Source organism: Moschus berezovskii, chromosome 22, assembly GCF_049115385.1.
Source record: "Moschus berezovskii isolate FMDL1 chromosome 22, NW_MosBer_1.0, whole genome shotgun sequence".
NCBI lineage: Eukaryota > Metazoa > Chordata > Mammalia > Artiodactyla > Moschidae > Moschus > Moschus berezovskii.
This window is the reverse complement of record NC_142481.1, coordinates 61,803,278-61,947,441: the sequence shown is the minus strand read 5'-3', so window position 1 is coordinate 61,947,441 and position 144,164 is coordinate 61,803,278. Positions and strand designations below refer to the sequence as shown.

At 43.4% G+C, this 144,164-nt stretch overlaps 1 protein-coding gene and 2 pseudogenes across 3 annotated transcripts; 1 reads left to right on the top strand and 2 right to left on the bottom strand.

The window, feature by feature from the left end:
- Nucleotides 1-9,648: 9,648 nt before the first annotated feature.
- On the bottom strand, nt 9,649-10,095 carry LOC148774448 (cytochrome c oxidase subunit 5A, mitochondrial pseudogene; annotated as a pseudogene).
- Nucleotides 10,096-37,674: 27,579 nt separating this feature from the next.
- Nucleotides 37,675-38,056, top strand: LOC148774447 (ATP synthase F(0) complex subunit k, mitochondrial pseudogene; annotated as a pseudogene).
- A 21,428-nt stretch (nt 38,057-59,484) lies between these two features.
- WDR59 (WD repeat domain 59) lies at nt 59,485-141,524 on the bottom strand. Of its 3 annotated transcripts, XM_055413134.2 has the most exons (27): nt 141,348-141,523; nt 128,342-128,391; nt 123,231-123,366; nt 119,671-119,756; nt 118,547-118,627; nt 116,242-116,279; nt 112,027-112,115; nt 108,179-108,295; nt 104,854-104,931; nt 101,882-102,038; nt 98,387-98,466; nt 96,862-96,994; nt 96,604-96,728; nt 94,523-94,687; nt 91,329-91,424; nt 91,017-91,173; nt 90,272-90,341; nt 84,785-84,938; nt 81,052-81,108; nt 75,681-75,814; nt 74,359-74,440; nt 71,099-71,211; nt 69,443-69,593; nt 69,276-69,348; nt 68,001-68,127; nt 67,478-67,620; nt 59,486-61,582 (listed from the first exon to the last, which is right to left on the bottom strand). In XM_055413134.2, exons 1-27 carry the CDS (start codon nt 141,399-141,401, stop codon nt 61,347-61,349), a joined length of 2,982 nt encoding a protein of 993 aa, XP_055269109.2. In that variant the 5' UTR covers nt 141,402-141,523; the 3' UTR covers nt 59,486-61,346. The 3 variants fall into 3 exon arrangements, with proteins under 3 accessions (XP_055269111.2, XP_055269109.2, XP_055269110.2); XM_055413136.2 differs by lacking the exon at nt 128,342-128,391 and having other exon boundaries at nt 59,485-61,582; nt 141,348-141,524; XM_055413135.2 differs by lacking the exon at nt 81,052-81,108 and having other exon boundaries at nt 59,487-61,582; nt 141,348-141,522.
- Nucleotides 141,525-144,164: the final 2,640 nt, after the last annotated feature.

Genomic DNA, 144,164 nt, shown 5'->3' with positions numbered 1-144,164 from the left:
CGCGGGAGAAACCTTCAGGTTTCCATCCTCAGGCTCCAGGAGTCCGTGACGAGGAGGAGAGGCAGTGTGACGACTAGAGTAACGCAACCAAGACGCTGGCCTCTGGCGCCCCCAAACCCTGTAATCATAACACATAATATTTTAATAATAAACAGATAAATATTTTAATATTTAATAATGGATTTTCCTGGTGGCGCAGAAGCTGAAGAATCTGCCTACCAAAGCAGGAGACGCAAGAAACATCGGTTCTATCCCTGGGTCAGGAAGATCCCCTGGAGGAGGAAATGACAACCCGTCCCAGTATTTCTGCCTGAAAAATTCCATGGACAGAGGAGCCTGGAGGGCTACAGTCCATGGGGTCGCAAAGAGTCGGACGCGACTGAGTGACTAAGCACACACAATATTTTAATGTAATATTTTTAATTATGCAAATGTGCCACTGAACTGTAAATTTTAAGATGGTAAAAGGTCACTTTTATGTCTATTTTACCAGACTAAAAATATATATAATAATTTAAAAAAAAATAATAGTAATACTGGCAAACCAGTCAGTGGGCTAGCCACCTGCTTTTGTCAAGTTTTAGTGGAACTAGGACTAGTGAGAGGAGTGAAGCAGGGTAGTGAACATGAAGGGTTAGATCTTGTCTTTAACGCTTTAAGTTTTAGTATTTTGTTCATCATGGATTTTTTTTGCACTCAGTTCAGTTCAGTCGCTCAGTCATGTCCGACTCTTTGCGACCCATGAATATTTTAAATACTGCATTATTATTATTATTGCCATGCTGAATTTGGGATCTTAGGTCCCAGACCCGGGATGGAATCCTTGCCCCCTGCAGTGTAATACTCAGTGTAACACAGAGTCTTAACCACTGGACCACCAGGGAGGTCCCTAAAGTATTATCTTGATTACTGAGATTTTTTGGCATACCCTTAAATTTTGCACACAGAGTGACTGCCTGAGTTGCCTCAGTCTAGTCTCATCTTCTGGAGAGGGCTCTGAAGGAAGAACAGAGAATCACATTGCCATTACAGAAAAAGAAATAAGTATCTAAAGAAGTGAAGCCCAGTGACTATGCTGGATGGGAGGGAAGACCAAGGGTGCTCATCCAGGTTTGTTTGTAACAGGGAAGAACTGCACACAACTTTGCCCACTTCAGCTCATGGTTTGTAATAAAAGGATTCTGGTACTGAGGCTGCATCCATTTAACTGGTTTTGTTCTCTCCCAGAAAAAGGTATTTTCAGGGTCACCCCTGTTTATGCTGTCGTGGGGGCGGGCCTCTATACTAGGCCAGTGCTGTGAGAAAAGCCTAGCTCAGATGCCCAAGGGGCTACCCCAACTACAGACATGTCCAAGGTCAGGTGGCGCTGGTTGTAAAGAATCTGCCTGCCAATGCAGGAGACACAGGAGACATGGGTTCGATCCCTGGGTCAGGAAGATTCCCTGGAGGAAATGGAAATGGCAACCCACTCAAGTATTCTTGTCTGGAAAATTCCATGGACAGAGAAACTGGCAGACTTCAAAGAGTCAGACACAACTGAGCACACACACACAAGGTTAGGAGCATTGTCCTTTCTTCTCCCCCTTCCAAGCCTTTCCTGGCTCACCCTCTGGGAGAAGGCAAGAGTTTGGCTGAGTCCATAGGTTGCCTATGGAATTGCTGTCCACCAGGCCTGAAGGGAGGCCTTGAGTCACTAATGTTGCTTTCTCAAATAGTGAATACCTAAACAGTCCCTCTCACCCCACTTTCACATCTACTCTGTTCCAAATATCTTGCATGTGCAAAGGCATTCCAGCACTCATGGGTATCCTCAGGGACTTCCTGATGATGATATCTGTAGGACTCCCATATTTGGGTTTTCCACCATTGCCTTAAACTCCTATTGTCTGAAGTTGAATAAGCAATTTAGTCATCTATTCAGAATTATAACACATTTCTTACCATAGTAATTCCACTACTAGAAATTTAATCTTTCAGCTTACTATATAAAGATGTGTAAGGGGAGGAAAAATAATTTTCCTTCTGCCCTTCTAGGTTCTGGGCTGAGATACCCTCTGTAATAAATATTAACAGAAGAAAAACAAATTTAATTTCATGTATCAGTTCAGTTCATTCGCTCAGTCATGTCCGACTCTCTGCGACCCCATGAATCACAGCACGCCAGGCCTCCCTGTCCATCACCAACTCCCGGAGTTCACTCAAACTCATGTCCACAGAGTCGGTGATGCCATCCAGCCATCTCATTCTCTGTCGTCCCCTTCTCCTCCCGCCCCCAACCTTTCCTAGCATCAGAGTCTTTTCCAGTGAGTCAACTTGTCGCATGAGGTGGCCAAAGTATTGGAGTTTCAGCTTTAGCATCAGTCCTTCCAATGAACACCCATATATATGGGGCCCCAAATCTATGAGGGCCAAAGAAGTGACCAAGGCAGGCAAATTTTATACTTTTTAGACAAAGAAACAATAAATTTGTGAAGAACTGATAAGTTTGAGCTTGGAGCAGTAAATTAGTAAAGAAGTAACAAGGTTGGTTATATAGCCTTCTCAGCCCTGAATTCCCTGTTTCTGATAAGGATGTCTCTCTACCTTCTGGTATAGGAAGGGCACCTTTCACATGGGAGATCTATTTCCTCCACTTAAGGTGATGAAGGAGGGTCAGAGTGTTTTTCTTGTACCAGCTGCTTTTTAAGTGAATTTAATTCAAAATAGTCAATATGCCAAGTGAAAGTGAAAGTTGCTCAGTCGCGTCTGACTCTTTGCAACCCCATGGACTATACAGTCCATGGAATTCTGCAGGCCAGAATAGTGGAGTGGGTAGCCTATCCCTTCTCCAGGGGATCTTCCAAACCCAGGAATCAAACCAGGGTCTCCTGTATTGCAGGTGGATTCTTTACCAACTGAGCTATCAGGGAGGTCCCAATATGCCAAAGTGGCCTATTTTGTGGTGGCCTGTCCTGTACTCCATCAGAGGCATGCATAATAATATTAATTGCAATGCTGCTTGTAGATTAAAAAAAAAACAATATTCATCCTTAGGGTGGACTGATTAAATAAATGATGGTGTAGTCAGTGGAATACTAATCATTAGAAAGAAAGAGGTATATCTACGGGTACTGATAGGGAACAATCTCTACGCTATTTTTAGTGAAAAACAAGAATATACAGTATGCTAATGATTGTTTTACTATTTTAAATTATTTAATTTTAAAAATATTTTAAAGATTTATAAAAGAGTACATATAAGTTTTAAAGCAAAAATAGTATAATTCAATGAATTTGACTCCCAACTCAAGAGCTGTGTGCATGCATGCTAAGTTGCTTCAGTTGCATTCAACTCTTTGTGACACTATGGACTATAATCCTCTGTCCATGGCATTCTCCAGGCAAGAATACTGGAGTGGGTTGCCATGCCCTCCTCCAGGGGACCTTCTGGACCCAGGAATTGAACCCTAGTTTCTTGCAGCTCCTGCATTGCAGATGGATTCTTTATCACTAAGCCACTGGGGAAGCCCCAACCCAGATACCAAAATCTGCAGATGCTCAAGTCTTATATAAAATGGCATAGTATTTGCATATAACCTACATACATCCTCTTATATACTTTAAATCAGATTACTTATAAAACCTAGTACAAAGTAAATGCTATGTCAATAGTTGCTGATGCATGGCAAACTCAAGTTCTGCTTTTTGGAACTTTCTGCAATTTTTTTCCCCAAATATTTCTGATTTGCAGCTGGTTGAATCAACAGATTCAATCCAAAGATATGGAGAGCCAACTATACAGTTCTATGAGTTATGGGCATCTTTTATGCTATTATAAAGATCAGGGTTTTTTTTGTTTTGTTTCTCCTTTGGCCAATACCACATTGTCTTCATTATTAGAGCTTTATAATAAATCTTGATATCTGGTTAATCTACTGTTCACACCCTGTTCTCCTTTAGCGGGTGTCTTGGTTTCTATTTGGGTTTTCCTCTTTTCATATAAACTTTAGAATCAATGTGTCAATGTCCATGAATAAAGCCTCTTCAGAGTATGAAAGGAACTACACTGACTCTATAGACTCACTTGGAAAGGACTGATGTGCTTGCAAAGCGGCACTACTGTAAGGACGCCACCTACCAACGCAGGCGGCAGAAGAGACGCGGGTGTGACCCCTGGGTCGGGAAGGTCCCCTGGAGAAGGAAATGGCACCCCACTCCAGTGTTCTTGCCTGGGAAACCCCACGGACAGAGGAGCCTGGTGAGCTACAGTCCATGCGGTCTCCAAGAGTCGGACACAACTGAGCACACACACACACACACACAATAGGTTTACAGTACCAAGTCTTCCTATTTATGAACTTGAGCTATATCTCTACTTATTCTGGTCATATGTGATATTATTCCATGAAGTTTAAAATTTTATGCATACAGGACTTACACATATATGTTAAATTAACTTAAAAGTATACCTTATAGGGTTTTGTTTTTACTATTGTAAATGCCTTCTTTTTAAAAAAAAAAAAGTTTTTTTCCTGTTGAAGTATGACACCCATAGACAAAAGTATACAACATCATGTGTACAGTTTCATGAATTTTCACAAAATGAACACACTCTTACCAGAAGACAGAACACTAGCAGCTCCACAGAATTCTCCCTAATGCCCTTTTCACAGTTACTTCTTCCTTTCTTCCCCAAAGAAAATCACCATATTGGCTTCAAAAACTGTACACCTGTTTCGTCTGCTTTTGAACTTTATATTAGTGGAATCATGTAGGTTGTGCTCTTCTGTAGCTACTTCTTTCACTCAAATTATGTTTATGAAATTCACCCATGTTTTGAGGTGTAGTAATCATTTGTACATTCTTGTGGCTGTATAGAATTTCACTGTATGAAAAAGCCAAACTTATTTATTCATTCTATCATTGATAACTATTTGAGTTGCTTTCAGCTTGGCGATATTTAGAGTTGCTCATGAACATTCTTCACATTCCAAGAGGTCTGGCTCTAGGTGAGTGATCACGCCATCGTGATTATCTTGGTCGTGAAGATCTTTTTTGTACAGTTCTTCTGTGTATTCTTGCCACCTCTTCTCAATATCTTCTGCTTCGGTTAGGTCCATACCATTTCTGTCCTTTATCGAGCCCATCTTTGCATGAAATGTTCCCTTGGTATCTCTAATTTTCTTGAAGAGGTCTCTTGTTTTTCCTATTCTGTTGTTTTCCTCTTTTTCTTTGCATTGATTGCTGAGGAAGGCTTTCTTATCTCCCCTTCCTATTCTTTGGAACTCTGCATTCAAAGGGGTATCTTTCCTTTTCTCTTCCCTTCTTTTCACAGCTATTTGTAAGGCCTCCTCAGACAGCCATTTTGCTTTTATGCATTTCTTTTCCATTGGGGATAGCCTTGGTCCCTGTCTCCTGTACAATGTCACGAACCTCCGTCCATAGTTCATCAGGCACTCTATCTAATCAGATCTAGTCCCTTAAATCTATTTCTCACTTCCACTGTATAATCATAAGGGATTTGATTTAGGTCATATCTGAATCGTCTAGTGGTTTTCCCTACTTTCTTCAATTTAGGTCTGAATTTGGCAATAAGGAGTTCATGATCTGAGCCACAGTCAGCACCTGGTCTTGTTTTTGCTAACTGTATAGAGCTTCTCCATCTGTGGTTGCAAAGTATATAATCAGTCTGATTTCGGTGTTGACCATCTGGTGATGTCCATGTGTAGAGTCTTCTCTTGTGTTGTTGGAAGAGGGTGTTTGCTATGACCAGTGCGTTCTCTTGGCAAAACTCTATTAGCCTTTGCCCTGCTTCATTTCGTACTCCAAGGCCAAATTTGCCTGTTACTCCAGGTGTTTCTTGACTTCCTACTTTTGCATTCCAGTCCCCTATAATGAAAAGGACATCTTTTTTGGGTGTCAGTTCTAAAATGTCTTGTAGGTCTTCATAGAAAGAAGATGCCTTAGAAAGCATCACTATGAACAAAGCTAGTGGAGGTGATGGAATTCCAGTTGAGCTATTTCAAATCCTGAAAGATGATGCTGTGAAAGTGCTGCACTCAATATGCCAGCAAATTTGGAAAACTCAGCAGTGGCCACAGGACTGGAAAAGGTCAGTCTTCATTCCAATCCCAAAGAAAGGCAATGCCAAAGAATACTCAAACTACCGCACAATTGTACTCATCTCACACTAGTAAAGTTATGTTCAAAATTCTCCAAGCCAGGCTTCAGCAATATGTGAACCGTGAACTTCCAGATGTTCAAACTGGTTTTAGAAAAGGCAGCGGAACCAGAGATCAAATTGGCAACATCCGCTAGTTCATGGAGAAAGCAAGAAAGTTCCAGAAAAACATCTATTTCTGCTTCATTGACTATGCCAAAGCCTTTGACTCTGTGGGTCACAATAAACTGTGGAAAATTCTGAAAGAGATGGGAATCCCAGACCACCTGACCTGCCTCTTGAGAAACCTGTATTCAGGTCAGGAAGCAACAGTTAGAACTGGACATGGAACAACAGACTGGTTCCAAATAGGAAAAGGAGTACGTCAAGGCTGTATATTGTCACCCTGCTTATTTAACTTATATGCAGAGTACATCATGAGGAATGCTGGGCTGGAAGAAGCACAAGCTGGAATCAAGATTGCCGGGAGAAATATCAATAACCTCAGATATGCAGATGACACCACCCTTATGGCAGAAAGTGAAGAGGAACTAAAAAGCCTCTTGATGAAAGTGAAAGAGGAGAGTGAAAAGGTTGGCTTGAAGCTCAACATTCAGAAAACAAAGATCATGGCATCTGGTCCCATCACTTCTTGGGAAATAGATGGGGAAACAGTGGAAACAGTGTCAGACTTTATTTTTTGGGGGCTCCAAAACCACTGCGGATGCTGATTGCAGCCATGAAATTAAAAGATGCTTACTCCTTGGAAGGAAAGTTATGACCAACCTAGATAGCATATTAAAAAGCAGAGACATTGCTTTACCAACAAAGGTCCGTCTAGTCAAGGCTATGGCTTTTCCCGTGGTCATGTATGGATGTGAGAGTTGGACTGTGAAGAAAGCTGATCGCCGAAGAATCGATGCTTTTGAACTGTGGTGTTGGAGAAGACTCTTGAGAGTCCGTTGGACTGCAAGGAGATCCAACCAGTCCATTCTAAAGGAGATCAATCCTGGGTGTTCATTGGAAGGACTGATGTTAAAGCTGAAACTCCAATACTTTGGCCACCTCATGCAACGAGTTGACTCACTGGAAAAGACTCTGATGCTGGGAGGGATTGGAGGCTGGAAGAGAAGGGGACGACAGAGAATGAGATGGCTGGATGGCATCACCGACTCGATGGATATGAGTTTGAGTGAACTCCGGGAGTTGGTGATGGACAGGGAGGCCTGGCGTGCTGTGATTCATGTGGTCGCAAAGAGTCAGACATGACTGAGCGACTGAACTGAACTGAAATGAATGAACATTCTTGTACATGTCTTTTTTTTAGTATAACTGACCTGTAACAATGTTAGTTTCAAGTATACAATATAGTGATTCAATATTTCTGTACATTACAAAATGATCACAAGTCTACCTACCATCTGTGACCAAAGTCATTCCAATATTATTGACTATATTCCCCATGCTGTATACTTCATCCCTGTGACTCATTTATTTTGTTCCTGGAAATTTCTATCTTTGAATCTCTCTCCCCTAGTTCACTCATGCCCCTTCCCTCCCCTGCGTCTGCTGGCCATCTGCATGTCTTCTTTGGAAAAAGGCTCATTTTAAAATCATATTGTTTATTTATTTGATGTTGAGTTGTATGAGTTCTATGTATATTTTGGCTATTTAAACCCTTATCAGATATATTGTTGGTAGACATCTTTTCCCATTCAGTAGGCAGCCTTTCATTTTGTTGATAGTTTTCTTTACTGTGCAAAGGCTTTTTAGTTTGCTGTAGTCCAGTTTGTTTATTTTTGCTTTTGTTTCCCGTGCCCAAGGACATAGATCCAAAAAAGAAAAAATATTGCTTAGACCCATGTCAAATAGTGTATTAACGATGTTTTCTTCTAGGAATTTTACGGTTTGAGGTCTTAAAAGTTTTTCCTTAAGTCAGTAGCCCCCTCTACTTATTTCTGTCTGTGATACCACCACTTACCTAGCCCTGACATGCAAAACCTTAGAATCACATAGAATCAAGACCTATACCACAGTCTTCTCCTTTAAAATGCATCCACTATAACTTGTATTTTCTTTTCATCATAAAAAGAACAGAATTAAAAGTGTCCCCAAAGAAGGTACATGGTTCAATTTTATCATTTGATGAGGAAGATGAGACCTGAGACCATAGAACTAGTAAGGAATACAGCTGGGGGCCAAATTTAACTTCACATTTAATGCTAATTTTTCTGTTGCCACTAGATGTGAGCAACTCAAGGGCAGGGGCCATCTTGCCTCCATCATTGTTGCTTTGCTTCTCATAGAGTTTCAGATACATAGTAGGTACTTAAATGTGTTGAAACTGAACTCCACACTCTAATTCAGATGTTCCCCTGATGTTTAGACTGGTGCTGTAACCTAAAAGTCTTTTTTCCTTCAAGCTCTGCTTCTTCTGATTCAACACCACTGAAGAAGTGAAAATTAACTGAGTACACGTCATCACCCTTCTCAGAAACTGTCGGAGGTTCCCTCTTGCAAAAATGATGTGATCCAAATTCAAGCTGGGATAAAGCCTAATCACTTCCTCTGACTTGCCTCACCTGCCTTCAAATGGAAAGATCCTCTGTCTCTCTGCCTGGTAGGCCTGCCCACCTGTATTCAAGGACCACCTCTCCAAAGAATCTTCTCTGACTCCTTTACTGTCTGCCCCACTCATTCTGCCCTCGCCAATGGCGTCCTATACCGTTACCTTGCTCCCTAACAAGACTGAAAGTACTCGAGGACAGGGAATGATTTCAACTCAGTTTGAATCTCCAATCCTTAACACACACTAGAAGATCAACAAATATTTACTTAGATTGGGTTGGCCAAAACATTCGTTCCATTTTTTTCATAAGGCGTTACAGAAAACCTGAACAAATATTTTGGCCATTCCAATAATTATGCCAGTATAAACACAAACTTGTCTCAGGTAAACATACACACATTTGAAGTACTCCGTTTTTTGGCCACAAGGCTTATGGGATCTTTGTTGTCCAACCAGGGACTGATTCCAAGTCCACAGCAGTGAAAGTGCTGAGTCCTAACCACTGGACTGCCAGGGAACTCCCTCAAGTACTTTTTTTTTTTTTTTTTCCCAGTTCAAACCCATTTCCCTTCTATTAAAGTCCAAGGTACATTACATGGTTTGGTATTCAACAAAGGAAAACTAGTTCAAATAAGGTAATTTGTTGTCATCAGTATTTCTAGGTGACTGTTTATAATCAAGTAGCACTGTCAATGGGCTTCCCTGGTGGCTCAGAGGTTAAAGCGTCTGCTTCCAATGCGGGAGACCCGGGTTCAATCCCTGGGTCGGGAAGATCCCCTGGAGAAGGAAATGGTAACCCACTCCAGTATTCTTGCCTGGAGAATCCCATGGACGGAGAAGCCTGGTAGGCTACAGTCCACAGGGTCGCAAAGAGTCGGACACGACTGAGCGATGGAACGGAGCACTGTCAATAAATCTGTGGGAAGCCCAACCATGAGGTCTACACTTTGTGAAGGCCCAGTTCCTCTGGAATTGGAGATTCCCAATTCATTTAAAGTTGGTCTAAGTTCCTGGATGACACAGGGATAGATTTCCTTATGAGGTCCTGCTTTACTGTTAACAACCTCTATGATGTGAACTGTACTAGCAAAATCATTTAAGCATAGTTATGCTCACAAACCAGCAACAGTGATTTTGAGCTCTGGAACCAGATCATAGCCAACAAGTATATTCTTTCCTTTACGCAATTCTTGAGCATCAATACCTGACGTATTGAAGTATGTCACCCAGCGAGTATCGCATTCCTTATCTGTCTCCTGTGACCTGTGGGAGTAGCAGTGAATTGACTGGATAGTGGCAGCAGGGCAGGGTGCAGGAGCCCTCGAGGGCTGCTCCCGGAGATTGCAGCTGTGGCTACCGGGCGGCAGCCAACAGCTTCTTCTCTCATGATGGTGTGACGGCTGCCCACAGGCGAAGCCTGACCTCAAGTATTCTTTTGAACACTGAACATTATGCCTATAGTAGGAAATATAATCTTTTTCTTCCACATGTTATTGACTATGCACCTCCTTCATTTTGGGACAAACCCTAGGTTTGTTATTTATTTTTGGTGGCCTTTTTATTTGTTGGTTGGCTTGTTGGTTGATTGGTTTGCTAAAAGTCAACCTTGTATATGATGAAGCACTGGGTATGGGAGGTTTGTTTTTTCAAATTGATTGAGTTGTAATTGACATACATCTGTGTGTGAGTTGAAGGTATCTAAGGATCTTACTTCTGTGTAGAATCTTAAAAAACCAAAATCATAGAAAATAGATAATAGATTATATTTGTGGTTATCAGTGGTGAAGCATTAGTTTTTTAGTCTGAAGCCCTAAATCTGTTAGGGCTTCCCTGATAGCTCAGTTGGTAAAGAATCTTCCCACAATGTGGGAGACCTGGGTTAGATCCCTGTGTTGGAAAGAGCCCCTGGAGAAGGGAAAGGCTACTCACTCCAGTATTCTGGCCTGGAGAATTCCATGGACTGTATAGTCTATGGGGTTGCAAAGAGTCAGACACAACTGAGCGACTTTCACTTTCAACATTGACCCTGGTGACTGTAGCCAGCTTCTTAAACTAGTGAACACTGGTTTCTTTTTTCTTTTTTAAAAATTGAGTTAAAATTCACATAACATAAAATTAATTGTTTTAACCACTTTATCATGTATAATTCATTGGTACTTAGTACATTCACAGTGTTGTGCAACTACCACCTGTACCAAAACATTTTCATCACCCCAAAAGGAAACCTCACATCCTTATCAGTCACTACCTGCCCCCCTTCCCCATTCCCTTCTGCTCCCTACCCAAACATCTGCTCTCTGTCTCCATGGATTGGCCTATTCTGGGTATTTAATATAAATGGAATCACTCAATTCATGACCTTTTATATCTGTTTTGTTTTAATTAGCATATTTTTTGAGGCTCATCCATGTTCTACTATATCTATTATCTCATTCCTTTTTAAGACTGAAAATATTCCATTGTATAGATAGACCACATTTTTTTTTCACATTTAGCGTATCTGTTCATCAGCTGATAGATATTTGTTGTTTCTTTTGGATTGTTCACCTTTTGACTCTGTGAAGAGTGCTGCTATAAATATTTGGCTTCTTTCTGTTTAAAAATAGGGATTAAAAAAAACCAAACCCTCACCGGGCTGTTTGCAAGGACTGTTGTGAAACCAAATGAGAGCATGTAGAAGAGCACCCCCTCAGCTGCCGGCCTGTGCCCGCGCTGCAGGAGTCGCTGGTGGTGGAGCCTATGGTTATAGTCACGCTATGGGCAGGAGCATCTGTTCTGGCCTCAGGGAGAGAGACAGGGGTCCCGAGCCTCCGCCCTTCCTCTGTGCCACCTTGTCATCTATCCAGTGCCCAGCACTGGGTCTGGCAGAGACCAGATGCTCACAATTGAATCTAGACATCCCTTTGCGGCCATTTCAGATAAAGCAACCCTGGACAGAGGGGCTAATTGTGTATGAGGACAATAACTCGCTTAAGGGTTCTGAGTCATAATTTGGTCTTGCCACCACTGGGACTGAGTTATTCATCGGTGAGTGGAGTAACATCTGAGCAGATCTTCTGGGCGGGGGCATCTTGACAGGCAGGCAGTGAGAGACTGGGGTTGTTGAGAAACTCCTCAGTGCTCTATGCTAGTGCAGAGCGGAGTGACCTTCATTTCCTCCATCGTGGCCAAGTGCCCTTTCTCTCCTGAGATGGGGACACCAAGACAAGCCAAGAAAATCATCCCCTGAACACGCGAAGCTAGAAGGTATCTGTAAAGCACATCATTTTAAAAACTGTCTGAACTGCTGTGGTGCTAAGTGCAGTTAGTGATAGTTTAGGGAATCCAGTGGCTAGGACTCCACGCTCTCACTGCTGAGGGCTGGTGTTTGATCCCTCAGCTCAGGGAACTAAGATCCCACAAGCCACAAGACATCCACACCGTCGGTAGGATATACCCAGTGTGAGGTCAGAGGCTTTCTCCCCGTCCTCTAGAAGGTAATACGAGCCACACGGCTCACCTCTCTGCTCACGCTCCCCCCAGACTGAAGACAGAAAGGGGGCACAGGGGGCCAGAGTCATGGAGCCTCAGGTCCTTGTTGAGAGTGGGGGGGCTCTCCTCTCTCACTTCCGGCACACCAGTTTCAGCCGCAGTGAGCCCGTCCCGTGTGTCCATCAGCGTCTTAATGATGACAACTCTCCTCCCTGGCTGCTGGACACAGTGTCCCTGTGGATTCTGTCACGCCTCCTGACACTCTTCTGATTCTTTGCCAGCCTCTTTGACAGCACCTTCCTTTTTCCTATTTCTGGCATATTTTCTTTCTCTGACCATCTCCAAGGTGGAGATATTTCACAAGGTGTCCCCCATGTCTCCATGCCTCCCCTGTACTCTTTTTGGGTGACTGTCCACGGCCTTGATCTCAACAGCGACTTCTAATGGATGCATTTTAAATCCACAGCTCCCCTGCTGATCTTTTCTGAGAGAGGAGCTTCTCTCTGTTTGGCCACACTGCGCATAGCATGTGAGGTCTCAGTTCCCCTACCAGGCATCAAACCCATGCTCCCTGCAGTGGATGGACCAAGCCTTAACCACTGGACTGCCAGGTGAGTCCCCAAAAACGTATTTCTGACCACCCTGTGAGCCTCTGGCATGCTCAACATGCTGAACTCAAACCCAATCTCTTACCCCTAAAACCAGCTTCTCTTATTTCTGCAGTGACATCATGAGGCTTTAAATACTCAGTATTTAATAACAGCTTAACAGCTGTGTCAATTGTGTCAGTTCTACCTCTGAGGTACCTCTCATCTTCCCTTCACCTTCACCATCCAGGCATAGATCCATCTATCACTCACTGGACCATAGGCTCTGACATTATATCATTCAATAAAGAGAGTTGGGATAATTAGCTAATTACAGGGCAAATTAACGTATGTGAGTCAGTTTGGAGCAAACATATTAGACAAGTGTGGTCGAGCTGCCTATTTGAGAAAGTTAGAAGATGTTACTAGAACTTTATCATGATGTTACTGGCACTTTCCTTCTTTTATTCCCCTGGAATGAGCACAGGTGGATAATGGGAAAAGGAAGAATAACCTTATTTAGGTTAATGGATTTATTTACATAGGTGATACACAAATGTGTTATTAGTATACAAAAGTTCTATAAAAAACAAAAATCAGATCAAGGGCTAGTGGGGAGGGAGAGGACTGACTACAAATGGGCATGAGGGACCTTTGGGGGGGCGACAGAAATATTCTGTCTTGATTTTGGTGGTGGTAACATATCTGTGTGTATTTGTCAAACTCATAGAAATGTATATCCATTCAGATGAATTTTACTATATATAAATCTGGTTTTGGGCTTCCCAGCAGTAAGTCTTTTTGACTCAGCGGTAAAGAATACGCCTGCTAATGCAGAGACATGAGTTCGAACCTGAGTCGGGAAGATCCCCTGGGGAAGGAAATGGCAACCCACTCTTATTCTTGCCTTGGAAATCACTTGGACAGAGGAGCCTGGCAGGCTACAGTCCTCGGGGTCACAAAGAGCTGGCTACAACTTAGCGACTACACAACAACAACAAATCTGACTTTAACGGCAAGTGTTACATAAAATAGAAGTTTCAAGAGTGAGTCAAGCAAGCCCTCCTTCAGCAGTCATGTCCCCAGCCCAATCTCCCCAACTCTACTTCTCTGACAAGAGAGAACCACTATTCACAGTCTGGCTCATTTCCTTCTGGTCATCTTTCTACCCCTACTTCTGCCCCACATATACTTTTTTCAAGTTGAGATATAATAGGCATATTACATGTGCTGGCTTTAAGTATATAACATAATGATGTGATATATGTATACACTGTGAAATGATTACCACGATAAGCTTCATTAACATCCATCACCACAGATAGCTATAATTATTTTCCCTGTAACGAGAACTTTTAAAATTGACTTTCTTAGCAGCTTTCAAATATATAATACAGTACTGTTAGTGCTCGTCACCGTGCGGTACATGACATCCTCAGGACCTATTTATGTTATAATTCGAGATTTGAACCTTTGACCACCCTTACCTACATCACACTCTCCCCCCACCCCCGCATTCGCAGTCTCGGCAACCACTCAATTGTTCTCTGTATCTATGAGCTTCTTTCGGTTTGTTTTAGATTCCACATATAAATGAGATCATACAATATTTGTCTTTCTATATCTTTTTCATTTAGCACAATGCCTTCTAGGTCCATCCATATTGTCACAAATGATACAATTTCCTTCCTTTTATGACTGAATAATATTCCATTATTATTATGTATTATATATAATAATACATGTTATAATGTATTTACATTATAGTGTAATATAGTATACATATTAATATGTATGTATGTAAATACATATATATTTCATCCATTTGTCCATGACGGACACTAGGTTGTTTCTGTATCTGTACTTTCCCTTTTTCTACTTAACAATATAGCTTAGAAATGACCCTGTATCAATTCATAGAGATAGTCCTTATTTTCTTATACAGCTTCATAGGATTCCACTGTGGTGATATAACATAGGTTATTAGACCAGTATCCTTCCTGTTTAGATTATTTCCTATAATCCTTCCTATTTAGAGCATTATCAGTATTTTGAAATTAGAAATTGTTCCATAATGTTCTCAGGCAGACATCTTTTAGAAGGCAGGGAGAGGAGGTACATTGAGGTCATCCTATGATGTGGCCTTATGCTGCTAGAAGCCATGCTAGAGCTTGGGAAAAGTCCTATGTGCCGAGAGCCCTGCAGTTCTCAACACACACACACACCCACACCATGCATACCTACCCCTCACCCCACACACTCATTCTCATTCAGCGCCTTAGTCTACCCTAGTTCCATCAGATTCACATTCAAACTCTTTTTCTCCTTTGGAAATCTTGTGGGTAAGTCTTGCATGGGGCAATGTGTAGCCCTGAGGGCCAAATCCTGGCACAAAACCCAGGGCAGGGGCCTGCTAAGGAGGATATTGACCACAGGGTGAACTTGTGGGAATGAGACCCAGCAAATCCCCTCCTGTCTGTGACCACACCCTTCTTTGTAGTTTCCCAGGCCAACAACACATCTAGGAACACATCAAGTGGCTTCCCAGTGTCAGCCCACAAGACAGACTTGAGGTCTACATGCGGTAAAAGAGAAGCCCTGCAAACTTTCATCTCTAGATGGCCTACCCCGCCAGCAGCACAAGCATTCGCCCCCCAAGATCCGTGCTGCGGAGCTCTTTCCCCAGGTGCTAGCGCTGACATGCCACCAGCCGCTCTGTCTGGCCTCTCTCCACACTCCCCCAAAAGGGGGGAGGATCTTACAGTGATAATACTGAATGCCACAGGAAGAAAATCATTCCCTTGTCAATGTTTCCTCCAGTCCTCTGGTTATGTCAAAGAGAACACCTCTGTTTGATGCTGCTAAATGCTTAACAGCTTGCTGAAGCTTACAGTCTTTGGATCAATCAAAGTCTAGCTAGTATTTATTAACAATCATGTCATTCATTTGCTTTTGTTGTGTTTGTCTTTATAGTTACCTTATATTTTTGGCAAGGTATATTGCTTTTTCCATTTGTGATAGTGGTATAAAGCTTTCTATGTATTTATTTCAGTAAAAAATAAAAAAGTGGGTCCTTTAATGGCTATACATCACAGCAAAAGGAAGCAAAAAGAAAAATAAAGGAACAGAGTGAACCGGTGAATACATCTCACCAAACAGCCTTTGCCTTCTCTCTAGCTGTGGAGCCAAGGAAGCAACTTCTGCTTCTAACACTGCAAAGAATTTTCATATATCCTTTGCTCAGATCCACCAATTACTATTTGTTTCATTATTTTCTTTCTCCCTTTTTATATGTGTGCATAACTGTATTATATAGGGAATAAAAATGCACATATTTGTATCTATATACATGTATACACACATACTTTTGCAAAACTATTTGAAAGTGTATTAGACACATTATACTCCTTTATCCCTAAACACTTCAGTGTCTTTCCTAAAAGCAAGGACATGTTACATAGTACCACTATCAGGATTAAGAAATTTAACACTAATATAACTCTACTGCTTGGATATTCAATTCCATAGCCAGCCATTCAAATCCATAATTAAATTTCACCTATCTCCAATAAGGTCCTATAAAGCAAATTTTTTCCTGGCCCAGGATCCAAGCCAGCCCATCACATTGCATTTCCATTTCCATATCATCTCTCCTTCCATCTGCAGCCGTCTTTCATAACCTTGACATTTTTGAAGAATTCATACCATTTATTTTGAGACTATCCCTGGATTTGGGTTTTGATTTCCAACATTGTTGACCCTCTCGTGGAGAATGACATCAACTGCAAATCCCACAAATGGACCTAAACTTATAAGTTCAGAAAATAAGTAGAGGGGAATTCCCTGGTGGTCCAGTGGTTAGGACTCCAAGCTTCCACTGTAGGGAGCATGGGTTCAATCCCTGGTTGGGGAACTAAGATCCCACAAGCCCCTCAGCACAGACAGAAAAAAAAAGTGGAGGAAAGGAGGAAGTACTGTGGGGATGCAGAAGAGAGGAAGAATAAGGTGAGAAGCCTTCACACAAGCATGAAAGCGAGCCCTGCAGTTCTGTGCTTGGAGACTTGCACTTTACTGCTAAGCTCTTCTGGCTTTGGGCTGCTGCTTTGGGCCTGCGAGAAATGGTTGCACAAGGGAAAGATTTTGACAGGAGGAAACAGTCTGGCTGGGGGTCAGGCCCTAGGTTCACTCCCAGGGGTTCCCCTCGACCCGGTCTGTAGAAAAGTGGGGAAGCTGGTCATCCGCCAGCAGCACTGCTGGCTGAGCAGTCACACATCTGCAGGTGGAGTGCCTGGACTCAGACCTCAGGAGTCTGACCATCGCCACTGGTCCTGGGGAGTGGCACTGCTGAGGTCAGGGGGCCTGTGGGAAGATGCTGTCTCATTCCTTTTCTATTTCTCGGGGTCTCGTTGGTGAATGGAAGGTAACTTTGAAGATCCGTTAGTATTTGGGGCTCCCGTAAGGCACTTGATCACTGCACCTCTGTGTCCAGGGTCCTTTGCCGCAGGTGGACACAGCAGTGCTGGTTCGCTGGCTCTGAACCCTGCCCTGCAGAATGCACCTACTCTAGGAATGCCAGAGTGGACACACCCTCACCAGCCCAGCTTGCCCACCTGGGCTCCCCAACTCCTCCCCTGCCAGCCCCAGAGCTTTCACCTGAGCCCTGAAGCAGCTCTGGGCTTCCCCCGAGGGCCTGGAGCTAAGAGTACAGGGGATCCTCATCAACTAGTTTAGGGGAAGCAGAGCCATGAGGGACAATGGCCACTGTCTGGCGCTCCCCTGGAGGACGGCTGGACAAGGGCTAAGTATTAAAAACTGGCAACTCTTCCTTGATCTGGATGCCTCCCCCAGCTTAAGCTGACTCTGCATCCTCTTGCCCTCTCTGCCGGCTGGAGCCACAGAAGCAGCAGTAACCCCATTGCACCACCCCGAGAAGACCAAACGGTCCTGCTCCCCTGCTTACCCAGGTGCAGCCATCCCAGGGAACCAGGTGTGAGCTCCCAGCTCCCCCAGGTCCTGCGCTGCCCCTAAAGGGAACTGTGGGGCACTGAGAACTTTTCCACCTCCCCATCTGCTCCTTCTTAAACCAAGGAAGTCCCTGTTTGGGGCTGAAAGTGCATTTCCCTAAGAAACCTCTTTTACTCTATATACACAGGCACACAGGTGAGAACCATTCGTCCTGATGGTATAGTCTAGAAACTTCCAGATGAAATTTCCCCTCCATCTGTTAAGTCCTTTTTATCTTAGAGATGATGACGGTGAAGAATAGGGATGGCTGGGAAAATAATGGCAGGTGCTCCAAAGAGCAGCCTGATTCTGGTACAGCTGTGGGAGACACCACAGGCAGGACTGTGCAGCCTGGGGGTTCCCCCAAAGCGTGACTGTGGCAGAATTGTCGGTGTCCTGCCCAGATCCTCAAGCTGGGGTGTGCACTTGTCCTCCAGCGTTAGGGTGTTGGCTATTAACTGCTCACCCCTACACCCTCCTCCCTGCCTTGGTTGGCCACTATTGCTTTATCTGGAGATGCCTGGAAGGGTCGGCACCAGCCCCAGAGGCCCTCCGTGGCCAATGACTGCTCAGCTCTGTGGGATTGTAACAGCCTGGCTCCCTTGCCTCTGGGTGCATGTGGGAGGGCACCTCTGTGACACATTTCACAATCTAGAGCTCTCCTGAGCCCAGGCTGAGGCGACGCTCCATCAGAGCCCATGTCTCTCCTTGGCTCACCCCCTGCCTAGCCTCCATCCCTCATCACGTTATGAATTTCTTCTGAGACCTTTCTCTGCGTAAATCTCCTGCACAACAATCACCCTTTCAATTCCTGCTTCTGGAAAGCTCATCCAACAATACCATCCTGCCCCATACCAGTCTTAAAGACAGATATGGAAGAAATAAGCTCCACAGTCAAATAAGTGGGAGCAAATTCTGTTCCCTTTCTAACGGACTAAAATGCATAGTAAAGGTTCAGAGAGATCTTGCAATAAAGAAACCTGCTTAATTCTGTTAGTACTTACTTTTGCACATCCAAGCCAGTCAGATTAAGACTAAGTAGATTGAGAGTGAGAAAGGGATATTAGGAAGAATCAATTGATCAAGCATATTCTAAGACTAAGTCTATTCTGAGGCTGGCTTTGGGGTTTGGGTTCAATTCAGTTGGAGATTAGAGAGGGGATTTGTTCTCTGTAACTGTGGGGAAGCTCCCAGAGCAGCAGTCATCCAAGCCCAAGCTTAGACACAAATGATAAGACTAGGGCCAGCTCGAACCCCAGGGCCTGGGTGTAGAAGCGTCATCCCTCTTGCCTGGCTGGCTTGACTGCTGACTCCGAGCTGTGACTCCTGTCCCTCACTCTATACAAGGATTGCATGGGATGACCACCTCCCTCCTTTCACTGCCAACTGGGAAGAGTACTGTTTGACGAAGGAAAATGTCTGGCTTTTTATCTTAACTGAAGATGTTCCAAAGTCAAATTCCATCTCAGAGATTGGTTTGCCAAAGTTCGTCTTTTCTCTTCTCCAAGAGGGTGTGAGGGAAATTATTCCCTATCAACAACATGGGTTGGCAGGTCCACAGGGATGGGGAAAACATGAGATCAATGTGAGCACGGCAGAACTGGAAGATCAGACGATCACGAAAGGCGCAGGGGAGGCAAGACAGAACCGGTCTCCTTTCCACTGACTGTTCCTGTTCCTGCCTCAGGCAACACTGGGATGTGCTGGAGCCAGTGCGCAATCCTAAGCCATCACAGTCCTCTTTCAAGGCCCTTCGTGTCCTTTCCACTCTGGGTGCTTCCATTTGATTGGAGGAAGTGCACTGCCTGGAGAATGTAGGGTCCAGCTGGATGAGTGGTGATCCCAAATGCTGAAGCCCCTCCTTCCAAGGGGCTCAAGGCTTCTCAGAGCGTCTGAGTGAGGTAGCTGGCTTTTCCACCCAATCTCTAAGGCTACCATGAAAACTTCTAACCACTGAACCTCCAAATTGCTAACAAAAAGCCAACGCACACTGAAAAGAGGAATCTGATTTCTGAGTATATAATTCCACTTAAGACGATAAAGTCACAGATGAAACCTGCTTGAACAAGCCAGTTTAAACTTAACCTAGGAGTCGGACACGACTGAGCGACTTCACTTTCACTTCTCACTTTCCTGCATTGGAGAAGGAAATGGCAACCCACTCCAGTGTTCTTGCCTGGAGAATCCCAGGGACGGGGAGCCTGGTGGGCTGCCGTCTATGGGGTCGCACAGAGTCGGACACGACTGAAGTGACTTAGCAGCAGCAATAGTTGAAATGTTTCCAGATATGAAAAAGCCACAGAAACCAGTGGCTTGGATATAGATCTGGAAAGAAATAAAACAGGGATTTCCACAGTGGTTCAGAGTCTAAGACTCCACTTTCCAATACAGGGGACTTGGGTTTGATCCCTGGTTGGGGAACTAAGATCCCATATGCCTCAGGGCAACTACTGAGCCCACACACTCTGGAGCCTGCGTGCCACAACTAGAGAGCCCATGTACTGCAACAAAGACCCAGCGTAGCCAAAATTAAAAAAGAAAGAAAGAAAGAAAATAGAAATAAACTTTATCAGAATACCAGCCTGTGGTGACTGGTGTACTAGCACAGTGAGCTTGAGTAGAACCACAGCCTGAGTTTTGTGGATACTGAGTGATTAATTCCCTAGAGTAGTCCTTGCAAAAGCCTAAGACCAAGAAGGTGGGCATATGGGAGGAAATCTGTGGTGTGTTTGTGGAAGGCTGTGTGGTTCTGAGTGGACTTGCAGTACAGACACAAGGCTATGCGCACTTGAGGGGACTAAAGTGTGACCAGAGTGCCACAGCTAAGACCTGATGCAACCAAATAAATAAAGCCATGTGAGTGCAAAAGGACATCTAGTGTGGGCCCCGAGTCTGTGCGAGAATCCGAGGAAAACGGTGATGTGGACAAGGAAGGCTCCAAGAGGACTTGTACAGTGCACACGACGGGTGTGTGCTCAAGACAACAGGTGGCATGGAAGCAGAAAGCCGTCTGCTCCAAGGACTACCCTGGTGGTCTAATCGTTGACTCTGCACTTCCACTGCAGGGGGCACCGGGGTTCAATCCTTCTTTGGTTGGGAAACCAAGATCCCACATGCCTGGAGGTACAAAGAAAGCTATTTGTTCCCAAGACGATATGTGGTGTGGACAGAGATGTGCCAACATGCGTCCCTGTGTGATATGGGCATAAAAGATGGTGTGTCCCTGAGGAGACTTTCAGTGTGGACAGAAAGCCACGTGTACCTCAGGGACTTGTGATGTGGACACAGAGGCTGTGTGTGTCTGAGGAAACTTGTAGTGAGACAAAAAAAGGCTGAGTGTATGAGAGGACTAGTGATGCAGACCAGTAGGACACAGAAGGCGTTGTGCACCCAGCTGGAACTGTGGTGCAGGCACGGGAGACTCTGAGCACCTGAGGAGGCCTCTGGTGTGGTCACAGAAAGCCGTTTGCATCCAGGAGACTTTAGGTTTGGGCAAAGCAGGCTGCAGTGCTTGGGCAGAGAAGCCTGGTGTACTGCATTCCATCGGGTTGCAAAGAGTCAGACACCGCTGAGCAACAACTGAACTGCAAGTAGGCTGTGTGTAACCCAGAGGACATGTCATGGAGACACAGAAGACTTGCGTGCCTCAGAACCACAGGAACACAGCAAGCTGTCTGTACCCAAGACAATTTCTGTGTTGGACAAGAAGGCTGTGTGTACAGGAGGCAAGGAGGTAGAGTTTCTAAGTATCTGAGGTGACTTATGGGGTCAACACAGAAGGTTCTGGATACCTGAGACTGTGATATCCATGCTGTGTAACACAGTAAGCTGTGTTAGCCCCAGGGGACTTGTACACCATGTAACGCTCTGTCTGCCCAAAGGGACAAGTGGTGAGGAAGCCAAAGCCGTGACGGGGCTTGTGGTGCTGACAGAGAAGGCTGTGTATGCCCAAGGGGTCTAGTGGTATGCATACAAGTCTAATAAAAATAATACAGATAATAACAAACGTTGGTGAGAAGGTGAAGAACCCTTGCATACTGCTGGCAGGAAAGTAAATCAGTGTGGCCACTTTGGAAAACAATCTGAGAGTTCTTCACAATGTTAAACATGGAGTCACCAGATGACTCACATACTCAGGGAAAATGAAAATATATGTCCACTGAAAAACATCCACCTAAAAGAAAGCAGTCCTGAATATTCATTGGAAGGACTGATGCTGAAGCTGAAACTCCAATAATTTGGCCACCTGATGCGAAGAACTGACTCATTGGAAAAGACCCTGATGCTGGGAAAGATTGAGGGCAGGTGGAGAAGGGGAGAACAGAGGATGTGATGGTTGGATGGCATCACCAACTCGATGGACATGAGTTTGAGCAAGCTCCAGGAATTGGTGATGGACAAGGAAGCCTGGCGTGGTGCAGTCCATGGGGTCGTAAAGAGTCGGACATGACTGAGTGACTAAACTGAACTGAAATATTCACAGAAGCATCATTCACAATAACCCAAAAGCAGAAACAACCCAAATGTCCATCAGTTGATGAATGGATGAATGAAATGTGGTATATCCATATTTGAAACATTATTCAGCCATAAAAGGAAATGGGATTGAGATACGTCCTACAACACAGATTAACCTTGAAAATGTCATGTTAAGTGAAAGAAGTCAATCACAAAAGACTACATGGAGCCTATTATACAGACTGAAGTAAGTCAGAAAGAGAAACAACAATACAGTATATTAATGCATATATATGGAATTTAGAAAAACAGTAACGACAACCCTATATGCAAGACAGCAAAAGATACACAGATGTAAAGAAAAGACTTCTGGACTCTGTGGGAGAAGGCGATGGTGGGGTGATTTGAGATAATAGCATTGAAACATGTATATTACCATATGTAAAACAGATGACCAGTGGAAGTTCGATGCATGAAGCAGGACACTCAAAGCCAGTGCTCTGGGACAACCCAGAGGGATGGGGTGGGGAGGAAGGTAGGAAGGGGGTTCAGGATGGGGGGACACAGTTACACCCATGGCTGATTCAAGTCGATGTATGGAAAAAACCCACAATAGTAATTAGCCTCCAAGTAAAATTAATTTAGAAAAAAAAATGTGACTACATGAAATGTATATGAAATGCTCATAATGGGTTAATCTATAAAGACAGAAGGGCTTCCCTGATACCTCAGCTGGTAAAAAATCCACCTGCAATGTGGGAAACCTGGGTTCTTCAATCCCTGGGTTGGGAAGATCCCCTGGAGATGGAAAATGCTCCCCACCCCAGTATTCTAGCCTGGAGAATTCCATGGACTATACAGTCCATGGGGTCACAAAGAGTCAGACATGACTGAGCGACTTTCACTTACCTACTTAACTTACAAAGACAGAGAGTAAACCGGTGATTACCAGAAGCGGGGAAACTGGGGGGTATCTGGAGTCTATTTGTTTCCAAGTGCTGCCATGATAATTAAAACAAACCTGAAGGCTTAAAACAACAGAAATGTACTCTCTTCCAGTTCAGGAGGCCAGAAGTCCAAAACCAAGAGTCAGCAAGTTTGGTCCCCACTGATGGAAAATCCCTTCCATGCTGCTCTCCTGGTTTCTGGGCGCTGCTGGTGGCCCACGGACGTTCCCGGCTTGAGGGGCTTTGTAACTCCAGCCTCTGCCTCCAGCTTCACACTGTCTTCTCTCTGTGTCTCTGCAAGGTCTTTTTCTCTCTCTTATAAAGACACTCATCATTGGCTTTAAAAACCCTAATCCAGAATGATCATATCTCACAATCCTTACTTTAATGACATCCACAAAGACCCTCATTCCAAATAAAGTAACTTTTTGAGATTCTAAATGGACGTATCTTTGTGGGCCACAATTCAACCCACTCCTGGGGTGCCGGCAATGGGGTACAGGGTTCCTTTGGGGCATGATAAAAACTAAACGTATGGATGTGACAGTTGGACCATAAAGAAAGTTGAGTGCTGAAGAATTGATGCTTTAGAACTGTGGTGTTGAAGAAGACTCTTGAGAGTCCGTTGGACTACAAGGAGAATAAACCAGTTAGTCCTAAAGGAAATTAGTCCTGAATATTCATTGGAAGGACTGATGCTCAAGCTGAAGCTCCAGTACTTTGGCCCCTGATGTGAAGAACTGACTCACTGGAAAAGACCCTGATGCTGGGAAAGACTGAAGACAGGAGGAGAAGGGGATGACAGAGGATGAGATGGTTGGATGGCATCACTGACTCAATGGACAGGGAAACCTGGCATGCTGCAGTCTATGCGGTCACAAAGAGCGACTGAACTGAAAAACTAAATTCTAAAACTGTGGTGATGGTTGCACGACTTTATGAATATACTGTAAGCCACTGAACTGTATACTTTAAATGGGTGAACTGTATGGCATGTGACTTCTATCTCAGTAAAGTTACTATTTTGAAAAAAGAGTCACAGGAAACTCCCAAGTGGTTGGGACTCTGTGCTTTCACTGCCAAGGGCCCAGGTTCAACCCCTGGTCAGGGAACTAAGGGCCCACAGTCCTTGCAGAGCAACCAAAAAAAGAGTCAGAGTATGTTAACGCATCTGCTATTACTCAACTATAAGAAATAAATCTGTTTCTTCATGGATCCATGAATGATTCAAACAAAGCATTGCCTCACTTCACACATCTCTAGCACAGTAAGGCTCCTGAAAAAGAGCTGAATATCCTACTCAAAAAGGGTTTTTGAAAGAGAAAATTGGTTGGTTAGCAATGTCATTTCAAAGTCCCCTAGAACTCAAAGATTATCACAGTAGCAGTTGAGTATGATTTCCCAAACCAAACTGAGTATTAAATCAGTGTAAATTTGTACTGTATTTTTAGAAATCATTGTTTAGATGTCCTTGAAAGGAGAACAACTTTTCCAGCAATGTTTATCTACGACTCACTCAGTTCAGTTCAGTTAAGTTCAGTTCAGTCGCTCAGTCGTGTCCAACTCTCTGCAACCCCACGAATCACAGCACGCCAGGCCTCCCTGTCCATCACCAACTCCCAGAGTTCACTCAAACTCATGTCCATAGAGTTGGTGACGCCATCCAGCCATCTCATTCTCTGTCGTCCCCTTCTCCTTCCGCCCCCAACCTTTCCCAGCATCAGAGTCTTTTCCAGTGAGTCAACTCGTCGCATGAGGTGGCCAAAGTATTGCAGTTTCAGCTTTAGCATCAGTCCCACCAATGAACACCCAGGATTGATCTCCTTTAGAATGGACTGGTTGGATCTCCTTGCAGTCCAAGGGACTCTCAAGAGTCTTCTCCAGCACCACAGTTCAAAAGCATCAATTCTTCGGCGATCAGCTTTCTTCACAGTCCAACTCTCACGTCCATACATGACCATGGGAAAAACCATAGCCTTGACTAGACGGACCTTGGTTGGCAAAGTAATGTCTCTGCTTTTTAATATACTATCTAGGTTGGTCATAACTTTCCTTCCAAGGAGTAAGCGTCTTTTAATTTCATGGCTGCAATCAGCATCCACAGTGATTTTGGAGCCCAAAAAAATAAAGTCTGACACTATCTCCACTGTTTCTCCATCTATTTCCCATGAAGTGATGACACCAGATGCCATGATCTTTGTTTTCTGAATGCTGAGCTTCAAGCCAACCTTTTCACTCTCCTCTTTCACTTTCATCAAGCAGCTTTTGAGTTCCTCTTCACTTTCTGCCATAAGGGTGGTGTCATCTGCATATCTGAGGTTATTGATATTTCTCCTGGCAATCTTGATTCCAGCTTGTGCTTCTTCCAGCCCAGTGTTCCTCATGATGTACTCTGCATAGAAGTTAAATAAGCAGGGTGACAATATACAGCCTTGACATACTCCTTTTCCTATTTGGAACCAGTCTGTTGTTCCATGTCCAGTTCTGACTGTTGCTTCCTGACCTGCATACAGGTTTCTCAAGAGGCAGGTCAGGTGGTCTGGTATTCCCATCTCTTTCAGAATTTTCCACAGTTTATTGTGATCCACACAGTCAAAGGCTTTGGCATAGTCAATGAAGCAGAAATAGATGTTTTTCTGGAACTCTCTTGCTTTCTCCATGATCCAGCGGATGTTGGCAATTTGATCTCTGGTGCCTCTGCCTTTTCTAAAACCTGCTTGAACATCTGGAAATTCACGGTTCACATATTGCTGAATCCTGGCTTGTAGAATTTTGAGCATGACTTTACTAGCGTGACATAAATACTATGCACATGAGGCCAGATACTGAGATTAAGATTCAGATATCAGAGTATCGCTTATCTTGATCCCACCCTTTTCTGGAGAGCCAGGACTTGTGTGGCTGTCCGGTTTTCACAGAGTAGAGGTACACGATGTTGTCTTCCATGCTTTCAGAATGTAGACAAGAGTTCTGAAGAGAGGAAATCCCACAGTGAGTCTGCATCCTTGAAACTCTCGCCGATGTCTGAAGAGACTGAGTACTACCTCAGATGCCACTCCTCCTTGAAAGCCTCCCTGATGCCTTGGGCACGGCTCTCCTCCCTGTGTACTCCAGTGATACTTGATACATTCCTCTCTGCATGGCCTGGTTCAGGATAAATCATCAATGAATTGCTTAAGTATCAGTTCAGTTCAGTTCAGTCGCTCAGTCATGTCCGACTCTTTGTGACCCCATGAATCACAGCACGCCAGGCCTCCCTGTCCATCACCAACTCCCGGAGTTCACTCAAACTCATGTCCATAGAGTTGGTGATGCCATCCAGCCACCTCATTCTCTGCCGTCCTCGTCTCCTCCCGCCCCCAATCCCTCCCAGTATCAGAGTCTTTTCCAGTGAGTCAACTCGTCGCATGAGGTGGCCAAAGTATTGGAGTTTCAGCTTCAGCATCAGTTCTTCCAATGAACACCCAGGACTGATCTCCTTTAGAATGGACTGGTTAGATCTCCTTGCAGTCCAAGGGACTCTCAAGAGTCTTCTCCAGCACCACAGTTCAAAAGCATCAATTCTTCAGTGATCAGCTTTCTTCACAGTCCAACTCTCACATCCATACATGACCACTGGAAAAACCATAGCCTTGACTAGACGGACCTTGGTTGGCAAAGTAATGTCTCTGCTTTTTAATATACTATCTAGGTTGGTCATAACTTTCCTTCCAAGGAGTAAGCATCTTTTAATTTCATAAACCTAATAAAGTATGTTTTACAGAAAATTATGTGGAGGCCACCAAAGAAAACTTAAATTGTATAGCAGTCATACTGAAAAGATAAGAAGAAACAGGTGAAATTAATTTCAATAATGTATTTTATTTACCCTAATATTCTTATGAACTGTGGTGTTGGAGAAAACTCTAGAGAAGACTCTTAAGAGTCCCTTGGACAGCAAGGAGATCAAAGAGTCCATTCTAAAGGAGATCAGTCCTGAATATTCATTGGAAGGACTGTTACTGAAGCTCCAATCCTTTGGCCACATGATGTGAAGAGCTGACTCATCAGAAAAGCCCCTGATGCTGGGAAAGACTGAGGGCAGGAGGAGAAGGGGACAGCAGAGGATGAGATGGCTGGATGGAATCACACTGATGCAATGGACATGAGTATGAGCAAGCTCTGGGAGTTGGTGAAGGACAGGGAAGCCTGGTGTGCTGAAGTCCATGGGGTCGCAAAGAGTCAGACACAACTGAGCGATTGAACAACAGCAACATGTCCCAAATCAAGACAATGTGCCATCACCATAGAAAATTTTAATGAGGTTTTCTGTTTGTTTTTTTGGCTAGGCCATTCAGTATGCAGGATCTTAGTTCCCTGACCAGGGGTTGAACCTGTACCTCCTGCAGTCAAACTGCAGATTCTTTAACCACTTGTCTGCCAGGGAATTCCCCAAAACAGCTATTTAACATAAACAAAGGCTGTAAGAAAGGTGTCTGAGGAAGAGCTCACCAGACGCGGAAGTTTGGGAAAGAGAACTGTGCAGTGTGAGAAAATAAAATCAGAGATGTGGGTGGGATCCTAATAGTCATGCAAAGTCCAGTAAGTCCTGGCAGGGAGTGTGGGGTCTGTTCAAAGGGCAGAAGCACAGTGCACTCTGTGACTCTGTCTCTCCCTTTGACTTTCTTTGTCTCTCAAACAGATAAAGTGAGTAACACGTAGAGTCCCGAGGGGGCCTCTTGTCTCTTGGGGACCCCTGACTGACACAGTATAAACAGAGAGTAGAACCAAACTAAGACAATCCAGCTAGGTTTGGGTCATCAAATAATTAATCAAAGAAAGAACTTCTTTGAATGCATAAGTTCTGTTCAGTCGCTCAGTCATGTCTGACTCTTTGCAGCCCCATGAACCGCAGCACACTAGGCCTCCCTGTCCATCACCAACTCCCGGAGTCCACCCAAACCCATGTCCATTGCGTCGGTGATGCCATCCAGCCATCTCATCCTCTGTCGTTCCCTTCTCCTCCTGCCCTCAATCTTGCCCAGCATCAGGGTCTTTTCAAATGAGTCAGCTCTTCACATCATGTGACCAAAGTATTAGAGTTTCATAAGAGTAATATACAATTAACTGTTTTGATGTGTTGCTAGAGAGGTGAACGTTTATACAAAATTTCAACAATTTTCCTGCACTCTAGCTTACCCAGCTCATTTATCCAATTGCATTCCGTGTGAAGTCTAATGTCTACTTGGATGTCTTCTGGAGTATTATGGTGCTGATTAATGAGACTTAATTTTATAAAATACTTCTTGATGACAGCCTAAACCAAATCCTTTCAAGTGCTTTCCTAATGTCTCTTGCCAACTCATGAAAGGTAAAGAAGCCACAGTAATCCTTGCTGTCAATCAAAGCTGCAGGAAACAGGGACAGGATAATTTCCTGCAAGCATGTCACCATGTGAGCTGAGTAACTGGTGACCTGGAGGGGCTCAGGGTTACTGTGTTTGAAAAGCAGTTGTTGAAGAGACTCATAGTGGAATTCATAGGAAGCTTCAGAGGAGGCTGAAGACCTGCACCACAGATTTAAGCAGAGGAATTTTCTCTGCTAATTATACTTTAGTTTTCCCTGCTTTCCAATAAAGTTTTTCTATGAGGGCTATTATATGCTAAAAAAAAAACATTTTTTAATTTTCTAGAATGACAGTTGTCCCAAGCCTCGTCTTTGTCAGAACTTCCACTTTACAGCAAGTACATCTGGCAAGTTATAAGGAGAAGAATTTAAACGGAAAACTATTCCTTCCCAACTCCCTTTCTGTGAATTTTATCCTACTTCTCACTTTTAGTCCATCCTTCTTAAGATATGTTGACAGCTTATGGGATTTCATTTATTCACTCAACAAACAGTAAAGCACTACCCTTATCCTTTGGTTATACTAAGCTGCCTGTGTTAGTCGTGACTCTTGGTTATAAGCAGCAGAAACCAACTCAACACACAAGAAAAGAATATTCTGGAAGAAACAGATGGGAGGGAGGAAACCTAGGTATGGGAAATGGACAGGAAATAAGGCAGTGGTAGAGGGCCAGCAAGCAGGAAGACACAACCATTTTCAGCAGAAACCACTGTCCAGGTGCCACCACCACAGGAGACCACTGTCACCGTGAACAAGGCCTAACCATCTCACCCTCTTTGTGTCATTAGTTCAAGATTCTGTGTTCCAGGTGGGAGAAGTGATTGGCCAAGCCAGGTCCTGTGTCCATGCTCTAATATCTGGAGACAAGGAAAGAGTGTTTCTGGTCCTTTTACACTTTCACAGGGGAGGTAAACTCTACAAAGGCAGCATGAGGGGGAGCTCAAAAATAGGAAGGAATGTGGCAGCCAAAAGCAACTACACACTCAATACGCAAAGCACTGACTTTGTTCTTAAGAAGCCCTCAGTCTTGAAGGAAAGACACAAAATAAACAGATGAAACCCAAGACAGAATAATAAACACAGAGACCTGATCAAGAAAAAGTACAGTGCCAAGGCTCAGAGCACAAACTGCAGACAGGTGGTTACATCTTGGTTCTGCTGGGTGTAAGCTGCATGACCTTGAAAAGGTGTTTAACCTCCTGTTGCCTTGTCACTTGCAAAGAAAAGTTAATATTAGTAATCTCTTCAGAGGCCCACTATTAAACAAAGCATGCAAAGCAATCGGCTTAGTGCCTGGCACAGTAACACTGCAGTACATGTCAGCAATGACTGTTACAATAAAGGGCGACTGGGACTCTATCAGAATTGGCAAAAAGTCCATCAATTACTCACATAAAATACCGATCTATGGGCTCTATCTGTTCCAGAAAATGGATTCATTTTAATTTTGTCTTTGGAAGCAGATAGATAACTCTGCCTAAAACAGGAACATAAATTGTAATTATATCTTTTCATCTTTTCCCTAGTTCCTCATTTAATGTATAGAAAAATGGGCTGAGTAGGGTGGAGACAACTCATAATGTTCGCATCAGATTCTTGAAAGGTTTAGCAACTTCAGAAACAAAGTTGGGGCCTCCACACTAGAAGGAAGGTAAGCAGAAAGAGCTTTTAAGAATGATTATGTTGAGGGAGGAACTGGAATTGCATACATACACCTGAATGTGGAACCAGAGGAACCAGAGATCAAATTGCCAACATCCATTAGATCATCGAAAAAGCAAAAGAATACCAGAAAAACACCTACTTCTGCTCTATTGATTATGTCAAAGACTTTGACTGTGTAGATCACAACAAACTGTGGAAAATTCTTCAAGAGAAAGGAATACGTGAACACCTTACCTATCTCCTGAGAAATCTGTATGCAGGTCAAGAAGCAACAGTTAGAACCAGATATGGAACAACAGACTGGTTTCAAATTGGGCAAGAAGTACGTCAAGGCTGTATATTGTCACCCTGCTTAATTACGTACATGCAGAGTACATCATGCGAATTGCAGGGCTGGAAGAAGCACAATCTGGAATCAAGATTGCCAGGAGAAATAGTGATAACCTCAGATACGCAGATGACACCAGCCTTATGGCAGAAAGTGAAGAGGAACTGAAAAACCTCTTGATGAAAGTGAAAGAGGAGAGTGAAAAAGCTGGCTTGAAGCTCAACATTCAGAAAACTAAGATCATGGCATCTGATCCCATCACTTCATGGCAAATAGATGGGGAAACAATGGAAACAGTGACAGACTTTATTTTCTTGGGCTCCAAAATCACTGCAGATGATAACTGCAGCCATGAAATTAAAAGACACTTGCTCCTTGGGAGAAAAGCTATGACCAACTTAGACAGCATATTAAAAAGCAGAGACATTCCTTTGCCAACAAAGGTCTGTCCAGTCAAAGCTATGATTTTTCCAGTAGTCATGTATGGATGTGAGAGTTGGACTATAAAGAAAGCTGAGCATCAAAGAATTGATGCTTTTGAACTGTGGTGTTGGAAAAGACTCTTGGTAGTCCCTTGGACTGCAAGGAGATCCAACCAGTCCATCCGAAAGGAAATCAGTCCTGAATATTCATTGGAAGGAATGATGCTGAAGCTGAAACTACAATTCTTTGGCCACCTGATGCGAAGAACTGACTCACTGGAAAAACTCAGATGCTGGGAAAGATTGAAAGCAGGAGAAGGGGATGACAGAGGATGAGCTGGTTGGATGGCATCAACAACTTGGTGGATATGAATTTGAGCAAGCTTCGGGAGTTGGTGATAGACACTGGCATGCTGCAGTCCATGGTGTCGCAAAGAGTTGGACACGACTGAGTGACTGAACTGAACTGAACTGACCTGAATATGGTTGTCCAAAGAGGCTAGCTGAAGTTTCAAAAATATTACCACCCTTCCCTGGCCCTCCACCCATTGTCCTGCCATTAACTAATATTCTGGGGTTGTTTATGAGATGAGTGTTTCTCCTGATGGTTCCACAGGCTTGTCATTTGATCTCTGTCAAGTCAGAGAAGTTTTGTACCTCCTGGTTTCATTCTCCAAAGCAGTGCTGTCCACTAGAACTTTCTGTGAGGATGGAAATGTTCTATATCTGTCTAATATGTGGCCTCTAATTAGTGAGCATTTGAACGATGGCTAGTATGACTGAGATACCAAATTTTTAATTTTGATTATTTTTAAAGCGATATAGACAATGTGGCTAATAGCTACCACATGGCATGGTTAATTCCATGTGTCAACTTGACTAGGCTAAGAGATGCCCGGAGAACTGGTAAAGTATGATTTCTGGGTATGTCTTTGTAAGAGGGTTTCTGGATGAGATCAGCATTTGAATCAGCACATGGAGTATAAGAAAGATCATCCATACCAACACGAGTGATTAGCAAACAGAACAAAACAAGCAGAGCAAGGGTGAGTGACAGCACTGCCTTTAGGGTTTTAGAGCAAGACTCTGACATCCTCCACTTTTAACTACCCTCCTTTAGAGAAAGAGCTTTTGGCTGCTACTGGGCCTAAGTGCAGACTGAACACTTGACTATGGGTCACCAAGTTACCACATGACCTGAGTTGCTCACCATAAAATGGAGGTTAGTAATATCTGATCCACCATGCCATAATGATGGGTGTGCATAGCAACACTCCATCATCAAATATAAGTGGTACATAAATGATCTGTCCTAAACATGCCCTGAAGGCACAAGTAAGTCACATGACAAAGTGGCCCAAATGCCTGTGGTCCCCATCGCTGCTATGTTGTCTTGTCTCTCCCAGACTGCCTCATCATTTCATGGGGAGTTCCCTATGATTAATTGGCAGAGAAAGTATAGACTCAGACCTGGCTTACAGATGGTTCTGTAGATATGTCCACCACCTACAAGTGGACAGTTGCAACTCTATAGCCCCTCTCTGGGACATCCCTGAAAGATAATGGTGAAGGGGAATCCTCCCAGTGGTCAGAACTTCCTGCAGTGTACCTGGCTGTGCATTTAGCTTGGAAGGAGAAATGGCCTTATTGCAATTCTATACCAATTCATGGGCTGTAGCCAATGGTTGGGTTGGATGGCCAAGGACCTAGAAGGAACATGATTAGAAAACTGGGGACAAAGAAATTTGGGGGAAGAGGTATATGGATAGGCCTCTCTGAATGGGCAAAAAGTGTGAAGACATTTGTGTCTCATGTGAATTCTCACCAAAGAATGAACTCAGCCAAAGGGAATTTTAATAATCAAGTGGATGGGTTGACCTTTTCTGTGGATACCAGTTAGCCTCTTTCCCCTGCCACTCTTGTCATCACTCAATGGACTCATAAGCAAAGTGGCTAAGGTGGTAGGGATGGAGGCTTATGCATGGGCTTGGAAATATGGACTTGCATTCACTGAGAGTGACCTGCCTATGGCCAATGACTGCCCAGTCTGCCAGAAACAGAGACTAAACTGAGCCCTTGACATGGAACCATTCTTTGGGGTGCTCAGTCATCTGCTTGGTGGTAGGTTGACTACACTGGACTGTTTCCATCATGGAAGGGGCAGCATTGTGTATTTATTGCAATACAGGGAGACCTCAAAGATATGTGGGTTTGGTTCCAGATCTCTGCAGTAAGGTGAACATCACAAAAAAAGTGAGTCACATGAATTTTTTGGTTATCCAGTGAAAATAAAAGCATATTCACACATATTGTAGTCTTTTAAGTGTGTAACAGCATTATGTTTTAAAAAATACATACATTAAATGCCTTAATTTTAAAATTAAATGCCTTAATTGAAAAATACTTTATTGCTAAAAAAAATGCTACGCATCATCTGACAACACAGTGTTGCTACAACCTTCAGTTTGTAAGAAACCAGTATCTGCAAATCACAGCCGAGTAAAGTACAATAAAATGAGGTGTGCTTGTAGATCCTCTAGATACGGATTTGCCTTCCCTGAACTCACTGCTTCTGTCCATGGACTTACAGGATGTTTTCTCCACCACCACAGTATTCTACATGCGCTTCTGATCAAGAACCTCACTTTACAATAAAAGAAGTACAGCACTGGGCCCATGCTCATGGAATTTGTTAGTCTTATCATGTCTCCATCATCTTGACGCAACTGATTTGACAGAATGGTGGCATGGCCTTTTGAAGACTCAGTTACAGCGCACAGCAGGTAGCAATACATTGCAGGACTGGGGCAAGGTTCTCCAGAAGGCTCTGTAAATGTGGTGAAGCACTTACTACATGCCTGGGATGGTGCCAGACCTGAGATGTGGAGGCAGAAAAGAACAGACCTTTTCCTGGGGGAGCTTATGGTCTAGGGAGAGAGGCAGCTGCAAAATGGGTGGGGCTTCAGTGGGAGGGAAGGAAAGGCAGGGAGAGAGGCGGGGGAGGCACCGATCCTGGGGAGCCCGGTACATATATCCATCAGGGTCTTTCCTCTTTTGACTTCAGAAAGCCAGTTTCCCCACCCCCAGAAACTCTTCATTTAAGAACTAAGAAAACTCTCTCCAGGGCTCAGTTTCATTGCTTTGTTCTCATGGTCAACACACATAACCTTACATATTCTTTTAGAATAAAAATGGAAAAGTGAAAGTGTTAGTCGGCCAGTTGTGTCCAACTCTTTGCGACCCTGTGGACTGCAGCCCACCAGGCTTCTCTGTCCATGGAATTCTTTAGGCAAGAATACTGACTGGAGTGGGCTGCTATTTCCATCTCTAGGGGACCTTCACAACTCAGGGATCAAACCTGGGTCTCCCGCACTGCAGGCAAATTCTTTACTGTCTGAGCCACCAAGGAAGCCCAAAAGAATCTTTGTTAGGTTACTCTTGTACATATGGCCACATCTGCCATTTCATCCATGCTTCCCTTTGAAGGTGGTTAAAAAGTACAAACTTCCAAAAGTTTATACCTTTTTTTTTTTATTTTATTGGAGGCAAATTACCTTACATTAATATATTGGTTGGTTTTGCCATACATTGACATGAATCCGCCCCGGGTGTACATGTGTTTTCCCTCTTGAACCCCCCTCCCACCTCCCTCTTCCCCATATCCTCCCTCCATGTCATCCCCGTGCACCAGCCCCAAGCATCCTGTATCATGCGTCGAACCTGGACTGGTCACTTATGATAATATACATGCTACAATGCCGTTCTCCCCAATCATCCCACCTTCACCCTCTCCCACAGAGTCCCAAAGACTGTTCTATATGCCTATGTCTCTTTTGCAGTCTCATATACAGGGTTCAGGTTACCATCTTTCTAAATTCCATATATATGTGTTAGTATACTGTGTTGATGTTTTTCTTTCTGGCTTACTTCACTCTGTATAATTGGTTCCAATTTCATCCACCTCATTAAAACTGATTCAAATGCATTCTTTTTGATGGCTGAAAAATACTCCATTGTGTATATGTACCAAAGCTTTCTTATCCATTCATCTGCAGATGGACATCTAGGTTGCTTCCATGTCCTGGCTATTATAAACAGTGCTGCAATGAACATTGGAGTACATGTGTCTCTTTCAATTCTGGTTTCCTCGGTGTGTATGCCCAGGAGTGCGATAAGGTATAAACTTCTAGTTACAAGGTAAATAGGTCCTGAGAATGAAACGGACAGTATGGTGACTATAGTTAACAATACTGCATTGTGTATTGAAAGTTGCTAAAAGAGGAGATCTGAAAGTTCTCATTGTAAGAAAAAAATGTAACTATGTGAGGTGATGGATGTTAACTAAACTGATTACAGTAATCATTTCACAATTTAGACATATATCAAATCATTATGCTGTATACTCAAAACCAAAATAACAATATATATGTTAGTGGCAAAGAACCCAACTGTCAACGCAGGAGACATGAGATGTGGGTTTGACCCCTGGTTGGGGAAGATTCCCTGGAGGAGGGTATGGCAACCCACTCCAGGATTCTTGCCTGGAGAGGCCCATGAAAAGAAAAGCCTGGTAGGCTACAGTCCATAGGGTCGCAAAAGTCAGACATGACTGAAGCGACTTACTATGCAGGCATGCCAGTTATACCTCAATTTTAGAATTTGAAAAAAAAAGAAATAGATCATTAATATTTACCCTTCCATTGAACAAGACTGTATGTCACTTACAAAATCTGGTGGCAAAGTCATGCAGTGAGTATAAAGCAACCAAATATTTACCCCTTAAAATAAATTAGAGAAAAGCAGAGATACAGTTAAAGACAAATTTCCTACTAATGAAATGTTTACCTTGTTAATTATCTATTACATATGTATTATAGGAATTACACTAATAATAATACTAACAACGTTGTTAATCATCAACAATAAACACTCTTAAATGCACCCACTTAGAACCTGGATACTGAACCCAAACATTGATCAACCTTGTCTTGTTTTCTGAGATCTTGACAATTTGTGTAATTTAAAAGAAGACAGCTTTTTCCTACAAAGACTATTTTCTAAATTTATTCTTTTTGAAAAGCATCTCTAGTTAGAACTATCAGAATCTAACAGAACTGACCCATATTACACCTTACAAGAGTGTTTTGCTTGCACATGGAGAGGTAACAGTCCAGGATTTGTCCTTCAGTTCAGTTCAGTTCAGTTGCTCAGTTGTGTCCGACTCTTTGCGACCCTATGAATCTCAGCACGCCCGGCCTCCCTGTCCATCACCAACTCCCGGAGTTTACCCAAACTCATGTTGATCGAGTTGGTGATGCCATCCAGCCATCTCATCCTCTATCTTCCCCTTCTCCTCCCGCCCCCAGTCCCTCCCAGCATCAGGGTCTTTTCCAGTGAGTCAGCTCTTCGCATGATGTCCTTAGTTGCATTCAAAGGTTATAATTTCATTTATTTTATGGCTTCTCATAGCTGTTGTTGTCATTCAGTTGCTAAATCATATCTGACACTACAACTCCATGGAGCGCGGCACACCAGGCTCTGCTGTCCTTCACTGTCTCCCGGAGTTCGCCCAAATTCATGTCCATTGAGTCAGTGAAGCTATCTAACTATCTCATTCTCTGCCACTCCCTTCTCCTCCTGCCCTCAATATATCCCAGCACCAGGGTCTTTTCCAATGAGTTGCTCTTCACATCAGGTGGCCCAAAGTATTGGAGCTTCAGCATCAGTCCTTCCAATGAATATTCAGGGTTGATTTCCTTTAGGATTGACTGTTTTGATCACCTTGCTGTCCAGGGGACTGTCAAGAGTCTTCTCCAACACCACAATTCGAAAGCATCAATTCTTCAGCGCTTCGCCTTCTTTATGGTTCAACTCTCACATCCAACTCGAACATGATTACAGGAAAAACCATAGCTTTGACAATATGGACTGCTGTTAGCAAAGTGATACCTCTGCTTTTTAATATGCTGTCTGGGTTTGTCATAGCTTTCCTTCCAATGAGCAAGCATCTTTTAATTTCATGGCTGCAGTCACCATCTGCAGTTATTTTGGAGCCCAAGAAAATAGAATCTGTCACTGCTTCCAGTTTTTCCACTTCTGTTTGCCATGAAGTGATGGGACCAGATGCCATGATCTTAGTTTTTTGAATGTTGAGTTTTAAGCCAGCTTTTTCACTCTCCTCTTTCTCTCTTATCAAAAGTTCTCATAGTCGATTTACTTAAACCTTCTTATATTTAGATAAAGAACTGACTTTAAAACTACTGGAATATTTAAAAGAGTTATACAGACTTAGAGAAAGAATCATGAAGATTTATTCCACCCAAGAAAGTAAACCTTGAGTAACCACCATCATTTTTCTAAGGCAGCAGGAGTCACTTTCACCATATCAGTACCAACTGCTTGGCTGCACAACCAGTGATCCTGGCTAAAGCTCTAACTTCTGAAAAATTTTCCTTGTCTCAACGTCCCTGGTCATTAATTCCTCCTTTTAAGAGCTGGTCAGGCTATAGTCAAACAGGGTCATTCACCTTCTGTGGTGTTTGGGGCTCTTATGCCCTCTTGCCCTTGCTTCAGTGACCTCATCCTTTATTTTCTGGGTCAGGGGAAAAACTTGCAACAATGCTTTTAATTTTACTTATTTTTAAAAATATTCATTTATCTTAACATAATACAAATTTATTATCATGTAAATCTGGAGGTCAGAAGTCCAAGAATGGATCGAGGGGCAGCGGCGTACGGTGAAGGACACAGGCCATGGAGTTTGAACCCCTGGAAAGATTGAAATCATGGCAGGTCCAGAAGCTGATGCCCAGTTCCATTTCACTGTTATCAAAAAATATTTCAACTCTTACACTCTCACAGGGAGAATGAATTGTGTGCTGGCCACATATGGAAGTATTGCTTTGATAGTCTTATACTTCAAGTTAAGGTCTAAAAAAACTCCAGCTGTGAAAGCAACATAAACAGATTCTGAACTGTACATTATCTGTTAAGTTCCCATGCGTGAAGAAGCTAATGTCAACTCATCATGTGATACTCAATTTGTACAATAAATTATGAATCTGGAAAAAAAAAAAAGAAGTCCAAGAATGGGTCTTTGTGGCTAAAAATCAATGTTTTGGCAGAGCTCTATTTATTCTGCACTCTTGGGGAGCATCTGTTTCCTTGACTTTTCCAGCTTCTAGAGGCTGCCTGCCTTTCTTGGCTTGTGGTCCCTTCCTCCACCTGGAAAGCATATCACTCCAACATCTGACTCCAGCTTCACACCTCTTCTCTGTTCTGACCCTACCACCTCTCTAAGGACTCCTGTGTTTACCTTGGGCTCAACTGGTTAATCCAGAATAATCTATCCAAGATCCTTGATTTAATAACATCTGCAAAGTCTCTTTTACCATGGACCATAGACTGAATGTCTGTGTCCCTTCCCCAAATTCATAGGTTTTTATTTATTTTTGGCTGTGTGGCTTGTGAGATCTTAGGTCCCTCAGTTCAGTTCAGTCGCTCAGTCGTGTCCGACTCTTTGCGACCCCATGAATCACAGCACGCCAGGCCTCCCTGTCCATCACCAATTCCCGGAGTTCACTCAAACTCATGTCCATCGAGTCGGTGATGCCATCCAGCCATCTTATTCTCTGTCGTCCCCTTCTCCTCCCGCCCCCAATCCTTCCCAGCATCAGAGTCTTTTCCAGTGAGTCAACTCGTCGCATGAGGTGGCCAAAGTATTGGAGTTTCAGCTTTAGCATCAGTCCTTCCAATGAACACCCAGGATTGATCTCCTTTAGAATGGACTAGTTGGTCCCTCACTGGGGATCAAACTGAGGCCCTGGCAGTCCTACCCCTGAACTGGCCAGGGAATTCCCTTTCATTCTGCTTTCAAATAAGTATATTGAATTTTTAAAGCTAGTTAATATAGAATTAGGTAAGTATATAAAATTATTTTATACTTAGGAGTCTCTAGAATAGACTACTGTTTCAAATGCAATAGAAACTGCAAATGTTTCTATAAAACAAGGACAAATCACCAAAAGAAATGGGGTAGGTGAGCTGAAAGACAGTAGTACTCTCCATCTTTAGACTGGAAATTTGCTGCTTAATAGTAAGGGGAATAATACAAGTTACTTTAAACAATATCTTTACCTGAATGTCTCAAAGCCACCCAATATCCAAGGTCAGTGGATGTCAGCATTTTATATAACTGAGTGAACAATGCCTAAAAAGAGATTTCCTGTGTTCAAGGTATGCAGATGTCACAATCAATTTGTTGCATCACCGCTCTTTGTAAATGAGCTCATGTGTTTTCAGTGATCTTTTACCCACAGACGTGAAGAAATGGAGGAATAAAAGGTGAGATGGGGGCTAGATAGAGTCTGAGACAATGAAGATGAACAACCAACAACAGCATCCAGGTCAGAGTGCCTACGCCTGACCTAGTAATGGTAGAAAAGGAGTCCTGAATTCTAGTCCTGTCCTCTCAGCTGAAAACTTGCAACAAGTTTCACAAGAAACAAGATGTTTCACAAGAAACATCTGCCTAATTCCTCAGTGGTGGGGACATTCCTGGTGGTCCAGTGACTAAGGCTCCCGCTCCCAATGCAGGGGACCCAGATTTGACCCCAGTCAGGAAACTAGATCCCATTTGCCGCAACTAACAGTTCACGTGCTACAACTCAAGGACCCACATGTTGCAATGAGGATCAAAGATCCCCAGTGCTGAAACTAAGACTCGACACAGCCAACTAAATAAATTAATTAGTTTAGAAAAATTCTCAGCAGTCATTTCTTTACCTGAAAAATATCAGTAACAATGACATACTTGACCTCGGGACACGCTTCACATTTCGTCTGGAGTTCTAAAGTTGACCTGTTAACAAACCATGAAATGGGTGCTGATGAGTGGATATAGAAGCAAAAAACTGCAGAATTCAATGAGTTCTTAACAGGCAGCAGGAAAGTTGGCTACAGCTCACGTGGGGAGGACAGGAAGTGCTACCAAATTCCATCTACCTACATCAGAAAGTAAAGATTCGCAAGGATGAAATTTGATAGATGACCAGGAATGTATAATGCTCTGGATTAACAAATTTATAATTAGCTGCAATTTGAAGATGTGGATTTGAGAGCCAGACACAGGCCTGGGCTTGGCCATTTGGGGTTTGGTGGATCCAAGTTCCCACCCTTGGAAGTTCTGTCTGCCTTTCCTGGCCGGTTGCCCTGAACCACTCTCAGCTGTGGCAGGAAGCTGGCAATGCTTACTCAGATACCCTTAACTGGTAAGTGAGTCTGCAATTCTAGAAAGCCATAAGTAATAAACATATAGATGGTGAGAAAGAGTTTTAATACAAAGTGTGTAAAATCTAGTGTGAAAAACCATATAACTGTTGTGCTTCTTTTGAGAGGCTTTATTCAGTTTTCAGTGGTTTCAACCATTTCAGATAATCTGATTTACTAGACAATTTAAAATCTAATTTTAATCGTGATCCTTAGGAAGATTTAACTAATTTAAGTGTGCTGTCAACATTCAAATGCTGAAGAGTTCTGATTTTCTAAAGGTATATGTTTGATTTTTAACAACTAGAAATGCTTTAAAAATTTTACCTTACTGAATGTATATTTTGATTTACTGGATTTGTAAGAGTTATCTAAATACTTAGCAAGATTCTATTGTTAGATTTGTAAGGCTCTCTTGTAAATGTTTGCAAAATTCTGCCTTAAGGAAAAAGCTTAACTTTCCTACATAAACTGTACAGAAGAGTAAGTTCTTTATAGAATAATGCCAGCCTATGAATGCAGAAGGAATGATAGCCCTGGAAAAAGTATTCTGCAAGCCCTAATAAATTATTCTGGGCAATGATCATTAGTTGCCAAAAATCATCAGGTAAAAAGCTGAGGGGCTGTCTTAACAAGGGATGCATCCAACTGACTATGGTGAGAAATAGCTTTAATATAAACGGTAACATAAGTATGAACCCCTGCGTCATTTCTCACACCACAAAGAAGAGAAACAACTAGATCTTATGTGTCTCCTGATAGAAGTACCCAACACTAAATTGAATGTATTCTTGCCAAAAACCCAAGCCTGAATGTGGTAACTTTAGATTATGGTTATCAAACTTAGCTAATAAAAATACAAGGTGATAAAATATTGCACAAGTGAGCACTTTTACACTAGAAAATATTTAGTTATGGGTAAAGCGTCTGCCTGAAATGCAGGAGATCCGGGTTTGATCCCTGGGTCGGGAAGATACCCTGGAGAAGGAAACAGCAACCCCTTCCAGTATTCTTGCCTAGAGAATCCCATGGACGGAGGAGCCTGGTAAGCTACAGTCCACAGGGTTGCAAAGAGTCGGACATGACTGAGCGGCTTCACTTTCCTGTATTTTATCCGGAAACCCTACTCTAAATCTAACTGCCAGCTCACAAGAAATAGAATGAAAATAGGCAAAATCTAGAATGTAGAAAACTTTCTAGGACATATGTCCTCTACAGATAATTTACAAAGAGACAATACTTCATTTGATGATTGGAAGAAAAAACAATTTGTTCTTTGACAGAAAAATTGCAAGGATGAAAAAGGAAGGAAACCTATATATCCTATCAGATTAAAAGAGACTTAAGAGACATGGCAATACAATAAAGTGTTTGGATCCTGATTTGAATAACCATCTGTGACAAAATTTAGGAAATTTGAAAACTAACTGAATATTTAGGAATCAGTGTTAAAAGTTTTAAGTAACATGGCTGGCTTACACAAGAGAATTTTTATCTTTTAAAGATACATACAGAAGAGTTATTGATGAAACAATACGATGACTGAGATTGGCTTCAAAACAATCCTGTGGCAAGGTGGGAGGGGTAGGTTGTCAAGAACAGAGATAAAAATGGGATAGGTGGGTGTTAACAATTGTGAAAGCTGGTGAGGAGTATGTGAGAGTTCATTATACTATCCTACTTTTGTAAATATTTAAAAAATTTTAAAACATTTTAAAAGGGAGGTATTTAAGAAAAACGGAGGCATGAACATGTAACAAACAGAATATTAATTATGATCCAATAAAATATAAATTTGCATGCATTCATAATAAAATGTTGCCAGTGTAGGTTCATTTTTTTTAATAAATGTGTCACTCTGGTGGGGGCCATTGGTAATGGAGGAGACTTCTATGTACGTGTGGCAAAGGAGGCATATGAGAACTTTCTGTACATCCCACTCAGCTATGCTGTGAACTGGAGACTAAAAATAGTCTCTTTTTTAAAAAGTGAGGTTCCCTTTGATTATCACTGCCAGTCTTGGTCTCCCTGCTATTTCAAGGTAACCGTAGTTATTGGTTTAACATGTGTTCTTCCAGAAAGTTCTCTATGCATTTATAGATATATACACATAACACAGAAAGTGCATAGCATCCAAATGTGTTTTTGTTTGTCTTGTGTTCCTTTATTACTGTCATCTGATTATTATATGACCCTTGATTAAAGGTTAAGGGATCATTAAGATACTGACGGAAAACATTTTGCTCTGTGACCCTTTTATATACCATTAGTTTAAAAAAAAAAACTCTTGAGAATAAGAAAAGCTATGAAATTAAAAGACGCTTACTCCTTGGAAGGAAAGTTATGACCATCCTAGATAGCATATTAAAAAGCAGAGACATTACTTTGTCAACAAAAGTCCATCTAGTCAAGGCTATGGTTTTTCCAGTGGTCATGTATGGATGTGAGAGTTGGACTGTGAAGAAAGCTGATCACCGAAGAATTGATGCTTTTGAACTGTGGTGCTGGAGAAGACTCTTGAGAGTCCCTTGGACTGAAAGGAGATCCAACCAGTCCATTGTAGAGGAGATCAATCCTGGGTGATCACTGGAAGGACGGATGCTAAAGCTGAAACTCCAATATTTTGGCCACCTCATGCGACGACTTGACTCACTGGAAAAGACTCTGATGCTGGGAAAGATTGGGGCAGGAGGAGAAGGGGACGACAGAATGAGATGACTGGATGGCATCACCGACTCTGTGGACATGAGTTTGAGTGAACTCTGGGAGTTGGTGATGGACAGGGAGGCCTGGCGTGCTGTGATTCATGGGGTCGCAAAGAGTCGGACACGACTAAGCGACTGAACTGAACTGAACCAAGTTGCTAAGGATTTGATTGAGTAGATAAAAACTTGGTTACTTTGAAAGTGGCATTAGGAACTTTCTTGCAAGTCCAGTGGTTAAGATTCCACACTTCAAATGCAGGGGACATAGGTTCAACCTTTTTTCAGGGAACTAAGATTCCACATGCTGCACAGCGTACCCAAGAAAAGGATGCTGGGTGGGTGGGGTGGCAGGCATCAGTCTGACAAAATTTATTGTAATTGTGAGTGAGAGAGAGGAAAACAGTTTCTTACAGCCAAAGTTTGGTCTGACTTGATCGAGGTCTTGTTGTTCTCTTGGTGAACACAGACAATGTCACATTAACACTAGACAGGGCCACTCTGCAACCATGTAGAGCAAGACAAAAACAAGATCAGCTGGGAATCGTGTCTGAACACAAATAAAACCTGAACACCATTCAAGCCCCAAAATACCAATCATCACCCTCTCCCAGCCAATATGAGTGATGGCTGCTTCTCTACCAAGTATAGCCTCACTCTGGCCTCTCCTCCCTCTCATTAAGTTTTATTAATGTATCAAATCATAGAATTACCCGTGCTTTTGACAGGAACGAAACATCCATCCAAGAGCAAACCTCCACTTCCATGAACTCACATCAAACTCACCTAACACAAGTGCAAATCCTGTAAGAGGATCCTTGGAGCAGCCTCTCACCAAGACACCCCAGGACCCAGGGGGTAAGAAGTCTCCCTCTCTGCAACAGAAAATAATCCCAACGTGTTCACCTACAAGTGTAGTTTTGACGATCTTCAGCTGAACAGTATAGATAGGGGTTTTCTTTAAAATTTAAAACCAGATATAAGACAAATAAGCTATTGTTGTTTAGCGCTAAGTCATGTCTGACTCTTTGGGACCCCAAGTGATCCCCATAGCCTGCCAGGCTCCTCTGTCCATGGGGTTTCCCAGGCAGGAATACTGAAGTAGGTTGCCATGCTCTTCTCTATAGGATCTTCCCAACCCAAGGACTGAACCTGCGTCCCCTGCAATGGCAGGTGGATTCTTCACCACTGAGCCACCAGAGAAACCCCAAGACAAACAAATACCAGGGATGTAATGTAAACATGAAAAAGAGTCAGACCCAGCTGAGCAACTGAACTGAACTGAAGGTTATACGTGTAACTTAAGAGAGTAAATCCTGAGTTCTCATTACAAGAAAAAATATTTTTTCCTATTATTTGATTCTGTATCTAAATGAGATGACACTCAACTTACCGTGATGATAATTTCATGATGTATGTAAGTCAAATCATTAGGCTGGTCACCTTAAACATATAGAGTGCTATATGTCAATTATATCTCAATATAAAGCTAGGGAAAAAAAAACACCTTTAAAAACAATGGCTCCTGGGACTTCCCTGGTGGTCCAGTGGCTAAGACTCCACACTTCCAATGCAGGGGGCACGGGTTCAGTCCCTGGTTGGGGAGCCGAATCCCACATGTCACAACTAAAGATCCTATATACTGCAACTAAGGTCTGAAAGAAAGAGTCATTCGCTCCATTGTGTCCGACTCTGCGACCCCATGAACTGTAACCCATCAGGCTCCTCTCTTCATGGAATTCTCCAGGCAAGAATACTGGACTAGGTTGCCATTTCATACTCTAGGGACTCTTCCCAACCCACGGTTTGAACCCAAGTCTCCTTCATTGCAGGCAGATTCTTTACCATCTGAGCCACCAAGGAAGTCCAACTAAGGTGGTGCAGCCAAATAGATAAAAATAAATATATTTTTAAAAGAATCACAACTTAAAAACATTTTGTTATTAAAAAAAATAAAAACTATGGATCCTGCCCCCAAATACATACTTGTAGGTCACCCCTCACTAATGACTGCTTCCCACAGTGAGTGGATTTAGTGGTTGCCCCTCCAATCTCTATTTCCCCTTGCTTTTGGTAACCACTGCTAATCGCTCTTTTAGGTAAATGCCCCCACTCAGCTTAGGTGGCGCAGCAGTAAAGAATCTGCCTGCCGATGTAGGAGACTCAAGAGATGTGGGTTTGATCCCTGGGTTGGGAAGATCCCCTGGAGGAGGAAATGGCAACCCACTCCAGTATTCTTGCCTAGAGAATCCCATGAACAGAGGAGCCTGATGGGCTACAGTCCATGGGGACACAAAGTCAGGCACGAGTGAGCGAGCACGCACACCCACCCAGCTTACCTGCTCAACCCCTATCCCCATCCTCTCTCAGGGCCAGGGAGCCTGCGGGGCCACTGCCAAGCACTTCCCCAAGGCTGGAGGCCCAAGTCTTCACTACACACTGCAGCCCAAAGGCAGAGGGACTGGGGTGGGAAGTGGAACTGTAGACCACGATTTTAAATGTGTATATGTGCTTTTTTTGGTTTGTTTTACAAAATTAGAATACTGCAATAAATATAAGCTCTTGATCATGTCTTTTATACTTAACATATTATCATTATTGGCTCCAAATTGCTTCAAACCTCTTGAATTCAAATTTCAGCTAGCCTGTTTGAGAGCAAATCTCTTTCCTCTTTCTCTTTATGATTGCCTTTCGAGACTATTTGGGATGAAGAGTCAAGTTTTCTTCAGCAGCATGATTATTTTAAGAATTGTAACATACATGATGCCAAAGTTCTCTAGGGAAGGACTTTCAAAATCTGACTTTAGTTGTCACTGCCTATTAACAAAGTTATTAACCTTCAAATTAATTACTTCAGGCCAATTACTGAGAACAAACTGATATTGCATCTGAAACATGAAACACACCCATAGAATTTACCAAGTAATAAATCTGCTCAATAGAACGCTTGCAATGTACGCACCTATTCTTTGGGTGTGTACCTTTCTGAGCCGTGTAAACATTTTCCCCCAGATATAGCAATCTTGTTTAAAACAAAATTGAGGAACTGGAGTTGTTTGCTCCCAAATGTCTCCAATACACAAAATTCTTCTCAGTCAAGCATGGAGCTGCCAACGAAAACTTCTCTTTTTATTTTTAAAAAAGTTGCTCATTTAGTTTTTGACAGGGAAGCTTTATAATATTTAACTTGTTTTTTGGTACATTAAAAAGTCAAAGTAACATAAAAAATCAAACAGTCCAGAAAACTAAAAATATAAAGTAAAATTATTTTCCATTCCAAGCCACTCCTGGCCTATTCTCCAGAGAACATTCCTTCTAATAGTGTGTCCTTCCAGATGGGAGGAAAGGATAGTGAGCTTGGGACAGACATGTACACACTGCTATATTTACAACAGACAGCCAGTAAGGACCTGCTGTATAGCACATGGAACTCTTCCCAGTTATGTGGCAGCCTGCATGGGAGGGGAGTTTGGGGGAGAATGCTGCTGCTGCTGCTAAGTCGCTTCAGTCCTGTCCAATTCTTTCTGACCCTATGGACAGTAGCCCACCAGGATCCTCTGTTCATGGGATTCTCCAGGCGAGAATACTGGAGAGGGTTGCCATGCCGTCCTCCAGGGGATCTTCCTGACCCAGGGATTGAACCCACATCTCTTATGTCACCTGCATTGCCAGGCGGGTTCTTTACCATTAACACCACCTGGGAATGGATAAACATATAAGTATGACTGAGTCCCTTTGCCGTTTACCTGAAACTACCACAACATTGTTACTCTGCTATACTCCAATACAAAATAAAAAGTTTAAAAAGAGAGAAAGGAGAAATATGGATCTCATAATCTCAACATACAGGTCTCAGTTCAGTCACTCAGTCCTGTCTGATTCTTTGCGACCCCACGAACTGCAGCACGCCAGGCCTCTCCGTCCATCACCAACTCCCGGAATCATCCAAACCCATGTCCATTGAGTTGGTGATGCCATCCAACCATCTCATCCTCTGTCGTCCCATTCTCCTCCTGCCTTCAATCTTTCCCAGGATCGGGGTCTTTTCAAATGTGTCAGCTCTTTGCATCAGGTGGCTAAAGTACTGGAGTTTCAGCTTCAACATCAGTCCTTCCAATGAACACTCAGGACTGATCTCCTTTAGGATGGACTGGTTGGATCTCCTTGCAGTCCAAGGGACTCTCAAGAGTCTTCTCCAACACCAAAGTTCAAAAGCATCAATTCTTCAGTGCTCAGCTTTCTTTATACTCCAACTCTCACATCCATACATGACCACTGGAAAAAACATAGACGGACCTTTGTTGGCAAAGTAATGTCTCTGCTTTTTAATATGCTGTCTAGGTTGATCATAGTTTTTCTTCCAAGGAGCAAGTGTCTTTTAATTTCATGGCTGCAATCACCATCTACAGTGATTTTGGAGCCCGAAAAAATAAAGTCTGTCACAGTTTCCATTGTTTCCCCATCTATTTGCCATGAAGTGATGAGACCAGATGCCATGATCTTCATTTTCTGAATGTTGAGCTTTAAGCCAACTTTTTCACTCTTCTCTTTCACTTTCATCAAGAGGCTCTTTAGCTCTTCTTCACTTTCTGCCATAAGGGTGGTGTCATCTGCATATCTGAGGTTACTGATATTTCTCCCAGCAATCCTGATTCCAGCTTGTGCTTCTTCCAGCCCAGTGTTCCTCATGATGTACTCTGCATATAAGTTAAATAAGCAGAGTGACAATATACAGCCTTGACGTACTCCTTTTCCTATTTGGAACCAGTCTGTAGTTCCATGTCCAGTTCTAACTGTTATTTCCTGACCTGCATACAGGTTTCTCAAGAGGCAGGTCAGGTGGTCTGGTATTCCCATCTCTTTCAGAATTTTCCACAGTTTATTGTGATCCACACAGTCAAAGGCTTTGGCATAGTCAATGAAGCAGAAATAGATGTTTTTCTGGAACTCTCTGGCTTTTTTGATGATCCAGCGGATGTTGGCAATTTGATCTCTGGTTCCTCTGCCTTTTCTAAAACCTGCTTGAACATCTGGAAGGTCACAGTTCATGTATTGCTGAAGCCTGGCTTGGAGAATTTTGAGCATGACTTTACTAGCGTGTGAGATGAGTGCAATTGTGCGGTAGTTTGAGCATTCTTTGGCATTGCCTTTCTTTGGGATTGGAATGAACACTGACCATTTCCAGTCCTGTGGCCACTCCTGAGTTTTCCAATTTGCTGGCATATTGAGTGCAGCACTTTTATAGCATCATCTTTCAGGATTTGAAATAGCTCAACTGGAATTCCATCACCTCCACTAGCTTTGTTCGTAGTGATGCTTCCTAAGGCCCACTTGACTTCACACTCCAGGATGTCTGGCTCTAGGTGAGTGATCACACCATCTTGATTCTCTGGGTTGTGAAGATCTTTTTTGTACAGTTCTTCTGTGTATTCTTACCACATCTTCTTTATATCTTCTGCTTCTGTTAGGTCCATACCATTTCTGTCCTTTATTGAGCCCATCTTCGCATGAAATGTTCCCTTGGTATCTCTAATTTTCTTGAAGAGATCTCTAGTCTTTACCATTCTATTGTTTTCCTCTATTTCTTTGCATTTATCACTGAGTAAGGCTTTCTTATCTCTCCTTGCTATTCTTTGGAACTCTGCATTCAAATGGGTATATCTTTCCACAGGAATGGAGGCTGCAGGAGTGGCCAAGAGGAGCTACTGCACATCCAAGGTCAGGAGCAGTGGCTGAGCTTTGCTGGAGCAGCCGTGAAGAGATACCCCACATCCAAGGTAAGAGAAACCCAAGTAAGATGGTAGGTACTGAGAGAGGGCATCAGAAGGCAGACAGACTGAAACCACAGACAACTAGTCAATCTGATCACATGGACCACAGCCTTGTCTAACTCAGTGAAACTAAGCCATGCCGTGTGGGGCCACCCAAGACAGACAGGTCACGGTGGAGAGGTCTGACAGAATGTGGTCCACTGGAGAAGGGAATGGCAAACCACTTCAGTATTCTTGCCTTGAGAACCCCATGAACTGTATGAAAAGGCAAAAAGATAGGACACAGAAAGATGAACTCCCCATGTCAGTAGGTGCCCAATATGCTACTGGAGATCAGTAGAGAAATAACTCCAGAAACAATGAAGGGATGGAGCCAAAACAACACCCAGTTGTGGATATGACTGGTGATGGAAGCAAGGTCCGATGCTGTAAAGAGCAATATTGCATAGGAACCTGGAATGTTAGGTCTATGAATCCAGGCAAATTGGAAGTGGTCAAACAGGAGATGGCAAGAGTGAACATAGACATTCTAGGAATCAGCAAACTAAGATGGACTGGAATGGGTGAATTTAACTCAGATGATCATTATATCTACTACTGTGGGCAGGAATCCCTTAGAAGAAATGGAGTAGCCATCACAGTCAACAAAAGAATCCGAAATGCAGTACTTGGATGCAATCTCAAAAACGACAGAATGATCTCTGTTCATTTCCAAGCCAAACCATGCAATATCACAGTAATCCAAGCCTATGCCCCAACCAGTAACACTGAAGAAGCTGAATTTGAATGGTTCTATGAAGACATAAAAGACCTTCTATAACTGACACCCAAAAAAGATGTCCTTTTCATTATAGGGGACTGGAATGCAAAAATAGGAAGTCAAGAAACACTTGGAGTAACAGGCAAATTTGGCCTTGGAATACGGAATGAAGCAGGGCAAAGGCTAATAGAGTTTTGCCAAGAGAATGCACTGGTCCTAGCAAACACTCTCTTTCAACAACACAAGAGAAGACTCTACACATGGACATCACCAGATGGTCAATACTGAAATCAGATTGATTGTATTCTTTGTAGCCAAAGATGGAGAAGCTCTAGACAGTCAGCAAAAACAAGACCGGGAGCTGACTGTGGCTCAGATCATGAACTCCTTATTGCCAAATTCAGACTTAAATTGAAGAAAGTGGGGAAAATCACTAGCCCATTCAGGTATGACCTAAATCAATCCCTTATGATTATACAGTGGAAGTGAGAAATAGATTTAAGGAACTAGATCTGATAGACAGAGTGCCTGATGAACTATGGACGGAGGCTCGTGACATTGTACAGGACATAGGGATCAAGACCATCCCCAAGAAAAAGAGATGCAAAAAAGCAAAATGGCTGTCTGAGGAGACCTTACAAATAGCTGTGAAAAGAAGAGAAGCAAAAAGCAAAGGAGAAAAGGAAAGATATACCCATTTTTCAAGTGGTAGCATAACATTACACTGTATGAACACATCATAATTTAATCAGTCCCCTATTGATGAGTATTTCCGTTCTGTTCCGTTCAGTCGCTCAGTCGTGTCCGACTCTTTGCGACCCCATGGACTGTAGCCTACCAGGCATCTCCGTCCATGGGATTCTCCAGGCAAGAATACTGGAGTGGGTTACCATTTCCTTCTCCAGGGGATCTTCCCAACTCAGGGATCGAACCCGGGTCTCCCGCATTGGAGGCAGACGCTTTAACCTCTGAGCCACCAGGGAAGCCCATTGATGAGTTTTTAGGTTGTCTAATTTCTTTCCACTATAATAAATAATGTGAAAATAAACATTCTCATACAAGCATTTTTGTGCATTTGTGTAATTGGAGCTGTGGAATAAATTCCTAAAAATGAAATTGAGTCTAAGGGTTGGGGAGCAAACAGTTTGAAAGCTACTGACCAATTGTTTTCTAATAAGGTTGCACCAATTACCACTCCCATTCACGTTATATAATGCGGTATGCTCTCTCACATGCTAGCCAACATTGGTTTTTTTTCAACGTTTTTATCTTGGCCAGTATGATAGGTGGAAAAATATTTCCTGTGTGTTTGTGCATATGCCAGCTCACCACGAGTGCATGGTTCTGCCATTTCTGAACACAGTGACTCAGTTAAATAAAATTAAGGGAGTCATAGGGATGGATGCTATTTCAAAAATTTATCCTTATTTCTAAGAGTGATTAACTGGCTTTGCAGCCTATACTGGAAAGACAGTGCTTGGGAGTTCCTTTCTGACTACTCTTTTATTTTTCAATGTGTTTATTTTTTATTTTACTTTTTGGCCATGCCACATAACTTGCAGGATATTAGTTCCCCAACCAGGGATTGAACTTGCCCCTTCAGCAAGGAGTCCTAACTACTGGACCACTAGAGAATTCTCTTCTGATGACTCTTTGATCTTAAAATGTCATACTAAGAATTGAGGGAACTATCAAGATTACTTAAGGAATTAATTCAATTATTTAGAAATGTCAGCACATGTCATTTGAAACCATGAAAATGATGACAATGTGTATTGTATGTGCATGTAAAACAGGCAGTCTTAAGAAGAGGCTAGTAGAAAAGGGAGTACATCTTCAAACTGTGTCTTACATCTTATGAGTAGTTTTGGAGGAAAGTTATTACTCCCGCTAAGAGAAAGGAAATTACTCCCGCTAATTTCGGAGAAGGCAATGGCAAGCCACTCCAGTACTGTTGCCTAGAAAATCCCATGGATGGAGGAGCCTGGTAGGCTGCAGTCCGTGGGGTCGCTAAGGGTCGGACACGACTGAGCGACTTCACTTTCACTTTTCACTTTCCACTTTCACACATTGGAGAAGGAAATGGCAACCCACTCCAGTGTTCTTGCCTGGAGAATCCCAGGGACGGGGGAGCCTGGTGGGCTTCCGTCTATGGGGTCACACAGAGTCGGACACGACTGAAGTGACTTAGCAGTAGCAAGAGAAATTTAAAATTCCTTACTTCAGTTCGGTTCAGTTCAGTTCAGTCGCTCAGTCGTGTCCGACTCTTTGCAACCCCATGAATCACAGCATGCCAGGCCTCCCTGTCCATCACCAACTCCCAGAGTTCACTCAAACTCATGTCCATCGAGTCGGTGATGCCATCCAGCCATCTCATTCTCTGTCGTCCCCTTCTCCTCCCGCCCCCAATCCTTCCCAGCATCAGAGTCTTTTCCAGTGAGTCAACTTGTCGCATGAGGTGGCCAAAGTACTGGAGTTTCAGCTTTAGCATCAGTCCTTCCAATGAACACCCAGGACTGATCTCCTTTAGAATGGACTGGTTGGATCTCCTTGCAGTCCAAGGGACTCTCAAGAGTCTTCTCCAGCACCACATTCCTTACTTAAATCATTTAAATAACTTTTATTTTTTTTAATAATTAATTTATTTTTTATTGGAGGCAAATTATTTTACAATATTATATTGGTTGGTTTTGCCATACATTGACATGAATTCACCCCGGGTTTACATAAGTTCCCCCTCCTGAACCCCCCTCCCACCTCCCTCCTCCCTTTATCCTCCCCTGGGTCATCCCCGCATGCCAGCATCCTATAACATGCATTGACCCTGAACTAGTGATTCGTTTCACATATGACAACATACATGTTTCAGTGCCATTCTCCCAAATCATCCCACCCTCACCCTCTCCCACAGAGTCCCAAAGACTGTTCTATACATCTGTGTCTCTTTTGCTGTCTCGTATACAGGGTTATCATTTGTATCTTTCTAAATTCCATATATATGCGTTAGTATACTGTATTGGTGTTTTTCTTTCTGGCTTACTTCACTCTGTATAATAGGCTCCAGTTTCATCCACCTCATTAGAACTGATTCAAATGTATTCTTTTTAATGGCTGAATAATACTCCATTGTGTATATGTACCAAAGCTTTCTTATCCATTCGTCTGCAGATGGACATCTAGGTTGCTTCCATGTCCTGGCTATTATAAACAGTGCTGCAATGAACATTGGAGTACATGTGTCTCTTTCAATTCTGGTTTCCTCGGTGTGTATGCCCAGGAGTGCAATTGCTGGATCGTATGGCAGTTCTATTTCCAGTTTTTTGAGGAATCTCCACACTGTTCTCCATAGTGGCTGTACTAGTTTGCATTCCCACCAACAGTGTAAGAGGGTTCCTTTCTCTCCACATCCTCTCCAGCATTTATTGCATGTAGACTTTTGGATAGCAGCCATTCTGACTGGTGTGAAATGGTATCTCATTATGGTTTTGATTTGCATCTCTCTGATTATGAGGGATGTTGAGCATTTTTTCATGTGTTTGTTAGCCATGTTCATGTCTTCTTTGGAGAAATGTCTGTTTAGTTCTTTGGCCCATTTTTTGATTGGGTCATTTATTTTTCTGGAATTGAGCTGCAGGAGCTGCTTGTATATTTTGGAGATTAATCCTTTATCCGTTGCTTCATTTGCTATTATTTTCTCCCATTCTGAAGGCTGTCTTTTCACCTTACTTATAGTTTCCTTTGCTGTGCAGAAGCTTTTGATTTTAATTAGGTCCCATTTGTTTATTTTTGCTTTTATTTCCAATATTCTGGGAGGTGGGTCTTGGAAGATCCTGCTGTGATTTATGTCGGAGAGTGTTTTGCCTACGTTCTCCTCTAGGAGTTTTATAGTTTCTGGTCTTACATTTAGCTCTCTAATCCATTTTGAATTTATTTTTGTGTATGGTGTTAGGAAGTGTTCTAGTTTCATTCTTTTACAGGTGGCTGACCAGTTTTCCCAGCACCATTTGTAAATAACTTTTATTTTAGATCATAATTTTTTTTTCTTTTTTGTGGTTACAAAGCACGTGGGATCTTAATTCCCTGACTAGAGACTGAGCCCATATCTCCCACACTGGAAATGCGGAGTGTTAACCAGTGGATGGCCAGGGAAGATCCTAAATAACCTCTCCATTTTAGAAGAGACTTAGACTTACAGAAAAATTGCAAAGTTACTACAGATGGTTCCCATACACCCCACACAGTTTGCTTATTTGCTAACACCACACATTAATATGGTACGTTTGTCACACACTGATTGAGACATTATTATCAACTAAAGTTCATACTTTACTCAGATCTCCTTAGTTTTTCCCAAGTGTCCTTTTTCTGTTTCGATACCCAGAATACCCAGAATACCAAGTCACAGTTACATTTAGCCATCATCTCTCCTTGGGCTTCTCTGGGCTATGACAGTTTTTCAGTTTCCTTGTGTTTGATGACCTTGACGATTTTGAGGAGTCCTGGCCAGGTATTTCATGGGACGCTCCTCAGCTGGGATCTGTCTGATGTTCTTCTCATAACGAGACTGAGATCATAGATTTGGGAGAGGACGGCCACACAGGTACAACTCCACACATTATCATGTCACACTGTCAACACGGCTCATCACTGTTGCTGTGGACCTTGATCATCTGACTGAGTGAAATACATTTATTAACTTTCTGTGTTGATATAAACAAGGCTATAGAATATAACGAATTGAGTCCTGAGAGTTTCAAAATAAACTGTGGTGGGGAGGCTGATTATTAGGGAGCCAGGGGTTCCCTGGTAGCTTAGATAGTAATGAATCCGCCTGCAACGTGAGAGACCTGGGTTCGATTCCTGGGTCGGGAAGATCCCCTGGAGGAGGAATGGCTACGCACTCCAGTATTCTCGCCTGTAGAATCCCCATGGACAGAGAAGCCAGGTGGGCTACAGTCCACAGGGTTCCCAACAGTCGACCACAACTGAGTGACTAAGCACACACAGCACATGAGTCCCCTAGTTCTTCAGGAGATCCTGCCAGGGGAGCAGAGAGAACTCTATGCCAGAGTGTAATGAACTCTGAATCAATACTGGAAGTTTAGAAACACATTGTTCAAAGTAATCCCATTGGGGTAAGTACTGCTACTCATACTCTATGAGCAAGAAGCTGAGGCACAGCGCCAAGGATACAGGAAAGCTGAGATGAAAGCCACGCAGTCTGGCCACAGGGCCCAGGCTCTTACCACTGTGTATCATCTCACCAAATCCATTCTAACTTGGATTTCCCAGATTACTAGTGAGACACTAGGCATCTTTCCTTGGGTATACGGGCTACTGGACTCCAAGACCTCACTGGGGACAGGTGATACAAACAAGAAGCCATGAGGAACAGATTCCAGGTAAGACCCCAGAGCCAGAGCTGGTAGAGATCTGGAAGGATGGCATCCCACGCCCAGAGTGGGGGGCCCACTGGAGCCAGCAGCTGGGATCATCTCAGGGTATAATTTAAGCGTGACCCTAGGCAAGGATCACCAGATTCAGCAAACAAAAATAAAAGATTCACTCATCTCACACGCTAGTAAAGTCATGCTCGAAATTCTCCAAGCCAGGCTTCAGCAGTATGTGAACCGTGAACTCCCAGATGTTCAAGCAGGTTTCAGAAAAGGCAGAGGCACAGAGATCAAATTGCCAACATCCGCTGGATCATGGAGAAAGCAAGAGAGTTCCAGAAAAACATCTATTTCTGCTTCATTGACTATGCCAAAGCCTTTGACTGTGTGGATGACAATAAACTGTGGAAAATTCTGAAAGAGATGGGAATACCAGACCACCTGACCTGCCTCTTGAGAAACCTGTATGCAGGTCAGGAAGCAACAGTCAGAACTGGACATGGAACTACAGACTGGTTCCAAATAGGAAAAGGAGTACGTCAAGGCTGTATATTGTCACCCTGCTTGTTTAACTTATATGCAGAGTACATCATGAGGAACACTGGGCTGGAAGAAGCACAAGCTGGAATCAAGATTGCTGGGAGAAATATCAATAACCTCAGATATGCAGATGACACTACCCTTATGGCAGAAAGTGAAGAGGAACTCAAAAGCCTCTTGATGAAAGTGAAAGAGGAGAGGGAAAAGGTTGGCTTGAAGCTCAACATTCAGAAAACGAAGATCATGGCATCTGGTCCCATCACTTCATGGGAAATAGATGGAAAAACAGTGGAAACCGTGTCAGACTTTATTTTTTTGGGCTCCAAAATCACTGCAGATGCTGATTGCAGCCATGAAATTAAAAGACGCTTACTCCTTGGAAGGAAAGTTATGACCAACCTTGATAATATATTAAAAAGCAGAGACATTACTTTGCCAACAAAGTTCCGTCTAGTCAAGGCTATGGTTTTTCCCGTGGTCATGTATGGATGTGAGAGTTGGACTGTGAAGAAAGCTGATCACCGAAGAATTGATGCTTTTGAACTGTGGTGTTGGAGAAGACTCTGGAGAGTCCCTTGTACCGCAAGGAGATCCAACCAGTCCATTCTAAGGGAGATCGATCCTGGGTGTTCATTGGAAGGACTGATGCTAAAGTTGAAACTGCAATACTTTGGCCACCTCATGCGACGAGTTGACCCACTGGAAAAGACTCTGATGCTGGGAAAGGTTGGGGGCGGGAGGAGAAGGGGACGACCGAGAATGAGATGGCTGGATGGCATCACCAACTCTGTGGACATGAGTTCGGGAGTTGGTGATGGACAGGGAGGCCTGGCGTGCTGTGATTCATGGGGTCGCGGAGAGTCAGACACGACTGAGCGACTGAACTGAACTTAAATTTGAACCTCTGATGAACAACTTGTATGTTCCAAGTGAAGTTCAAATTCACCTGGGCATCTGTATTTTAACACTCCCCCTGGCTGCACAGCCCCCAAGCCCGAATTCCAGCCCTCTTAGAGTCACTGATCACTTCCAGTTGTGGTAGAGTCAGCTGTGACTGAATCAAAACCCCTTACACTGTGACTCTACTGACATGGGAAGATAAATGGAAGCTCGAGAAGGCTGAGGGGTTCAAGAAAAAATAATTGAGAGAGAAGACAATTCTTTGTGTAAGGGAACAGTCCAATATGCTTCATATGCAAAGTATGTTTCTAGAGAATTTCACTGAAATTGTCTTCATAAAGCAAATCATAACTCTCGTTTGCTTCACGTATTTCTGTTATGAGCCTCTTCTGTTAAGGAGAGGCTGTGATGAGTTGAGAGAGTAGCATTGAAACATAGTGAAATTAGATAGACAGTGGAAATTTGCTGTTTGATGCAGGGAACTCAAATCAGGCGCTCTGTGACAATCTAGAGGGCTGGGATGAGGTGGGAAGGCGGTTCAACAGGGAGGGGACATGGGTATACTTATGGCTGATTCATGTTGATGTGTGGCAGAAACCAACATAATATTGTAAAGCAATCATTCTCCCATTAAAAATAATTTTTTTTTAAAGCTACGGTGGGGGAACACAGGTCTTGAGATTCACAGCCGCCATTCCCGCCACTCCAAATTTCTAACCCAGGAAACCCTCATTACAGTAAGCATAGTGCACACTACATGTAAGATCATGAAACAGAAGGAATCACATCTCAAGAACAAGTGTGCTTCTACAGAAGGTGGCACGGTGTCTGAAACCGAACAGATACTTGTGAACTGGATGGATGGAAAAACAGAATCAGTCCTTTAAAAAAATTTGTTATCTAAGTATTAATGTATTGAGAGGTAATGAGCATTTGCCAACCCAAAGTTGATCTTTGAGTGAAAGAAAGGACATATTGAGGCAGGTAGAGAGAGAGCCATGATGTGTGAGAAACATTCATGGTCGAGGAGGTGACGGGCAGGACTTCAAATAGCTGTTCTTTTCCAATGGCATAAGTCTGTTCAGTCCCTGGGTTGATGAATCTAGATGAATGGAGCAAATCTTTCTTTCACAACTGGAGAAATAGGTATAGTCTGGTTTAACCTTTATCCACAAAACTCATATAGAAAGTCTTAGGAAGCGATCAGATTCACCAAATATGGGTCTCTGCTGCCACCTAGTGTTAATTTCTCAGCTTTAAAAAGGTAAAAACAGGAAGCTCTGTACTCAGGAAACTCTGTACTCAAAAAATTTCACCTGGAGCTCCTTTGATTATTTCTATTTCAGGATTTCCAACTCTATCAAAGCCTTTTGTGGGTAAAAAAAAGAGTATATCCTCTATTTGTATTGCAAAAATACTTAAACTCTGTTGCATCTCATGTGTCCAAACCGTTTACAGAAGGAAAACCATTTGATAATGAAACAGATTGGCCCAAGCCTCTTAAAGCCAGCAATCTTTTGCTGGGGATCGTTTTCTGGATACCAATGTTAGATACCTTTTCTCCCTTTCTTTCATTTCTGAACTCTATTAGGAAAAGAAGAAAAAAAGAGAGAGACAGTTTTGGGGTGCTCCCATCAGCGATTCTAAATTAAGTGATATCTGGCCCCAGGCCTTTAAAGTAGGGTTAGTCTCAGCTTGGGCACAGAAGTATTTAGCAGGGAGGGTGACTTGGTGGCAGCCAAACTTTCAATCTTCTGAAAGCACAGAGTGTGCGCTTTCCTGCGTGGGAATCCACAGCCAAGAGACCAAAGAGCTGAGCTCAGTGAGGAAAGAGACATCACTCCTAATTGTCTTCTCATCCTTTATAGTGTACCTGGGTAGCCAAATAAAGGTAGGACTAAGAGGTTGTTATGTGGGACTTCCCTGGTGGTCCAGTGGCTAAGACTTCATGCTCCCAATGTAAGGGACTGGGATTCGATCTCTGGTCAGGGAACTAGATCCCACATGTTGCAACTAAGCCCGAGTACAGCCAAACAAGTCTTTTAAAAAATAATTAAAAAGAGGGAGATTGTTAAAAGAGTTACATTAAGGTAGTGTTAGTCGCTCAGTCATGTCTGACTCTCCGCGACCGCATGGACTATAGCCTGTCAGGTTCCGGGATCCATGGGATTCTCCAGGCAAGAATACTGGAATGGGTTGCCATTTCCTTCTCCCAGGATGTTAATGTAAGAATATTTTTTTATGATAGAAGGAAAAGTGGGATACTCCTGTCTGTACTTTTCTTGCCTTTTTTCTGTTAGTCCAGTCTGAATGAATTTATCCATGGGCTTTCCCATACACGACTTCCCAAACACTAACAGGCATCTCCGCCCTGGTGGCAGCACTGGGGATTTCTGCTGTCTGGTTTAGGAGTCTCCCAGGATACAGTTCAGTTCAGTGCAGTTCAGTCACTCAGTCGTGTCCGACTCTTTGCAACTCCATGAACCGAAGCATGCCAGGCCTCCCTGTCCATCACCAACTCCTGGAGTTTACCCAAACTCATGTCCCTTGTGTCGGTGATGCCATCCAACCATCTCATTCTCTGCCGTCCCCTTCTCCTCCCGCCTTCAATCTTTCCCAGCATCAGGGTCTTCTCAAATGAGTCAGTCCTTTGCATCAGGTGGCCAAAGTATTGGAGTTTCAGCTTCAACATCAGTCCTTCCAATGAACGCTCAGGACTGATCTCCTTTAGGATGGACTGGTTGGATCTCCTTGCAGTCCAAGGGACTCTCAAGAGTCTTTTCCAACACCACAGTTAAAAAGCATCAATTCTTTGGTGCCCAGCTTTTTTTATAGTCCAACTCTCACATCTATACGTGACTACTGGAAAAACCATAGCCTTAATGAGATGGACCTTTGTTGGCAAAGTAATGTCTCTGCCTTTTAATATGCTGTCTAGGTTGGTCATAACTTACCTTCCAAGGAGCAAGCGTCTTTAGTTGTATTTCAAAGTGATGGTCGACTTCACATTCATCATCTAGTCTCGAAAGTTTTAAGTGCTTTTCAATCACAAGTCTTACTGGAAAATACTGATAACCACCATAAGGCAAAGAGTCAAGGGACTAAAACTGGAATGAGAAACTATATTCTGACATTAGTTTGAGCAGAGGGGGAACAGGAACGTGATTCCATTCAGGAACATGACAGAACTTTTATCTTAATACATATTAGCCAAATTACTACAAATCCCGTGGTGCCATTACAGCAGCATTGATAAAACAAGTGAACAGAAGAGGGTGAACAAATTTGGATTTTCTTGGTCTCCTCCTTTATCCGCCTCCACGGACCTACTGCACCTAGTTATTCAGCCCACTCTGTCGAGTGGCTGACAGCTTACCTCGACTCAGAGCCCAGGGTTAAACCTCTGTTTTCACTGCACAGGATCCAGGCTTCTCTTACGTCTTGGTCTTTCATATCCAGTAACAGAGGGATGACCTTCACATAAGCCTCATCTAAAAGTGTTCTGAAAATGTTTTGAACAAAACCCTCAGTAAGAAATGAATTTATACTGTGATCCTTATACACATGTGCAAGTGTGTATGTATATATCTGTAAACAAGTTACACAAAACAATGTTTACCCTAACTGGTACATTCTGATGTCTCTTCCACTTTCATTTTTTTTTAAATTATGGTTTTTATCCACTACGTTGATTTCACAATCTATTAATGAGTCCTGACCTGTAGTTACAGTGATGTACAAGACTGTCTTATTTTGAGACATGGAGTTATATTTCTTAAGCTAATCAACATGGAATTGTAAAATTCTAAGAAAAAAATATAAATATAAATTTCAGCAATATCGACTCTTTGCAACCCCGTGGACTATACAGTTAATGGAATTCTCCAGGCCAGAATACTGGAATGGGTAGCCTTTCCCTTCTCCAGGGGATCTTCCCAACCCAGGGACAGAACCTAGGGCTCCCACATTGCAGGAGGATTCTTTACAAGCTGAGCCACAAGGGAAGCCCAAGAATACTGGAGTGGGGATCTTCTCCAGTGGATCTTCCCCACCCAGGAATTGAACTGGGGTCTCCTCCATTGCAGGCAGTTTCTTTACCAACTGAGCTATCAGAACTGAGAACATTCTGAAGAACTGGTAGATCCAGATAAACATGGGTGGAAGCCTGTGAAGCAGCCCAAAAGAAGAATGAAAGCATTTATGGAAACTCAGCCAACCTGCACAACGGCAACAGGAGCCTCTCACAGCAATGCTGCCATGTAATCTGAGTTTCCTTTTGCTAGAAAAAATGATTAAAAAAAACCAAACTCTTCAAGTTGGAAAGAACCTTAAATGTCAAGTTCTGTTTTCCCCTCCTGGATGACAAAAGCAAGTCAGCGTTCCTTTGAAAATCTGAGCACTGACTTTGGTCCTATCCCAAAGAGTTAATTTCAATTAGAAGTAGAATTTAAAAAAGATTCACTAAAATATCACCTCTTTTTTTCCCCAGATGATTACTAGAATTTTATTAGCCAAGGGAAAGCAGCTGGAAGAGAAACAGCAAACAAAAAAATACATCTTAAGGATCCTTAAGTACATTACATATTTATAATTTAAGTATCGTATTTTAAAAGGCCATAATCCATCAGTTCATTAAATGCACCAACTTATGTCACAGGTCCACTTGTCAACTGAAGTAATGTCCACTGTCCTTTGACTCAACAGACTGTCCTTTGATTCCGACCTTGATCTCTGTGATTGGCATCAGAAAGGATGCTGTCGATGGTTTGAGGTCAACATCTGAAAGGTAAACACAGCTCTGGAGGCAGGTGTTTCCATCTGCCCGAGTCCTCTTCCACCGACATCCATGCCAGCAACAAACAGCCGGGAGTTGAGAAGGCAAAGGCTCAGGAGCAGCCCACGCCGTGTCAGCCTTTGAGGGGACTGCATCCCAGTCTAGGTGCAGGTGGGCTCTGGAGCCTCGCTCCTGGCAGAGAACTTGTCACCCAGCGTTGATGGGTCCTCTAGGACTTCCCACAACTCCCGAGGGCTGTGAGTTCAGAAAGTGCTTTCAAGCAGGCAGTGGCACCCACACCCAGTGGGACACACCTCCTGAGTCCGAAACCACTCCATCATGTGGCTGGTGTGCCCCCCGTGTCCACAGGTCAGACAGAAGTTGGATGACCCTCGCACAGCCACGTGGCAGATGGCACACTGGAACGTGAAGCCTTTGCAGATGGCGCACTGCGTGCCCCGAACCTCACTCCGACAGTGGCTGCAGTACACGCCAAACTCTGGAGAAGGGTGGAGGTGGCCAAAAAAGAGACACGGTGAGTTTAGCTCTGCAAACGAGAACTGGGCATTGTGAGCAATAAAGATGTATTCATTTGGGAGGGCTCTGTAGGATCTTATTAAACCACTGCTGTTCAATTTTTTTTAATGGCAGAACACCCGATGGCCTCTTATTTCCCTTCCCTAAGGAAACAGAAGCCTTTCACTGGGGGCTCCTTTCGTCTCAGTACCCATAGATATTCATATCTCCCTCTTCTTTCACCCCTTACAGTAGAGGAAGGGTCCTGGGTTCTTCCTTCTATCAGAACCAGCTCCTCTGCTTCAAAACAATAGGCAGTCGTAAAAACGAACCAATAGAGAATTACATAAACAGCAATTAAGGGAAATATTTCATGGTAGTTCCTAGTTAAGGTAAATCCTGAGATAAACCAGTCTGAAACCTTGATTAAAAATAGCTATGTTTTCTTAAGCATAACTTAAAATTTTTTATTGAAGTATAGTTATTTTACATGTTGTTAGTTTCAGGTGTACAGCAAAGTGATTCAGTTACACATATATTCATACTTTTTCAGACTCTATTCTCATATGAGTTATCAGAATATTGAGTAGAGTTTCCTGTGCCATACAGTAGGTCATATTTGTTATCTACCTTATATATAGTAGTGTATGTATGTTTCAAGCTCCCGATTTATCCCTGCTCCCCATGCTTCCCCTTTGGTAACCATAAGTTTGTTTCAATAACTGTAAGTTTGTTTCTGCTTGGTAAATAAGTTAATTTGCATCATTTTTTAAAAATTATGTTCCACATGAGTAATATTATATGATATTTGTCTTTCTCTTGTTTGACTGCCTTCATTTAGTATGGTAATCTCTAGGTCCATCTATGATGATACAAAAGTATTATTTCATTCTTTTTTATGGCTGAGTAATATTCCAGTGTGTATGTATACACACACACACTACATCTTCTTTATCCATTCATCTGTCGATGAACACTTAGGTTGCTTCCATGTCCTGGTTACTGTAAACAGCACTGCTATGAACACTGGGGTGTTTTTATCTTTTCAAATTAGGATTTTCTCCAGATATATGCCCAGGAATGGGACTGTTGAATCATATACTAGTTCTATTTTTAGTTTTTTAAGAAACCTCCATATTGTTCTCCACAGCAGCTGCATCAATTTACATTTTCACCAACAGTGTAAGAGGGTTCCCTTTTCCCTACACCCTCTCCAACATTTATTATTTTCATTATGGCCATTCTGACTGATGTGAAGTGATACCTCATTGTGGTTTTGATTTGCATTTCTCTAATAATTAGCAATGTTGAGCATCTTTTCATGTGCCTTCTGGCAATCTGTTTGTCTCCTCTGAGAAATATTTAGATCTTCTGTCCAGTTTTTTGATTGAGTTGTTAGTTTTTTTAATATTGAGCTATATTGAACTCTTTGTAGATTTTGGAGGTTAATCCTTTGTTGGTTGATTTGTTTGAAAATATTTTCTCCCATTCTGAGGGCTACTTTTTCATTTTATTTACAGTTTTCTGTGCTGTACAAAAGCTTTTAAGTTTAATTAGGTCCTATTTGCTTATTTTTGTTTTCATTACTCTAGGATGTGGATCCAAAACGATATTGCTACAATCTATGTCAAGAGTGTTGTGCCTATGTTTTCCTCTAAAGACTTTTATAGCATTCAGTCTCACATTTAGGTTAAAATCCACTTGAGTTTATTTTTGTGTATGCTGTTACAGAATGTTTTAACTTCATTCTTTTACAGGTAGCTGTCCAGTTTACCCAGCACTACTTATTGAAGAGGCTGTCTTTTCTCCACGATATATTCTTGCCTTCTTTGCCACAGATTAACTGGCCATGGGTGCATGGGTTTATTGCTGAGCTTTCTAATCTGTTACATTGATCTATATTTCTATTTTTGTGCCAGAATAAAATACCTAGGAATAAACCTACCCAAGGAGACAAACGACCTGTTCTCTGAAAACTATAAGACACTCATGGAAGAAATCAAAGATCAAACAGATAGAAAGATATAGCATATTCCTGGATTGGAAGAATCAATATTGAAAAAATGACAATACTACCCAAGGCAATCTATACTTTCAATTCAATCCCTATCAAATTACCAATGACATTTTTCACAGAACTAGAACAAAAAATTGTTTAATTTATATGCAAACACAAAAGACCCTGAATATCCAAAGCAACCCTGAGAAAGAAAAAATGGAACTGGAGGGATCAGACACCCTGATTTGTAAATCAAAGGAGTATGGATTAAAGACTTCCTGAACAACTTCAACCCCAAACCAGACTTTAAAGTCCTTTGTCCAGTCCAAGGAACCCAGCACAACCTTTCGAACAGGAGATGTCAAAAGGTCTAGCTGATTGATGGACTGACACATCAGTTACATGCCTCTGTGATTCATTCACCTGAAAACTAATTTAAAAGACAAAGTGCAGGAGGCCATCACTAATCTTTCCCTGCATGCCTGTAGATCCTCTGAAAAATACTATAGATTACCCAAACAGTATTTCGTGTCTGTACTTCATGTACATGCACCAAGATAATCCATATTAAAATAATCCTTTTATTCAACATTTAAATCTATGTATTATTTTGGTTTGTTTTTATTTAACTGAAACTATATTCACACAACTTAAAGAATCAAATTATTCTATACATTGTATTATCAAAACCAGCATTCCCTTCCACTCCCACACCCATCACTCCCTAGAGGAAATTCTTCCAACCCATTTAACTATTCCTTCTGTTTTTATCTCCCTATCTCTACACGTTTATAAAATTTATTTTTTTTAAATTTATTTATTTTCAATTGAAGGATAATTGCTTTACAATATTGTATTGGTTTCTGCCATATATCAACAGGAATTAGCCACAGGTATATATATGTCTCCTCCCTAGTTATTTCCTAATTGTCATATTTAAGCGCTGTCTATTGACCTTCCCCAGTGGAAGTTCTTTCACTCCCCAATTTCCCCAACCAGACTCATGGACCACTTGTTCCTCTTCTTCCCCATGCAGCTCTATTATCATTTGGTTGGATTAACATTGCTTTTACATTATTTCTCTAAGTAAGTATTAATCAAGTCAAACCACACACCATGATGACTTCCTTTTTTCTTGCACATTTTGTTTTTCCTAGAGTTAGTGTTGTTTTTTCATTTGCTTAATTATGTACTTATTGATAATTTATCTCCAAACATCTGAATCTTTTCGAAATACACCGAATACTGAAACACGCTAGGTATTTTTTTCTCTGGGACAACACTCTGAAGCTCCAACCTGGACTGGTGTGTCTCCAGGTCTGTCACGTACATCTCCCTTCATCATCGTCCTGACACCCTGGTTTCCTGGCTTTGCATCTATTTCTCCTCCTTAGATAGGCTAAAGGTTTACTCTAACTCTTAAAGGATGACCTGGGTACAGAACTCTAGGTTAGATTCTAAGGGATTCTAAGAGAATCGTTTTTTCGAGACCAGGGAGGCACTGCTGTACTGTTGTTATCCAGCTTCAGGATCTAGTTCACTGCTCCCAAGAAGTTTGATGCTATTCATATCCCTTTGCAGGCGACTCATCTCTCTCTGGAAACTTCTAGGATCTTCTCTAGACCCCCGGGTCTTTCGCCATTCATATTCTAGCTATGCAGCAGCCCCTTTATCGGGAAATGTGTCCACCTTTGCTAGACAGTGAACTTCCAGTTTTCTGCTAGGGCAGGGGAAGGGTGAAAACTGCTTTGCAAAATAGGACTGGGGATCTGGGGACCCTATAAAGGCCATCATGCAAGGCTCCTGTTTCTGACCTCACCTTCCTGCTACTTGCAGAAGTTCTGGGTACTTGCAATTCCTGAAACATCTGGGGGTTCTGCCATGTGTGTTGGGCTTCCCTGGTGGCTCAGACGGTAAAGAATCTACCAGCAATGCAAGAGACCTGAGTTTGATCCTTAGGTAAGGAAGATCCCCTGGAGAAGGAAATGGCAACCTATTCCAGTATTCTTGCCTGGAGAATTCCATGGACAGAGGAGCCTGATGAGCTACAGTACATGGGATTAGTTACATGGGGTTATCCATGTGTGTTACTGTTTTTCTGCCTGCCAGTTCAGCGTTCAGCTCCCTTTCGGTAAAATCAGCCACCACTATCTGTAACCCAGGTCCCAAATTTTATTGCCAATATTACTTTTCCTTGCACAGCTGTGTCTTTTCATAAAAGCTCTATGTAGACACTTCAGCAGGGTCTGGGGGAGAAAGAAAATCAATATGTGTTCAGTCTATTCTTTATGTTTCTCTCTTATATCACTCTTTAGAAAACATCTCTTCTCTTAGCTTCTTTCATATCAATAGTCTTGCTTTTCCTCAAAACACACTGGTATCTCACTCAAAGTCTGTTTCTGGTTCTTTCTCCAAGACTCAAGCTCCAACTACTGGTTTCTCTCAAGGCCCAGAATCAGTGGGCTCTTTTATTTGACAGCCTATTCCGCCCCACAGTTCCCAGGTAAATGCACTCAATGCTCACAGCATGACTACCATCAACATGTTAAAATATTTCCACATTCCCAGTTTTAGCCCTAAACTCTCCTTTAAGCTCCAGACTCATATCCAACTGTCTACATGATTTCTACAGTTTGAACTTCAACATTTCCTACTATTCCAAACTGAGTTTTCAATTTTCTTCCAATCTTTTCTAATCTTAGAATATGGCATCGCCATTTCCAGTTCAAGCTGGAAACTTAGGATCATTTAAGCTTTGTCTCTTCCTCAAGCCCACATCCAACTTGTTAGTAAGACATACTGATACTGAGCCTACCTCTGAAACGCATTTTTACTTCATCCATCTCTCTCCACCTCCACTGATAACGCCTGAGACCAGGCCGTCCTTCTCTCTCTGATCACCTTAACAGGCTTCAAATGCCTTTTCCGCCTCTACTTCTGTCCTCCTCCAATCCTTTCTTCCTGTACCAGCCAAAGAAATCCTCTTGCAGTGGAAACCAGAACACACCACTTCTTCCAGCTGTCTGTTGCAGGGTGGAGCTATGCTTCCTCCCTGTTAGTTTGGCCTCACTTCTCCTTTTTTTTGGCCGCACCACACAGTTTGCAAGATTAGTTCCCTGACCAGGGATTGAACCCAGACCCACAACAGTGAAAGTACAGAGTCCTGAACACTGGACTGTTAGGAGAGTCATATCACTTACTTCTTAATGTCCCTTGAAACCCATCACTGGACCGAGAATACAGTCCAAGTTCTTTACCATGACTTTCAAGTCCCCGACTAACCTGTGGTCTAGTTTTACAGCACTCTTCTCACTCACTATGTTCCAGCACACTGGTCTTCCTTCGCTTGTTCAAAATAACAAGCTGTTTCCCCTACGGGGCCACTCCTGGGTGGGAGGCCATTCGTGAGACTCTCCTGCTGCAGACCTCGGCTCCTCAGAGAGTCTTCCCAATGCAGCTCAAAATGTGTGCTAAAATTCTCCCTCCCAGCCCCACTGACCCAACATCCTTTTTGCTTGCTCATGAATACTGATCACAGCTTGTAATTATTTTTCTCCCCCACTGGCCGAGGAGTTGCCACACAGGAGGAGTGTGCTAGCACTGAGACCAGGAGGAGTCTGATAAATGTTAGCTGAGTAACTGAACCAATGCCCTACTGCCAACCAATATCTGAGGACTGCACAGACAACGTCTTCCTTTACAGTGAGAGTGTAACTGTCTCATGAAATGCCAGGGTTTTCAATAACAAAACAGACTCAAAATACTTCAGAAATTTCCACTTATAAATGAGACACTCGAACTTCATTCCAAGGATTATGTTATGGACACATTACAGAATCTTTCAGAGAGTGATGAGAACAGAAAGAAATTCATATTTACCAATGCCTTTGTGAGGATCAGGAGGACAGGAAACAAACTTCAGCACTTCAGCTCGTTTCTCCCTCAGACCCCAACGGTAGAGGATTTCTCCATAGCATTTCTTAAAGTCATCAAATTGCTGGGTATTAGCGGGGTCCAGAAGCCTGGATCAAATTCAAAACACATCTGGTCAGTTCCTTTAAGAGAAGCAAGTTTGATGCCAAATGGCACTTAATATACCTCTCTTAGGGCTTCCCTGACAGCTCAGACGGTAAAGAATCCGCCTGCAGTGCGGGAGACCTGGGTTCAATCCCTGGGTTGGGAAGATTCCCTGGAGAAGGGCACGGTAACCCACTCCAGTATTCTTGCCTGGAAAATCCCCACGGACAGAGAAGTCTGGTAAGGTACAGTCCATGGGGTCGCAGATAGTTGGACACGACTGAATGACTAAGCACACCATATACCTTTCTTAAAAGCAAGAGTCCCAATGTGGGAAGAATCTAAACATCACAGACCTACAGCTCCTGGCTGAGAAGGTTATTACCTTTTATTTTTATCATGCTGATCACGTTCTCGCTCACGAGGATCACTGTAGGTCAGACTTCCAAAGCGGATTTCTTCTGGTGAGGACTCACCCCAAGGTGAAGATATGTGTTCTGTTTCTCTTCCCACTGAAGAAAATCAAATAGGAGGGGAAGATGGAAATCAGAGAAGGCATGGGAAATAACCTGAAAACTCTCATGATGCACATGTGTCCCATTTACTTCCTGGAAGGAAAATAAGCTAAGTTGAAGATTCTGAGAAGTCCGAGAACTAAACAGAACACTTTCCTAGCCTTACCTTTCTGTCTAGGTATTTACTATTAACGTAACTTGATAATTAGGTACACATACAACGATTAATCAAATTATAAGAGTGATATAGATTATTAGGTAGGCATTACTTATTTTAAAAAACTCTTTAAATGGCATGAGAAAATGCTCATGATAAAATAAAAAATGAACATAAAATTACAAATATAGAAAGATCTGCCCCCTCCCCCGCCCCCAACACACACACACACACACACAGAGACTGGAAGGAAATGTCCTGGAATGTTAACAGATATTATTTATTTCTAGGTGGGGAAATCAACCATTAGTATTTTCTCCACCAACATTTGTTTTCTTCACTGGGCAAATAGTACTATGTAATCAACAAAATTAAAATCATTTTTAAAAAGAAATCTTAAAAATCCAGAAAACACATATACACCTACTATTAAGTAGACCTTCACGGCCAGCTGGGACTGGGCTCAGCTTTACTTCTCTATCCTGAAGGAGGTTCGTGGGGAGAGGGAGGTAACAGGAAGTGGCAGACTATCGGGGAAGGGGCTTGTACAGCATAAAGGATAAGGGTTGGGGCTTGGCGATGGACAATGGGAAGTCCCACTGTCATTTTCTCAAGGATATAGGGTGGAAAGTAACCAAGCAATGCAGAGAGACAGCAGAAACCAGCCTGCTCAAATACAAAAGCCCATGTTTCAGCCCTTGCTGACTATGGTATCTCCACCATACTCAATTTAAAGATCAATGAGGGGACTTCCCTGGCAGTCCAGGGGTTAGACTTAGCACTTTCACTGCTGGGACCTGGCTGGGAGATTGAGACCCTGTAAGGTGCACAGTACAGCCAAAAATTAAAAAGTAAATAAATACATACAAGGCAATGAGAAACAAGGGAAAATATGAAGAATAGTCATCAGCTAAAGATCACATATTAAATCACACACCACATTGAAAGTATAAAACCTCTGCATCAGCTAAGGCAGTTCCGTACTGACCTATGTTCCAGCCACCAGTGTTGAACCCTGGGTCGGACAAGCTCGAGCAGGAACCTGAGGATGTAAAGCTGGGCTGCAATGAAAGCGGGAGCAGCATGAGAGGCCGCTTCCTCTGACGGCTGACCTTTGCAAAAAGCCAGATTCAGACCAGGAAACCCCCAGCTTACATATCGACTGTGGGACACCACAAGGTTAGCTGAGCGGCTGGGAAAAGGCCCGAAAGGGTTTGGTATCCCCTGCGGTCGAGACTGGGCTTCGAACACGCTGCAGAGCATGGCCAACGTCTGCACGTCCCGGAGCCGGCAGTAATGAGCCAGTCTGGAGAGAAAGGGGCACAAGAGAAGCCGTGAGAAGGCGCGGGGGAATGATGACTGTTGTGACTGTGGCAGGCTGTTCCCATTGGGGAAGGGAGGGAGAACTGTTTTAAAAACTAACTTTATTGAAGTGTAGTTGATTTACAACATTGCGTTAATTTCTACTATACTGCAAAGTGCTTCAGTTATACATATATATACATTCTTTTTCATATGCTTTTCCATTATAATTTATATAGAACAGATAAACAATAAGGTCCTTACTGTACAGTACAGTGAACTATATTCAGTATCCTATGATAAACCATAAAAGAAGGGAGAATTCTTGATTCTGCCTCAAAAGCCCCCATCAGGAACAAGAGCTTTCTACAGATCCAGCAGCTTGATCAACTTGTTTTGGAATAACACATAACAGAGTATATCACACATGACCTAGATAACCCATCTGAAAGCTCCTGGTAGGCATTCAGGCCTGGGCTCAGACTTGAATGAAGTTTCTCCAAGAATCAGGGAGACTCAACTCACATCTGAGTGAAGCCTCCCCAACTCCAAGGAGGCATCACACTGCTTTCTGGGGGTTTCCTAGTCCTCCATTCATAAAACCTAAGGCTACATGAAAGTGCTCAGAGAAATGGGGAGCAGGTCAGACTCCAGAGGTGGCATTATGAGTCTGAGCTATTAAATAAGAACAACAGGGAACAGTTTTATTACCTCTTAGGTCCTCAATTCCCCTTTGCTCCTTTCAGGACAACTGCCCCAGAAGGTGAGGTAGAGATCCCAGGAACTTGGCATTTGCAATGGAATAGTATCGATACTTTCCTAACAAGCAAAGTCTAATAGTTTTAAGGTGTTTTCACACTCTCATGAGCCTAACAGGAAGTGGGTAGAACAAACATCATTATCCTGTGTTACCATGAGGCACTTGAAGAGTGAGCAAGCATCCCAGATCTCACCTCAAGTAGGTAAAGCAAACCTCCACCTGAAGGAAGGAGAGCTTCTCCATCTTTTCAGGACCTGGGCCTCGCTGTTGTGGAGGCTCCAGTGATTTTTCCTGGCTGTAAAATCATTTTGCACGTTGTATTTCCAGTTAGTCATACTTTAGTGCAATAAATCTAAGTATTTTCATAAACTGTCTAGTAGGGTGAACACATTGTGGCCTTTGGAAAACACAAAGCCAACATGCAGTTCTCTAACCTGCTCCCAAAAGCAAGGTTCTACAGCACCCAAAAAAACTTTCTACCTCAGGAGCTCTGTGTTCAGACAGATACGACTTCTGGGACAAAACATAACTCTCTCAAGGATATCTGAGTCTAAAATCCTCGTTATAAATGACAAATATTTTATAGTTCCTCCTGTTCTAAGAAATCAGTTCTACACAGAAGTTACTGCAAATCTCACTTCCTCTTCTCATGCCTCAGGGCTTTGTACTTTAGACAATAACACTGAAAGCGTTTATAGACCTAAAAGTGACACCACTCATTTTCCTCACTTTTAGCTCTCAAAACCTACAGGGACTCCAGCAGTTGTCGCCCAAATGGATGTCGAGCCCAGGGTGTTTCCAAATCTGGGTCAGACTTCGGACCAAGGCAAAGATCCGTAGCCACCATGGCCAGCGACCAAACCTGGACAGATCAAAGAGAAATAGCCACACTCAGACTGGGGAGCAGAGGACCAGAAACCAGGAAAGAACCAGCCCCACCCAACCTCCATACACAGCCTAAAGCCTTGCTACTCTGGGGGCGGCCAAAGTTGGGAGCTTATTGAAATGCAGAGTTTGAGGCTATGCTTCAGACCTACTGAATCAGAATCTGCATTTCTGCAAGATTCTCAGAGGACTTGTATCCCCATCTGAAAAAAACTAGCCTTAAAAACTTTTATGAAGCAGACTTCAGAGAAAGACACTATACAGTAACTTCCATGGGTTGTCTATTGAACCAGTGACTCGTGTGCCTTTTTCTGCTGCTTCATTAGTGAATTGGCAGGGGGAAAAAATGCATTCAATATCACACTGAAGATCTGTCCTTTCTCCAAATAAGAAAAACTTTTCATTATGAAAGTTTCAGTATACTCTCTGAAGCTACAGAAAAATTGGCCAAGACCCAGCTTTCTTTTTGTTGACATCAAATGTGAGGAATATATCCAAATTTGAAATCTCACGGGGCTTGGACTCATTAAGCAGAATCTAAAGTCCATAAGGTATCTATTAAGTCCAAAATTTAGCAGACCCTAAATACAAATACATCACACAATCAACAGAGCCCCCATCCCCTCCATAGCTATAAAAATGGAATATATTTTTGGAAAATTTTTCTTAGTATTATATGCCCACTAACTGGAAAACACTATTAGACTCTGAGAGAAACTCGAAAGGAAAAAGATACAGATTTTCAATCAGGAGTTTAAAACAGAAGAAAAAAAAAATAAGCAAATAAAAAATACTGAAAAACAGGAACAGAAACACATCATATGTGTAAAAAAAAAAAATCAACTAAATCGTGTGGCTCCAATAACACCCATGAGTATTGGTTCAAATGAAAAACATTCATTTTTATGATCAGTGGCCCAGTTGGATAGTTGCTGGAAGAAGTTCAGAGGTTTCTGGGATAAGAAAGGACTTTTACCATTCTGGCTGACAACTTGGGCCCATTATTTCCTCATTTATAATACATGTTTCCTAAGTGCCTTCAACAGAAATAGTTGATACTTAGGTTTATTTCTGCAAATCCTTCTTGCAAAGCAGGTGACACATGATCTTCAACACGTGAATAAAGAATAAAAAAAACTCTCCAAGCATTAGCATTGATGTCATTCTTAGCCCATTAAGCAAGACCATACCACACTGATGATTGGAACTGCAAGAACAGCAGCAATCACTTGCCACATATTGGATATTTACACCTATGAGATACAGGTATGGAAATTGTACATATATTACCTTATTGAGTTCTCATAAGGACCTCAGAAGCAGAAGTACTGTTCCTACTTTAGAGTTGAGGAAATGAAGTTCAAAATGATTAGGCAGCTGCCTAGGATCACACAACATGAAAGGGACAGAGCCCAGATGTAAATCCAGGTGTGTCTGAGCCCCAGGAAAGGGTCTTTTCACTTCACTTCACTTGGACTAGCCTGACCTTCCAAATCAATTCTGCCATAAAAGTACTGAAAATTTAAAAGAGGAAAAAAAAAAAAAAAACACTGTAGGAAGTAATTTTTCCTCAGAGAATGTCTTTCTAGAATGTAAACCAATCTTCTCATCAACACTATGAGGGAATTATTCTTGTGGGTCTCATTTTACAAATACACATAGTGGCTTAGAGAATCTGAAATACTTTGCCCAGGGTTACACCATGAGGGAGCAGAGGTGGGCTGACACTTCCTGTTAGAAATTCCCCACTAGTACCAGTACTTTTTTTGCCTTCTCAATGTTTGCAGAATTTTAGGTGGCTTGGTTCTTAAAGAAAAACATTAAATTCATGACTGTAAGTTTTACTTAAAAGGGTTTGAAGCAGAGACTTGATGGTGTTTAGTAGAAGACAAAAGGAAATCTTAGAGATTTTTCAATTAGCTAAAAATCAAGGGAAAGGGTCTTCCACAGCAGTTTGGTGGTTAGGACTTTGCCTTTCAGTGCAGGGGGTGCTGATTCCATCCTGGTTGTGGAGCTAAGACCCCACATGCCTTGGGGCCAAAAAGCAAAACATAAAACAGAAACAATATTGTAACAAGTTCAATGAAGACTTTAAAAATGGTCCACATCAAAAAAAAAAAGTACTGAAAGGAAAAAAAAAACTTTAAAAAAAAAATCAAGGGAAGGCCTTAGTCCTGGGTCATTTGGAAGGTTACAAGCAAAAAACTAAGCAGACAGGACAACAGCTAGTAGTTTCCACTGCTCAATCTAATCTGCACACTAAAGAATAAAGGGTGGAATAGAACGTAAACTAGTGGGTGGAAAGGGATGGATGGAGGAGTGAGCCTTTATAAGGTAAAGGAAGTGTTCCAAAATTGCTCGTGGTAATGACTGCAAAATGCTGTGAATATACTAAGGCCACTGAATGGTACACCTTAAATGACTGAATTGCATGGTCTCTGGACTACAATCTCAATAAAACTATTTTTTTTCCAATAAAACTATTAAAAAAAAATAATGACACTGAGAATTTCCTTGCGGTCCAGAGGTTAGGACTCTGTACTTTCTGTGCCGAGGGCCTGGGTTCAATCCCTGGCGGGAAACTAAGATCACAAGTTGTACAATGTGGCCAAAAAAAAGAAAGGAAAACCACCACCAACAAAAAAGCCCACCAACATAGGTGCAACATGCTTAATGAACTAATGTGTTCCTGCAGAAATGAAGGAAATTTAAATTTTGTAATATAACATCATATTTTGCGACTGAACATATCTCCATCTTAAGGACTGCCTTTGTAAACCTTGTATGAAACGATGTACTTTTAAAAGTAAAAATGAAACAGAACTGAGGGTGCAAATGGCAAAGATTAAGATATCCAAATTTATTAACCATCACCATGCACTAGAAAAAAGTTGTTACAAAAATACTTAGTAAATGCTTTAGGACTTTCTCAACTAAGCACTAATAAGAGAAATATCCAAGGAATTAAAAAGTTACAATAGCCCTAGAGTTTGGCAAAGAAAATGGGAAAAAATTTACAAAATAGGAGGCACACCTTAAAATGTCACTAAACCACAACCATAAAGTGAATAGAAATTGCTCCAAAAGAAAAATCCAGAATTCCAACAAAAGGGATGGAAAATACCTGGACAAGATCCTTCCTTCCAACAAGCAAGGCAGAAGCAGCATTCTTTTGACACGTTTCTTGAATATCATTCACATTCAATCTGAAATTTAAAAAGAATTAAAAAGCTGCTTTCTAACTGACTTCTAAATCAACTACTTCCAGCTTAACAAATAAACTAAAAATTGTCTCTTTAGGTCGTCACTCAAAATGTTTTATTTGTATTGGCCTTAAGCTCCTTTTCTACATAACATGCAGTAAAAGCTTACCTTACCCAACATCACAGTTGATGTTACACTGTGAGTTCAGGACTGGGAAGGTGAAATTGCTCACCTCTTTGAAGTCAGGAAAAAAGGCCAGACTCAAAGACCAATTTGCCAGCCAGCTTTCCTGGAGAGTTCCCTAGACTTAAGGGTTGAATAAAACTTGATTTAAATGTGTGTAACACCGACTGTAGTTTCCAACACAAGGGGTAATGTGCTCTGTACGTACAACAAAAGAAATATTGTTTGTTATGCATTCAAGTTCTGGAAGAAGGGAAACCACAGGCCAGCAGCCTCTGTGTGCCTGTCACTCACCTCCTACCTCCATTCAGTGGCTCTGCTATTAAATGTTTTACATACTGAGTGCAGGAGGCAGAATTCTAAGACTGTACCCAAGATTGCTGTATGTGCCTTGTATAAAGCAGATCTCTCATCTCTTTAAATGTGAGACCAGTAAATACTGATGGGATATCACTCCCACAACTGTGAAAAGGGAGATTCTCTTGGATGGGCCTGACCTAAACAGATGAGACCTTAGAAAGAAGCTGAAGCATCAGTGAGACACTCTTGCTGGTCTCTGAGAAGATGAAATTCCCTGAGTTCTTTGGCTGCAAGGAACTGAATTCTGCTAACAACCTCCATGGGTTTGGAAGAGGACCCAGAGCACTGGCTAAAACTGCCACCCGGCAACTTCGTGACTTTAGTCTGGGGAGATCAGAGCAAGGACTGAGGTAAGCCAAGCCCAGACTCCTGACCCAGGGGAACTGTGAGATAATAAATGCATCTTATTTAAATACTAGGTCTGTGGTAATTTCACTATCCAGCAGAAGAAAGTTAATGCACTGGACTTCTCCTAAAACTGCTTTTGAAGAAAAGATTTTAATACCTCAAAAAATAAACAGGGAGCTCCCTGGCAGCCTAATGGTTAGGATTCTGGGCTTTCACTGTGGTGGCCTGGGTTCAATCCCTGGTCAGAGAACCGAGATCCCACAAGCTGCAGAGCAGCCAAAAAATAAAATGAACAACTCTGATACTCATGTCTAAGTGAGAAGCACGGCATAGCTGAAATTCTGAACTTACATGTATAGTTCTCCCAATGACTTGTGAACTGGAAGAAGGCAAGCAATATCCTGAATGATCACTTTCCCAGCAGCCTTGATTGGTCGATTGCCAGAGTCCGATCCTTCACGCTTACTTTTCCATCTCCTTGATTTCTGGGGGAGATGACAAGATATAACTAATGGGGACTTTGATGAATGGAAACCTACACTTGCAGAGCACATCATTGTTGGGTCATTGGTAATTTGCAGAGACTGTGCATTACATCATGCCCACAATTAAATGAATCAGCATCTGTAAGAAATAAAAAGGATGACAAAGGGCATTGAGCTCATGGTCCAAAATCCTAACAGTAAAATAAGCACCTACTGCAATGCTATATACATTCTGCAGGTGCTCAAAAATAAATACCTTGAAGCCAAAATTTAAAAAAGAAAGAAAGAACAGCAGGTAAATACGTTAGTATAAGACCACAAAAATGTGGGAGAAGAGCAACTTTTAAGGTTGGGTTCAGTCATAGGTTCAAAATTCTTGCTTTAAATTAATCAAAGTTTTTTTTTTTCCTTTTCAGATAGCTTTAATCAAGTTTGTTGAAATTTAATTCAGACACAGTAGTGTAGGATCTGCAAACCTTCATCTATGGGAGGCAGACACAGAAACAGTGGTTCAAGGAGAATTACCCTGTTTTTCCTAGCAGATCTGAGTTATTTCTAAAAGCGATCATTTAGAATTTCAAAAATACCTGAGCAGAGGGACCTGGGTAATGAACATGGAAGATCAGGAGCAATTATCCTATTTCCCCAGAGCCTTCCCTACAAAGGTCTACAGAGAAGTCTGTATGTGGGAAATGAGAGATGTCTTAGAGAATGAAAATTATGAGAGTGTAGCCCCATCTGGTATCTTCAAAATGACGACCAGCCAAGGGAGCAATATTCTATTTTATTTCCAGAAGTTAGAAAGGGGGTCAACTAAGTGATCCAACTCAGGAGGGAAGTGACATATTTATTAATGAAGGAGGCAAAAGGAGCTCATGAAAGGGCCTGGTTATATTACCAGGGCAAGGTTTACTGGTCTTATTGCCACATGCCCTGGCTCGGTGTGACCCCCAGCACGTTTCTTTTTTGCGGTGAATGCAGGCTCTGGTCACTCTCTCTTCTCTCACTTGGTAACTTTGGCCTCAGGACAAGTTCTGTGGTTCCAATCTCACAAGGTTAACCAAAAGACAATGAAAAGGTGAGAGTGCAAACTGTCACCTGGAAAGGTGCAATTTAAAAATCTCTAATTTTTATAATGTCCATAAACTCTCAGGCATGTAGGTTAGATAATTACTTAGATGACTCACAGATAAATTCCTTTTCCATCAGTGATTTTGATACAATCACTCTCCCATAAATCAGTCATGGTCTATATTCAGGCATTTCTAACCATTGATGTCCCATCTAACCCCTAAAGTTGTCCAATGCGTGTAATTTTCTATAGGATCAGTAAGTGGTATGGAACCTACTAAATCTAGGAAACCTAGAGTCAGTGCATGACAGACCTTTAGCTGAAGTATCTGAATTGTTCACAGTAATTTGTAAACATATATGCTATCAATTTGGATATATATATATATATATATAAAAACATATATGCTATCAACCTCAACCCATTTGGTTTTAGAAGCAGTTCAGTTATTAATACTATGTATCCATACACAAGTCACTATTCTGCAATACAAGAAGCTACAACTATCATTAGCAGGTAGCCCTTCAATTCTTTGCTGGCCCAGCTTATTTTCTAAAGAATCCTGATGTGGGTGACTGTGCTAATGACCAAAGAGCTTGTCAGGATGGGCTGGAGTCAGGCAGCATTCACTGACACAAGACCATGCAGTCGCGAGTGCCCTGAGCACTAGGACTGGTTTTCGGGAGGGATACTAGATGTCCACCAACCCAGCAATGACAGGACAAAACAATGCGGTTAACTAGAATGGGTAGGGCCTAAGTCCACAAACTCACTTCACTGTGACTTTTATCCAGGTTTCTAGGAGTTTAAAAATCCCAAGAAATGACACACCCACAAGATCCTCATCTCCAGTGAGATTTAGGGTACTGGATTTTTTTAAGGCAGAAAAAAAAACAAAAAACATTTACACTCAACAGTTTCCATCTGGAGCCAAATAGGATCCATTTAATTGGGTCTTCTGGGTTGGTCGAAAGGCTTCTAACACTGCTTTCCAGGCACTGACTCTGGCTCCTTATTACAAAGAGCAAAGTGAAGCCCTTCAACAACTGAGAATTTCATGCCAGCTCTGTTTAACTGAACAGTGGAAGTCAATGGAAGATTCATGAGGGATGGGGTCTGCAGCACTCAGACCACACTGAAACATCCACAATTTCTTGACTTTTTAAGCAAACCTAATGAAAGCATAATAATAATTAAGGTCCATGTGTCCAAAGTGGTTCATTTGCAAATAGACTAGTTCATGTAAGAATGTTTTCTTAGCAAAGTATCAATTTCAGAATGTCAAAAATATTTGAGCAGAGGGACCTGAGTGATGGACGTGTAAGAAGACCACAAGCAACTGTCCTGTTTCCCCAGAGCCTTCCCTACAACGGACACACAGGACCCGGTACCTGGGAAATGAGAGAGTCCCGGACTTGACCAATGAGGACATGAGCTTACCCAAGGCTGTACTCCTAGAGCTGAGATTTAAACACAGGCATCAGGCTGCTAAGCCCATACTTGTTAACCATTTTTAAAAGTATGATTTTAAAAGGGGGAAAATTAAGTCCTAAGCTACCTGTTAATACATAAACAGTTTTGGTCCATATAAAAATAGATCCATTTCTGCATATAAGGAGATCAGTAACTGATTCCAGTGAGTCCTGTTCAACACACTGTCTTCTCGTGTGAAGACAATTCTCTGCCAAGCACTGGGTTGAGCCCTGTGGAGTCAGAGCAGTGTGCTGGAGACGGGCAGAGGCAAACTGCTCCTGAGGCTATCGGGCTTCACACATCGGGCTCAGACAAAGTTGCTGTGTTCCAGGCTGGGCTCATAAGCCCAAGCTGTTTTATTTCCTTTTGGGATTTGTTAGGATTGGACACATTCAGAGAGGAAAACTCAGGGTCCAAAGAGATGCTTCAGGGCTCTTCTCCCATTTGCAGTCTTGGATAAAACAGGTAGAAACAGATCCATGTGAGTCATCAATTAGTCCTTGATGAAAATGCAGACAGTGGTCTGGGCAACTTTCTGCAACTACCCTTAACTGAATTATAGAAATCACAGTGTGCATTTTCTGGGACTTCCTTATCAATTTCTTGAGAGGCTTCCAGGTGCTTCTCTGTTTGATCTATATTAATGTACAGGGAATGCTTTACATAAGATGCCTTTGAGCCTATAATAGAAGGAGAGTCCCTAACATAGGATCACCCTAATGACAGTTGCCACCAAGAATCAAACTGCAGAGACAATAAAGGGACAGCTCTTTTTGTTCATTTAATCCAGCAAGAATACCCAGAAAACATTATTGAAAAATCTTTAAAGGGGAGGTGTCACAAAATTTTTTTGTTTTAATTTTGGGTGGGGTTGATGGTTTTTAAATATGAGCTATCTCCCATTAAGGCTACGAGACCACTCAGTAATCCTGTCTTGCGCCAGTTATTCTAGGGATTCAAATCCAACAAGGCTGCCTAAATGAAGATGCAGTAGATCTCTAATCGGGTGGCAGGGCCTAGATCCTGGTTGCTCCCTAACAAGCATGGACAGTGTTTCAGGGTGTTCCCTCCAGTGCTTTGGCAACAAAAATAGTTCATATCTTATCCACACCTCCCCATGACTTCTTTGCCCTAGTATCTTGCTGGTGATTTTAGGATAATCTATCTGGTCTGAGTCACTATCAGGTGATGACAACCATGACACACTGGGATGAGGTGTGGCTGACCTTTCCAAGTGAGATAAGGGTACTGGGGCCCCAAAGCCCCCTAAACCTCCTGCATTGCTCCAGTCCCACTCTGATGGGCTTAAATGTGGATACTTTTCTGTGCAGTAAAATTGGTACCTCTGGGAGGCAAAGGACTCTGCACTTCTCTTAGGTCATCTCAATGCCCCATCAATAGAAAACACCCCTTCCCCACAGATTCCATGAGCAGGGATCAAGGGAGGAGAGACAAAGCAAGACAAACAAGTTATCACACAATGAGACCGGAATGCTCCTCTGAACAGACCAAGAAGGCGTTCATGGAATTAGAGGAAAGAGGACAGCGAGGACTGGGGTGGGGAGAGAGGGGCGAGGAGGGAGGCACTGGTGCAGAGAGCACTGAATGACAACCAACAGCCAGCTTGCGACTGAACCACCAGTGTTACTGCTACAATCCGAGGCAACATTGATGCCAATAAATGGGTTAAATGTAAAACAGCCCAAGAATAAGCCACCAACTGCTTCGCAGCAACCCCATCAACAATGCATAATAATCAGCAGAGTGGAAAATGAGTCAAAATGAGTTTCTATTTAAATAGCAGCGGGAGCACGGGACTCCTGGAAAATCAGTGGAAACACAGCAGTTGGGTTGGTAGGACAGGCTCTCTGAGGAAAGGTGGCCAGAGAGGCGGCTCCACCTCCAAGGTATTGGGCAGCAGTGGTACTTGCTAATCAGGGTTCCTGATTTCAACTGGCTGTTATATGAAAAGGCTACGGGATGATCCCCCATAAGGAAATTTACACAAAAGCCTCAAGACTGCTGCCTTGCACAGCCTGAGGTCACTATGGCACGACTGAAACATGAAGCGGGTGGGAGAGGAAGACAGAAGAGGAGAGAGTCAGCAAGAGAAAAGAAAAGAAGATGTCCATTGCAGAAGTTCTACTGTCAATGCAAAATACTGATGGCAAGGAAAAAAATTTGTTCCAGGAAATTCCCCAAGGATTAAAATCTAGCTTCAGTGTCACGCCAAGGAAGCAGGTGGGCACTTCCCTCTTTGAACTCGATAAGCAAGATGATAAAAACAGAGACAGAATGGCAGAAGCCTCTTACATCTTCCTCTGCTGCCCCGCCATGCCAAACGTGGGCTTTTGAAAGCTCTATGAAATTATACAAATACTCCAAGTGAAATCAGGTGAACTAAAGGCTTATCATCAGGGTTCTTTCCAAGAAATCTAGCATTTAGCTTCATTTTCAAAGAAGTCTATTCACAATCCTTAGTGATATCAGTACTCAACTATTTGAAACTGATAGAACCAGGAGACAGTCCCTGGGGCCTGACTCCTAAGAGTGAGAAATTGATTATGCTGGTCCTAAAGACCAGCCAGCCTGTCATTTCAGGTTCCTCAAAGCCAGGCAGGTGGCATTTTATTCTTGGGCCTTTGGGCAGAGACAAGATTAGTTAAGAAGAGCATTTGACAGCGCACAGTACCGGGAAGTCGTTAATTGCTTGTATGGACCAACGTCGCCGGGCAGAGCGAGGAGACATCTGTGCGTGAAAACGTTACACCCAGGAGGAGGGAAGAAAAACACCAAGAAAATTAAAAGGGAAAAAATATAGAACAAAATGAAAGCTTCCCACACATCTGATGGAATCAAAGGTACCATAATATACTGCAAACTTCGGCTGGGAACGACTGAAAAACCTGAACCTCAGCACAGCAGTACCTGAAGCCCTCAACCACCCCCCAACCCATCACACTCCACACACAGCTTCAATGTCATAGTCCTTTAGTCCGAAACATGTTTCAAGATATCAGGAGGCTGATGTCCACACACCTCTGAGAGAGGAACTACAATGGAGACCTGTGGTTCTCCTATAAGAATTAAGATCATAAGAAACAGGTGGAGAACTCTGCTTCCCCTTCAAGAGCACATGTATGTATGAGAAGACTCTCATTCCTAAACAGGAAGAAGCTCCTCAACAGGCTCAACACTGAACTGTTTCTGGTGTGGCTGGGGTCCGCTGGGGAGACTGGAGTTTCAATCTTTGGACTCCAGGTCCATCCTCAGAGGGGTGCCACGAGGAAACGAGAGCCTGTGGGAAAGGAAGGCTCTTGCTAACAACTCAAGCATCAGTATGAAACTGGGAGCACACAACACTGTTTCAGGAAATCAGAAATTATTCTATTAACCAGGACCTTCTCAGTTGTTTACATTAAAGCTATTTTAGTGACATCATCTGAAGAAAATGTTCAGTTCAGTTCAGTCGCTCAGTCGTGTCCGACTCTCCGCGACCCCATGAATCACAGCACGCCAGCCCTCCCTGTCCATCACCAACTCCCGGAGTTCACTCAAACTCATGTCCATAGAGTCGGTGATGCCATCCAGTCATCTCATTCTCTGTCGTTCCAGTGTAGGAGACTGCAAATTTTTTTACTGTTTACAGGGCAATGCCTAATGTTTATCTTAGGTTCTGGGCCTTCTGATTTACTCTAAGAATAAACAGCAATTCATCAGCTACTAATAGATGGTCCAGTTACCAAATGAAAGTTAGTATCTCTCTGTGCTGTCTAACTTCTTATGAAATTTAATGTGTCCTTTTTTTAAACTTCTCTCACATTTAAAAAAATTTTAAGAGTGAACATTGGAATTCCATCTGGAGAACCTTTGGGTGATAAAACAAGATGACCTAAGTAGGGAAGGCTAAAAACACACAAAAACAAGTGAAATGAATACTAGTCCCCGACAGCTTTAAGATATTTTTTTTTCTTCAATCTCCAAAATACTCTATAATTCCTTCAATGCTATACTTTAATGCAGTTATATTCCTTTCCTTTATTCTTACTCACTTAAAGCTCTCAGGTGTAGAGATCTAAATAAAAATAAAAGTATGTATGAGATAAAATTTGGGCTAAAAATGAAGACAAGCACAGAAAAATTTAGCAAACTGGGATCATTTCCAGGACGAAAGTAATAAAAGTGCTATAATTTGACATTTGAAACTAGATACTGAGAATCAGAAAATACTCCCTGAGGGATAAAACCATTATCATTCTCTGTGAGGACGATAAGATGGTCTATGCATGATATTGTGGCATATTTCATACCTTTAATTCCTCCCCTATGCCCCATGTAAATGGGATGGACGTGAACAAGCTCAAAAGGAGAATTTATGAATTTATTTCAGATTCATCACAAAAAAACTGCCTGACCAGTTATTACTGATTTTAACTCACTAAGTGGAACGACATGAAACCTTTTCTTAAGGTCAAAAATGCTTAAATATCAGAAGTTTCCTAATAATTACTATATGTCATCCACTAAAATGTGCCTTCCTCCCCCAGGGCTTCTAGAATTCCTACTTCGTCTATTTCTTGGCCTGTATGATTGTTAATTCACTGAAACATATACCAATGATTTGCAAACTTTTCTGTACATGTTATACATCAATACAATAGTTTCATATGAAATTATAATAAAACTATTTCTCCCTATTTTATTTGGCCACTGTCTGAAATATAATTCAGAGACCACTTACTATGTCATCCTAGAAGACTACAATGGCCCATTTTCTAGGGAGAAGTAGCACACTGGGAATCACCCCAATCTGAAATGTCACAATCCAAATCCTGTCTGATAAGAGGTAATTAGTTATCTATAGGCCTTTATTCCCTCTTCATGATTATGGTTTTTGTCGTAAAAGAGGCCAGACCATCAAAAACACATATGGAGGCTTTACAAATGCTTCTGCATTAGGAGAGGCCCCTTCTTGGAACTGGAGTTATCTTGATGAAACACAACCTTTACATACTATCACGGGTCAAAAGTGCTGGTCCATCTGTGCTGCCCAATTTGAACCCAAGCATGGTGTGATTTGAAAGGGGATTCAGAACTGCCTTTATGACTGAAAGATCTCCTCAACCTGGCTCTGACACTAAAGAAAATTCCCACACTTATCCAACCGTGAGTTTGGCCATTACATCGATAATAAAATGCCTTAGTTCAAATCCATTTATTAAAGCATCTCACCAGTTACCTGCTAGCTTGCAGAAAAAGAAAAAAAATTTTTTTGAATGTAAAACCTGGGAAGCTAAAAGTGTTCTAAGAAGGTCTGTGAACAGTTGTAGGGGTTGGATTGTGGGGGGAGGGTAGAGAACTCCATCAGTGATACAAAGAAGGGGACTATGGAGTTGGCCAGAAAGGCAACAAAAAATCATTTTCCCTATTGGACTAAAGGTTTTGCCCAATTCTAGTAATGTCTCAAGGCATCAGTTCCTGCCACTCCTTTGTCACATACAACCTTAAGACCTGACCAAGTCAGAGACAGTCAACTATCCTGCAAACCAAGAAGGTGAGACACTACATTGCAATTGAAGTGAAGACACCTCTAACACTTGCTGGAAATTGGGGTTTATTTTAAATAATTCAAAAAACACAAATTTTAATTATACTCAATCTATCCTTTCTCAATTAGCAGGAGAGCAACAAAGTATTACTAAGGACTGAGTTTGTGAGTAACTCAGTGGTAACCAATTAATACATCATGTCAGCTAAAAGCCGGTTTAAGCCAGACTTAACCTGACAACACAAAAAGTCCTCAGAATCATTCCCACGCTCTGCTGACATTCTCTACACTCTCGTCACCAAAGGTTTCTGACAGCTTAATAGCTACTTTAGGGACAATGAGTTCCTTAAGAAGTCAGGAACAGAAAGACAGTTTCAGGTGATTTTTGTATAAAGTGGTCCATTCAAAAGGGCACTTCAGTGCAGACTTAATAAAAATATAAAATCTCTTAGAGGCCAACTTTAAAATTTCCCACAACTATGAATTTCCAAATATATTAGGATACCAAGCCTGTTGAAGCATCCCGAAATCTGCTAACAAACATCAGAATACCCAGAAAGACCTGAAGCTACGTGATTCTGAGAGGATGGGAATCAACTTCATGAACAGGGATCACAAAGACAAGGTTAAAGGGAGGCAAGAGTATGGATTATAACAACCAGTCACCCACTCTCCCACACCCATATAATTTACAGTAGCTAAAACCAACTGAAAGGAAGAAGGCAATGGTCTTTCTCTAACACACTAAGTATGAAAGGGAAAGACCACAGGGGGAATCACTATTTTATTAATAGGTGCTGCGCGTGGTAGGTAGGGAGGCCAAGAACAAGAGTCTAGGGAAGGGATAAGTATCAAAGGCCATGACTCAGCCGCTTACCCGCTCCTTGTAGTAGAAGGAGCTGATGGAGACCTGCTCCTTCTCACTGCGCGTGGGGCTCCCACTGTATAAACGGAGGTTCCCAGGGGCCTCTGTGCGGATCTTCATAGGCGCAATCAAGCCAGTGTGATAGGCAGACAAGGCTGAGAGAGATCTGTGGTTGAAAAGGCAAGGTTATCCATACTGGCTTCTTCAATCTTTTCATTGGTTCTAAGTGATGCCATTCTTAGCACTTGAGGAAATTAGGAGGAAAAGATGGATATAACAGGGCGGGGATGATGGAAACTCCAAAAAGGAGCCAAATAGCAATTTTAGAGCTGAAAAATGCTTTATATGCAGAAGCAGAGAATATTCCTATGATTATATACACAGAAAAGTCAAAGAAGTCTGTAAACTACTTAAACTAGTAAGTGTATTTAAATACAAGGTCAATCTACAAAAATCTGTAGTATTTCTTTGTATCAAACATTTGGAAAATAAACATTTTTAAAATTGCATTTACAATAGCATCAAAACACACTAAATGCCTAGGGACACACTTAAAGATGTGCATTGAAAATACAAATATTGATGAGAGAAATTAAAGAAGATTGAAAACAACAGAGAAATACATTGTGTTAATAGATCAGAAGATTTCATGTTGTTAAAGTGTTGATTTTCTCCAAATTGATCTACAGAATTAATGCAATTTCAAGCAAAACATGAGCAGACTTTTTTTGTAGAAACCAGTAAGCTGATTCCTATTTTAACAGAAGTTATACAATCCCATACAAGAATAATAAAGTTAGGGGACCTAGCTACCAAATTTGAAGACTTACTATACAAACCTACATAAGGAGAAACCAACAAATCAAAGAGAAAATACAGTCCAGAAATAGATTCAAAACATATGGTCAACTGATTTTCAACAAAGGTATCAATGAAAATTCGACAAGAGCAAAATGTCTTCCATAAATGGTGCTCTATATATATATAAAACAACTATCTATCTCTACGGAAGACAAAAAAAATCCTTTGACTCCCCCCCACCTCACATCATACACAAAAATTAATTCGAGATTAATTACAGACCTTAAATAAGGAATTTAAATCTATAAATTTTTAAGAGGGAACACACAATATTTCTATGACCTTGGGGTAGGCAGACATTTTTCTTTTTAGACAAGACACAGAAGCACCAACCCTAACACTTAAAAAGTGATAAACTGAATTGTAGTAAAATTAAACGCTGCTAATAAATGAAAATCACTAAAGAGGGAGAAAGACAAGTCACAGATTAGGAAAAAATCAATATATACACCCAGCAAAGGATTTGCAATCAGAATGGATAAAGAACTACCACAAACAGATAACAAGAAACATAATCTGAAAAAACTAGACGAAATACTAGAACAGGCACATCACAAAAGAAGATAATCAAGTGGTCGATTAGCACACGAAAGTTGTTCACCATCATTATGTTGGCTTCCCGGGTGGTTCAGTGGTAAAGAATCTGCCTCCCAATGCAGGAGATATGGGTTTGATTCCTGGGTTGGGAAGATCCCCTGGAGAAGGAAATGGCAACCTACTCTAGTATTCTTGCCTAGAAAATCCCATGGACAGAGGAGCCTGGTGGGCTACAGTCTATAGGATCGTAAAGCATCAGACACAACTTGGCAACTAAACAACAACAAACCATTATGTTATTGAAATGCAAGTCCATGTGCCCAATGCACAGCAAGGTCAAGCAATATCAAAATGTCAGAGTTTGGAACAGAGAAAGGTTTGCTGAGGGTCCTGCAAGGAGATGGATGGCTCGTCCCTTAAAAGCCCCAAACTCCCCAAGAGTTCTCAGCAAAACACTTTCACAGGAAAAGTGAGGGAGGGGAGGGGTCAGTTGCTAGAAACTTCTTGGTATCAGATCCTGTGTTCTTGAGGTCGGGTAACAACATTCCTGTAAATCTCTACTGCTGCTGCTGCTGCTAAGTTGCTTCAGTCGTGTCCGACTCTGTGCGACCCCATAGACGGCAGTGGACCAGGCTCCGCCATCCCTGGGATTCTCCAGGCAAGAACACTGGAGTGGGTTGCCATTTCCTTCTCCAATGTGTGAAAGTGAAAAGTGAAAGTGAAGTCGCTCAGTCGTGTCCGACTAGTAGCGACCCCATGGACTGCAGCTCACCAGGCTCCTCTGTCCATGTGATTTTCTAGGCAAGAGTACTGGAGTGGCTTGCCATTGCCTTCTCCAAAATCTCTACTAGACAAATGTTCTTCTCTGTTCTGACAAGAAAGAGCACAGTCTCTCCGCAAAACTTTCACTCTCTGAGGTCCAGGTCCTGGCTAAGAGGAGGTATATTCAGTTGGTGGCTCCCTCAGGGCCAGGTCCCCAGCTGTCATTGCTGAGAGAGTCAGGTGCCCAGGGCCCAACGGGCCCTCAGGTTCATCAGGCCGCCCAAATGGTGGCGGCCAGGTTACGCGGACTGTGGCTGACATTAGGTCCCAGAGGCAGGTATGGTGGACAGGTTCACTGCTACCTCAAGGCCTGGGCCGGAGGCCAGTAGGTGAGCTGAAGGGCTCTGGGGAGAAGACTGGAATCTCTTACCTCACTCAGCCTGAGGACCACCACTCCACTGACTGTTGGCTGAATGAACCAACTGACAGTTGCTCACTGACAGTTGGTCGCTTGAGGGAGGGGCCCACTGCGCACCAACCAATGGCTGAGCAGGACCACCAACGGTCACTCACTGACGGTTGGTCGCTTGGGGGAGGGGCCCACTGCGCACCAACCAATGGCTGAGCAGGACCACCAACGGTCACTCACTGACGGTCACTTGGCGGAGGGGCCCAATATGACACCAACCAACGGCTCAGCAGGGCTCTTAAAGGGCCCACAGGAACCTTCACAAGGTAACCAAAGAGGCGGGTTACAGCTTGCACCAAGGCAGCATATTAAGAGCTGCCACTCTGTTACAATTAGTCATTATCATGGAAGCACAAGTTAAAGGTATAATGAGATACTACTACACACCACCACAATGGTTAAAGTTGAAAAGGCTAAAAACACCAAGTTTTACAAAGGATGTGAACAGCCAGAATTCTGAAACACTGCTTGAAGAGTATAAAATGGCACAACCACTAGGGACAGACTTTTTGGCAATTAAACAGGCACGTATCCTATGACCTATAGATCTACTTCTTGGATAGAGAAATTATTACACATGCACATTAAAAGACTTGTATGTGTAGGTCTACATACAATAAAAATAAAAACTGGAAATAATCCAAATGTCCATCAACAGGAGTATGAATAAACAACTTATATTACTTTCATACAATGGAACAACTGATACAATAATGTGGAAATCAATTTTTAAAACATTAAGTTGAGCAAAAGCCAGACATAAAATATTATATGCTGCATGATTCTATATAGATGAAGTTCAAGCACAGGCAAAACTAAACTTCAGTGATGGAAGCAGAAGAGTCGTTTCCTATAGGTAAAGGGACTAGGAGACTTTTGGGGAGAGGTGAGGGCAATGCTGTATACTGATCTGGATGCTGGTCATCAAGGCACAGACTTCACATTTGTGTACCCTAAATTATACCCCAGCAAAAAATTGTTAGTAGGTAAAAACGTTCTAATTGGAACATTTTCCTGCTGACCCAAAGTTCAGATACAGATATTTGTGGTTTCCCTTTAAGAGTAGGTGATTGTTTTCCAGTCCAACCTTTGGAATAACGAACCTGGTGTCATGAAAGGGCTTCTCTGGCATTTAACTCCCAGTTCTTGTGGGGCCAATTTCTCATCTGCCTGAGTTACTGCAGAGACAGGCAAACTCCCAGGACAGCAGTAGCATCTGCTCATGAACTTCCTTTCTTGTTAGATCAGCTATTCATTATTAAGTTTGCTAATTATATCATATACAATATAACCAGGTGTTTGTAGCAATAGTGTTTCCAGGTTATTCTGGCCATCAGACTGCAGAACCAAAAGACTTCAGCATAATATTTAAGTTAAAAAACCACTAGTATGGGGGTGGTTGTAAATGCATGGGGTCAGGGGTATGTGTTCTCTTCATTCAACTTTGCTATGAACCTAAAACTGCTCTAAAGTGTATTAATTAAGAAAAAAATTTACAATATGATACAGTCATTCAACTCTGAAGTATATATCTAAGAAAAATGAAAAAATACATATCCACACAAAAATCTGTACAGAATGTTCATAGCAGCATTATTTGTAATGGCCAAACAGTGGAAACAATACCAATGTCTGCTGACTGGTCTGAGTGAATAAATAAAATGTTGTATATACACATGTGATGGAATATTATTTGGCAATAAAAAGAAATAACTGATACAGGCTACAACATGTATGATCCTTAAAAATATACTAAGTGAAAAGAGTCAGTAACAAAGGAACATATATATAATGCCATATATATGAACTGTCCAGAATTAGGCAAATTTATAGAGAGAAAGTAGATAAGCGTTTGCCCAGGGCTAGAGGAATGGGGGACTTGGGAACTAGGGTGACCCTCTAAGGAATTCAAAGTTTCTTTCTGGTATAATGACAAGATTATAGATTGATTTTAGGGATGGCTGGCTGCATATCCACTACACATGTGTGATAATGTTAGGAATGATCAATTAGTGTTGAAAAGAAAAATGTGAAAGTGTTAGTTGCTCAGTCATGTACAATTCTTTGCGACCCAATGGACTATATCCACCAGGCTCCTCTGTCCACAGAATTCTCCAGGCAAGAATACTGGAGTAAGTAACCATTCATTCCTTTCTTCAGGTGATCTTCCCAGTCCAGGGATTGACCCGGGTCTCCTGCACTGCAGGCAGATTCTTTACCATCTGAGCCACCAGATGCTACACTTTACCCTATTAGTGTTATGGGATTATAAATAATCTCTTTTGCTATTTTTCTAGTTTTATTTAACGTTCAGATAATACTTTAGCAATACGGGGACAGCACATTAAAATAGCGTTTGCCTTGTTTTGACAAGCACACTTTTATCAGCTTTTATCAAGCCCAGTAGTAACTTAATAGTAGAAATCTCAGCTTGCTGCTGCTGCTAAGTCGCTTCAGTCATGTCTGACTCTGTGCTACCCCATAGACGGCAGCCCACCAGGCTCCCCCGTCCCTGGGATTCTCCAGGCAAGAACAATGGAGTGGGTTGCCATGTCCTTCTCCAACGCATGAGAGTGAAAAGTGAAAGTGAAGTCACTCAGTCGTGTCCAACTCTTAGCGACCCCATGGACTGCAGCCTACCAAGCTCCTCCGTCCATGGGATTTTCCAGGCAAGAGTACTGGAGTGGGGTGCCATTGCCTTCTCCAAGAAATCTCAGCTTAGGTGCAGTTTAATGAACCTTAATCTTTTGGGAATAAATTTTATAATGAGCACTTGCTGATAACTAACACAAACTGTCCAAAAGCAAATTCCCACATGTCTGCTCACTTCTGGCCCATGAATGTAGCTTATGCCTGCATCTCCCACTCACCTTGGAGTAGGCTCAGTAGGAGAGACTGCTCGGTGCATCGTCATGGGCCTTGTGAAATACACCAGGTACCCTGTCAAAGGAGACATCACACATGCACATCAAGGTCACTGAGCTGATCATGGGAAATCCTAAGACAGTACTGGTTAATCTTTTTCCTACTTCAACATACTTGAAGGATAAGACATAGTATTTTAAGTTGCATGGGCTCATGACTGCAGCCATACTTAAGACAAAGATCAGAATCTCCAGGATCAGGACTTTCCTAGTGCTCCAGTAGTTAGAATCTGCATTCCAATGCAGGGGATGTGGGTGGCTGGGGAACTAAGATCCCACATGCCGTGGGGCAACTAAGCCCAGGCACCATAACCAGAGCACCAGTGCACTGCAATGAAAACCCAGTGCAGCACCCACCTCCCCCACACACACATAAAAGAATCTCTAGGATCCAGGAGAGACAAGGATGTATGTGGTTTGGAAGTCTTCACGGGTGCTTTATATTTCCTACATACATTCTCAACATTCTGAGTCAAGACTCAAATTCACACTCATCAGAATGAAAAAAGTTAAGACCATAATTCTGCTAAACATTCTTAGAATATGTCTGCAAATGCCAATCCAGCTCAGATAACACTATGATGGAAATCTTTTGAGTTCTCAGGAAATTAAGAAAAGTTTTCTGATGGAAATTTTTATACAGACATTCTTTCTCTCAATATCTAGAATCAGAGAACCAAAAAAGACCTACCTGCCCCACAGAACCTGGCTCCCGACGTCCTGGGAAAGGGAATATTGGCATCCTGGTAGGACCCGTAGGCGGTAGTCACCCGGGCGAACGACGGCAGGGGCGGCGTGACGGAGTTCGGGAGCGCGAAGGGGTTGCTGGAAGCACTATCTTCTTGGTTCTGAAATTTTAAAGTCAAAGAGACTAAAACCAGTAATCGGTCTTCAAGATGAATTACAAAATAGGATGCATTATTACAAGATCAGGGAGCCCAGGACTTTAGGAAAGAGAAAGGAAACAAAAGCCCCAGGCAGAGGTAGGTAACAAGGATCCCACCACAAAAGACTCGAGGCAGGAGACGAGCTGGCGCAGGCAGGGCTCCAAACAGCTCTGGTTGCGTTTCACTTTTTGCAGGGAAGTGTCTTTCAGGATCTAGAAAAGGCACAAAACACGGTCAAGAAGAGCAACATTCTTCCTCCTGATTTACGCTTATTGTGAGAAGCACTGGAAGCAGCGATAATGCTCAGACAATACCAGAGTGTGGCTGTGTCTGAGGCTGCCAACACAACACGCTGCTTTCCACCTGTCCAAGAGGCTCAGAGAGAAGACTCCTTTGTGAGTGCTCTTCCAGAAGCCCTTTCCTTTGCAGGGCACACACACACACTGGCTTTGAGATGGCACATTTCTTGTATTAGAATGACCATTCTTCCTTAATAGTGAATTCTACTCCTTGGCTCTCCCCCAGCCCCACCCTCCTCCATGAGAAATCTCAGTACCACTTAGAAGTAACATCCTTCAGTCTGAACTGAAAATGGTTCAAAGTGATACATACATGACAGAGGGAATCAGTTCAGTTCAGTCGCTCAGTCGTGTTCGACTCTCCACGACCCCATGAATCACAGCACGCCAGGCCTCCCTGTCTATCACCAACTCCCAGAGTTCACTCAAACTCATGTCCACAGAGTCGGTGATGCCATCCAGCCATCTCATTCTCGGTCGTCGCCTTCTCCTCCCGCCCCCAACCTTTCCTAGCATCAGAGTCTTTTCCAGTGAGTCAACTCGTCGCATGAGGTGGCCAAAGTATTGCAGTTTCAGCTTTAGCATCAGTCCCTCCAATGAACACCCAGGATCGATCTCCCTTAGAATGGACTGGTTGGATCTCCTTGCGGTACAAGGGACTCTCAAGAGTCTTCTCCAACACCACAGAGGGAATAGATTCCATATTTTTTGGTTTTTTTTGGCTGCGCTTGCGGGTTGTGGGATTTAGTTCCCCAACCAGGGACTGAACCCAGGCCTTTGGCAGTGATAGCATGGAGTCCTAACCATTCGATTGCCAGGGAATTCCCAGATGTCACTTTAGTGAAAATTAGAAAGTATCTTTTTTTTTTTGATCCTTTAAAAATATAAAATCTGACTTTTTAAAGTATATGCTATAGGTATCGGAGAAGGCAATGGCAACCCACTCCAGTACTCTTGCCTGGAAAATCCCATGGACAGAGGAGCCTGGTAGGCTGCAGTCCATGGGGTCGCTAAGAGTCAGACACGACTGAGCGACTTCACTTTCACTTTTCACTTTCATGTATTGGAGAAGGACATGGCACCCCACTCCAGTGTTCTTGCCCGGAGAATCCCAGGGACGGGGGAGCCTGCTGGGCTGCCGTCCATGGGGTCACACAGAGTCGGACACGACTGAAGCAACTTAGCAGCAGCAGCTATAGGTATAAATTGACAAACACATACTGAAGACAGGCATGTAAATCGGACCTGGGCTGTCTAACATGGAAGTCATTACCCACATGGGGCTACCAAGCACATGAAGTGTGCTTGGCCAGTCTGGATCAAGATGTGTCATAAACACAAAACTTACACCAAAAGTTGCAGACTTAGTATAAGAAAGAAAGAAAAAAAAGAAAGCTATCTCAATAATTTTTATATTGCTTACATGTTGATATGATAACCCTTTGGATATACTAAATAAAAATATTATTGAAATTAATTTACCTATTTTTTTTTAGGATGGCTACTAGAAAATTGAAAGTTACATGCAGTCTACATTTCATTTCTATTAGATACCACTGAACTAGACCTTTAAAACACTTCCTTATCCTATCATTTTTATACCAATAGAAAAATCTCTTTTTTATATGTTCAAATGAGGCAACAAAATGTTCAGATTCCAAGGACAAGATGTGAAGTATCACGAAGCTTAAAAAGTTTCCTGGTTACCTATCATACCCTGAGAAGATGGAACAATCAAGTGAGTATAATACAAACTAGGCAAAAAATGAACAGCAATCAGGTCAAACTGGGGTCATTAGGACATTTTCACTGATTTCACATATGACGCTGCTCAGATCAAAGAAGGCATATCATCCTAGCTTGAGGGGCATTTTTATGAGGATTCCACCTGGTCAGCTCTGTGTGAACTGACACATCAAGTTTCCGAACCTATCCGGGTCAAGATGAAACGCCAAGCTGTTAGGGGAAGCACACAGACTGAAACCGCCCACCCTGGCCAGGCACCATAGTAACTATTTGCATGAGCTGTTTTATAACAGGAGGTCCTGGTAAGGAACACAGAACTAATAAGCCACCGGCAACCGGAAGAGTGCAGGAAAGGTCAAAAGGAGACACCACATGTCTGACCACCTCCCAGAATCCTCCTCACTGCATCCATCTTGGCTGAACAAGGCGGGCACCACCAGGAAGGACTCTTGAGTCAGAATGATTGGCTAAAGACAACCCAGAAATGAATCCCATCACCATAAAACCAAGAGTGCAAGTCATGTGGCAGAGCAGTTCTCCTGGGTTCCCTTACCCTCCTGCTCTCCGCCTGGGTGCCCCTTCCCAACAAAATCTCTTGCTTTGTCAGCACGTGTCTCCTCGGACAATTCATTTCCGAGTGTTAGACAAGAGCCCAGTTTCAGGCCCTGGAAGGGGTCCCCCCTACTGCAACAAGGCTATTCCCCTTCATTCAGGCATCACGGTCATATCATAAACCCCACCTAACTTGTCCCAACTTGTTCAGCAAGCCAGCCTCACTCTACGTGACAACATCTTCTCTTATGGGACAGATTTTTTTAATGACCTTAAATACTTTTTTTTCTGATTAGAAATTATCTTGTAGCTTCAGAATACATTTTGCCTATAGTTTCCAAATAAATGAAGTTGTACTGTATTAACCTGGGATCTCACAGCTTTAATGAGATCTGTGAGCAGATGACACGCAATTACAGAGCTGCCTATTATTTACATGCACTATTTCTGAAGTTACATGCAACATCTGTGCCAGTTTTTCTGCAAAAGGGTCTATAATTTTCATTAGACTTTCAAAAGGGGGTAGGTCCATGACCCAAAGAGATTAAGAAACAGCACTCGGCATTTTCTACACAAAAAGAATATAACTGTTAACACTGACATGAGGAAGGACAGATGACATCCAAATATTAACAAAGGTGTTTTCATTCAACTTTAGTACTCAACTCAGACCCTGAGGGCATCAAGGAGAACTTGCAAACACAGGGGCCCACCTTGAGCAGCTTCGCTTTCATGGTGGACGTGATGGTGGTGGGGTTGATGAACTGGAAGGAGGGGGCCGCGTGGTTTGGGTACTGCGCGGGGAACTTCACCAGCATCTTGACGCGGTGGCTGCTGCAGTGCACGGACACTGTGCAGCTCCTGTCTGCCGCGTCCATCTGCGGGGGACAAATCAAGAGCTGCTTTAGAGAGGAACTGCAGAGGGTCTTCAGAGGCAAACAGGTTTAAATGAGGTAACGGAATGCTCTAGGTTACTGGTAACAGAGTCAAGGGAGAGAGTCTCCCAAGACAAATGAATAGCAAAGATGTGGACAGCTCATTTTCAAAACGGATTTTTAACTTTAGCACTGATTTAATAAGCTCAAAGTGTGCTGACTTAGAAAAGCTTTATCTCGAAGCTGTGAGATAGGCTGAAACTTGTTATATTTATTTTGAGATGGGAAAATAAAGCAGGAAGATGTTAAAAACCTGACTCAAGTTAAAAGCACTCCTGGGAAAATCCACAGAGACTGAAAAAAGATGACTGTCTATCAGGCAGGCGCTGGAGAGAAAACAGGAAGATGCTGCTAAGGGATGTAAGATTTCTTTAGCGATGATGAAAAATGCTCTCAAAGTAGCAGTGGTGATGATCTGTAAATCATGGGTTTGTAAATGTACTAAGAACCACTAAATTATACACTTTAAAAGGGTGAATTTTGTGATATGTGATTTTATTGTTTTATTTTATATTCTTTTATGGCTGTGCCTCACAGCATGTGGGATCTTAGTTCCCCAACTGGGAATCGAACTGGTGACCATCACAGCAGAAGCATGGAGTCTTAACCACTGGACCACCAGGGAAGTCCCTTTCAGTAATTTTTAAAAAGGAGTCCTGGGAAAGGAATCAAAATCTCCTTCTTGGACTAGATCACAGGATAGCCCAACTGTTCTCAACTGGAACAGAGGGAACAGAAACTGAGTTGACAGAGATAACCAATCAACCAAAGAGTCCATTATCTCTTTCAATTTCTTGTAGTGCCAACTAGAGACAGCAGCTGGGGGACGGTGAAAAGAGCCACACGTGCGGGGAACCTGGAGACTCGGATTCAAATACCTGCTCAACTCGGACAAGTTATTTCATTTCTTAGTGTCTCTGTTTCATCGTCTGTAAAGTGCAGATAAGACCACTTACTTCAGAGCTGTTTTAAAGGCCAAAGGAGACAACTATGTAAGTGCGTAGACCCAGTCCTACTGTTAATGAAATCTGGGCAAAAGCAAAACTAATCAAGTTTTAAAACTCCTTCACAGAGACTCAATTCTCTGAAGCCAAGTGTTTCAATACCTGCCCTAAAGGAAAAATGTAAATAAACCTCTCCAAGTTAAATGAACAAAGAGGCTGGGTCACGTTCTTACTATGAATCTAAACCACCAAGAAAATAACCAACTGATAAGGCAAGCACAAAGAATCTTGGAGAATAAGGAGGATGGTTTCCAAACTCAGCCCTGCATTAACTTCACCAGCAGCCTCCGCCAAAACACTAAACCTTCCCAGATCTGAGCACCTTCACATAGGGTCAAATGAAGTGTTGGAACATCTAAGGAGATTTTAAGACATACGAGCATCCGTTTATCCCTTAGTTCATCTTATGAGAGAACAATAGCGTAAAAGGGAAAAAAAACTTGTATTTGTAAAACATTTCTTTCTTTAGAATAGATGGGAATGGCTTTCCTGGTGGCGCAAGTGGTAAAGAATCCACCTGCCAATGCAGCAGACAGAAGAGACGGGGGGTTTGATCCCTGGCTTGGGAAGATCCCCTGGACTAGGAAATGGCAACCCACTCCAGTATTCTTGCCTGGAAAATTCCATGGACAGAGAAGTCTGGCGAGCTACAGTCCATGGTGTTGCTAAGAGTCGGACACAACTGAACAACTAACAGTTAACAGTTAATTATTTCTTTACAAAACCTAGGAAACAAGAAAGCAAGGACAGAGACTTCCCTGTTAAAGCAGAAAAGCCTTTTGCTAGCCCAAATCATGGCTGAAATAGTCCCCTCGGCCACCAACTGCAAGTGCGAGAGACAGAAAACCTGAGCACCTCCACGTTCACGTTGCGGATCTGCACGTTGATCAGAGAGAACTCCTGCTGCAGAGTCTGAGGCAGGCCCAGCTGCTCTGATTTCTTCTCCTCCAGGAGACTGCTTGGGGGATCTTCCTTTAAGACTAGCAGGAGAGACAGGGTCACTTGTTGGAAAACATTTCTGAAATGCATTCAGAGAGCAGTTCTGGGGTATCTACCACAACTCAGAGATGCAGAGAGGGGCATCATACCTAGAACATCATTGTCACCAATTACCTTCTTCCTCCCCATGGCTGGAGTTGTGCTGGTGATCTGTTTCCTGGGTGTGAAGGATCTTCTCTGGTTCCGGGAGAAGGGCAATGCTCTCAATGAACTCATCAACACCATCTAAGATGTCATTTGCACAAAGCTGCAACAGAGGGGAGAGGATCTGGGTCTAGAGAAGTCAACGTAAAGGACCGTTGTGTTTGGCTGAGTTCTGACTTCAAAAAATGGAAATCACAAAGGAGAGAAATGTTAGCCCCAAACCAATACAATCAAAACGGGTTTTGCCCATTCCCAACTCTCCCTGGTTAAACACGCAAGAAAACAGACTATTATTCTACCCCAGAAAACGTTTTATTAGGTTCATAGTTTTTGAAAATCTCAGAAAACCTTTTAAACTTCAAGCTTTGATGGAGTTATCGAGCCAGCCAAGAGCAAAAATATAACTTAAAAGCATTTGGAGCAAATGGTACTTTCTGGAGGAAAAAAAATTAAACAGCAGTAAGATGATCAGAGAAGGCAATGGCACCCCACTCCAGTACTCTTGCCTGGAAAATCCCATGGATGGAGGAGCCTGGTGGGCTGCCATCTATGGGGTCGCTAAGAGTAGGACACGACTGAGCAACTTCACTTTCACTTTTCACTTTCATGCATTGGAGAAGGAAATGACAACCCACTCCAGTGTTCTTGCCTGGAGAATCCCAGGGACGGGGGAGCCTTGTGGGCTGCCGTCTATGGGGTCACACAGAGTCGGACACGACTGACGTGACTTAGCAGCAGTAGCAGCAGCAGCAAGATGATAATGTTTGACCAAAATGCTCCAGAGTGACTTGGTACTAGGCAGTTTAGCAAATCTGTCTCAGCATTTTCTATCCACTGTGTACAGAGCACTCTGTGGGATGCAATATGAGTGAGACACCATTCCCGCCTTCAAGGAGCTTTGCCACTGGATGAGAAGACAGAACTCCATAACGGGGCACAGCAAAGTGAGGGCCACGAAAGCAGTTTACACCTGGGACCATGGTGCTTCAGATAAGCACAGATACAATTTATGGGGCACAAACTGGGAAGGGCTTCACAGAACAGGTGTTGCTGATGAACGTGGAGGACTCTGCCCTGTGCCGGGGTAGATTTCTTAGCCCATTTGTGAGAGAAAGAAACGATGCCCCTGGGCCACCTTCTTAGACCAGGGCAAGAGGGAAAAAAGACATTCAGAGGCTTTGCATCCTTGAAGTTCTGATACTGAAGCTGGCTCCTGAAGACCTCAAAGCTTCAGTGTAGCAAACCCAAGTCACTTGGCCAACCAGCCGTTCCGTTCGTTCCGTCGCTCAGTCGTGTCCGACTCTTTGCGACCCCGTGGACTGTAGCCTACCAGGCTTCTCCGTCCATGGGATTCTCCAGGCAAGAATACTGGAGTGGGTTACCGTTTTACGTATTAAACGTCTATCATGTATCCTCTAACTTCTGCTACTACCAAATCTTTTAAGTTTCTGGTGTATCCAATTAACGTTCTTCCAAAACAACACTGAATACATACCCTTTGCATCTGGGAATCCACCCGCCACATTCTCAAGGTCTGATCCCGTGACCATGTAACCAGTTGGTAGTCCTTGGACCCTGGAAATCACCAGATAAGAATCCTGATGTTTTCTGGATTCAACATCAAATTTGTTACCGGTTGAGATGGAGGGAGATTCATTCATTCATTTGTCCATTTAACAAATATTTATGGAACACCTCCTATATGCCAGGCACTGTTCTAAGTACTAGGACTACAATATGAATCCTTGTCTCTACAGATCTCACATTCAAATGGTGGAAGTAAACAAACATACAATAGCATGTCCGGTAGTGATAGTGTTGTTAAAAAAACACTGTGGGATAAATGGATAGAGACTGACAGGGGAGCTATTTTTAGACAGGACTTCTCCTAGGAAGTCACATTTGAGTAGAACCTTAAATGAAGTCAAATAAAACCTGGCAAATTAGCAGGTGAAGGGTGATGCTAGAATTTAAGGTCTCACTGAACTTTCACCTCCACAAATGTTCTTCCTTTTCTGTTCCAGAGGAGCTGGGGATGAATAGGCTGTCTGTAAAATTTACTGCTTTAAATGGAACATGACATCTTACTGTTTAAAAGAATTTTTTGGTAAAGAGACACATCTCATTATAAAAGGAATAATCGATCTTTAATAGTCTTAACTGAATTGTATTTCCACACAACAGGGCTAGTCAAAGGGAAATTACTCTAACAAGGTTCAAGGTGGTTTCGGAAAGAGCTTTATGAAAGATCAGGACATTTCAGGGTAATTCTGTAGTTTCCAGAATCTTCTTTATGGTCATCTTCAGAGAGTAAACAACCTAGAAATAATTTTATCTGAATCCCTCATTTTATGCATGGGGAAACAGAGGCAACAGAGAACAGTGAGGAGTACAAGTTCCTTCTCTGGGATGGGGGAAGGGATGGTTAGGGAGTTTGGGATGGACATGTACACACTGCTATATTTAAGATGAATGACCAACAAGGACCTGCTGTATAGCACAGGGAACTCTGCTCAAATCCAGCCTGGATGGGAGAGGAGTTTAATGGAGAATAGATACTTGTATATGTATAGTTGAGTCCCTTTGCTGTCCACCTGAAACTGTCACAACATTGTTAGTCAGGTATACTTCAATACAAAAATAAAAGTTTACCAAAAAAAGTTCCTTCTCTTTGTCACTGCCTTCAGCCAAGCCTTTACTCAATGTTTTAATACATTCCTGTGCACAGCAAGCAAGACAGCAAGTATTCTGAGCTACTGCCTGTCATGAGTCCCACCATCCAGCCCATGTTCTTAGCAACAATTTTCTGACTCTACATCCAGCCTCCTTTTTTTTTTGGGGGGCAAGCCGTGAGGCATGTGGGATCTTACTTCCCTGACCAGGGATTGAACTTGCGCCCCCTGCTTTGGAAGCACAGTCTTAACTACTGGAGCACCAGGGAAGTCCCCCCCAGCCTCTTTTCACGTCTCTAATTTTGAAGAAAAGTTATGCCTAATTCCTTTCTAAACCCAATTCCTCGACTTGGGCCTTTGGCCCTATTCCCTCCCATTTTCAAAAGACCTTTGCTTTCCTAGATACTCCCTTTTTCATCTTCTCCTTGCCTTCAAATCGAGAGGGAAGCAGCCTCTGCCAGTGAACTCAGTCTCCACCTTGCCTCTGAAGGCAACCTCATTCACAAAACCAGTTCCCGCTGCCTCTGTTTCTGCTGTCTTATAATCAGGCTTCCCTGCTCAATGTGCCTTTGGAACTGTTCTCATAATGATCACGTGGCTTCCTATTTATACCTACTTACACAGTTCAGTGTTTCTCTCTTACTCTGCATGGAGATCCTTCAGCAAAACCTGAAACCAATGACCTCTGCTTCCTTCACGAAGCATCCTTTTCCGTGGACCACAACATCCTGATTCTCTTCCTAGCTCTGAGAGTTCCTTCACCACAGTGAAAACCAACATCAAAGCCTGAGGTGGGCCAATAAAAAATGACTAAGAGGACATGGCAGTAAAAATAAAATGGAACGTCATTAGGTTGAGAAAGAAATAAAATATAGGAATGCATGAAGGATGATTACATTTATAAAAGGTTCAAAACCAAATAAACCTAAACTATTTTTAGGGATGCAGAAATGGGTAGTAAAACTATAAACAAGATAACAGAAGTCATATTGCAAATGTTAGGACAGTGTTTACCTCTAGGGAAGGGAAAGAACTGTGATCAGGAGTTCTAGCAATGTTCTCTTTCTTGACCTTGGTGGTAGTTACCCAGATTTTCACTTTATAAACTGTACATATTTTATGTAATTTTTTACATGATGTATCTGACAATGAAAGGAGTTTAAAAAAAACACACCTATAATTTGTACTCAAAATTTCACTACTGGCTAGAAGAGCCCCAATTTATACAATTCACCCTGCTAGCTCACAGATGACGCAGACAACTGACAATGGGCTGTTAAATACTTTTTATTGCAATCCAAAACTATAGGCCACCTGCTCCCTGTCAGATCATGGGGAAACTCTGTCATCTCTTTTCTATGGCAAAGGGCAAGAGAATGTGTTGAAAGCTGAAGTCAAGCATGGAAATTGATGGGATAGAGACCAAGCAGCCTCACGGTTCTAGAAGCAGGAGAGATTATAGAAATGAAGATGGGAAAATCAAGAGGATCATCAAAAGAGTCCTTTCAAAAACAATCCTGGAAGAGGCTCATGAGGGTCACAAACAAGTTGGGATAAGATGTCTGGTCTAACCCCGGGTCCACTAAAGACCTCTCCTGGACTCTGGGCAAGTCACACCACTCTACTGCCTGGGGCTTTCCTTCTGTGATATAGAAAAGGCCACGAAATTTACTTGTGGTCTGGAGAACATTTAGAGAGCATGGCAGTAAGATCTCAAGACAAGGGAGGCTGCAGCTAAACTCACCACACGGCTCGGTAGAGTCAGAAGAGAGTAACTGCTCACTGGCCGTTACCGCTTCTACCCAGAAGAGATTGCATCACTTCTGTTCATGTTTCAGGAGCCAAGTGGGTTACGTGGCCAAACCTGTCTTCAAGATGATGGGAGGTGAACAGCCTTCTGTGTTTGTGAAGAGAACTGGGAATATGTGGTGGGTGGTACTGATGATGACTTTGCATCTCCCTCAGTAACACAGGGGGAAGGTGCAAGAGCCAGAGTTTTCAGAGTGTGGTGACCCCAGAGTTTTTCAGCTCTGGAAGTGACCCAACAGCAAAGCTACCAACCTCTTAGAAGCCCGTTCCAGGCAGGAAAGAGACTGCACAGAACACAAGAAAAGAAGATGGACCTGGGGTAGAACCGTAGCCACACACTCTATCACCCATCTACATTTAAAGACAGGGGAACCCTGACTCCCGCTCTGAAGCCAGCCCTGTTTCCACCCTAACCCTAACCCTAACCCTAACCCTAACCCTAACCCTAACCCTTCGATCATGTACCCTGACGGGAGCTGGAGGAAACTGGTCAGCGGTCTCCAACCCACCTTCCTTCTGTTTCCTCCACTGGAACTCCAGCACCACGTCATCGTGGCCCACGAAGGTATGGACTGGGGTGTTCAAGTCAAAGACATTCCACAGGAGCAGGCTGTTCTCCCTCCGCAGCTGGGGAACCATCACAGTCACCAACCCATTGCTGAAAGGCTGCGGCGAGAAAGGGAAGAGCAGGCATCATTCATTGAGTTACCCAGGTTGGCGTTCTCGCCTAACTTAAACTAGATGATGGCAGGCCCCAACCCACCTGCGGAACATGTTTCCAAACACCGTAAGTTAATGTCTACTTTTCATTTGCTTTTCTTCTCTTTTCTTTCTTTACTGAAGGAAAGGACCACAGCAAGTAAAAGATAAAAGTTAAGCAAAATGATTGGAGAATAAAGTTTTTTAATGTAAAATAAGCAAATGGCTCTGGAGGTTGCACCCTGGAACACACTGTTTCACACCCTAGCTCCTCTCACAAGACCACCTGAGAGTTACTTTCCTGGAATGAGGGTACAAGGCACACTGCAGGTGACTCCGGACAGCAAACAGCCCTGCCTTGTGGAAATGTACCAGAAGCACTCCGTCCATGTGAAGCAGCACCTTCCCACGGCCCCCAAGACCACAGCTTTTCAAAAAATTGAGTGTCAGTGGCTCGGTCATGTCTGGCTCTTCGCAGCCCATGGACTGGAGCCCGCCAGGCTCCTCTGTCCATGGAATTCTCCAGGCAAGAACACTGGAGTGGGTTGCCATTCCCTTCTCCAGGGGATCTTCCTGACCCAGGGATCGAACCCTGGTCTCCTGCATTGCAGGCGGCTTCTTTACCGTCAGAGCCACCAGGAAACCCATTTCAAAGGAAAACCTTCCAATTTCAGGACTAACACATCCCACTTATCAACACCCAATCTGTGCAGAAGCGATGAGGCCCATTTGGTTGACACGCAGACTCTGTTCTTTAAGCAATAAACCACAGCAGCCTAAAGGCATATTTATCTTCGCCTGCTCTCCTGGCAACACTCTGAACTTTTCTGTTTATTTTTTAAAGCAAACGTATTAATCCAGAGAAGTGTTTCAATTCACAAGACCAACGTCTGACTTCTTCCCAAGTGCTCCCAGATGTGAAAGCCAGTTAGTATCTCAATTACCTTCTGCACTCCACGACGCCCCAGGGAACAGCCTGATGTATAAAGGAAACTTTACTCACCCATGGGCTCCCTTTCAAGTTGACACTGAAGGAAATATATCATCTCTGATCAGCAGCAATCAAGGTGGCAAAAAGATGGAAGTTTGATAAGAGCCTACCCACTATATTTGCAGCATTTTATGGTTTATACTTTTTCATACATGGCTTTTTTTCAAAGAGAGTACATACCATACTGGTAGCGCATACTGTACTGTTTAGTGTCCACCGAACTAGACACTAAACAATAGTGAAATTTATCACAATTTAGAAAAAAAGAGCAAGGCATATTAAAAACTATTCATATGTGACACAGGAGGAAGTTATTACTCAAAAAACATCAAGTGGCTTGTCCAAGGCCACACAAATATTAAACGGCTCATTGCAGCATTATTCACAAAAGCCAAGATATAGAAACAACAACATATTGTCTGTCGGTGGATAAAAGCATGGAATGTACACAATGAAATATTATTCAGCCATGGGAAAGAAGGAAATCCTGCCATTTGTCACAACACAGACAAAAGGATAGACCTTGAGGGCATTATGCTAAGTTAAATGAGTCAGAAAGAAAAAGACAAATACTACATGGTATTATTCATGTGGAGAATCTAAAAAGCAGAACTCAGAGAGATGGAGAGTAGAATGGTGGTTACCAGGGGCTGGGAAGTGGAAGAAACAAGGAGATGCTGGTCAAAGGGTACAAACTTCTGGTTGTAAGATGAATGAGCTCTGGGGATCTAATGTACAGCGTGATGATTATGGTCAATAATACCACATGGTATACTTGAGAGGTACAAGAGAATATGACCTTAAATGCTCTTATCACAGAAAAGAAAGGGTAATTATGTTAAGTGATAGAAGTGTTAATAAATGCTATAATGGTACAGCATTTATAGTAGTATAAATGCTATATTACAGTATATTATATACAGTGGTATTGTAATGATAACTGACAATACACAAATGTAACATGTCAACATGTTGCATAACTTGAACTTACATCATGTGATATTGTCAATTATATCTCAATAAAGCTAGAAAAAAATTAAATGGGATTCCTGGGCCCTACTGATGCTTTTGAACTGTGGTGCTGGAGAAGACTCTTGAGAGTCCCTTGGACTGCAAGGAGATCCAACCAGTCCATTCTAAAGGAGATCAATCCTGGGTGTTCACTGGAGGGACTGATGCTAAAGCTGAAACTCCACTTTGGTCACCTCATGCGACGAGCTGACTCACTGGAAAAGAGTCTGATGCTGGGCGGGATTGGGGGTGGGAGGAGACGGGGACGACAGAGAATGAGATGGCTGGATGGCATCACCGACTCGATGGACATGAGTTTGAGTGAACTCTGGGAGTTGGTGATGGACAGGGAGGCCTGGCGTGCTGTGATTCATGGGGTCGCGGAGAGTCAGACACGACTGAGCAACTGAACTGAACTGAACTGAACTGAAACTCAGGTCTTCTGGATCTAAAGCCAGAGTTTCTTCCAGCACAATTCACTGACCTCCAGCCTCTCAGCCCTCCACCTCACCCTCCTCTTCGCCCTGCTGACCACCTTTACCCTGCCCAGCACCCAGCCCAGCTAGTCCATTGCTGCTAGCACAGAGTCTCACCCAACGTTCCAAGGCAAAATTTCAAATAGATAACAGCTTTTATGCTGTCACTACCACCTTTGTCCCACTCCTAAACCAAGACAGAAGGAGAAAACCACCTCACAAAGAAAATAAAATTGTCACTGGCCCCTCACGTGCAGAACACCGAGGTAATTTTTCCAGGCAAGAAGAAGGGAATCTCACTCACAGTGTATCTGGCCTTCCAGACAGGCACCTGGCAAGGGAGAATGTTGAGGTACTTCCGAGGCTGGCGGTAATCCCAGAACTGAAAAAAAGAAAGCAGGATAATTTGTGAAATAAATACCATTAAAAAACAACAAAAATAAACCTCAACTATTGAAAAAAGCATAGCTTTTGAACTCGTTGCCTTCTGTGCTCTTAGATTCAGCAGTGCATCTGAGTCAGCCCCCAGGGCCATAGCTCTTGTGACAGACATGCAAAGAAACGCCCCCTTCACACTTAGAAACATTACAGGTAAAACATAGACTTCATGAGGATCAGTCCTCGAGAGAGATCACTGCCAGTCTGCCTATTAAACCCCCTTCACAGTCGGAAGGTAAAAGAAACAACTGTTCATCCTGCATCACTGTACACCACTTGGAGGAATTTAATTATTGGGTTGGCAAAAAAAGGTTATTCAAGTTTTTCTATAACATTATGGAAAAACCTGAACAAACTTTTAGGCCAACCCAATACTAATGGGCTTCCCTGGTGGCTCAGACAGTAAAGATTCTGCCTGCAATGCAGGAGACCCACATTCAATCCCTGGATTGGGAAGATTCCCTGCAGAAGGGAATGGCAACCCACTACAATCTCCTTGCCTGGAGAATCCCATGGACAGTGAAGCCTGGCAGGCTGCAGTCTACGGGGTCACAAAGAGGTGGACACAACTGAGTGGCTAACACTACACTAATACTAACAGGAGCTGAAATGTAGTGACCGCTGACTGCTTATAAGTTGAGGGAGCAAGTATAGCTTCCCCGTGGCCATGTGAGAAAGCCAAAAACAGTTTAGACAAAAATGACATCTTAGCAATATTATTTTGAATATGACCCTTAATTTTGGCAAAAAGGGTTGTCAGAAGAAACAAGAATTACCTCCTACCATCCCTTTCTAATTCCATCCTCTCCAACCCCCTTTTTTTCCTTCTTGGCCTAGCTCTAACCCTCAATTTAACAGTTTTACTGTTTACAGTCTATAAAGTGAGGTGAAACTCATTCAATAGTATCTTGTTCCAACAGACTCCTTAGAATGCACAACAAAAAAAATAGAATAAAAATTCATATAAATTAGAAACTAATAAACTGTCGGGTAAACTAAGTAAATGATTATGTAAGAAAAAATGGCATGCATTCAGCCTTAACAACAAAATACTAAAAACAGTGGTTGACTATTACAAGCACTTCTAAATTGCTTCACTTTTTATAATTATGTTATTTATTCACATTCAGTAAAAACTGTCTTTCTACCAGGATATATGGAAAAAAATCAAATAACTATGCCAAAAATCTCATTTAATTCATAAGCTAAAGGCAAATAGAAGGGGGAAAAGTTGAAACAGTGACAGATTTTATTTCCCTGAGCTCAAAAATCACTGCGGACAGTGACTGCAGTCATGAAATTAAAAGATACTTGCTCCTTGGAAGGAAAGCTACAACAAACCTAGACAGTGTATTAAAAAGCAGAAACATCACAAAAGTCTCTATAATCAAAGCTATGGCTTTTCCAGTAGTTATGTGTTGATGTGAGAGTTGGACTATAAAGAAAGCTGAGCACCAAAGAATTGATGCTTTCAAATTGTGGTGCTGGAGTAGACTCTTAAGAGTCCCTTGGACTGCAAGGAGATCCAACCAGTTCACCCTAAGGGAAATCAACCCTGAATATTCACTGGAAGGAGTGATGCTGAAGCTGAAGATCCAATACTTTGGCCATCTGATGCAAAGAGCCAACTCATTGGTGAAGACCCTGATGCTGGGATGAGATTGAGGGCAGGAGGGGAAGGGGTGACAGAGGATGAGATGGTTGGATACCATCACTGACTCAGTGGACATGAGTTTGAGCAAACTCCAGGAGATAGTGAAGGACAGGGAAGCCTGGCGTGCTGTAGTCCATGGGGTTGCAAAGAGTCAGTCGGACACAACTGAGTGACTGAACAACAACAGGCCCACTAGTAAGGAACAAGGACTGTGTTTCACACGTGGAAAGTGGCCTGTTACTTGCTTTATTACCTATGGCATCCCAGCCTCAAGGGTAATAAAGCTGTCAGTGAATACTGACAAATTTGGAGACCTCAAAGAAAGAGGAGGAGTAGAATCGGATGGTTTCTGGTTCCTGAACTTGGGAAACAAGCCGATCAGGTTATGGGGACAAAAACTTAAGCCCAAAACAAAGAGAAAAACTACTCTGGGCACATAAATGTAAATTACAAGTCCAGGGGATTTACAAACCTCCAGACGGAAGCTAACTTTTAAGGCTGAGTGTATGATTTTAGCTTTGCTAACCATACCAAAAAGCTGTACATGCCTGTGTAAATAAAGTGAAGAATTACACTGCTGAAGCGAATCACAAAATTGCTAAGCAAACATCTGTGGTCAAATCTTTGTCCTTCCAGGCAGAGACCTGACCACAGGGAGAAAATCCATGCCCTGCATCCTTTTGAACAAGGGTGCATATCACATTCCAAAGTCAGAGAACAAACAAGAAACACTGCACTCTGAGAGAAACCAAGAATAATAGGTTTATTGACACACAAGTCCTTGAGCATTTCCTGCAAGTTAGAGCAGCAGTCCCCAAACTTTTTGGCACCAGGGACCAGTTTCGTGGAAGACAATTTTTCCATGGACCTGGTGGTGGTGGTTTTGGAATGATTCTAGTGCATTACATTTATTGCGCACTTTATATCTATTATTATTACATTAGCTCCACCTCAAATCATCAGGCATTAGATCCCAGAGGCTGGGGACCCCTGAGTTAGAGAATCTCTAATAAAATAACTCTGTCCCTGACTTGTGCAATGCGGATGACCAAAAACATCCTAACTTTTGCAGATATGACAATCTTGTGTAAAAACTGCTGTTTTTCCACCCAGACTAATGGTCAACTTGGTAACTTTAATGACTGTGTGGGTTTTTCTCCTTTACTTGGGTATCTGTTGTGTTATTTTGACGAGCCAATCCTTCAGAAATGGAACTTCCTGGTCACGTCTTGGAGAGTAAACTTCTAGTCCTTTCTAAATATTTCTAGTCCTTTCTAAATGTTTTTGTCTCTGACTTCCTTTCACAAACAGAAAGACGACCCTCCAAACAAACATAGGCACCAAGTCAGACATGTGCTACTACATCACTCCATTGGTCCACATCACCAGTGGACCTGCACAGCTCCCCAAGAAGCACATGTGCCCCTGAAACACACGCCATGCTAACCGGCGGCAGCCTTCCTTCTGAAGGAAATGCTCACGGACCCCTGATGTCCCCCAAACATGCTCCCCACCCCGCCCCAGGGGCGCCACTCACCTTGACGGAGTTGTCTTGACTGGAGGTAGCAAGGATGTGCTCGCTGTCCGGGTGCCAGTCCAGGCCGTGGATCTTCGAGAGGTGGGCCGCAAGATACTCCACTGCTGTGCTGGGTTTCTGCAACAGGACCATCAACCAGAGCTAGCGCTTTACAGAGAACTCAGCACGTCCACCTGAGCTGGACATAGCCTATCCCAGTCTGCTGGGTGGGGATACAAAAACGCCCCCAGAGGAACTCCCGGCTGGCCCAGGGCTTAGGGCGCCACGCCTCCACGGCAGGAAGGAGGGGTTCGAACCCTGGTCAGGGAACTAAGATCCCACATGCAGCGCAGCACAGCCAAAAAAAGACAATTCTCAGAGGCCGTCTCTGTTCTTCAGAAACTCCATTTTGTTTTGTCTAAAACAAAACAACAAGACTTCGCCAGCTCTCCCTCACGCATGCTCAGAACACCGGCCTGTGCATCTAATCTTCTGCTCCGGGCCCAGGCACAGTCCTAAGGCAGTGGGTGCATCTCCCCTTTGGGACCACAGTCTGCAGTTCCTGCTTCCCTTCTCACAATCACCCACAGAGCAAGACTGTGACATCCAAACAGACCCACTCCAATCCTGGGGTAAAACCATCAACCTTTTTTTGTTTAATTGAAGTATAGCTGATGTACAATATTATACAAGTTACAGGTATACAATATAGTGATGCACAATTTTTAAAGCCTATAGTCCATTTTCAGCTATTATAAAATATTGACTACATTTCCCATGTTGTAATAACACAGTGTTATAGCTGATTTTATACATCATAGTTTGTATCTCTTAATTCCTGCCCCTAAGTTGCCCCTCGGCTCCTACCCTCTCCCAGTGGTAACCGCTAGCTTGTCATAGAGAATAAACTCGATCTGAAAACCAAGCTCAAAGTGATCAAGCCCCAAGACTCCCAAAGAGAATGAGTATACATCACAAAAGAAAACAATACATGATTACCAAGTACATATAAAAGAAATTCAGAAGGAAACTTCAGAAATATACATTAAAACATTAAAAGATTTTTTTAAGCAATCAAATTAGGAGATACTTGGAAATGATATTCAACGTAGTGAGGCAGCATTTGTCACTGCTGGTATACATATGAAACAGTATAATCTTTTCTTGGGGAAAAAAATTTGACAATTTTCATCAAGATGCTTAAAATTTTTCCTTTCTTAAGGGACTATTCTAAATTCACAAAAAGTTTTAGGTACAAAAGATGTTCATCTTGGTGCTATGTGGAACACCTAGGAAACCAGGAACATAACGAATGATAAGGGGGGATTGATTAAATGTTACAATCAATTATTGTACGGCTATCTGATACAATATCATACAGCCACTAAAGTTATACTTAGAAAAAGCTTATTATAATAGAGGAAATGAATTTATTTTAAAGCTAAATGAAAAAAGTATGCATTACTATCTGTAAGATATGATAAACCATGTTTTTAAAAAAGCATAAGAAAATAAAATACCAAAACGTTAGCATATGACGCTAGGTAATCTATAAATGACTTTTATGTGCTCTTTTGTATTACTTTCTGTCATCAGCAATAGTCTATAAGGTTAAGAGTACAATCTCCAGAACCAGCCTCCCTGAGTTTAAATCTTGGCAACAAACTCAATTTACTCAGCTGCAGAATGGGGGTAATAATTGTAACCACTTTAAAGGCAATTTATAAAGAGAAATGAATCAATACACATAAGTTCTTAGAACAATGCCTGCGCATTATAAACAGTAAGAAACAGCAGTGTTACTAAGCATTCATGAGTCTGAGTGAAAATCCAACATCACCACTGATACTGCACTTTTTAAAGCCTATGATGCTCACTGCCAACAGTCCTGTTTTGATACTAGAAAAGTGCCAGAGAAGTGAAATTACAATGAACAAGGTTTACAATCCATATGGACAGAAATCCTGAGTATTAATAAACCCAAAAAAAAAAGCTAAATCTCTTAAAACAAAATAGGTAACAGACTTGCTGAGGGAAGTCAGGGTTATGAGTGGACCAAAGAGAAGCCTATAAAGGAACAGCTCAGCAGTGTATTTTTACAAGATAAGGAACATAGCCACTGTTTTGGAAAACCAGTCCTGGATTCATGGCTAAATACCACATTGTTTATTTTGCCTATGGTTCTGAAAACAGTCTAAGGCAAATAAATATGCATGTACTACAAATTAATCAAACATTTTATTTAAACCATTTTTTATATTCAAATATTACTTTCGTTGTGGTTGTTCAGTCGCTAAGTCGTATCTGACTCTGCAACCCCATGGGCTGTAGCCAGGCTCCTCTGTCCAGGGGATTTCCCAGGCAAAAAATACTGGAGTGGGTTGCCATTTCCTCCTCCAGGGGATCTTCCTGACCCTGGGATCGAACCTGCATCTCCAGCATTACAGGCAGATTCTTTACCACTGAGCCACTGGGGAAGCCCTTAAATGTTATACCAGCGACAAACATGAATAAAACTAATTGCCAATTGAAGAAATAAAGAGGGATGTAGCACGGCTATTACCAGACTGAAGTAAAGAGACGGATATAAAAGTAACACGCATGTATGGCAAAACCAATACAATAATGTAAAGTAATTAGCCTCCAATTAAAATAAATTTTTTAAAAAAAGTAACACACAGACGATGCGCCGCCCTTCTCCTCATAAAATCACCTCGTCACCAAAGAGCCACCCAAGGAGCGGGCTTTACCAGCACACCACCTCCCCAGCAAGCCCTACAACAACCCCACAGCCTCCCCATCTCTGCTTCACTCCCCTCTCCTCTCCCATGATCTGACTTTATTCCCTGCTGGCAGGGGAAGGGAGCAGGGCAGCAAAAAGCAACGCTGAGACTGGACGCTCAGCATCCCAGCTGGGACAGTCGCAGAACAAGTTTTGGGAAAAATGACAGTCAGCCCTCACCACAAAGGCAGGAGCTCTAGCCTCCCATTTCACAGAGCAGGAAGCAGAATCTACATCCCAGATCGTGTGTAAATCAACTACCTTCTGCATTCTTACCCCACCATCTGGGAGTTATGCAGGCAAGAGGCCCTCTCCCTGATGCCAGCACAACAGGCTTGCCATGACAGCAGATGCCCAGGGCCCTTCACCTCTTTCATGCCTCTCAGGACTGTGGACTGCAGAAGGGAGATTATACGACCTGCAGGCTCTCTTCTGAGACTGACAGGACAGCTAGACTTCTTTTTTAATTTTTGGCCACAGCACTGTAGCATGTGGGATCTTAGTTCCCTGACCAGGGATTGAACCTGTGTCCCTGCAGTGGAAGTGCAGAGTCTTAACCACTGGACTGCCAGGGAAGTCCCAACAGCTAGACTTCTAAGGAAGATTTGAGCATACTGAATACCCACCCCAGTGGTTCAGATTCTGGATGGTGTATGTTCTAAAACAATGCATTTTTCCTCTGCCATCTGGGGCTGGGATAAGAAGCCCAATGACCATTCTAGAACGGTGTCTGGTTCCCCAGGCTTGACTTCCTCAGTGATACACCCACTATTACCACCTTTATTCCAAAGATAAGGAAACTGGGGCTTGGAAAAGTTTGTGGTTCACCTGATAGCATAATCAGGAGGTAGCAAAATGCGACTGTAGCTTAGGTCAGGCCAAGTTCATTTTCTTTACCTGTGATCACAATGCCTCACTCCCCTATGTTCTTCAGCACCAATTTGGTCGGGAAGCAAATGTCATCTGGTACTAGGATCTTAACATGGCAATTAACTATGCTGCCCAAGGTACCCTGGACTCTCAAGACAAGTCCTGCTGCTCACAACATCCTCTTGATATCCTCCTGGGGTAAAAAGAGATCACTTACCCGCTTGTCCCATATCCGTACATCCCCGTCATGACTGGTGGCAAGGCAATTAGCGTTTTTCTTATTCCATTTGACCTGTGAGGCACCCGCTGCAAAGCAAAATCAAGGGAAGAAAGCTGTTGCCCTCGACGCCTTCAGAACAGAGTGGAGCTTATCCAGGGGAGCTGGATAATGAGTTCCGCATGAGTAAGAACACTCTTCAAGCATCTATGTCTGCATCAACTCCACAATGAGAGAGAAAATGAAGCCAAAAAATTAAATGAATTAACACATGGGAACAGGATCACAGTCACCTAATTGAGGAAATAATCTCACTAACGGAAAAAAAAAACTTCAGGCTACCTCTGAGTAGAATCAATAGGGAAATGTAGTTCCTTTTTTTAGTAGAATCAATAGGGAAATGCAGTTCTTTTTTTTAAACTTCCTTTTATATATTCATTTTAAAATGTTATTTATTTTTATTTTTGGCTACGCTGGGGGCTTCCCAGGTGTCACTAGTGGTAAAGAACCCACCTCCCAGTGCAGGAGACCTAAGAGACGTGAGTTCAATCACTGGGTCAGGAAGATCCCCTGGAGGAGGAAATGGCAACCCATTCCAATTTTCCTGCCTGGAGAATCCCATGGACAGAAAAGCCTGGAGGCTTATAGGGTTGAAGAGAGTCAGACACAATTGAAGCGACTTAGCACAAGGTTGGGTCTCCGTTGCTGCGTGGGCTTCTCATGGCAGTGGCTTCTCTTACTGCAGAGCGCAGGTGCTGGGACGCCCAGGCTCCAGTAGTTGTAGCACAGGGCCTCAGAAGCTGTGGCTCTTGGTCCCTAGAGCACAGGCTCAATAGTTGCAGTGCAAAGGCTTAGTTGCTCCATGACATACAGGATCTTCCCAGAGCAGGGATCAATCCTGTGTCTCCTGGGTTGGCAGGCAGATTCTTTACCACTGAGCCACCAGGGAAGCCCAGAAAATGTAGCTGCTTAAGCAGTTCAGCCCAGCTTTGCTGGATGGTAACTGACTCATCACACAGACCGCCCTTCATCCTCTCCGACACCAAGCTTGCGATCACAAAAGCCTCAGATCAAAGCCTGCACCTTCCCACTCTGTTTTTGTTTTGGGAGGAGGGATAGTCTTGGAAAAACACAGCCTCCAGCTGAAGCTCAGCTGAAGACTGAGCCCCAGTGTTACCCAATTCTGCCCTCAGAAAGTTACGGGCTCCCCACCCCTTCCCAGTCTCCCCATCAGCAATTACACGTGGCCCTGCGTGGGGACAGAAACTCAGTCCTTTGCCAATACACGGAGGGAACAATAATGACAAAAGAGCTACTTAAGCGAGGGGGTGTACTGGAACTGGAAGATGCCAGAAGAGGCTGAGACAGGTGGAAAACTGGGACATAGCAGCACTTCTAGCTGACTCTTAAAATAATTACGTTAATTACATTAAACCAGAACAACATGGTGACTCTCTTTCCACCTCTTCTTGTTGTTGCTCAGACAACACATGACATTTCTGCTTTGACACCCTCTCTCTTCGGGTGGGTGTTTATCACTTGGGGACACCACAGTGGATCCAGGGCTTTAGAGGGCAACCTGACCCAAGAATCTGGAAAGGATGAGAGAGAAAACAAGGGCTTGGTACCCAACAGGAAACAGAGTAAGGCCCAGACTTTAGCCTTGCTTGGCTTTGGTGAGAGTATTTGTTGGTTTGCTTCTTTGTTTGTTGTGTTTTTTCCCTGAGACACAAGGAAACTTAAGTCACCTAAGAATGAATGGTGGACACCCCTGAAATTGGAAGAAGGTGGTATATTACTCAGGAGACCCAGTTTCTTTGCAAGAAAGTATATCAGCTAGAGGAGGAAGTGTAAGAAAAGACTGCTCCATTTCTGTGTGACAGAGTTACCGAAGAGTTCGAAGACACAAGGAAAAAAATTTTTCCTTTCCTTTAATGTTGTGCCTACATGAGATAATGAATGTTCATGAAATTATTGTGATCATTATTTGGTAAGCCAAATCATTATGCTGGACACCTTAAATTTATAAACTGTGTATATAGTTGACACACAGCAGTGTATAAATTTAAGGTGTCCAGCATAATGATTTGGCTTACCAAATAATGATCACAATAATTTCATGAACATTCATTATGTAAACCCGGGGCGAATTCATGTCAATATATGGCAAAACCAACCAATATAATATTGTAAAATAATTTGCTTCCAATAAAAAATAAATTACTTAAAAAAAAAACTGGAAGAAAAGAAAGAAGAAAATTTTTAAAAAGAAAAAAAATATAAACAAGTTTCAAGAAAATATACCTTTCCCAGTAGGTGGTCTATCAGAACATGAAGCCTCCCAAAGGATTCTGGGAACCTCCTAATTCAACCTGTAGGATCATGACATCAAGATCAAATGAAGGCCCCAGAATTCTCAGAATCAGAGGACGTTCTGGAGGACACACAGATGTGCTCTTACTGACTTCCTGCCCCATGGTAGAAACAATTCACTCACAGAGAGATGGGGACCACAGACTCTGGGGAACAGCAGCCTCTGGCTCCACCTTTCAGGAAATGTTAGCCAGAGCGCCTTTATGTAAAGGTCCAAAGGCTTGGCATTTGCCTCTTCCCCCTAGGGCAGCTCTGCCACCACTGAGAAATCTCACTGAGGTACAAAAAGTAAAGACGTCTCCTACCTCTGCTTCTTAAGAAGGACTTAGAAAAGAAAGCAATTAGAATAACCTTCCTTTTTAGCGGTCCTCTACAATCCAATTAACTTAGAAACCTGTCAGGAGAACTAACGAATTCAGGGATGGGTGACTGAACATTCACAGACCCCTGGTACTTTCTTTCAGCTGGATGTCCTCTGCGACCACATCTGCAGGTCATTATACGCCTCAGATCAGAAGTGTATGCATGGGGGCGGGGCCAGATCAATTAAACTGTTAAGCACAGAGGCACCAGCACTTCAGTCCTACATCTATGGAACAAACCCTCACAGAGCACCTCCTCGGAGCAGGCACTTAGGTTGACCCTGGTCTGCAGCCCTGAACAACGTGGTCCCTAACCTCACAAAGCAAACAAACCAACTGCTTAATCCATTTGTGATGTTTAATGCCTTCAAATGATGAGATGCAGGGATGCAGGAGAAAAAAAAAAGAATCATGCAATCATTTTGGAGCAAATATCAAATGTAAATTGAAATGACCCAAGAAGATTCAAAATAAGGAGGATTTAAGAGACAGATAATATGATCTGTTTTGATCAAGGATGTCAAAATAGAAGCCTGATAACTGGGCTTCATCATAGGGGGAAAGGTAAAACATTTCTATGCCCAAGTTCAACTCTCAGTGGTTGAACTGGAAGGGGAGAGAACCTTCTGTAACAAGCCCAGTGCAGAAATGCAAGAGCAGTCAACTCCAAAAGGGTGACGGAAACAGGCAGACCAGAAGGCAACTTCAAAGTTTCAGTGTGTCCATATTAAATGATACCGTCAGGACACAACCTAGACCGTGCAGAAACCACAGGACAAACTACCTGGTTTCCTCCATAAAGAAACTGCAGGAAAGGAAAAACAAACCAAAAAAGGGGAAGGGAGAAGAAACCTACCAACTGAAAGAGATGGGAAATATATCAACCACTTTACCAACAGCAGTTTTATTTGGATTCTGATTCAAAAATTTTGTAAAAGAACAAAAAAACCAAACATCTACTGAAACTACTGAGAAAATCTGCATACTGCTTAAATATTTGAGGATGTTAAAGAACTATTGTTAATATTTTTAGGTATGCTAATGGTATTGTGGCTATGTGTTTTTTTAAAGGGGTCCTCTTGTAAAAAACACTTACTGAAATATTTGTTGATGAAATGATATGACACCTGGGATTTGCTTCAAAAATAATCCCAAAGGGGATGGGGGTGGAGGTAAAAGATGACAGAAGACTGTACACTGACAGTTGTTCAAGCTGGATGACAAACACAAGGCAATTCATTCTCTTCTTGTTTCACACACTTTTGAAAGTTTCCACAATAAAAAGTTTGAAAAGCAATGTGGCTCCTACCCTTGAACTCTGACATAAGCTCCTGACCACATTCTACAGGGTCAAGGTCCATGCAGCTTGGACTGAGCTCAGGGCACAGGGCATGGGTAGGAGGGAGCCGGGTTGGTGCAAGCGGAGCGGTGGGAGGAGGTGAATGAAGGCTGCCGGGGAGGGAGGTGGGCAGTCACTCACCTACAGCAGACAGCGCGACAGTGGGCTTCCGTGTGTCTCTGAAACGTGAGAGTCAGAAGTCAAACAGCCATCCACCCGCCACCACCCGCCTGGGGCCTCTCTCCCTCTGCTTGCGTTTCTTCACGTTCCTTTCAGCGGGTGCTGGGGCTTCACTGGGAATGTGAGGACCTTAATAAGTGGCGTAAAGAGAATCCTGTCTCCCTCCAGGGAGATGAACTTTCTCAACCTCTTCAACTGAGGCAGAATCTGAACTTCAAATCACATAGCTGTCTCCACAGAGAACAAATTATAGTATTCAATAGTGCGGACTAAGTGACTAAAGTGAACATGCAGGGAGCCAAAAGGCCCCTTCCTGGGTCATTTCTCCTATGGAACAAGGGGACACTTGTAGAGACGCAACTATGCAAGAACCTTCCAACAGCACAGCCAGGGTGGCGTGAAAAACCACTCTGGATGTCCCCAACAGCCCAGAGGTGGAAGCCACTCAAGTGTCCACTGCTGAACACATAAACCAACTATGGTCTATACAGACAATGGATCGTCACAGGCCTTAAAAAGGAAGGAAAGGGGGGAGCTTCTCCAATGGTCCAGTGGTTGAGACTCTGCCTTCCAATGCAGGGGGTGTGGGTTCGGTCCCTGGTCAGGGAACTAAGATCCCACATGCTGCACTAAGGGATGCAGGAACAAACCAAGTAAGAAAATCCTGTCACATGCTACCACACGGCTGCACCTTGAGAATATTATATTAAGTGAAAGAAGTCAGTCACAAAAGGATGGACACTGTATGATTCCACTTACACATGGTACCTGGAATAGTCAAATTCACAGCAAGTACAGTGGTAGCTGCCAGGGGCTGAAAGGAGTAGGAACTGGGGGTGGGGAGTAGGGGGTGGTGTTTAATGGGTACAGAGTTTCAGTTTTGCAGGATGAAAAAGTTCTGGAGCTTCATTGCCATTGCACAACAATGTGAATATACTTGACACAGCTCATCTGCACAGTTAAAAACGATTAAGATAGTAAATTTCATTTTGTGGCTTTTTACTACAGTTAAAAAAAAAACACAAACTATTCCTGGATACAGTGGGAGACTCAAATGGTCAATGGTTCATTGCAAATGGTCAGTGGGCAGCCGCGTAGGGCTGGGAGGACCAGACAAGGCAAAGTTGCACTCCTGGCTTATTGAGAAGGCAAATCAGTTCAGTGTCTTTCCATCTTTAAATTATGAAAACGACTGTTCCATATAAACAAGTGATCCTTGCCCCAGAGCTCCCAGGGGACTGCTTGTTTGCTAAGAGCCCCTCTTGGTCCACTTCCCCTGGATTTTCTGCTCCTTCTCCCTCTGGCGCTGCCTTTAGACCCATCACCTCGGAGGTGCAGACCTGCACAGCACACTGGTGAAGTTCCCTGTGCGCACCTTTACTCCCTGAGCATCCCTTCCGCTGGCCTGTCTGCTCCAGCAAACCTCAACACCGGGCCTGTCCTTTGCCTGCAGTTCACCTTTCAGTGTAAAGTGGCACAAAATCACTGTCATTTGGAACAGTGGTGGGGGAGAGGGTGTCCTGTCCTAGAAACTCCGCAGGCCACGCAGCCCCTAGCTGGGGGTTACGAGGAAGGGAACCTGCTCTACAAAGAGAAAGTGGAACAGCCATGTACTAAGAACTCAGAATGCACAGACTCCGAGGCTGGGCGCTCCTCCACGCTTAGCTCCATGGAGACCTGGCCTACGTGCTGGCTCCTGGACCCCTTTCCAGGGGGTGGTAGAGCGGCACCAAGAGCTGAGCAGCTGTCTGGGGGCACTGCCCGCTGCAGACCCATGTGTGCCCAGCGAGATGCCCCCGCGGTCACCTGCCACTTCAGCAAACTCCAGCCTGCCTTCCTGTTGCCAGAACCTGGGTTTCTTTGCCAATTGGACTTTCCCGGGCTGCTGGAGCCCGTTTTGCAAACCTCTGTGATGGGCCTGAACTGCCAGGGAACCAGACCCCTGTGGACAGCCTTCAACCAGGGACCGACAGCAGACAGCAGCCCACTTCTTCAGGCCCTGGGTGGGTCACCTCTGAGGATGGAGTGGGGTGCTGGCACCCAGTTCCCCCGGAGGACTAGGCTCCACCGACTCGCAGAGGTCCCCAGGAGGACGACGCGGCCTCTCGCTCACCTTCCTGAGCCTGTCTCTCCCCCCCGCCCCCACTAGCAGTTCTGTCCCCTCCTAAACAAGGCACCTGCAGGGTCTCCCTGTCTCAGGGTCTGCAGTGAGGGGGAACCAAGGTCCTGTAGCAGCTGAGCGGTTATGCCCTTTCACTATTCTTACTTGATGTCCCAAATGTAGATGTAGGTGTCCACAGAGCTGGTGACCAGGAGATCAGGCTCAAACACTGCCCAGTCCAAGTCACTGGAAACACAAGGAAGAGACAGCAATGACGAGAAAGCATTGAGTGAAGTTCCAGAGCACGACCAGATTTCACTTCTGGTGGCTTCAAAAAGTCACCCTGAAGGGGCCCCTGAACACAGTTTAGGCTGGGTGTCTCCCAAGTTCCTCAGGAAAGAAGCCTTAATTGAGCTCTGAAGGGAGCTTTCAGTTCTTTCCCTGGTTACCACCTGCTCCCCCAAAAGAAACGGAGCACTTCAACTTAAAACACGCACACACACAAATGCACACAGACACACGTGTGTGCGCGTAAGACAAAACAAAGGGAACAAAAAACATAGAATTTTTGACTTACTGCTTTTTAAGTCAGACTTAACCACAGGTACCCTGAGTAAACCCAACATCTTCAAAGCAGTGGCAAAGTGCCATGTTGCCACACAGCTTCCAAGGAGGGCAAGAGGCCTCTGGCGCTCCCTACCAACGTCGTCCCTCCTCAAAAGGCACTTACTACACACAGAATTAACACAGCCAGGGGTCCGGCCTTCCCCACCACCTCCCACGTCACCTTCACCGCTTCCAGCCGCTGCTTCCCGCAACAAAATGTCCCCACCCAGAGACAGTGACCCCAGGAAATCCCAGAAGCCAGCTGGAAGGCCCTCAGAGAGAGGGTAACGGACTGTGAGGCAGGAGCTCCACGAGGTGCCCACAGCAGCTGGACACAGAGCTGAGGGCTGGGCCCCGAGGTCTCCGTGCGCCTGGGGACCGCTGACCGGGAGCCCCGGGGAGTTCCTCAGGTGTAGCTGCCTCTCCTCCTGCAGCAAAGGAGCAGGCTGTACCCATCTGGGTATCTCCGGGGATCGGGGTTAATAGCTACAGGGATGCGGGTTCCCAAATTCCAGCTGTTCCTCGCCACGAAAGCCATCACTTCAGGACTGCTAAGGACCCAGCAGACACCCAGGGTCAACGCAAACCCAGAGGGTCAAGCCCGGAGCGGGATGGTGTCTTTGCTTCATCTCCCCCAGGATGGGACCAAACAACAGAGGCCCGGAGCGGAGGGCGATGCCTACCTGATAACGCGAGTGTGGCCTTGTAAGGTCGTGCCGACCTCCCCACTGCCATCTTTCCACTTATAAAGGTCGACCCTTTGGTTGCTCTGCAAAGAAACAAGGGGAACGCCATCTTAAACGTCACAGCTGAACCGAAGCTACAGATTCGCTCCTGAGCACCAGAGCTACGGGTCACGGAGCCCTCCTCCACTGTCAGAGGAACCACCCCCCACTCTGAAGGTCACACGCCCATCTCCCCAGTCGCTGTCACACTCTGCGTTCTCAGCTCATCCTTCCTGCCGTCAAACACCTGGAGGCCACCTATCGCACTCTGAAAAAATGCCTGCATAAGAAAGAAAACAGAACCACCACCGAAAGGGTGTCCTAGAAGGCAAAATTATTCAAAACTCCTTGACACGTGAACCGCTTTAACGTTAAGCAGAAAGACACAGGGCAAACGGATCAGAAGGAACCACAACTACAATAAAAAAAGGAAGAAAAGAAAAAGCTTCCATCAAACTACATTTCACTTGAAGAACCAACAGGCCAGCAAACGCTCCCCAAGTATCATGAGTTCATGAAACACACTGACAGTCGATAAAGATTACTAATACAGTAACTACTATTAGTACTATTAGTAATCTAATCATTTCTGAAGACTGGTTTTCATTTTAGCTCAGAGACACTTGTACAGAGCTCTTAGATTTTTACCCAGAAATGCCAGTTTCCAATTCTAAATAGGTAAGGTTCTTGCTTTTGAACTGTGGTGCTGGATAAGACTCTTGAGAGTCCCTTGGACTGCAAGGAGATCCAACAAGTCCATTCTAAAGGAGATCAATCCTGGGTGTTCATTGGAAGGACTGATGCTAAAGCTGAAACTCCAATACTTTGCCCACCTCATGCGACGAGTTGACTCACTGGAAAAGAGTCTGATGCTGGGAAGGATTGGGGGCGGGAGGAGAAGGGGACGACAGAGAATGAGATGGTTGGATGGCATCACCGACTCGATGGACATAAGTTTGAGTGAACTCCGGGAGTTGGTGATGGACAGGGAGGCCTGGCGTGCTGTGATTCATGGGGTCGCAAGGAGTTGGACACGACTGAGCGACTGAACTGAACTGAACTGAAGGTTCTTGTCAAAAGGTTAGAATTTAGAATGCTTCCAGTGGGAACAGGAGTGAAAAGAAAGGCCTTCCTGATCTTATAATAACATTCCCTGCCATTTCCAGGGTCTATTAGGGCCAGTTTATGAAACAGGAACTTTAAGAAACCTACCCTCTGCTTTTTCCTATCACACTGCACACTAGATGTCATCACCCACATCCCAGATGAGGCAACTAAGACTCCAAAAGCTGGGTGGGTGCTCAAGAAAAAACAGTGAGCATTAAAACTGGGAGCTGACCAGATTTCCTAACTCCAAAGCACTTTCTCCTGTACCTGTCTGCCTTCCAACCAAGACCAATGAAGGAAAGAAAAAAAAATGAGTAAAACTGAATTTCATCAAAATGAAATGTCACAAACAACATTATCAAGGAATTAAAAAGATAATCTACAGAACTGGAGATCCTGCATATCCAATCACTGATAAGGGTCTAGAGTCTTACAACTAAATAGTAAAAAAAAGACAAATAACCCAATTCAAAAACAGGCAAAGGAAGTGAATAGACAAATCTCCAAAACATGACATGAAAATGGCCAACCAACACACAAAAATATGTTCAACATCATTAGTCATGAGGGAAATGCAAATTAAAACCACGGTAAGGTACCACTGGTGTGACACCTACTAACAGGACTAGAATTTTTAAATTACAAAAACAAAAACAGGAAATAACAAATTTTGGTGAGGTTCTGGAGAAACTGGAATCCTTGTGCAGTGCTGACGGGACTGCAAAATGGTCCAGCGATTGTAGAAAACAGATTGATGGTTCCACAAAAAGCAAACACAGACTTACCAAGTGGCCCTCCCATCATTCCTAGGAACATACCCAAAAGAAGAGAAAATGAGTACTCAAAAAAGTGCACGTACACACATGTGCTTATCAACACTACTCCTTATAGCCAGATCAAATGTCCACTGGTGGCTGAACAAACATGTGATGTATACAAACGAAGGAATATTATTCAACCATAAAAAGGAAAGAAGTACCGATACATGCTACAACAGGGACAAAGAAGCCAGACACAGAAGGTCATGGATCGTTTGACGGCATTTATATAAAATGTCAAGAAGAGCTAAATCCAGAGCCAGAACACAGAGAGGTCACCAGGGGCTGTGGGTGGAGGGAATAACTGCTTAATCGTAGTGGGGTTTCCTGTGGAGCAGTAGAAATGTTCGGGAATGAGATAGAGGTGGCGATTACATAACACAGTGAATGTAGTAAAGGACACTGAACTGTTCACTATAAATGACTGAAAAAAATCAACAAGGCTCTGTCTTGCCCCCCCTAAACACAAGCAGTGTTAGTCCACTTGGGTTGAGTACTAAGGCCTCAGCCTAAATCTGTGGTTCCCAATCAGGAGAGATTTTGCTTCCCAGGGGACACCTGACAATGTCCAGAGACATTTGTGGTTGTCGCGATGGGGTTGGGGGGATGCTACTGAGATCTAGTAGGGGAGGGGCCAGGGGTGCTCCTGGTTTCCTGCAAAGCCCAGGACAGACCCCGCCACGAAGAATGATCCGGCCTGACCCTTCAACAGTCCCTGGAACCAGTGCCAATCTAGTCACTGTCCCTCGTTAAAGGCAGACAGTCAGATTCTATTTTGGAAACGACAGGGAAAAGCAGCTTTTTGTTCCTTCTAAAGCTGAAAACACTGCTCTTCTTTCTTTTATAAAATGCTTTCCTCTCACAGACTGTCATTCCTGATAAGAACAGACCCAGACGTCACATTCCCTGGAGGATGAAGACTCCTTCAAATACTGCCCTCCCTGCCCAGTGCAAAAGAAGCCAGAGGTTTAGATCTCTAATTGTCCTAGGAGAACAAATCCTGATAAAAAATCTGGCCAGGGATACTAGAAATGATCTAAGCCCAGGTCTATTTTTGAGTATGAAATCCCTTGGAAAATCTAATAATTTGTATGCATCTTTTCCCTGGAAGAATTCACATATAAATAGGTACATAAAATTTCAGGGGGTTAAACAAATCTAACGAATCCTAGTCAAGAAAAGGATCCCTTCCTTTGAGTGGAAAGGTGCCTGGAATCTTCTGATCACTCTGAAAGCAACAACAATCCCCCTGAGACCAGTTCACCAGGTCCCTCCTTAGAAGGTCTTCCTGAGTTCCTGGCTAGTTATACTCCTGAAGTGAAAATGGGTTCTTATCATAAACATACATGGAGGTATCTACCTGTTTCCCCTTCCAAATCTGGATTCAATCCTTAGAAATACTGATGGGCCCCCAGATTCTTTTCATATATAACTTAAATCTGTAATTTGCTTCCATCTCCCTTTAAGAAGCATGCACACCTCTTTCCCATTTGAGAAAGGATGATTGCATTCTCTTCTCTACATAGAACACAGACCTACCAGCCCAGATCTCACATTTAAAAGCCTTTTCCAGTACACATTAAATGAGCTCACCGAGGCTGCAAAATAGTGCGCGAAGCTGTCATGGGGATTCCACTGCACAGCTCCAATGTCCCACTTGCTCTGGCGTGAGATCTTCCGGTGACCTTCGAAGGGGGCATCTAGATTGACGATGTATAGGAATCGGCGGCTAGGAAAACAACATCAACATTTTAACAACAGAACAGCATTTGCATGAAGATAGAAAAGCACATTTGGAATGACATACAGTGTGCAAAAAAAACATCCCCAGATGCACATGATGTTTATTGACTCTGAAAGGCATACAAGTGACCAGAGTAACTTGTGGCTGCTGTACCCCTGCAAGGTCTGCCTCTAGAGATGGCCCTCCCTCCTGTGTCCCCGGAATCCTGACCTCCTCCACCAGATTCAGCTCCTCAGGCTTTCCCATTCCCCCAGCTAGGATCATAGCTGATTCCACAAGACCCCCTACACAGTCTGCATTTCGACCACAGCACCTATCTCCACAGCAGAACTGCTCTTGTAAAGGCTCTTGTCCCAAAGCAGCTGAACGTTTTGAGGCATGGACCACCTCTTGAATATTTTTGTATTCCCTCGTCGTTAGCCAGTGCTTTGCATTCAGTAAGTGTGGGTAAAACCAAACACATCGCTTATCACTTAGCCAAACATTCTGTAGAAAACCTCAGAGTCCCATGCAAGGTGACGACCTGGTGATAGGAACCAAATTAACACTATTGGAAGGGGAAGAGCAACCAAAAAATAATGATGATGAAAACAATAATCATATTAAGTGCCAATAACGTTCATGGTGCCAATCAAAAAGAAGGCTCTGAAAACGGGGAGGTCCTTTGTTCGCCTATTTTCCTTCTAAGGAAAAAATCCTTGGTGGGTGGATCAACCTCTCAGCAGCCATCAGCAGCTCTTTGCTGGGGAGTGCTCTGAGCGCCCAGGTATCAGCAAGGACAGGTGGGCTAGACAACGAAGACAGAGAGGAGCTGTGACTGCTCAGAAGAGACAGGAATTCGATCTGGCAGATCGAACTCGAGCAGAAGCCCCAGGAGCACTAGGTTAAGAGAGAAGGAAAGCACAGGTTAAGACACAAATCCAGAGAGTCTGTGGGGCTTCTGAGAAAGCTGGTGCAGAACAAAGGCCTAGAACCTCTGACCTCTTCCTAAGGAATCACCTGATCGTATGGCAGGCAGGCCAGCATCTTCTCATTAGAACGAAAACAGGGCAAAGGCCCGACACTATATAAATGACGCGGGTATCAACAGGAGAACCCAGGGAAAATGCAGACTGGCAGAAGGTGGGTACCTCCGGATAAACATGCCTGACTGAACATACTGGTTGCCTTCATTCCCACACTGAAGATCCACTAGAATAAGGGTGAAAATATAAAAGACAGAAATCCACAAAGACACAAAAAATGAGAGAGGAAAAGATGGAAAGTGGGCAGCACAATGGTAACTGATCTAGAGGAAAAGCAGCCAGCACCCAAGGGCCTGCAGGGCGAGGTGATTCACACTGCAGAATCCAGGCTGGCAGGGTATGGAAGGGGAGATAAACTACTTCAGAGGAGCCGGGGCTGGGACAGGAGGGGTGGGTGTGAGGTGCTGCGCCCAGAACAGGGCAGGAAGCGGGGGTGGGACCCTCAGGCCTCCTCCCCTGTGCAGCACTCACCAAGCATGGCTTTCAGTCTCCAGACAGGGATGGTGTCAGCAGGATTCTTCTCAGGAGGAAATGACCAGCCCAAGAAAGAACAAAAGCAAACAAACAAAAAACAAAAACAAAGCCCTGAAGATGATGTCCAGCTGAGCTATTTAAAATCCTTAAAGATGATGCTCGGAAAGTGCTGCACTCAATGTGCCAGCAAATTTAGAAAACTCAGCAGTGGCCACAGGACTGGAAAAGGTCACTTTTCATTCCAATCCCAAAGAAGGGCAATGCCAAAGAATGCTCAAACTACCGCACAATTGTACTCTTCTCACATGCTAGCAAGGTAATGCTCAAAGCCCTTCAAGCTAGGCTTCAACAGTATGTGAACCAAGAACTTCCAGACACCTCGGCACACTCCAACAAAAGGGCCAGGTTTCCGACTGCTTTCCCTAGTGAACTCCACCATCACACAGTAACCGGAGACTGCACTTACTCTTTAAGATTAACGCAGAGCCCATGAGCATCAGTCACGGCAGGAAACTGGAAAGACAGAGACCAAAACCACCAAAAGGATAAAAAAAGGAAGCGGGCAGCACAGAGGAAAGAAGAAAGCCTACCCTTAATAGTCTCAGAGACATGAAGACAAGGTAAGGAACAGAGAGCAAGAGCTCCGAGAGATTAAAATAACAGCTGAGATTTCTAAATCTGATAGAAGGGTTGGAAGTTAAAGTTGACGAAAACTCCAAGAACGCAGGACTTCGCTTGTGGTCCAGTGGTCCACTTCCCATGCAAGGGACAGGGGTTCGAATCCCTGGTTGGGGAACTAAGATCTCACATGCTGTACGGTGTGGCCAAAAAAATAAACAAATAAACTCTCAATACGATTCAACACAACAATGGTTATATGACTATACCAGCAGGAGGGGGAAAACCAGGTGTTTATAAAAGGGACTCACAGACCAAATAAAAATGCTCAATACTCATCTTCCATTGTAAGAAGTCAATTTGCATATTTATGATGGATAAATCAAGATACAGCAGTATATGGAGTATGTGTGTATTAGTCGCTTAATTATGTCCAATTCTTTGTGATCCCATGGACTGTAACTCGCCAGGCTCCTCTGTATATGGAATTCTCAACGCAAGAATACGGGAGTGGGTTGCCATCTCCTTCTCCAATATGTAGTATACCACTTGGAAAACTGGAGGCAATCCAAAAAAGACAATAGCTAAAAAGAGTCTCAAGTGGACAGAGAAGGACATTATTCAGTGGTAAAGGGACCAACCCAACAAGAAGGTATAACAATTGTTAGGTATATATGCACTGAATACAGGAGCACCTAAATACATAAAGGAGATATTAACAGACATAAAAAGAGAGATAAACAGTAAAACAATAATAGTAGGGGACATTGACACTCCACTTTCTCAATGCGCTTGCCAGCATTTGACATTTTCAGACTTTCAAATCTTAGACATTCCAGTGGATGTATAGTGCGATCTTATTATTCCCAGTGACTAGAGATATTCATCATCTTTATGTACTTGTTGGCCATTGATACTTTTTCTTTCATGAAATGTCTATTCAAATGTTTGGCTATTTTAAAAATTAGGTTGAAACAGACATTCATATATTATCAATACAGTGTCAAATAAATTATTTTTCAAATAAAGAAAAAGTCTCAAGTAGTTGCCTCTGGGGAGAGAGACTGGGGTAGGGAAAGGGTGAAGTGGAATTCTGCTGACAATATAAGCTTTATAATGCTACTTGACTTTTTAAACATGTATCAGTTCAGTTCAGTCGCTCAGTCGTGTCCGACTCTTTGTGACCCCATGAATCACAGCACGCCAGGCCTCCCTGTCCATCACCAACTCCTGGAGCTCACTCAAACTCATGTCCACAGAGTCGGTGATGCCATCCAGCCATCTCATTCTCTGTCGTCCCCTTCTCCTCCCACCCCCAACCTTTCCCAGCATCAGAGTCTTTTCCAGTGAGTCAACTCGTCGCATGAGGTGGCCAAAGTACTGGAGTTTCAGCTTTAGCATCAGTCCTTCCAATGAACACCCAGGCTTGATCTCCTTTAGAATGGACTGGTTGGATCTCCTTGCAGTACAAGGGACTCTCAAGAGTCTTCTCCAACACCACAGTTCAAAAGCATCAATTCTTCGGCGATCAGCTTTCTTCACAGTCCAACTCTCACATCCATACATGACCACAGGAAAAACCATAGCCTTGACTAGACGGACCTTCGTTGGCAAAGTAATGTCTCTGCTTTTTAATATACTATCAAGGTTGGTCATAACTTTCCTTCCAAGGAGTAAGCGTCTTTAAATTTCATGGCTAGGCATTAAAAAAAAAAGAGGTTTAAAAACTGATTAGGAGCAACTACTCTAGTAGTCCAGTGGTTAAGACTCCGTGCTTCCAAAGCTGGAGGTGCAGGTTCAATCCCTGGTCAGGAAACTAAGATCCCACATGCTGCATGGCACAGCCAAAAAACAAAAAATAAATTTTTAATAAAAAATTTAAAATAACTGATTCAGAAATTAATAATATACACCAAAACCACTGAATTGTACACTGAAATGGGTGAACTGTATGGGTATGTAAATTATATCTCAATACAGCTCTTTTTTTAAACAGTGATTGAGGGACGGGATAAAGAGACATAGCAAATGTTCTTCATCTGTGCATCTAGTGTGGTACAAGACAGTGGTATCTGAGGGGATCAGAGGGAAAAGGGAAACTTACTCTCTACGATACGTCCTTTTGAGTTACTTAATGTTTGCAACCGTCTTATTTAAAAGTAAATTAAAACATGACTTCAAAATTAATAAATAGAAAGCAACTTCATTTTATAAATGGGTCCACAAACCACAAAGTTAATGAAAATATAGCTGAATTTGAGAGGTAGCAATCTAGAGCAGCATGAAAGGGAAAGGGGTCCCTGACCATTAAATGCTATCACACCGGAACAAAGTTGGGGTGACTGGCAAACGCAGGGATGGACTTCCTTTGCCAGAATCTTAATTTTGAAACAGAAGACACTACAGAGATTATGTAATTCAATTTCTTCATGATGAAATCCATTTCCTTTATGAGGAAACCGAAGTCCAAGGAGGCCAACTGAATAAACATCGGGGGGCTCATAATCAATGGAACCCAGATCCTCTCAAACCTAGGACCCAACTACCTGTTAGACTGTACCAGAGAGCATCTTTCCGAAGAGTTCACGCATTAAACAGAAAATGGTGATTTCAAGACCACACTGCCAGTGACGAACTAACATCTCAAAGCAATTTTATTGCTCACCTATTAGGGCAGAGATGCAAATAATCCCCGTGAGGACCTCTGAGGTCACTAGGAGAGTGGAACTACACCCAATGACTAATCCTTACATTAAAGAAGCACTCTCCAATTGCCCAGAAGCCTCTGGATTTGCAACTTACTCCCGGAAACCGTGGCAGATGAACTCCGCCAGCTCACTTACCCGGAAAGCACTGCATGCTGCCCCACGCAGTCCACGGACATGGCGGTCGCCTGGGAGAGAGAAGAAGCGTTCAGTCCTGCCAGCGAGACCAGCTCAGGTCGGGGAGGACAGGCAGGTAGGCACCTGCGGGTCTTCCTCTTCCCATGGTCCAGGCAGTTCCCTACAGTGGACTCTTTAACCCCCTTCTAGTTCCCATCCAAATCTCACATTCATCTTCCACAACAGGGCAGCTGCGATCTGTTCCACCAAGGGTACACACAACCAAGCGGGTAGAGTCTAAATTGGGGGAACAAGTCCTGGAATTGTCAGAGAATCCAACTAGCTCACAGTAAACTGAGTTACTAAGAGCTCCCTCGAAACACACACACACACACACACACACACCACACCACACCCAATCCACGCCTTTCCACAAACACACACACACACACACACACCACACCACACCACACACAATCCACGCCTTTCCAAAGGGCATGGACTTCTCCAAGCTAAATGGCAATTGAATATTTTCAAACACCACTTCTGCTGACTCTACAATCATATTCTTAAGATGCTCAGTTCCTATTTAATCTGACATTTCCAGCACATTTTACTGGTTTCCATTTCCCAGGTCTCCCAACTTCTAGGGAGCACCATCTTTTCCGGAGCCAATGTCCAATTTCCAAAAGACCACACTGAATCAAGGAGATCTGCATGCAGGCTGGAGCACGAGAATAATTTTAATCATGGCAGTTACAGCCCTAAATTCTCTTATTTGGACAAATTCAAGTCCTGTTGCATTCCCAGGGCATTATCTGAAACAGTCTGTGCTGCTGTTTGCTTATTAAGTGCTCTAAGCTCTTTCCAAGAGATAGTCCAGAAAGAATGCATTTTGTACATCCTGCTTCACTCGCAAAATCACAAATGGTAAACAGAAATTCTCTTCCTCACTTTCATTGGTCTTAATGGATTTCTCACTCATATACCCCCAAGAAACTTGTAATATTAGGGACAAGATGTCAGAGTGTTTTCACTGGAGGCTGAGAAGGGGATTATTATGCATTCTTCATTTCACTGGAGTCGTGAGCAGAGAAATGCCCAGCTGCAAAGATAGGCTCTGAAATTAAATGCCATTTCCAGAACTCTTCTGGACAATTTATACACTAAGGATATGAAAGAGGGCAAGAGGTAGGAGCAGTACCATCTATCTAAAGGGTGTGTGATAGCAAGAATCCTAAGGTGGCTCCAAGATTCTGGGCCCTTGCTATTCACACACATTGTACCCATCAGTCTAGGTACTAATCTAGTAAAAGCACTTTTAGGTGTATTAAGGTCCCACATCAGTTCACCCTAAGGTAAAAGAGACCTGAAACAATGCCGGTAACCCAAATGCTCACCAGCTGATGAATGGACAGAGAATGGTACACACAATGGTAGGCACACTACAGTGTGAATGAACCTTGAAAACATTACACTAAGTGACACAAGTCATGATTCCACTTACATGAGGTGTCCAGAGAGTACAAAAGAGGTAACCAGGGACTAGGGGGCTGGGGGTGAGGTGATTCAGTTTAGTGAGTACACAGTTTCCATCTGGGATGATGAAACAGTTATAGGAGGAGTGGATAGAGCCAGAGAGACCTCCACATCAGCCCTTTAAAGGCAGGTCCAGAGGTCAGAACCAGAGGAAGTCAGAGATCTGGAGAGTGAGGGATTTAACATGGAGAAGACTCTCCTGACGGCTGTGAGGATGGGCAGACCACATGGCAGAAGCCAAGAGTGATCCCTAAATAACAATTGACAAAAAACAGGGACCTCCCATAACCCCCAGGAACTGAATTCTTCCAACAACATGAATGAGCTTGTTAGCAGATTCTTCCCTAAGTCAACAGAGCCCCCAGATGAGGACACAGTAAAGTGATGCCTGGCTTTCAGCCTATGAGACACCAAACAGAGAAAGCAGCCTGGACTTCTGACCTACAGAGTGTGTGTGTGTGTGTGTGTGTGTGTGAAGCCCTGCACACACACGTGAGCTCAGTCATGTCCAACTCTTTGTGACTTACAGTTCAGTTCAGTTCAGTCGCTCAGTCGTGTCCGACTCACCGCGACCCCATGAATCACAGCACGCCAGGCCTCCCTGTCCATCACCAACTCCCGGAGTTCACGCAAACTCATGTCCACAGAGTCGGTGATGCCATCCAGCCATCTCATTCTCGGTCGTCCCCTTCTCCTCCCGCCCCCAACCTTTCCCAGCATCAGAGTCTTTTCCAGTGAGTCAACTCATCGCATGAGGTGGCCAAAGTATCGCAGTTTCAGCTTTAGCATCAGTCCTTCCAGTGAACACTCAGGATTGATCTCCTTTAGAATGGACTGGTTGGATCTCCTTGCAGTACAAGGGACTCTCAAGAGTCTTCTCTAGCACCACAGTTCAAAAGCATCAAGCTAATAAATGGATGCCACTTCAAGCTGCTAAGCTTGTGGTACAGAGACAATAAAGGATGATTTGGCAATAATACAAAAAAAAAAAAAAAAGTCATGTCCTCTGACTCAGTAATTTCACCTCCAGGATTTATTCAAAATATAGCAAAACTTTTATAGCCAGAGTTGTTGGATTCATGTTATCTATACATAAATTACAGATATCTATACTATGGAATATTCTAGAAGCATTAAGGGGTGGCACAGAAAAATGCAGGCACCCAGTCTACAATTAGAATATCATAACTCACCATATCTCCTCATCAAGGGTAAGTTATTTTTTAAGAAGTAAAGCAAAAAAACCCCCCACACCTAACTTACACTTCCCTACCCCTACCCACCCCCACAAAAAAGAGGCCAACATTATGTTTGCAGGAGCACGTGAAGGAGGGTTATGCTAGGGTTATGTCCAAAGGGGGGAATGGAGACAGAGAAGTGCTTTAAGACAGGATGCAAAATAAACTGAGGAGAGTAAAAGGTGGTATTCGTCCAGCACAGGAATCCCCCGCAAGGTCTCAGCACCCTCAGTTTCCTCGATGAGGAACGGCTAAGAGATGCTAAGTCCAGATATCAGAGAGTGAAGAGCCATGGGGCTCTTGCACAATGCCACTGCAAGAGAGGACGGGAGTCCCACAAGGAGGAGAGAGAACTCCCACCAGCCTGTGAACAGGGCTTGCTGTAACGTAAGCCCCGCGAGTAAAGGCTTGCACTTTACTTACAGAGGGAAAGTGATATTTCATTCCCTACTATGAACTAAAATTTAAATCGGCTACTTAGCCTGAATAACACTGGAAAAAAGTATATGAAAATGTTTAGATGGTAGAGATTTTTATTCCTCTAAATGAGCCTACATTCTTACATTATTTACGTGCAGTATTTTACAATAAAAAGCCCTCCTATCTTTTCAAGGCCCCCTTCCAAGCCTCTTCTCTGTCCACTCCGCTCACAGTCTGGGTATGACATTAAAGGTCACTTCAGGCCACTCTTCTGCTCCTCCTTCAGCCCATCTCACACCTCTCCCTCCCAGCCCCATCCCAGCGCTCCAGCCATCCGCTCCAGGGAATTCCTGTGTATGAGATGCTGACAGGAGGACAAAGCGAATTCTTCAGAATGCTTTCCAGGTCCTCAAACTCAGGCAAGCACACCCTCCTCTTTGGCCTCACACCAGCTGCCTCCTCTGCCTTGAAGACCCTCCTCTCCAGCCTTCACCTGGCTCATTCCTTCCTGTTCTGGCTCTTTTAACGTATTCCGAACCCTCTCCACTTGCACACGTTCAATGCCCCGCCTATGCTCTCACGGTACCAAGGCTCACCTTTATATGGCATTTACTCTTTGGTATTGCTTTGGGCTGTGTCACGTGTCATGTGGGATCTTAGCTTCCTGACCAGGGATCGAACCCGCACCCCCTGCAGTGGAAGCTCGGAGTCCTAACCACTGGACTGCCAGGAAGTCCTATACAGCACTTATCATACTTTAAAATAATTATCTACTTACTGATAGGTCTCCACCATTACACTGCAATTTCTTGAAGGTAAAAATCAATTTGCTAGCCCAATGCCTGGTCCATGGTATACACTCCATAAATGCTAGCTACTATAGACAATACAGGTCTTATAAAAGCTTATGCTATACAAAAACATGTACATAAATGTTCATGGCAGCATTCTTCATAATAGCCAAAAAATGGAAACAACCCCAATGTCCAACAACTGATGAATGGATAAATAAAATCTGGTACATCTATACAATGGCCTGTCACAAAGGCCATATATTATATAATTCCATTTGCATGAAATCCTCAGAATAGGCAAATCTATACAAACAAATTAGATTAGTAGCTGCTGCCTAGAGCTGGGGTATCAGGGTACTTGGGGGCTGGGCTAAAGGGTACAGGGTTTCTTCTTGGGGTGACAAAAATGTTCCAAAAATTACTGTGGTCAAAGAAAATTTTTTTTAATTACTGTGGTCAGAGTTACACACTTTTTGAATATACTAGAACCCACTGAATTGTATACATTTTAAACAGGTAAATCATATGATATGTGAAAAATATTTCAATAAAACTGCTACCCAAAAAATGCTATGGTAAAACACTTTCATCTTTTAAAAAATAACAGGTATGAGACTTTGTAATAGTCAAATGACACTGAATTTGGAGATGAATTGCATTACACATCCACTTTGGGTTTACAGTTAAATTTAGGTACAAACACAAGGTTGGGTTAGAAAGTTGATCTCCGGGAAGAATCTGTAACACAGATTCTTAGGATTATCTTTCTGCCTTGACTGGATGCAAAGGAAAGCCTCCCTAGAGGCCTCTGCTACCTGTAGAACAAAAGCTAGGGTTGGTTTCTTGGGACTAGGAAAGAAATCAGCTCTTCCTCTTTAGACCCCAGCTGAATTAGAAAAAGCTGTCCAAAAAACAGAAATGCTTTGCCTGCCATCCTTCTAAATGATGCAAAGTGGAAACATTCAGTCAATGCAAATCAGAGCCAGGTCAGTTGCCCTAAGATCAGGGTGTCACGTGCCTGAGCACAGACTGTAATGTATGTAATGTATGCATACCAGACTGCATAGAATAATTCCACAAACTGAAACCCACTGATAGAAAAGGATCAGAATATTTAACATGACAAGATCCGATCGCTTTAAATTAGAGCAGACACTGTTGCCAAGCCTGCTTTCAAACCACCCTTGCCTAAGGCTCATGAGAGGTCTGCTTACACACTGAGCACAATGAGCCTTTCTTGGGAAGTCTTCCTCTTTATTTATTATTTCTTACTGGAGTATAATTGCTTCACAATGTTGTGTTAGCCGCCACTGCACAACAAAGTGAATCAGCTATTATGTATGTGCATGTGGGCTAGGTCACTTCAATCTTGTCTGACTCTTTGCAACCTTATGGACGGTAGCCCACCAGGCTCCTCTGTCCATGGGATTTTCCAGGCAAGCATACTGGAGTGGGCTGCCATGCCCTCCTGCAGAGGATCTTCTCAACCCACCAATGGAACTCGAGTCTCCTGCACTGCAAGCGGATTCTTTACCCAATGAGACACCTGGGAAGCCCCGGCTACATGTACACATATATATGGGAGAAGGAAATGGCAACCCATTCCAGTATTCGTGCCTGAAGAATTCCGTGGACAGAGGAGCCTCGTGGGCTGCTGTCCATGGGGTCGCACAGAGTCGGACACGACTGAAGCGATTTAGCAGCAGCAGCATACACATATATCTTCTCCCTCTTGGACTTCCTCCCACCACCATCCCCATCCCACCCATCTAAGTCACCACAAAGCACTAAGCTGAGCTCCCTGTGCTTTACAGCAGTTCCCACTAGCTATCTATTTTACCCATTAATGTACATAAGTTAATTTCTAATCCCCCAATTCATTCCACCCTCCCCTTCCCTGTGTCCCCATGTCCACTTGACATCTGTGTCTCTATTCCTGCCCTCAATGTAGTTGTATCTGTACCATTTTTCAAGATTCCACATATATGCATTAATATACCATGTTTGCTTTTCTCTGCCTTACTTCACTCTGTATGAGACTCTAGGTCCATCCAAGTCTCTACACATGACCCAACTACACTCCTTTTTATGGCTGAGTAATGTTCCATTGTATAGACGCACCACGAATTCTCTACCCCGTCATCTGTTGTTGGGCACTTAGGTTGTTGAAGTCTCTCCCTTTACAATGAGAACATCCTCACTTCCCCACAAACTCAAATGGTACAAACTGGTTTCACAAGGAAAATCACCTAAACTTTCTGAGTCTCAGGCTCCTCATTTGTAAAATAAGAAGAGAGATGAGGTGACTCCCAAAGGTCTTCTCAGTTCCATGAGTCTCGCCAAGTTTGCTGCTTCCTCAGGCAAGTTTTCTAATATCAACATTGTAATAAATATGCATCAAACGTTTAATGGACACTGACCCCTGCTGAGGGCTCTGTGTACATTATCTCATTTAATGCACACGGAAATCAGTAGTTGGAGAAAAGAGTTACCAGCAGGCATGAGACTGCTAACCTTACAAAGGCTGGCTCACAAGGCTGACTCCTGACTGATATCTCAGACCTGAGGCGGCGGGGTTGGGGGGGGGCAGTGCCATATTCCCTGACTGATAAGAGGAGCTCGCTGTGTCTAAACTGTACATGCAAACAACATGGTTTATGCAGAGCCACGGTTGCGCTTCAGGGAATGCAGAATCTTGGCCTGTGCTAGCCAGAAGGCTCCTACACGACCAGCTCCAAAGAAAAACCTCAGCCACTGTGTCCCAAGGGAGCTTCCCTGGTAGATATCATTACATGGGTGTCAAAATTTGATGCTGGAGGAGTTAAGCATGTCCTGAGCAACCCCACGGGGAGATGACCCAAAAGCTTGAGCCCAGGTTTCTCCAGGCTTCACTCCTCTTCCCTGAGATGTTGCTTTGTGTCTTTTGCTCCGATAAATCATAACTGAAAATAAAAGTGTGAATCCTCCCAGTGAAACTTGGGACTGGTCTGGGGAATCCTGGACATAGGTAGGTACTGTTACAGCAGTTTAATGCACAAAGAAATTGAAGCCTAGAAAGGAAATAAGTTGCCTAAGATCACACAGCAAATAAGTGACCTAACCTGGATCCTAACGCCGAGCCTCTAGCTCCAAACCCTCTCTGCTCTACTATGCTCTTCCCTCTTCCCTCACAGAATTTTAAAAATATTTATGTATTTATTTTGGGCTGGGCTAGGTCTCACTGCTGCGTGCAGGCTTTCTCTAGTTGCGGTGAGCGGGGACTCCTCTCAGCGGCGGTGCTCAGTCTTCTCATCGGGGTAGCTTCTCTCGCTGCAGAGCACAGGCTCTAGGGCGCACAGGCTTCAGTAGTCGCCGCACACAAGCTCAGCAGTTGTGACTTGCAGGCTCTGGAGCACAGGCTCAAAGTTGTTGCACACAGGCTTAGCTGCTCCACGGCATGTGGAATCTTCCCAGACCAGAGATTGAACCCATATCCCCTGCACTGGCAGGCAGACTCTTATCCACTGCATTTTTATATCAACTTTTCTAGAAAACAACCTGCAGCATTCACATCATAATAGTCACTTCCACCAAAACTACCATTTCCCTCCACCTCTGTAGTTCTCAAAATGTAAATCTAGAAAAGCAGGGATCAAAGCTGGATTGCTCGACAGAAATGTATGGACTATAAACTATTCATAATTTTCTCCTTAGCTGAAGAATTTGCTGAATTCTTTTTCGTTTTTTTTAGAGCAAAAACCAGTCCTCAGTCTTCATCTGTCTAGAACAGTTATAGTAATGCTGAGACTAATAAGTCATCAACCACCAGGGGCAGCAGAGAGCAAGCTTTCTCCTGAGATGCCTCCTCAATTTCAAAAGTAGCAAGAAAAGAAAAAAATGAAAAATTATGAAGAAAATCTGTATGAACCTAGGATATGGATTTTTCTTAAGAAGACTGAAAAGGGACAATCCATAAATTCAATTGCACTAAGCTTAAACTTCTGTCCATCTAAAAATATTATTCAGTTGAGCCGCTCAGTCATGTCTGACTCTTTGCGACCCCATGAATCACAGCACACCAGGCCTCCCTGTCCATCACCAACTCCCGGAGTTCACTCAGACTCATGTCCATCGAGTCGGTGATGCCATCCAGCCATCTCATTCTCTGTCGTCCCCTTCTCCTCCTGCCCCTAATCCCTCCCAGCATCAGAGTCTTTTCTAGTGAGTCAACTCTCCGCATGAGGTGGCCAAATTATTGGAGTTTCAGCTTTAGCATCAATCCTTCCAATGAACACCCAGGACTGATCTCCTTTAGAATGGACTGGTTGGATCTCCTTGCAGTCCAACGGACTCTCAAGAATCTTCTCCAACACCACAGTTCAAAAGCATCAATTCTTTGGCGATCAGTTTTCTTCACAGTCCAACTCTCACATCCATACATGACTACTGGAAAAACCATAGCCTTGACTATACGGACCTTTGTTGGCAAAGTAATGTCTCTGCTTTTTAATATGCTATCTAGGTTGGTCATAACTTTCCTTCCAAGGAGTAAGCGTCTTTTAATTTCATGGCTGCAATCAGCATCTGCAGTGATTTTGGAGCCCAAAAAAATAAAGTCTGACACGGTTTCCACTGTTTCCCCATCTATTTCCCATGAAGTGATGGGACCAGATGCCATGATCTTTGTTTTCTGAATGTTGAGCTTCAAGCCAACTTTTTCACTCTCCTCCTTCACTTTCATCAAGAGGCTTTTGAGTTCCTCTTCACTTTCTGCCACAAGGGTGGTGTCATTTGCATATCTGAGGTTATTGATATTTCTCCTGGCAATCTTGATTCCAGCTTGTGCTTCTTCCAGCCCAGCATTCCTCATGAGGTACTCTGCATATAAGTTAAACAAGCAGGGTGACAATATACAGCCTTGACGTACTCCTTTTCCTATTTGGAACCAGTCTGTTGTTCCATGTCCAGTTCTAACTGTTGCTTCCTGACCTGCATACAGGTTTCTCAAGAGGCAGGTCAGGTGGTCTGGTATTCCCATCTCTTTCAGAATTTTCCACAGTTTATTGTGATCCACGCAGTCAAAGGCTTTGGCATAGTCAATGAAGCAGAAATAGATGTTTTTCTGGAACTAGGTTCTTCTTGCTTTTTCCATGATCCAGCAGATGCTGGCAGTTTGATCTCTGGTTCCTCTGCCTTTTCTAAAACCAATACCATTAGAACAATGAAAAGGCCAGCCACAACCTGGAAGAACATATCTGCAACTTACGTAACTAAATACAGGATTAGAATTCAGAAAAATTTTTACATTCAATCTATGAGAAAGAGACAACTCAATTTTAAAAAAGGGGTATAAGACATAAGCAAGCATTTGACAGGAAAAAAAATGTGAAAAGATATTAATCTTCACTGTAATCAGGGAAATACAAATTAAACCCCCAAATAATGGGCCATTTCATATGCACTGGATAAGTGAAAATCAGATGCAGAGATGAAAGCATGATGTGGGTGGGGATTTTTTTGCTTGTTTTGTTCTCTGATTATCAGTCCATTCAAGCTGCTATGACAAAACACCATAGACAGCGAATTTTTTTTTTAAGATGCTGCTGGGTCTTCGTTGCTTTGCACGGGCTTTCTCTATTTGTGATGCTAGGGCTTCTCATTGCAGTGGCTTCTCTTGTTGCCAAGCACAGGCCCTAGGGCACGCTGGCTTCAGTGGTTGCGTTGCACTAGCTTAGTTGCTCCAAGGCACGTGGAATCTTCAAGGACCAGCGATTGAATCACATCCCCTCCATCAGCAGGCAGATTCTTATCCACTGCACTACCAGGAAAGTTCAAAAGGGTGAATTTTTATTGAACATTAAGTGTACCTTAATAAACCCGTACTTCTTTTAAATCACTTTGTGTGGAGGGTGGACTGGAAGGGGGCAAGAAGCTGGGGTGCAGGGAAAGTTTGAGCATTTTGCAAATGCCCAAGTGGAGACATGACAGGTGCTATGAGTCTGCCCTTCTTATCTTCATCACAAAAGTCATGTTCTTTGGTATTTTTGTACTTAACTGTTGGATTAAGAGATCCTTACCTGCACAGTCCACCAACTCCCCCTCTTTGAGAGTAGAAACTAATCTCCATCTTCCTAGTTCCCTGAACTGCACCTTCCCATACCAGACCCACTAGCCACAATCGCTATTTAATGGCAATTAGTTAAAATCTAATTAAATTTTAAAATATGATATCTCTGTCACACTAGACCCATTTAAATTGTTGAAGAGCCATATGTCCATCATCTCAGAAAGTTCTAGTGGATGGTGTTGCTCTAGAAAACTATCACTAAGTCTTCTTAGTGTTCACACTCATTGATCTCATTGATTCTAGCGACCACTTCAGAGTGGATGCCAAGCAGCACAGGTTCCTCACTAGTAATCAATGAAGTAACATCTGTTTTATCAAGTGAACAAGACACATAAAATGCAAAAAGAGTTTCACCTTTCAAACTAGGGTTTTTCTCTGAAAAATCTAAAAGCTTCCCATTTTTTAAAATTATTTATTTGGCTGCATCCAGTCTCAGTTGCCACATGCTGGCTCTCCACTGGCTTTGGGTTGTGGGACGCAGATTTAGTTACCCCATGACATGGGGATCCCAGTTCCCAGACCAGGGATTGAACCCATGTCCCCTGAATTATAAGGCAGATTCTTAACCAGTGGACCACCAGCAAAGTCCTTAAGAGCTTTAACTCTTTTTAATGATTTTTTAAAGTGGTGGGGTGTTTGGAAAAGTTTATTGTTCCACTCTTCAGAAAAGTGATATGAAGAGTTTTAACTTTTTATTTTCTACATTAATGAAATAGTTAATAAAATGGGTCCCAGTAGGTCCCTATCCCTCCCAAAGATCACCAAAATCAATCACAAAACCATGCTAATTCACACCAAGACATACCCTTCCAAATGAACAGAAAAATCAAATAGAAAAACAGAAACTCCCGCAAGGCAGTTAGATTACTCAATTTACTTTGTTCTCTGACTATGACAACTGCTGTTTAGGTTTAATTATTCGATACAACTTCATAGCATCCTAATATCTGTGTCAGCACCCTCTCTGCAGGTCTTTCCAATTACATCTCTGCAGAGAAGTAGGGGTGAGACTACCTGGGTTTCTGCGAAAATTAAAGGGTTTGCAGATTAGTAGCTTCCAAATTAGCAGGCTCAGAGGTAGGACATATGACTCTGTTCTTAGTCCCCAGCGAAAGCAATTAACAAGAAGGGTAACAGGAATACGGCTCTTTTTCCCTGGGAGTCTGGCACCTTCCTTCCTTCCAGAGACATCATGCTGACAGTGCAAAGTGTTTTTAGGATCCTTTAATCCAAATTCAGTTGCTCAAATTCCCCACGGGTGCTGCGTATCAAGGGCTGCTGCTGCTGCTAAGTCGCTTCAGTCATGTCCGACTCTGTGTGACCCGATAGACGGCAGCCTACCAGGCTCCCCCATCCCTGGGATTCTCCAGGCAAGAACACTGGAGTGGGTTGCCATTTCCTTCTCCAATGCGTGAAAGTGAAAAGTGAAAGTGAGGTCGCTCAGTCGTGTCCGACTTAGTGACCCCATGGACTGTAGCCTACCAGACTCCTCCGTCCATGGGATTTTCTAGGCAAGAGTACTAGAGTGGCTTGCCATTGCCTTCTCCGGTATCAAGGGCACCATAGAGCAAACTGGTGGGAGGTTCTTCAATCCTTCGTCTTACGGCAAAAGAAGGAGCAGGTTTTAGAAAGAAGGAACCACATCATCCCCTTATCATAAATCCAGATCACCCTTCAGTAAAGACCACCTCGGCACCAAGACAGTGTCTGGCACAGCATGCACCGGGCAAAAGTTCAGTAAACCTCTACTGAACAAGTGAGTGCATGAAAGCCAGGCACAGAGAAGGTATTCAGTACATATGTGTGCCATGAATGAAGAGAAACACCGAGACAGTGTCCTAGCTGCTGGGGCCTTGGGGGGTGGGGGGCGGTAGGCATGATATTTCTCCTGAAATGACTGTATGATGGACTCATACAGTATGAAGCAGGGTGGTGTAATGAGCCCAGCAAGGCCCTGGGGCCAGATGCCTGCGCTCAAATCCCTATGGGATCACATAATGAGAGACCGTGGCCAAGTCACTTGGAATCAGCCAAATGGGGAACAGCTTCCCCAATGGGAAAAAAAAGGAGTAAGATCTACTTACCTTGCATGATTTTTCATGCATTATTAAAACAAAATGTAGATAAATCACTTAGCACAAGGTCCGACATATGGAAGGAATGAAATAGAAAGCAGGTAAAAATTTCTAGTAACTAGGAGCTTTCCTTTAGGTTCACCATGTGTCCATCACTGTGCCACACATTCTAAATGTATGACCTCGTAAAATTCTCAAACCAACCCTAGGAGGTAGGCATGATTTGTACCTCTTACAGGTAAGAAAACATGAGCAGAGGGTGAGGATAGGCTAACAGCTGAGGCGGGATTCAAACTCGGGTTAATACATGCAGTGCAGACTCCTATTCGCTGTACGATATTTTACACTACTCTAAAATCAGTGAACACTTAGAAGGTTAGACGCTGAAACAGGCACTTTGTATGCAGTTTTGTTTTGTTCTTAATCGAAAACACTCCAAAGTCCCGTGAGGCAGGGAAATCCATGCATCTGAGGCTCAGAGAAGTTCTGTGAGAAGCCCAAAATCACCAGGCGCGGGGACTGCAAACGACCCCTCGCTCACCACCCTGGTCCTGGGAAGCCTCCGCTCATCGCTCACAAACCCGCAATCTCTGCACTTAGATGTCCCCAGGCAGACCCCACTCCCTGTATCCACAAGGGGAACCCCGAAACCTCGCCAATGGCAGCCCCGACCACCCACAACGGTCATCGAAGCTCCCCTCGCCCGCTCTGTTCTGACAGCTCCCGTCCACCCTCTTGCCCACCTCCCCAGCCAGGCTAGGGGTCGCCCCGACGCCCCCGAGACAGACCCGGCCGCGGGGGGAGGGGAACCAGGAAGGGCGCATGCTCGGAAGGCCCCGTTGGCCCCCAGCTCACCTGGGAATCGCGGAATTCCACCACCACATTCTCGCTGCTCCATCGCGCCGCCATCGCCCGCGCCCAGCCGCAGGGGGCCGCAGGACTACGCGCTCCCACCCCCTGCACTCGCGTTCCCGGGCTCTGCAAGCCCCACGCAGCCCTCAGGTCCGCCCCGCCACGCCCCGCCCGTCTGACCACACGCCACTGGTTCACACATCACTGCCTCTTCTCGGTTCCTCCAATTGCGGCACCACGCCGGCCTCGAGACGGGCACGCCCCCCGATTCCGTCACTCCGCTCCAGCCACCCTCGCTCCCCGGGGCGGTGAAGACATGCCCCCTGCCGCAAGCTCTGCCGGGAGTTGTAGTCCAAGGTTGAGACTCAACCCGGGCAGAGATTGCAGGTCAGGGTTTGGCGCGGGGGAGGGAGATGTTCTCCTCTGGCCGGGGTCCTTCGCAAGGCCCAGGCCGTGGATAAGCAAAGCTGGACACTCAGTTCAGTTCAGTTCAGTCGCTCAGTCGTGTCTGACTCTTTGCGACCCCATGAATCACAGCACACCAGGCCTCCCTGTCCATCACCAACTCCTGGAGTTCACTCAAACTCATGTCCATCGAGTCGGTGATGCCATCCAGCCACCTCATTCTCTGTCGTCCCCTTCTCCTCCTGCCCCCAATCCCTCCCAGCATCAGGGTCTTTTCCAGTGAGACAACTCTTTGCATGAGGTGGCCAAAATATTGGAGTTTCAGCTTCAGCATCAGCCCTTTCAATGAACACCCAGGATTGATCTCCTTTAGGATGGACTGGTTGGATCTCCTTGCAGTCCAAGGGACTCTCAAGAGTCTTCTCCAACACCACAGTTCAAAAGCATCAGTTCTTCAGCACTCAATCTTTTTCACAGTCCAACTCTCACATCCATACATGACCACGGGAAAAACCATAGCCTTGACTACAGGGACCTTTGTTGGCAAAGTAATGGGTGTGCTTTTTAATATGCTATCCAGGTTGGTCACAACTTTCCTTCCAAAGAATAAGCATCTTTTAATTTCATGGCTGCAATCACCATCTGCAGTGATTTTGAAGCCCCAAAAAAATAAAGTCGGACACTGTTTCTTTTGCAGGAAAGGGGACCCCTTCCAGGGCCCGAAACTGGGCTCTTGTCTAACACTCGGAAAAGAATTGTCCAAGGAGACACACGCTGACAAAGCAAGAGATTTTATGGGGAAGGGCACCCGGGTGGAGAGCAGTAGGGTAAGGGAACCCAGGAGAACAGCTCTGCCTCGAGGCTTCCAGTTTTATGGTGATGGGATTAGTTTCTGGGTGGTCTTTGGCCAATCATTCTAATTCAGAGTCTTTCCTCGTGGTCTTTCCCAGTATTTCCCTGGTGGTTCAGATGGTAAAGCGTCTGCCTACAATGTGGGAGACCCAGGTTCGATCCCTGGGTCAGGAAGATCCCCTGGAAAAGGAAATGGCAACCCACTCCAGTACTCTTTCCTGGAAAATCCCATGGATGGAGGAGTGTGGTAGGCTACAGCCCATGGGGTCACAAAGAGTCGGACACGACTGAGCAACTTCACCCCTTCACCCCTGGTGGCACACGCATTGCTCAGCCAAGATGGATGTTAGCGAGAGGGATTCTGGGAAGTGGAGGGACACCCAGGGTCTCCTTTGGAACTTTCCAGAACTCTTTTGATTGGTGGTGGTTTATTAGTTCCCTATTCCTAATCAGGGGCTTCCCTGGTGGCTCAGAGGTAAAAGCATCTGCCTCCAATGCGGGAGACCCGGGTTCGATCCCTGGGTCGGGAAGATCCCCTGGAGAAGGAAATGGTAACCCACTCCAGTATTCTTGCCTGGAGAATCCCATGGACGGAGAAGCCTGGTAGGCTACAGTCCACGGGGTCGCAAAGAGTCGGACACGACTGAGCGACGGAACGGAACGGATCCCTAATCAGGATCTCCTGTCATAAAACAACTCATGCAAATGGTTACTATGGTGCCTGGCCAGGGTGGGCGGTTTCAATCACTGTGCTTCCCCTAACATTTCCACTGTTTCCCCATCTATTTCCCATGAAGTGATGGGACCAGATGCCATGATCTTAGTTTTCTGAATGTTGAGCTTTAAACCAACTTTTTCACTCACCTCTTTCACTTTCATCCAGAGGCTTTTTAGTTCCTCTTCACTTGCTGCCATAAGGGTGGTGTCATCTGCATATCTGAGGTTATTGATAGTTCTCAATCATTAGTACAGACCAATGGTTACAGACCCAGCTGCAGGGAACGACTGAGGGAGCAAGGGAAGGGGGCGACGAAGGATGAGCTGGTTGGGAGGCATCATCAACACAAAGGACAAGAGTTCGAGCAAACTGAGAGAGAATGAAATACAGGGAAGCCTGGCATGCTGCCATCCAGGGGGTCGCAAAGAGTCCAAAGAGAGGCACACTACTTAGCCACTGAATAGCGACAATGGTTGCGTCTTCCCCAGAGGCCTGCCACAAAGGCATTGAAAAGCGCCAACACGTGAGTCGTTTCTGGAATGAGTAGCTGTTGCCTTCTCCAGGGAATCTTCCCAACCCAGGGACTGGACCCAAGTCTCCCGCACTGCAGGCAAATTCTTTACGGTTCGAGCCACCAGGGAAGCCCATACAGTACAGCAGTGCCTGCTAAAGTATCCAAGGACAGAGGGGGAGTGTGCTTTCGAAGGCAAAACAATTTTCATAGCGATCCTGAGAAGTTATTTGTCTTTTCTCCTGTGTTTCAGCAGTGTACAGTGGAATTTTCCAGAAGGTACATCAGACATATTTGTAACACACTGAACGAAGCAGATGTGAAAATACAGAGG

Coding starts and splice junctions, on each gene's coding strand:
- WDR59 (XM_055413134.2), bottom strand. CDS start 141,401: ATGGCGGCGCGATGGAGCAGCGAGAATGTGGTGGTGGAATTCCGCGAT. Junction 118,628..119,670: donor GGCCACACTCGCGTTATCAG/GTAGGCATCGCC, acceptor TTGTGTTTCCAG/TGACTTGGACTGGGCAGTGT. Junction 81,109..84,784: donor CCTTCTACTACAAGGAGCGG/GTAAGCGGCTGA, acceptor TTTCACGCACAG/ATGTCTCCTCGCTCTGCCCG.